This window comes from Lathyrus oleraceus, chromosome 6 (genome assembly GCF_024323335.1).
Source record: "Lathyrus oleraceus cultivar Zhongwan6 chromosome 6, CAAS_Psat_ZW6_1.0, whole genome shotgun sequence".
NCBI classification, from domain to species: domain Eukaryota; kingdom Viridiplantae; phylum Streptophyta; class Magnoliopsida; order Fabales; family Fabaceae; genus Lathyrus; species Lathyrus oleraceus.
In genome coordinates this window covers 111,126,517-111,270,695 of record NC_066584.1, presented here as the reverse complement: position 1 = coordinate 111,270,695, position 144,179 = coordinate 111,126,517, and the positions used below count along the sequence as shown (strand labels likewise).

Here is a 144,179-nt window from a genome sequence, read left to right as displayed (position 1 = left end):
GATCAAGATCGGGGCCGCTTTAGAAGACTCTGTCAAGAGGAGGCTAATCGAGATGCTGAAAGAATATGTGGAAATATTCGCCTGGTCATACCAAGATATGCCTGGGTTAGATACAGACATCGTGGTGCATCGGTTACCTCTTAGGGAAGAGTGCCCGTCGGTTAAGCAGAAGCTTCGCAGAACTAGTCCTGACATGGCTGTCAAGATCAAGGAAGAGGTTCAGAAGCAGTGGGACGCAGGTTTCCTAGCTGTCACCAGTTACCCACCTTGGGTTGCCAACATTGTTCCCGTGCCGAAGAAGGATGGCAAAGTCAGAATGTGTGTCGACTACCGAGATTTGAACAGGGCAAGTCCGAAAGATGATTTCCCATTACCTCACATTGATGTATTGGTGGATAATACGGCTCAATCCTCGGTATTCTCTTTCATGGACGGTTTCTCAGGCTACAATCAGATCAAGATGGCGCCAGAGGACATGGAAAAGACGACATTCATTACACCTTGGGGCACGTTCTGCTATAAGGTTATGCCATTTGGGCTGAAGAATGCCGGTGCTACCTATCAGAGGGCAATGACGACTCTCTTTCATGACATGATGCACAACGAAATCGAAGTGTACGTGGATGATATGATTGCGAAGTCGCAGACAGAAGAGGAGCATCTGGTAAATCTGCAGAAGTTGTTTGACAGACTGGTCAAGTTCAAACTGAGGCTGAATCCGAACAAGTGTACGTTTGGAGTGAGATCCGGGAAGCTCTTAGGCTTCATTGTCAGTGAGAAAGGGATTGAGGTAGATCCAGCAAAAGTCAAAGCTATTCAAGAGATGCCTGAACCGAAGACGGAAAAGCAAGTCCGTGGGTTTTTAGGGAGGTTGAACTACATTGCAAGGTTCATATCTCATCTAACTGCCACATGTGAACCAATTTTCAAGTTGCTCAGAAAAAATCAGGCGATCAAATGGAATGATGACTGTCAGGAAGCTTTTGACAAAATCAAAGAATACTTGCAAAACCCTCCAATCCTGATACCTCCAGTTCCTGGGAGACCACTGATCATGTACCTATCAGTCACCGAGACTTCGATGGGGTGTGTATTGGGTCAGCATGACGAGTCTGGTCGAAAAGAGCATGCCATATACTACCTAAGCAAAAAGTTTACCGACTGTGAAACAAGATATTCACTGCTCGAGAAAACTTGCTGTGCTTTGGCCTGGGCTGCTCGCCGACTAAGGCAGTATATGTTGAACCATACTACTCTGTTGATTTCTAGGATGGATCCAGTCAAATACATCTTTGAGAAGCCGGCTCTCACTGGACGTGTTGCCCGTTGGCAAATGATCTTAACAGAGTATGACATTCAGTACACGTCTCAGAAGGCCATCAAAGGTAGTATTCTGTCAGACTATCTTGCCGAACAACCGATCGACGATTATCAGCCTATGATGTTTGAATTCCCTGATGAAGACATCATGTACCTAAAGACGAAAGACTGTGAAGAGCCGCTTGTCGAGGAAGGACCGGATCCTGATGACAAGTGGACATTGATGTTTGATGGGGCTGTGAATATGAACGGTAATGGTGTTGGGGCAGTGTTGATCAATCCCAAAGGTGCTCATATACCTTTCTCTGCCAGATTGACATTCGACGTCACCAACAATGAAGCTGAGTATGAAGCTTGTATCATGGGGATAGAAGAAGCCATTGATCTGAGGATCAAAACACTTGATATATTTGGAGATTCTGCTCTAGTGATCAATCAGGTCAATGGGGATTGGAATACGAATCAGCCACATTTGATTCCGTACAGAGATTACACCAGAAGAATACTGACGTTCTTCAAGAAGGTGAAGTTGTATCATGTCCCGCGAGACGAGAATCAGATGGCTGATGCCCTGGCTACTTTATCCTCCATGATAAAGGTTCATTGGTGGAATCATGTGCCACATGTTGCTGTGAATCGACTCGAGAGGCCTGCGTATGTGTTTGCAGCCGAGTCTGTTAATGCTATTGATGATAAGCCGTGGTATTATGACATCAAGAACTTCCTCAAGACTCAAGAGTATCCTGAGGGTGCGTCGAAGAACGATAAGAAGACCCTGAGAAGGCTGGCTGGAAGCTTTTATCTGAATCAGGATGGTGTGATGTACAAGAGGAACTTTGACATGGTCTTGCTCAGATGCGTGGATAGACACGAAGCAGACATGTTAATGCAAGAAGTGCACGAGGGTTCGTTTGGTACCCACGCTGGTGGTCATGCAATGTCGAAGAAATTGCTGAGAGCCGGTTATTATTGGATGACTATGGAATCCGATTGTTTCAAATACGCTCGGAAATGCCATAAGTGTCAAATTTATGCCGACAAAGTGCATGTACCACCAAGCCCGTTGAATGTCATGAACTCGCCTTGGCCGTTCGCCATGTGGGGCATTGACATGATTGGGAGGATTGAACCAACTGCTTCGAATGGACATCGCTTCATCTTGGTTGCGATCGATTACTTCACCAAATGGGTAGAAGCAGCTTCCTATGCCAACGTCACCAAACAAGTGGTTGCCCGGTTCATCAAGAAAGAAATCATCTGTCGTTATGGAGTTCCCGAGAGAATCATCACTGACAATGGTTCGAATCTCAATAACAAAATGATGAAAGACTTATGCAGAGATTTCAAGATTGAACATCACAACTCTTCTCCTTACAGACCAAAGATGAATGGTGCTGTAGAGGCAGCTAACAAGAATATCAAGAAGATTGTGCAGAAGATGGTCGTTACGTACAAGGATTGGCACGAGATGTTGCCTTTCGCTTTGCATGGGTACCGTACTTCAGTGCGTACGTCGACTGGGGCAACCCCCTACTCCCTTGTGTATGGTATGGAAGCAGTCCTACCAGTTGAGGTGGAGATCCCTTCTCTGAGGGTATTATTGGATGTCAAGCTGGACGAAGCCGAGTGGATTCGTACAAGGTTTAATGAGTTAAGCCTTATTGAAGAAAGACGTTTAGCAGCTGTTTGCCATGGGCAGTTGTATCAGAGAAGGATGAAGCGAGCCTTTGATCAGAAAGTGCGTCCTCGGACATTTCAAACTGGCGATCTAGTTTTGAAGAGGATCCTTCCTCCCGGTACAGATAACAGGGGCAAGTGGACTCCTAATTACGAAGGTCCATATGTTGTGAAGAAGGTTTTCTCCGGTGGAGCCTTGATGCTTACAACTATGGATGGTGAAGACTTTCCTTCCCCTGTCAACTCAGATGTAGTCAAAAAATACTTCGCGTAAATTGACCCGCTGGACAAAAAGAACAAAATAGTCCAGGCAAAAATGGGCATCCCGACGAACCAAAAAACAGAAAGAAGGGTTCGGGCAAAAGTTAGGGATAAAAATAAAAAAATTGTACACCCGGTAAGTCGAAAACCCGCAAGGGCGGCTTAGGCAAAAATGGGTATCCCGGTGGATTGAAAACCCGAAAGGGCGATCCAGCCAAAAGAGGGATTAAAGCGAAGACTACAGTCTGAGTCATCTGTACTTCGTCATGCTTCGTCAGCTACCATCTCGACAGATGTGATCGGTCCAGTCATTCTTCTCAGAAAGCAAGGAATTGGGAGGAAACTGATGATCTATGAGTTATAACAGAGTTGGGAAACAGTGGATGCCGTGTTCACATTGCCATTAGGATAGTTTTTTTTCCTTTTGTGCGCAATTACCTCTTTCTAGGAATTGCTTCCCAATGTACTTGCCTTTTCAGGCACACTTTCAATCAATAAAAGTCGTTATTCAGATAAATTGCTCTCTTGTTTTTACTTCTACTGTTTTGTTTGCAAAAACGTCCGAATTTTTGATAAACATTGCATATAAAAACATGAAGGCTAAACAATGACGTGCAGAAAGATTAAAACATTTGAAAATCAGTTTGAATGTGGAGGACACTTGAGCGTATCTTGTCCATGTACTTCCTGGGGCATCTTTTGTTCCGATTTGCAGGTTGTCACCTGTGAATATTTTCCCCAGTAAGGTCGTCACCTGTGAGCATTCTCCAGCAGTGCTTTTTCCCAGACAGAATCATTCTCCTAACTTGTTTTGTTTGAGTCTTCCCCAGCGAAGCAATCATTTCTCCAGCAGAGTTTATCCCACCAGTGGATTGGACAGGTTTTTATAGCAGGTCGATATCTGCATCCCCAGCTGGATTACTTCACTTGTGAATTGTGTGGGTCGTCCCCGGCGGAGTAACAGATATTCCCCGAAGCAGAGTTCATCGTATCTGAGGATTGTCTGAGCCTTATCCCCAGAGAGTTTTCTTGGTTTATCTTCCCCAGCGGAATAGCTATTTCCTCAGCAGAGCGGTTATTTCCCCAAGCGGAAGTTTTTGGGGATCCATTGGACTATCTCCAGCAGATTACCTTTATTTTCCCTGGCACAGTTGATTCATTTCTCCCTAGCAGAGTTGATTCATTTCTCCCCAGCGAGCTGCCTTATCTTCCCCTAGTGGAATGGTATTGTTGGCTCCCCAGCATTTGTTTTTCCCCAGTGGATTTATCTTGAAGATTCCCCAGCACAAGTTGTCCTGTGTATCTCTCCCCGCAGAGTTCTCATCATATTGCATTGCATATAGTAATCATTGCATCCTCAAAACTGCGTAGCATTTCCATTCCATATGGAGCATTACGCCTTAGAAAAATTCAAACATATGCATTCATGTAACCACATCAGACTGTATCCCCGGCAGAGGCGGATCACCTTTATTCAACATCAGCACAGCAAGCCTGCTACAGTTGCTTCGACAGCATTTCAGAATTGTTTATCCCCACAGAGGTTTATTTCCTCACCCGATGGTGACAGATAGTTTATTTCTCCCCAGTGAGACCCCCTGCAAGTGATCAGCCTTGCCTCGACATATCCCAGATATTGTTCTTTGTGATACCAGTAAGTGTCATGTCAACACCCGCGTGTGTCTTCTTTCTCTTGGTGTCGGTAAGCACCATTGCTTCGGTGTCGGTAAACATCGAATTCCACCCAGTCATCGGTAAATGTCTGGTCATTCTCTTGGTGTCGGTAAACACCATTGCTTCGGTGTCGGTAAACATCGAATTCCACCCAGTCATCGGTAAATGTCTGGTCATTCTCTTGGTGTCGGTAAACACCATTGCTTCGGTGTCGGTAAACATCGAATTCCACCCAGTCATCGGTAAATGTCTGGTCATTTTTTGGTGTCGGTAAAAGCCATTGCTTCGGTGTCGGTAAACATCGAGTCTTTCTTTCAGTCATCGGTAAATGTCTGATAGATCCCCAGCTAGAAATCCCCAGTAGAGTCATCTGTAAATGTCCTACCCGATTTTCAGTTGCAAATATTTGTTTGTCTCTCACCAATAAATTTCTCATCCCCAGTCATCGGTAAATGTCTGGTCATTCTTTTTGATGTCGGTAAACATCATCTTTCGATGTCGGTAAACATCGAGTCTCATCCCAGTCATCGGTAAATGTCTGGTCATTCTTTGTTCTCTTGCCAATGAAATCAAAATCCCCAGAAGTCGTCGGTAAACATCTTGTCTGGCGTCACCACAAAGATTTTGTTCCTCCCCAAGCGGAGATGCCATCGGTAAATGGCCCAGTTTTCTTCGATATTGGTAAATATCGAATTTTCAGTTGCAGCAGCTATCGGTAAATGGTCTTGCTAAGTTGACATCGGTAAATGTCAAGTTTCTTTGAAGCCACCATCGGTAAATGGTCTTGCTTCCTTTCTACATCAAATTAGTTCCCAGCAGCCATCGGTAAATGGTCTGGCTGAAGTTGATATCGGTAAATATCAAGGTCCCAGTTTTTAACCATCGGTAAATGGTTTGTTTTTCAGAAGTTTGTTCTCCCCAGCCGCCATCGGTAAATGGTCGGGCTGAAGTTGATATCGGTAAATATCGAGATTCCAGTTCTTCCACCATCGGTAAATGGTTTTGCTTTTCTGAAGCTGTCATGCAGTTTGTCATCGGTAAATGACGTGGTTTTTCTGTATTACATCCGGTCGGTGCAAATTTCTACGGTTCTTTTGTATTCAATCCCTGTTTACCCTGAAAGTCTGACAGCCATTGCTATCATCCGTTCGGGTTCCCAGCTGATTGAATAGGGGCAGCTGTAGCACCTCAAATTTGCACCTATCATTGTACATATCATTTCATATTAGGTCATAGCATATCATGATACATTGCATAACATTTGCATTGTACCTCAGTTGCCTCAAGAGCAAGCAAGCAAGAATTAGGTCAAACTGATCAGGAGATCAGTCAACCAGTCAAGCAAGGATGTTTCTCAAGGAATCAAAGCCCTAGGGTTTGTCCAACAAGTTCACATGCCTTGAGGGTCTTTTTGAAGTGTTCAGGTCAAGGGTTGGAGGCTCAGAGGTCAGCAGTCAATGCACTAGCCAAGCAGAAAACCCTAAAAGGTCAACAGTCAATCAAAGCAGTGGATGGTGGCCATTCTTGTGGAATTTGGGCACCATGGTCAATAATCAAGAGTTCATATGTCTTGAGACATCATTTGAAGTCAAGGTCTCAAGGAATTAGGGTTTGGAATTCATCAGAAGTGCACAGTCAAGTCCAAAACCCTAGAAAGTCAAAGTTGGTCAACTGTGGTTGATTCTATGGTTTTGATGGATAGAATTGATTTGAAGGAGTTCATTCATGCTTGTATAAGCCTCATCTATCATGTCAAACCTCATCATGGAAGAAAATCAAGCCAATCAGAAAATTTTCCAGAAATAGCAAGTGGACCTGTAATTTCAACTGCCAAAAATGGAAACTTCTTGATCCTCAACTTACATCATGATACAAGCTCCAAATGAATTTTTGCCCAACATGAAAGTTGAAGATCTTGTTCTCCCATTTTCAAAAAGTCCAAGAACATCAAAATCCCATGTGTGGTTGTCAAGATATGATCAAATCATTTTCACCATTTTTTGAACTTCAAAGGGCCATATCTCCCAAACCATAAGGCCAAATTTGGTGGGGTTTTTTCCTACACACCACATTTTTCATCCTCTTTCCAAAAATATAAATTTCATGACCTAAAACCTTGCCAATCAAAATAGCATTTTTGGACCTTTCTCATTTAAATTCAAAGTTTGACCAAACTTTGACTTTTTGAGTTTTTGACTTTGTCTTGATTTGGCCAATTGGGAAATGTTCCATATCACATTTGTGACTTGTCTCAAGCCTTAAACCATCATCATACCACCATTTTCCCATCATTTTGGCTCAAAAGGCAAAGTTGGCAAAATTGTGCATTTGGCTTTATAAGAGTACAAGCAAGGACAGCATTCAAAAGCAGACCAAAAGCATCAATTATGTTGGTCCTTCTGCAACATTTCACAGCCCACTCAAGCAGCAAACATACCTCCATTTCCACTTATGCACCAACTTGGCATTTTTGCAAATTGGTTTCAAAGAGCAAAATCAAGTACAGCAGTACATGTACAACAACAAAACAGCAAACATACAGTCTGTATGCAGCCTATTTGAGGCCCATAATCGAGCAGCATTGCACCTCCCTTGTTCACCTGTTTCCAACTTAGCAATTTGCAAATGGGGCCATTTGAGCTAATTGAGTTTAACACATAATTAAGGAATACTAAACAGAGATATAAGAGGATTTTTCTGCTCATTTCTAAACCTAGCAGACAGAGCAGACACTGCAGCCACAGACCAAAACCTCATTCTCTCTTTTTTCCATTTTTGCTCGAATTGCATCTTGCTGAGCAAAACACCAAAAACCCTTTGCAGCCTTCATTACCTCTTCATCCAGACCACATTTGTAGGCTTATTCAAGTGGAAAATCCCAACTGGAACCCCCTCACAAGTTCTGTTTTCCTCAAGCTTTAGCAATGGTAAAAAGAGCTTTGAAGCATTCCAAGCAAGATTGAGCCAAATAACATCAAGCATCCATCATTATTGGTCATTAGCATCATCTGTTTCAAGCTACAACACACAAACAGCCACTGATTCACTTTTTCTTCACCACCAAGTAAGTTTTTCAACCTTCCTTTTTCTCCAATCCATGGTGTGTTTCTGGTAGTATATGCATCACTGAGTTCACTGCTGCTTATATCATGGTAATTAGTTGGTTATGCTGTGAGAAATAGGGATTTCATCTTTATGCTTGAATGTGTTTTTCCATCGATTTGCTGTTATGCTGTTGGTTTTCATGAAACTATGGTGGGAATATGTATGTATGCTGTTAGATAAGCATGATGGTGTGAGCAATTTCTGTTTATGAATATTTTGAAAATTCGATCTGCTGTAGATTGATGATGTTTTTATGAACATGCTGAAACCTTGCTGCTGTTTTGAACTACATGAACATGCCTAGAAAATCCATGCTGTGTATGTGCTGTTGTGTGGATTGGTCGAACCATGATGTTTGATGTTGTTGATACCATGAACTTGATGCATAAACAAGCTGCTGTGTGAAACCTCCTGACCATTGCCCTGAAATTCATATGTTGATGTTTGTTATGTTTGGTCATAGGTGCTGGTTTATTGTTTGATTGTGTGTTTATGAACCTTACACAATGCCATGTTGATGATGCTGTTTGAAAATGAATGCTGTTATGCTACCAACCATGCTGCAAATTGATGATGAAATGCCCTGCTATTAAACCATGAACATTGCCATGAAATCCATTTGAAACATTAATGTCCTGCTGCTGTTACATGAACCTACCATGACCAGAATTTCCTATAGCTAATGTTTATTTTGTTGTGGTTATTGTTGCATGAGGATAGTTTGGCATGACTATTGTGTGGTTGTTAATTGCTGGATGCGTTTTGTTCATGATAGAGATGCATTTTGATTGCTACCAAATCCTAAAAATGCATGAGAACCCATGAATCGTGTTTGCCATTGGCTATTGTTGTTACTCATGTTGCATGAAGCATTTCATATACCCTGCTGTTTTACTGCCTTAAGCTGCCAAGAAAATATCATGAATATGCTTATGCTGTGTTGGTTGATAATGCATGAGGTTGGTATGTCATGACCCTGTTCGATTATTGTTGTTGTTGTTTTGATAGTTTGATGATGATGAACATTGAATGATGAATGAAAGTGCTGCTGTTATGATGATGTTGTTTTGCTATTAATGCTCATTGCCATATGCTGGATATGTTTTTGTTCATGACCATGAATGCTGACTGTTTACAAATGAATGCTGATTATTTACAAATGCCATGCTATTGTTTTGTGTTGTTTGATCTGTTGATGAAGAATGATGAATGCTGCTTTTATTTAAACCAAACACTTTGTCCATAATTATGCTATGCTTGGTCGAGTTTTGTTCATGATGATTGCTTAAAGGACCATGCTGCGCTGTTATGTAATGTTGTCCAAATTTGTTTTGATGTTGAGGAGCTTGCTTGAAATGCCATGAATGCTGCTATTGCTAAACCCTGCTGTTATGCTTGAACCATAGAACTCTGCCCAGTAATTTTGCTTGATTGTGTATGTTTTGTTGCTGTTTAGGTGTGCATGAGTATGGTTGCATCAATGCCTTTTTGTTTGTGTGCCTTTGTTGGGTTTCACTTTTGATCTATTTCATGAAGCTGAACATGAATGCCCTGCTGTTTTGCTATGTTTGAGCTGCCCAGAAATCCATACGGTTTATGGTTGTTGTTATTACATGTTTGTTATGCTGCATGTTGTTGATTATTTGATGATGTTTTGATCGATTGCCTGAAAACAATGCCTTGGCCATACTGCTGTAAACCTAGGGTTTCTAAAACAGAAAATATGAAGCTCCTTTGGCCAATACACTGTTCCATTGGCTGAGAGCCAATAGGAACATTTCGTTTTGCAAGGCCAAAACGCAGCACTTCAATAAGTGACTGCAGAATTACCAAAATTGCCATCCGTTGACCTTGGTTTGACCACTTTGCCTTGTTTTTTGTTCATGTTTCACCAATTATTTCACTCAACTTCAATAATTAATTTCCAATTCATTTTTCATCCAAAAATTATGATTCTTTTTCCATGATGTTCACAATTGAGTCTAGTATTTAAATGTGAATTTTAATTATTTTTCCATTGGTTGGTTTTTTAATTGGTAATTATTTTCTCAACATATGTGCATAAATGATACATCTCACTATTTCAATTGTGAAATATTCATGTTATATCCAATGCCTTTGAGATTTTTTGTGGTGAAAATAGACTCCTTGACCTTCATTTCCATATAGACTTTGTGCATTTATCATTGGTGGATTGAGAGTTATGAATTTTTGAAATTGTGTATTGCATTGGGTGTCATACCATGATCATGTATTTTCACAAATTTTGTTCACATGCTTCCTTGCATCCAAATGGCCCCAATTTTGCATGAACCACTCTTTGTATGTCTAGTTGATGTATGAATTTTCCTGGAATTAATCTTGCTGTTTTCCATTTGATTGTGAATTTTCTTCCCTACTTAGTCATTTGTTGACTTTTTGTGCTATACCTTGCCAAATCTTTTGTGAAATCCTCATACCATATTGTATGTCCATGAAATTTCATATATGATAACTAGACTCTTTGAGCTTTGCATTGGTGTTAATCTCATTCATTTCTCTTCTGTTTTCAATTTGATATGATTTTTTGAAGTTGACCCATGCTTGTTGACTTTCCTTGTGCTTACTTGAATTTGGTTTGACTTCATGATTTTATTTGACTGCCTTCCTCTCATCCAAATGCCATGAAATTTTACATGTCTACCATGTTAGATGTTAGGATTGAGTGTGATTTATTTCATGATTTTTGAGATTGCTTAGGTTGACTTTTGATGCAAGTCATTCTGTTGACTTTTGTATGCTTTCCTTTGCCTTGTTTTGATTTCAAATATTCATGAAATGACAATGATGCATGATTTGAATGTGGGCCCAAGTGTGTTAGCTTCCCAAATGTTTGACTTTGACTTTGAGTTGACTTTTCCTTGCTGCCTTGACTTTTTCTTTCATGTTTGACCCTAGGCTAGTCCTAGTGGTCCTTTGGACTTATGTTGAGTTCATCTGTTTCAGGTTGAGCACAATGCTTCAAAGATCACTCAAACTTGTTTGAATTTGATTTGTTTATCCCATGCTAACCTTTGTTTTGCAGATGGTTTGACTCATAACTTGAGTCTTATGCTTTGCTCAGTTGATCCCCTGTGTTGACTGTTTGCCATTTCTTTTGATTTAAACTTTTGACTTGTTTACTAATAAGTTTGACTTTTTCAGGTACTTTAGTTGCTTAAGTTCTCTGAACTTGCTTGCTTTGCTATTTTAGCATTTGCTTTTGAGGTATAAACCTTTCTTTCTTCATGTAGTCTGGAGACCCGGTCTGTTATTTGACCGGGCAAACTGTCTGAAGTCCTCCTTAAGAGGCAATGCCTGTGTTTGTTTAAAATTGTCCCAAGCAGGAAAAGTCCTCATTTGAGGTAATTGGTGGAAGGTAGGGATAAGCAATCTATCCCCCACTATTCAGTGTGTCCTCTCTCTGCTCCCATTACATGGTTGATGCATCGAGATAAAAACCCAAGATCTATCGAGTCAATAATGGGGAAAGAGTTCCATCTTTCTGAACTCCCCCACTTTCTATTATTTGATGCTCTCCCTGATTAGGGATAGAAGCAATGAGGCACACCCCTCATCTCCTTTCATCTGCTTCACCTTAGCCTCTCAATGGCAAGGTTAAGAGCAACACTTACCCCATTCCAGTTGGCCCTAGTGCCTAACCTTTGATGTTTGAGCCCCCTTATTGGTGTGTTTATTCTTATGCTGTATGTGTTTGTGATTGCCTTGTTTGCTTCCTTAGGCTTTAGTTTGTGCTTGCCCTTGTGCAATAGCTTTGTGCTTGACTTGCTTCCTGTGCAAGTCAAGTCTGCGTGGCTTAACCCTTGTGTGAGCCATGTTTAGGGTTGTTTGGCCGAACTACGGCAACTCTGATTCTCACGTTCAGGTGAGATACGTAGGCACGAGACGCGATGTCTTGCCGAGTTTGACTAACCACTAACATCTACTTCTTTTCTCTCACCCCTGTTGTGACTGAGATACTCTCTTCTCTCACCCCTGTTGTGATTGAGATATCCCTTTTCTCTCGCCCTAGTTGCAATCGAGACTTTGCTTTTTCCTGTGTCTGTTCAGGATAGGTTGGCCCTTGTGCCATTTAGCTAGAAACCTTAACTTAGGGTTGATTTTGCATGACAACATCTAGGCTCGAGTCGTAGTCTCCCTAGAGTTGTGTCTCCCTCTGTTATCTGGTTAAGCTAGATCCCTTGTCCCTGCGTAGGGGAACTACATCGCCCTGATCTTCATACCAGATGAAGTATGTAGGCAGGAGATTGAGCTGATCTCTCTGGGCGCCTTTTCTTTTCTTTTGTGTGTGTTGACAGTTATAGGCTGAGTCTCCGACTCCCTATCTATCTGTTGTGTTGTTTAGGTTCGGATGTCAATGTAAGTCCAGTGATTGGCATTTGGGCTCCATGTTTGCCTCTTTGCGTGTGTTTTAGGTTCGGATGTCAATGTAAGTCCAGTGATTGGCATTTGGGCTCCATGTTTGCCTCTTTGCGTGTGTTTTAGGTTCGGATGTCGACATAAGTCCAGCGATTGGCAGTCGGGCTCCACGTTTGCCTTTGTCTTGTTTTGTTTGTGTGCGTGTCAGCCGAGCTACGAATGCTCTGATTCTTCTCTCGTCCGAGAAGATACGTATGCATAGGATGCGACATCCTAGCGAGCATGTTTTGTCTCCCCAGTCCGAACTACTTCGACTCTGATGTCTATGCTTGATAGACTAAGTAGGCCCAAGATGCGATATCCTGCCGAGTCAGTTTCAGTCAGTCTCTTTCGTTTCTTTCAGCCAGTGTGTGTGTGTTTGAGCAGTGTTTAGCAACCAATTTTCCTTTCTAGTGTGCGTGGATCCCGTAGAGTACTACGGATGCGTAGGGTGCCTAACACCTTCCCTTCGCATAACCGACTCCCGAACCCATCCTCTTTGGTCGCGAGACCATGTTCTTTCTTAGGTTTACTTCGAGCGTTTCCTTTCCCTCTTTTGGGATAAATAACGCACGGTGGCGGCTCTGTTGTTTCTTTCTTTTCCCGCCGGTTTTTCGCGCGATGCGACACTTATGATATACCAAAATCACTTAAGCATGTGGTACCTTACCATATTTCGTATTCTACTTAAGTGCATCGTACCTTACGATGTTCTACAATTCACTTAAGTGCATCGTACCTTACGGTGTTCCTTATTTACTCTATCTCTCATCAATCTGTCCTTTTGTGTGTGACCCTGTAGGTTTTCGCGACATTGGTAATTATATTAAATCACGTATTTAATATAATAAACAGTGAGCGGTATCTAGCAACACATCACTGCTACCCAAGACACGAAAATGTCATGTGATCTAACAAATCCTTTTGTGATAATACTTATGTGTACAATTACCCTTTTGCCCTAATGTTTATATTAAACACAAGGCATAGGCCGTGTCATCCTTGTCCAGTTCAATATTGGGCCCTTAGACATTTATCCTGTTACGCAGGATGGGAAAATTCTATCTAGGTCACTCATGTCCCTCAGCATGCTTCGTGGAGTACCCATCAATTGTCTTTATGGTCATCCAGTTACGGACAATGTTTGATCAGCAATAAGGCACTCGACTCTACATCTAGGGTCCATAGTGGTTTCAGGTAGAAGGGTGGTATACACCATTATCACCATGAGAATAACTTATGACACTTTGCATAACATTCTATATAGTATTCTCATAGCGGGTCAATCCAGTATAAATATTACTCTTAATATTCATACCTATGTTTAAGACTTGATAACTCCTTATCCATGATCCATGAGATGTGATCATCAATCTATATACATAATAGTCTTAATGCTTTAATGTTATCCCATTTTACAACAAAGCTCGACTACAGATACTTTAAGAATAGTGTCCTTATGTTTAATGGGATCTCATGATTAAGTCACACTTAATACATTAAACGGACTAGCCATTCTAGGGACTTTATTAAACAAACATAATAAAGAAAAAGCCTTTTATTATTAATAAATAATTCGATACAAGTACCAAAAATATTGGCCTCTAGGGCTTACACCAACAATTTAATCATAAAACTCAAAAGTCAAAGGTTTGACTTTGTAGTGCATTGGTTGTGTATCAGATGAATTTGAATTTATTGATCTTCAATGAATTCAAACTCTTGAGCCAATTGAACATCATGGATGGGCTATAAGGATGTACTTGAGTGTGTTGAGTCATGTCTCAAGGCTTGAGATCATGTCTTGATCAAAATTCTCAGATAAAATTGAATGTTGTTAAGAAACCCTAATTGGTGAGTCAGATGAAAGTGAAGCTTGATGCATTTGTGATTAGGCCACAATACACTTATTCGTTGATTGAGAGAGATCTCTTGAGTGTATGAGAATTTAATTTATTAATGATCAATACAAAACTTTGAATAATAAATCCTTTGAGCTCTTTGAGGAAAATCCTAATTCACAGATGAAACAAAATCAGGCATATCTTGATCTTGAGGTTAGCTATGCATGAATGATGTCTAATGATAACGTGAAAATGTATCGTACTTTTGGCCCTATATGCACCACTTTTTACTCAATTAACACTATTTATTACACAGTATTTTATGTTTATTTTCAGGTATTCATCGAATAAAAGGTTTACCGCAAGAAAAATGGGAAATAGCAAAAAGGAAAGAAAAAGGCAAGAAAATATAAGAAAATGAACCATCCAATGGGATAATGGGCCACCAAAGCACATGGGTTTGTGGCGCCCATTGTAACACCCCGATAAAACAAGATAATTATTTAATTTAAGTTAATAATATATTTATTAATTTAATTAAATAATTGGAATTATTATTATTGGATTATTATTTTATTGGAATAAAAGTTGGAATTTAGAAAAGGTCCCATTTAGTAAAAAGGTTTATTTTTCACGTGAAAAGGAAAAAGGGACAGAAAAGTGGAAAAAGGGCAAAGAGAACCAGAGAACAAGGGTTGGAGAGAGGAAGAGCTTGAAGCTTAAAGATTCGCCGGATTAACTCAGGTAAGGGGGGTTTATCGACGATTAATGGGTATTATGGGATAACATGTAGTGGGTAGTGATAGACCATTGATTTGACTCTAATTGGAATGATGCATGATGAAATTGTGAACTTTTGGATGAACGAAATTGGATTATGATTGAAAGGAATTCGTAGGAATTAGATGTAAAAATGTTAGAATTGGTGAAATTGAATAGGGTATGATGCGTGTTAGACGATATGAACGATTACTGTGTAAAATTGGATTGTAGGAGGTTGGAATTGGGAGATCTCGTAGCAGAGAAAACCATAGCAGATCTGGAAATCTGGTTTCTGGTCATACGCGTATGGCACTAGGCATACGCGTATGAGATGGCCTGGTACGCGTATGGCACTAGGCATTACGCGTATGGATGAGGAATATGATGTTTTGAACGTGGTTTGGTCTCTGTTGGTACGCGTATGGGGAAGTGGTACGCGTAGCATACGCGTATGAGATAGGTGGTACGCGTATGGGATTGGCTGAGAATTGGGCCATACGCGTATAGGACTAGGCAATACGCGTATGGGCAGGATTGTGATTTTTCTGTGTTGTTGTTGTGCAGTTTTTGGTTGTTCAGCTGAATAATGTAATTTAACTGAGGTATGATAGAGTAGGGATCATTTCCCGTTGTTTTGAGTAGTATAGGTATTAGTAGAGTGTGCTAATACTGTGATTGATTATGATGGTATGCATAATGTTGTGAATGTATCTATTGTGTATGAAATTATGAATGGACTGTTTATGGCTTAGAGTGTGAGCATATGTCCATTGTGGATGATTATTGATGTTTGCATGACTAAGTGATTTAGCTTGCATATTGTGGCCTTTATGGTGGTAGCTAATTCCCATGGTGAGGAATTAGTGAGTTAGTATTGTGGATTGTTGTTGATGTTTGCATGCTAGGTGATTAGCGTGCATATCATAGCCCTTGGGGTGGTAGCTAATTCCCATGGTGAGGAATTAGTGAGTGAGTCACTAGGTCTCAAATGAGTGGGACTAGTGAGCTTGGTAGCCGTACCTGGATTTGGTCGGTGAGGTTGAACTATATGTTCACGAATAGTCGGTACCGCATGCATGGAGTCTCATTGCATAATGTATGTATGTATGGCATATAATATGAATGGATGTATTCCAATATTATACGTGTGTTTTATGGTTGTGTTGAGTTTGAGTATGATGATGATGATGATTATGAGTTGATATTGCCGTTGCTGAATATGTGTGATCTGATTAGGGTGATGATATGTGTTAAATTACTTAGCATTACATGATATTTTATAATGCTTATTATATCGATTGAGGAACTCACCCTTACAACTATGTTTCAGGTAACGAGCAATGATTGAGTAGGAGCTAGTGCTTGGAGTCTAGTGTAGTTCCTTAGTGGGTCATGCTCTGATAGATGTAACATCGGGATGGGATGTTTTAATTGTTTTATTGTTGGTTGTTGAACCATTTTACATGTAATGTGTTACATGTTTTACAATGATTGATGAGATTTCTATCCGCTGCGTATTATGCAAATGCTTATGTTTTGAATTAATAAAAGAGCATGACAGTTATTTTGGCGAATGGTGTGAAGTGATTGTGTGACACCCTTAATTGCATATCTACTCTGATATATATTTGTTGTTTTAATTAAATATTTGGGGTATTTTAGAAGGGTGTTACATTAGTGGTATCAGAGCATAGTCGGTCGAGTCGAGTCGTAATTATTCTGTTTCCCCTGTACGGGATAGGTGTTGTGTAACCCTATCGGTACTTATTGTTTAGCTTGTTGGGTTTTCAGAATAGAGATGGCTGGAAGAGGTAGAGACGATGCTGCGATTGCTGAGGCTCTGGGTATGCTAGCTGGAGTACTTGGAGGAAACCCGAATGTTGTGGGAATGGGAGCTGCTCGTCAACTGAGTGAGTTCCAGAAGAACAATCCTCCAATGTTTAAGGGAGCATACGATCCAGATGGTGCTCAGAAGTGGTTGAAGGAGATTGAGAGGATCTTCTGAGTGACTGAGTGTGCCGATAACCAGAAGGTCAGGTTCGGTACGCATATGCTGTCAGAGGAAGCGGATGATTGGTGGGTTGCTACCCGCACTGAGTTGGAAGCTGCTGGGAATACTGAGATCACTTGGGCGGTGTTCAGAGAGAGATTCCTGAGGAAGTACTTTCCAGAGGATGTCAGAGGAAAGAAAGAGATAGAGTTCCTAGAATTGAAGCAGGGTAACCGGTCTGTTACTGAGTATGCTGCTAAGTTCACAGAGCTGTCGAAGTATTACACTCCCTATAACGAGGATACTGGGGAATTTTCAAAATGTGTGAGGTTTGAGAACGGGTTACGTCCCGAGATCAAGCAGGCTATTGGGTATCAGCGGATCAGAGTGTTTTCTGACTTGGTGGACTGTTGCAGGATTTTTGAACAGGATACCAAGGCCAGAGCGGAGAGCTATCAGCAGAGGGTTGATAGGAAAGGCAAGAATCAGAATGATCGTGGGAAACCGTATGCAGTTGGCAAAGGTTTCCAGAGACAGAGTGGGATGAAGAGGCCTAGTGGGGGAGACTCCAGTGCCCCTGCTAAGTGTTACAGATGTGGTCAGGCTGGACATCGTATCCATGAGTGTACCAGTAATGAGAAGAAGTGTTTCAAGTGTGGAAAAGGTGGTCACTTGGCTGCCGAGTGCCGGTTGAAGACTGTGACTTGTTTCAACTGTGGAGAGGTGGGTCATATCAGTCCACAGTGTCCTAAGCCGAAGAGAGAGAACCAGTCGGGAGGCAAGGTCTTTGCTTTATCGGGTTCTGAGACTTCTGCAGATGATCGTTTGATCCGAGGTACGTGTTATATTAATGGCTTTCCTCTTGTAGCTATTATTGACACCGGTGCGACTCATTCCTTTATATCTTTGGATTGTGCTGTGAAACTTAAATTAGAGATATCTGAGATGCATAGTAGTATGGTGATTGATACTCCTGCGAAGGGTTCAGTTACTACTACTTCAGTTTGTTTAAATTGTCCTTTGAGTATTTTTGGTAGAGACTTTGGAATGGACCTTGTGTGTCTTCCACTAGTGCAGATTGATGTTATCCTGGGTATGAACTGGTTGGTGTTTAACCGAGTTTATATCAACTGTTTTGATAAGACTGTGATTTTTCCTGAGATTGAGGAAGGAAAGAGTTTGTTTCTATTAGCAAGGCGGGTGAATGAGGCAGTAGCAGATGGGGCAGAGTTGTTCATGCTGTTAGCTACTATGGAGGCTAAAGATAAACTGGTGATTGGCGATCTAGCCATGGTGTGTGATTTTCCTGATGTGTTTCCTGAAGAAGTGAATGAATTACCGCCAGAGCGTGAAGTTGAGTTCTCGATTGATTTGGTACCTGGTACTAGGCCGATATCGATGGCTCCGTACCGTATGTCTGCTGTTGAGTTAACTGAATTGAAGAATCAGTTGGAAGATCTGTTGGATAAGAAATTTATTCGTCCGAGTGTGTCGCCATGGGGTGCACCAGTGTTATTGGTTAAAAAGAAAGAAGGTACTATGAGGTTGTGTGTGGACTATAGGCAACTGAATAAAGTGACGATCAAGAATCGGTATCCTTTGCCGAGGATTGATGATTTGATGGATCAGTTGGTTGGTGCGAGTGTGTTCAGCAAAATAGATTTGAGATCGGGGTATCATCAGATACGTGTGAAAACTGAGGATATTCAGAAGACTGCTTTCAGAACAGGGTATGGACATTATGAATATTCTGTAATGCCTTTTGGTGTGACTAATGCGCCTGGAGTATTTATGGAGTATATGAATAGGATTTTCCATCCGTATCTAGACCAGTTTGTTGTGGTGTTTATTGACGATATTTTGGTGTATTCGAAATCTGAAGAAGAGCATGCTGAGCATTTGAGAATGGTTTTAAGAGTTCTACGAGAAAAGAAGTTATTTGCTAAACTGTCTAAGTGTGAATTTTGGTTAGAAGAGGTTAGTTTTCTTGGTCCTGTGATTTCAAGAGGTGGTGTTACTCTTGATCCTTCTAAGATAGAAGCGGTATCTAAGTGGGAAGCTCCGAAGTCAGTTTCTGAGATAAGGAGTTTTCTTGGACTTGCAGGTTATTATAGGAAGTTCATTGAGGGATTTTCTAAGTTGGCGTTACCGTTGACGATGTTGACTAGAAAGGGGCAAGCGTTTGTTTGGGACTCAAAATGTGAAGAAGGTTTCCAAGAGTTAAAGAGAAGGTTAACTACTGCTCCTATTCTGATATTACCAAGTCCGTCGGAACTATTTGAGGTTTACTGTGATGCTTCATTGTTGGGTTTGGGTGGTGTTTTGATGCAGAATAAGAAGGTTGTAGCTTATGCTTCAAGACAACTGAAGGTTCATGAGAGGAACTATCCGACACACGATTTAGAGTTGGCAGCTGTGGTATTTGTTCTGAAGTTATGGAGGCATTACTTGTACGGGTCAAGATTTGAGGTTTTCAGTGACCATAAAAGTTTAAAGTATTTGTTTGATCAGAAAGAGTTGAATATGAGACAGAGGAGATGGTTAGAGTTTCTGAAGGATTATGACTTTGGTTTGAATTACCATCCGGGTAAAGCAAACGTAGTGGCTGATGCATTGAGTCGGAAATCATTGCATATGTCTATGTTAATGGTTAAAGAATTGGATTTAATTGAGCAGTTCAGAGACTTGAGTTTGGTGTGTGAGAGTACTCACAATAGTGTTAAATTGGGAATGTTAAAGTTAACGAGTGGTATTCTGGATGAGATTAGAGAGGGTCAGAAATCCGATGTGCTTTTGGTTGATAAGTGGACTCTAGTGAATCAAGGTCAAGGTGGTGAATTCATAGTTGATGAGAATGGTGTTTTGAAATTTGGTAATCGGGTGTGTATTCCGGATGTTACCGAACTTAAGAAGAGTATTCTTGAGGAAGGACATCGTAGTGGCCTGAGTATTCATCCTGGAGCTACGAAGATGTATCATGATTTGAAAAAGTTATTTTGGTGGCCGGGAATGAAAAGAGAAATTGCGAGTTTTGTTTATTCTTGTTTGACTTGTCAGAAGTCAAAGATTGAGCATCAGAAGCCGTCTGGGCTAATGCAACCGTTGGCTATTCCAGAGTGGAAGTGGGACAGTATCAGTATGGATTTTGTTTCTGGTTTACCGAGGACAATTAAGAATTTTGAAGCTATTTGGGTGATTGTTGACAGATTGACAAAATCGGCTCATTTCATTCCGATCAGAATGGATTATCCGTTGGAGAGATTAGCTGAGTTGTATATTGAGAAAATTGTAAGTTTGCATGGTATTCCGTCGAGTATTGTTTCGGACAGAGATCCTAGATTTACATCGAAGTTCTGGGAAGGTTTGCAGAGGGCTTTGGGAACTAAGCTGAGATTGAGTTCTGCATATCATCCGCAGACTGATGGTCAGACTGAGAGGACGATTCAGTCACTAGAGGATCTTTTGAGGGCTTGTGTTTTGGAAAAAGGAGGTGTTTGGGATTGCTATTTACCTTTGATTGAGTTTACCTACAACAATAGTTTTCACTCGAGCATTGGTATGGCACCGTTTGAAGCTTTGTATGGTAGGAGATGTCGGACACCTTTATGTTGGTATGAGTCCGGTGAGAGTGCTGTGATTGGACCAGAGATTGTTCAACAAACTACGGAAAAGATTAAGATGATTCAGGAGAAGATGAGGATTGCTCAGAGTCGTCAGAAGAGTTATCACGACAAGAGAAGGAAGTCACTTGAGTTTCAAGAGGGAGATCATGTGTTTCTTCGTGTCACTCCGATAACTGGGGTTGGTCGAGCTTTGAAGTCGAAGAAGTTGACACCTCGATTTATTGGTCCTTATCAGATTTTGGAGAGGATAGGAGAGGTAGCCTATCGTATCACTTTACCGCCGTCACTTGCGAATTTGCATGAGGTTTTTCATGTGTCTCAGTTGAGGAGGTACATTCATGATCCGTCGCATGTGGTCCAAGTAGATGATGTCCGGGTGAGAGATAACCTGACTGTTGAAACATCACCTATGAGGATTAAGGGTCGAGAGTTGAAGCAGTTGCAGGGTAAAGAGATTGCTTTGGTAAAGGTAGCTTGGGGAGGACCAGCAAGTGGCAATGTGACGTGGGAACTTGAGAGTCAGATGAAGGAGTCTTATCCAGAGTTATTCGCTTGAGGTATGTTTTCGAGGACGAAAACTCTTTTAGTGGGGGAGAGTTGTAACACCCCGATAAAACAAGATAATTATTTAATTTAAGTTAATAATATATTTATTAATTTAATTAAATAATTGGAATTATTATTATTGGATTATTATTTTATTGGAATAAAAGTTGGAATTTAGAAAAGGTCCCATTTAGTAAAAAGGTTTATTTTTCACGTGAAAAGGAAAAAGGGACAGAAAAGTGGAAAAAGGGCAAAGAGAACCAGAGAACAAGGGTTGGAGAGAGGAAGAGCTTGAAGCTTAAAGATTCGCCGGATTAACTCAGGTAAGGGGGGTTTATCGACGATTAATGGGTATTATGGGATAACATGTAGTGGGTAGTGATAGACCATTGATTTGACTCTAATTGGAATGATGCATGATGAAATTGTGAACTTTTGGATGAACGAAATTGGATTATGATTGAAAGGAATTCGTAGGAATTAGATGTAAAAATGTTAGAATTGGTGAAATTGAATAGGGTATGATGCGTGTTAGACGATATGAACGATTACTGTGTAAAATTGGATTGTAGGAGGTTGGAATTGGGAGATCTCGTAGCAGAGAAAACCATAGCAGATCTGGAAATCTGGTTTCTGGTCATACGCGTATGGCACTAGGCATACGCGTATGAGATGGCCTGGTACGCGTATGGCACTAGGCATTACGCGTATGGATGAGAAAGATGATGTTTTGAACGTGGTTTGGTCTCTGTTGGTACGCGTATGGGGAAGTGGTACGCGTAGCATACGCGTATGAGATAGGTGGTACGCGTATGGGATTGGCTGAGAATTGGGCCATACGCGTATGGGACTAGGAAATACGCGTATGGGCAGGATTGTGATTTTTCTGTGCTGTTGTTGTGCAGTTTTTGGTTGTTCAGCTGAATAATGTAATTTAACTGAGGTATGATAGAGTAGGGATCATTTCCCGTTGTTTTGAGTAGTATAGGTATTAGTAGAGTGTGCTAATACTGTGATTGATTATGATGGTATGCATAATGTTGTGAATGTATCTATTGTGTATGAAATTATGAATGGACTGTTTATGGCTTAGAGTGTGAGCATATGTCCATTGTGGATGATTATTGATGTTTGCATGACTAAGTGATTTAGCTTGCATATTGTGGCCTTTATGGTGGTAGCTAATTCCCATGGTGAGGAATTAGTGAGTTAGTATTGTGGATTGTTGTTGATGTTTGCATGCTAGGTGATTAGCGTGCATATCATAGCCCTTGGGGTGGTAGCTAATTCCCATGGTGAGGAATTAGTGAGTGAGTCACTAGGTCTCAAATGAGTGGGACTAGTGAGCTTGGTAGCCGTACCTGGATTTGGTCGGTGAGGTTGAACTATATGTTCACGAATAGTCGGTACCGCATGCATGGAGTCTCATTGCATAATGTATGTATGTATGGCGTATAATATGAATGGATGTATTCCAATATTATACGTGTGTTTTATGGTTGTGTTGAGTTTGAGTATGATGATGATGATGATTATGAGTTGATATTGCCGTTGCTGAATATGTGTGATCTGATTAGGGTGATGATATGTGTTAAATTACTTAGCATTACATGATATTTTATAATGCTTATTATATCGATTGAGGAACTCACCCTTACAACTATGTTTCAGGTAACGAGCAATGATTGAGTAGGAGCTAGTGCTTGGAGTCTAGTGTAGTTCCTTAGTGGGTCATGCTCTGATAGATGTAACATCGGGATGGGATGTTTTAATTGTTTTATTGTTGGTTGTTGAACCATTTTACATGTAATGTGTTACATGTTTTACAATGATTGATGAGATTTCTATCCGCTGCGTATTATGCAAATGCTTATGTTTTGAATTAATAAAAGAGCATGACAGTTATTTTGGCGAATGGTGTGAAGTGATTGTGTGACACCCTTAATTGCATATCTACTCTGATATATATTTGTTGTTTTAATTAAATATTTGGGGTATTTTAGAAGGGTGTTACACCCATTACCCAAAGGATGTGGCACCCGCCATATTGGGCCACAAGGGAGGTGGCGCCTGCCACCAACCCTTGAAAAGTGGGGAGACAGTTGCTACAAGAGTGGCGCTCGCCACTCATCATGGATTTAGGGTTGTGGCAACCGCCACAACCAAGTCTCCCAACTAACCCTACTTTTTCTCCCCCTTTTTAGCCACGGTTTCCATCACTCTTGCTACATTTGAGGAACATGAAAAGGATATAAAAAGAGACCGTTCAGACTACCAACGGCCACTTCGCTTCTTTCAGTTTTTAGTTTACGCTTGATTTTTGTTCTGCTTTATTTTTCATTTATTTTTCTTGGCCGTTTCTTACCATTGTAAAAGTGATAGTTTCTCCACATCGGGGACTATTACAATTTATTTTTTTCACGCATTTGGGATTCAATTGTAAGAGGTATTCATTGCCAAAGCCTGCCGGAATTATTTAATCGAAGATTCAAGATTCAATTCCAATTCTTAAATTACAATCCAGGTTTATTATTATTTACTGTTTTATTTGTTTATGCCTTCTAACATGTTTAATTCCCCAATTGCCATGTCTGTCACCGGATCTATGTTCGGCTAAACCCTTAGGGATCGGTATGTAAAGACCGTCAAAACGACGGGATTCAATAAATAATTGGTGTTAGTTTTTATTAAAACTTATTTTTCCGGTTTTAGTTTCTTAATTTAATCAAACTGTTTTTCGTACGAGAGTACAAAACAAACTAAGGTTACGATCAATAAAAACGAGAGTTTGAAATTTTAACTAGATAGCTGAAACTAGGCATTGATCCTAAATACAGCGAGAGTGCTTTAGGATTAATTAGACTTTATCTATATTCAAAAAGTACTTTTAAATTCAAAATGAGACCGCGAGAGCCAAGCATTCTGGTTTAGGAGTGTGGTCGAAGTCAATTAAACGAGAGTGTAAGGCTAAGTCCTTTCTATAAATAATTTCTACTGAAGAATATTTTAACCCATAAGATTACACCAACTATCTATCGAATCCCCGAGGTTTGATGTATTACATACCGATATTCCCTATATCTTATATCTTTATCTATATTCTATTCTATAGTTATTTCTCTTCATCCCTCCAATCTTAGAACAATCACTCGCCTTATATTTACATAGTAACCTCAGACCATGATATGTTCGATTATTAGTCCTTGTGGGTTCGATAATCTTTAAAATTACGCGATAGGACTGTGCACTTGTAGTCACGACTCACATAGACTTACCAAAGTCGCGATCAAGTTTTTGGTGCTGTTGCTGGGGACTAATTTAGTCGATATCGTAACTATAGCTTACCCAGTATAAACTAAGGCAAACAATTCTTTTTCCCTTTCTACATCTGTCGAGTGTATGCCAAGTACTCGCTCTCAAGGCGAGAAATTAAAGCTACAATTTGATGAACCCGAGCGTTATCTTAGGTTAGAACTCCGGATACGAGACTTGATACGGGAACATCGTATCAAGCTAAATCTTCCTGACCTTAACATTCCTACTTCTGCATCAGCTGTTCAACCAGAGATGGCCAAACAAGTGCAAAACCGTCCTCTTAAGTATTATGCAATCCTTTCACAGGATGAACCTCATAACAACATTGTTGCCCCTACGATCGAAGCCAATAATTTCAACCAGAGATGGCCCTTAACATTCCTACTTCTGCATCAGCTGTTCAACCAGAGATGGCCAAACAAGTGCAAAACCGTCCTCTTAAGTATTATGCAATCCCTTCACAGGATGAACCTCATAACAACATTGTTGCCCCTACGATCGAAGCCAATAATTTCAAACTAAAACCCTCACTGTTGTCAGCCGTACAGCAAAACCAGTTTTCAGGTAGTCCCACGGAGGACCTGAACCTACACTTGTCAGTATTTTTGCAATACGCAGACACAGTGAAAGCGAATGGTGTCAGCTCAGAAGCTATAAGACTCCGTCTTTTACCATTTTCATTAAGAGATAGAGCTAGAGCTTGGCTCCAGTCTCTACCATCCAACTCTGTCACTATGTGGAACGAGTTGAAGAAAGTCTTCTTAGCTCGATATTTCCCACCTAACAAGATGGCTATGCTAAGAGCCCAAATAAAGGGGTTTAAACAAAAGGATAATGAATCACTTTTTGAAGCTTGGGAGAGATACAAAGACATGATGAGGTTATGTCCACATCACGATCTAGAAGAATGGCTGATGATCCACACCTTTTATAACGGTCTCTTGTACCATACAAGATTGACAATAGACGCCGCCGCAGGTGGCGCATTGATGGATAAACCATACGACGAGGCCTATCAACTCATTGAAAGTATGGCCTAAAATCATTACCAATGGGGAAGCGAGAGAACCTCTGTAGAGAAATCTCAACCGAAGGGCGGCATGTACGAATTGAGCAGTCTTGACCATGTCAACGCCAAGGTAGATGCCCTAACTCAGAAGATAGACAACTTGACCATAACACCAGCAGCCACCATGGTTGTCGTAGCACCAAACTGCGAGATATGCGGAGTTCAAGGGCATACTGCCCCAGAATGTCAACTCTTGACAGGAACTTCCACAGACCAGGTGAACTATGCTCAAGGAAACCCCTACTCAAATACCTATAACCCAGGTTGGAAGAACCATCCTAACTTCTCATACAAAAACAATAATGCATTGTATGCACCTAATCAAACACCTGTTGTACCACCAGGATATCAAAAAGCTGCCACAAATACTCAAAATGCTCATAGGAAATCAAACTTAGAAATAAGGATGGAAAACTTTATAGCTACCCAAGTTCAAACAAATAAAGATTTCTTAAATCAAAACATACACACTAGCGAGCAAATCAAGCAGTTAGCAAATAAGGTACACGTTTTAGCCACCCACAACAAAATATTGGAAACTCAAATCTCATAAGTGGCTCAACAACAAGCACCTACCGCTGCTCCTGCAGGCATATTTCTTGGACAGCTGCAACCAAACCCGAAAGGTCATGCAAATGCTATTATACTATGAAGTGGAACAGAACTAGACGGACCGACCGATCCTAGAACTCAAAACCCATCCATGCATCAAGACCCAGGTAAGGTAACTAAGAAGGAAGACGAATAAGAGGAAGATAAAAACTAAGAGGACGTAGAGAAAGAAGAACCTTATGTGCCTTCACCACCATATAAACCCCCTATCCCTTATCCTCAAAGACTTGTTAAATCTAAAAGTGTAGGGCAATTTAAAAAATTCGTAGAGCTTTTAAAACAATTAAATATCACAATACCCTTTATAGAAGCCATAACTCAGATGCCATCATATGCTAAGTTTCTCAAAGAAATCTTATCTAACAAGAAGAAGATAGAGGATAACGAAACCGTTACACTTACTGCTGAGTGTAGCGCCATAATACAAAACAATATGCCTCCTAAACTAAAAGACCCAGGTAGTTTCTCCATACCCTGCGTAATCGGAAATTTTGTCATCGACAAACCACTATACGACTTAGGAGCTAGTATTAGTTTAATGCCCTTATCCATACGCGAAAGGCTAAAAATGGGAGAACAAAGACCTACGAGGATGTCTGTATAACTTGCAGATCGTTCTGTTAAATTTCCCGTAGGTATGCTAGAAAACATTCCGGTGCGCATAGGACAATTCTATATTCCTACAGATTTTATAATCATGGATATAAAAGAGGATTCCAACATCCCTATCATATTAGGAAGACCATTCCTAGCCACAGCCGGAGCGATCGTAGACGTTAAGAAAGGCAAGCTAACATTCTAAGTTGGTGAGGAAAAAGTCGAATTCATTTTGACGCAATTCCTAAAGGCACCATCCATAGACGACTCCTGTTGTCTACTAGATGTCATCGACAAATGCATAAGAGAAGTGGAGAATGAGCAAGCATCATACTCCGAAATACTGAAAATTCTAAGGCCTCCTACTTTTGAAGATGAAAATTTAAGTAAGGAATACCAAGATGACAGCCTAAGCGAATGCCTAGCACTAATGCCCGATCATATGCCTTGCCTAAAGAAACTAGCCCTAGAACTTAAGACGTTACCCAAAAATCTAATGTATGAATTCCTAGACATTGAACTTGAGCGGCTTGTAATCGTAAATGCAGACTTAGGGAAGATAGAGACCGAAAAGCTTCTACACGTTTTAAGAAAATACCCAACCGCTTTAGGCTATAATATCTCAAATCTAAAAGGAATAAGCCCTTCCATATGCATGCATCGCATAATGCTAGAGGAAGACAGTAAGACCTCTAGAGAACATCAAAGAAGGATAAACCCCATTCTGAGTGATGTAGTAAAGAAAGAAGTGCAAAAGCTGTTAGAACCAGGTATTATCTACCCAATATCCGACAGTCAATGGGTCAGCCCAGTACATATCGTACCAAAGAAGGGAGGCGTCACAGTTGTTAACAATGAAAAAGGAGAATATATAGCACAAAGAGTGGTTACTGGAAGTAGAATGTGTATTGATTATAGAAAATTAAACAAAGCCACTCGAAAGGATCATTTTCCTTTGCCGTATATCGATCAAATGCTTAAAAGATTGGCCAAGCATTCTCACTTCTGCTACCTAGACGGTTATTCGGGATTTTTTCAAATTCCTATTCATCCCGACGACCAAGAGAAAACGACCTTCACATGCCCCTATGGTACATTCGCCTACCGACGAGTGCCATTCGGACTGTGTAACGCTCCTGCAACATTCCAAAGATGCATGATGGAAATTTTCGCAGATTTCATAGATGACATCATGGAAGTCTTCATGGATGATTTCTCTGTATGCGGCCAGAGCTTTGAAGGTTGCTTATCGAATCTTGAAATGGTACTAAAGAGATGCGTAAAAGTGAACCTAGTGCTAAATTGGGAAAAATGTCATTTCATGGTCCGACAAGGAATCGTGCTCGGACACATAGTATCCGACAAGGGGATTGAAGTCGAAAAGGATAAAATAGAAGTTATAGAAAACCTCCAGTCTCCGAAAACCGTAAGAGAAATACGAAGCTTTTTAGGACACGCCGGTTTCTACCGGTGATTCATTAAGGATTTCTCAAAAATCACAAAACCACTTACTGGTCTATTGATGAAAGACGTTGAATTCATCTTCGATGAACAATTCCTAGCGGCATTTGAACAATTGAAAACAGCTCTTATTACTGCACCTATCAGGCAACCACCCGATTGGAGATTACTGTTTGAAATCATGTGTGACGCTAGTGACTATGTTGTAGGCGCAGTCTTATGACAAAGAAGGGACAAGAAACTTCATGCAATATACTATGCAAGTAGAACCCTAGACCCTGCACAGACGAACTATGCCACCACAGAAAAGAAACTTTTAGCCGTAGTGTTCGCTCTGGATAAATTCCGTTCCTACCTAGTAGGAGCAAAGATAATTATCTATACCGATCATGTTGCAATTAGATACCTGTTAAACAAAAAAGACACCAAACCAAGACTTCTAAGGTGGATTTTACTATTACAAGAGTTTGACCTGGAAATCAAGGATAAAAGAAGCACGGAAAACGTCGTGGTCGATCACTTGTCAAGAATGGAAGGTATTGAACCTGAACGAGTGCCTATAAACGATGATTTTCCGTATGAAAGACTCATAGCCCAATTGGAAAGCAATACATCTAAAGATGTGTTAACCCATAAGGATACCAAAACAAACAAAGTAGTGGAAGCAACTTACACCCAAACCACATTACCATGGTACGCTGACTTCATCAACTACTTAGGAGCTAGGGTGCTTCCGTCAGACTTGACCTACCAACAAAAGAAAAAATTCTTCCACAATCTTAAACACTACTATTGGGATGAGCCTTTACTTTTCAAGAGAGGCGCCGACGGCATTTTCCGTCGATGTGTCCCAAAAGATGAGGTAGAAAACGTAATTTCCCACTATCATTCTTCTCCTTACGGAGGACACGCAAGCACCTCGATGACTTGCGCTAAGATCTTGCAAGCCGGCCTCTTTTGGCCCACTCTGTGGAAAGATGTCCACATCGCGATCACAAATTGCGATCGGTGTCAACGCACTGGCAACATATCTAGACGCGACGAAATGCCTCTTAAAGACATTTTAGAAGTAGAAGTCTTTGATGTTTGGGGAATCGATTTTATGGGACCTTTCCCATCTTCTTTTGGTAACAAATACATCCTTGTTGCGGTTGATTACGTATCAAAATGGATTGAGGTCATTGCCTCTCCAAAAAACGACACACGAGTAGTAATTAGACTCTTTAAGCGAATAATCTTCCCTAGATTTGGAGTGCCGAGACTTATCATCAGTGATGGTGGCTCCCATTTTATTTCAAAGATTTTTGAAAAGCTATTACTGAAATATGGAGTCCGGCACCGCGTAGAAACACCCTACCACCCACAAACGAGTGGGCAAGTAGAAGTCTCAAATCTAGAAATCAAACAAATCTTAGAAAAGACAGTTGCCACCTCTAGGAAAGATTGGTCCTCAAAATTACCAGAAGCCCTGTGGGCATATAGGACAGCTTATAAGACCCCAATAGGAACCACACCTTTTAAGCTAGTTTATGGAAAATCATGTCATATGCCGGTAGAATTAGAACATAAAGCATATTGGGCCATTAAGACCCTTAATCTCAATTATACTGCCGCAGGCGAGAAAAGAATATTAGATATCCACGAACTAGAAGAACTTAGGTTAGATGCGTATGAGAATGCCCGAATCTATAAAGAAAGAATAAAAAAATGACACGACAATCACATATTAAGGAAAGAGTTTAAGAAAGGCGACAAAGTACTCCTATTTAACTCCCACCTCAGACTCTTTTCCGGAAAACTTCATTCTAGATGGTCCTGTCCCTTCGAAATTACCAATATCTTTCTGAATGGAGCAATAGAGATAAAAGGAAAACGAGCGAACCATTCATAGTAAATGGCCAACGTTTGAAACATTACCACAACGGTGATAACAACGATTTCATTGCGAATATTAAGTTTGCAAAGCCTCGCGCTCATTCGAAAGAATAGCACCTATCCTATTTCTGTCAAGCTTACAACAATAAACAAAGCGCTTGGTGGGAGACAACCCACACTCTGTTTTTAACTATTTAATTTCATCATAAATTTAGAATTATTACTATTGCTTAATTTTCATTTCTTTGTTTTCTTCTTTATTTATTTTTCATAAAGTTAATCGGTACATTTCTGTATTATTGACCATTACTAAGTTAATGTTATCATCTACTTGATTTTATCTAGCTATTGACTATCACAATGCAACAAGTAGATTACATGGATATAGTCTTCAGAGGCAGAGCTCAAAGGAAATGTTTTGAGGCTCTAGCTCAGAGAGAAATGACATAACCTTATACCCAGATGAACCGACCATGACCAAGTTAGGTATAATAGACAGTGTCATGTTCCTAATTAACCAACTAGGTTGGGACACCTTTGCTATCAAGAGGAAATTTAGTTTCATCACTAGGTTGACTCTAGAATTCCTAATCTCCCTAGTGTACTTACCAAACCATGGTATGGGATTTAACAGAGGCCTAATCACCTTTAGGTTGTTTGACAAAGACTATCGCTACACCCACAGAGAAATGGCTGAACTCCTAGGATGTCCTAATGGCCCTGATACCTTTACCACTACCCAGGAAGACATTCTTATGGACAATCAATTAGACCTCTTTTGGGGTAGCATCACCGGAAACAACCATCCTGAGCCAGACCTTATGCAATCAGAGAACATCCATAACCCTGCCATTCGTTACTTTCATAAGATCCTAGCTCATACCCTATTTGGAAAGGAAAAGAACAGAACCTTAGTGTCCAGAGACGAACTATTTATAATGTATTGTGAATCACAGGCTCGACCTGTTAACGCTGCTACATTCATGATAGCTAATCTATATCGTATAGCACAGGAAGACTATGGACCAATCTCAGTGGGAGGCTTAGTGACCATGATAGTGCACGCAATGGGACTACACTACCCAGTAGTCAGGGTTATACGACCTATGAACATATGATTTTGTGTCAACACCGGTATCATTAGAAACCTAGGTCCGGATGTGTTTGAATTCTTCATTAACAGCCAACCAGTACACATGTTTACCCTGCCAGACCCTAGGACGAGTGTACATGATAGGAACAATTGGCTCTATGATTTGAATGGACCACCATCCCAAATCCATGCTCACCCTGACAATTATCTCTCTGATGTTGAATCACATGCCCCAGTTATACCTGTTGCACCTCTCACGGATCATGATGCTGCCATCGAAGTTGTTCAGACAGATGTCGCCAATCTGAGAGGCGAGCTGAGCACCCTCCGCATGGAATTCCACGGCTTTATGGATGTAGTGATACAGAACCTGGATCATATTTACCAGCACTTCTACTCGTTTTCTCTTCCTACCAGCAGTCGTCGTAATGGCTGATTTACTATAGAGTTACCGATTTACTGACTTTCATTTTATTTTATTTTCATTTTATTTTCATGTTGGAATTTTATTGTTGTTTACTTTTATACATTGGAGTTTATTTAATTACTTCATTTCCTTTTATTTCAGTAGACAAATTATTTCATCTTTTCCCGTCTACCCGATTCTTTTACTCGTCAATGTTACGATTAAATTCCATTCCAATGTGTCATGCTTTTCTATTCCCATACACTATATTTATTGGTAAATTAAAAATTGCATGGTCAAACAAAAAAAAACACACGCATGGGAAACCACACTGCATGTGGCGCCTCCCACACACAGTTGTGGCGCCCATGTGAGGGCAGTGGCGCCTGCCACAGGGCCCTAGTGGCGCCTGCCACACACACCAAAAGTGACGCAGGCCACTACACAAGCCTGCACGTGCAGGTTATGTGCTTTGGTCCATTAAATTCACCTTTAATGAAATGTTCCTTGCATGCAGACAATGTTTAATGCCATTCAACCAATTTTCAAATCTCGTGGACCAAGGCATTGAATATGATTAATGTTATATATCTATCAATTAATTTTCCAACCACCTTCACCTCTATATAAACCTCCCACATTACCTAAAAAATTCACAACTCTCATTCACATATTTCTCTTCTCTCTTGCTCTATTCTCACTATATTACACAAGGGGTGTAAAATCCATTATGGCACAGATGAGGGAATACGAAATAGTGTTCAGAAATGGCGAGTCGGGCAAATTACAAGAGGAGATGTACACGTCTCTAAGCGCCAGAAAGATCGAATCGATAAGGTATTCCGATGAACACTGTTTATATGCTTTAGGAATTCAAGATAGTGTTAACTATATGCTAGATATTTTAAACTTGAATTATTTTCTATCTCTCAAGGACCTTGTTTATGCTCAACTAACATTAGAATTTCTAAGCTCATTAATCTTTAGTCCCACACCCAACACAAATTGCTCTAGTGGGACTGTCCAGTTTCATTTATTTAACGTCGAATACGCCCTTACATTTTCCCAATTAGCGGACCTGCTACATTTTCCCATGGGGATGGTGTAGTAAGTGAGGTCCCAGATACTGAGGGTTGGCAACGCGCCTTCCAACCATTTTGGAGGGTAATAACCGGTACAGTAACCCATAGTTTTGAGGAAAACAGAGCCACTTTAATTCAAAATTCTACTATTCGATATTTCTGCCAAATATTGGCGTGCACCATTTTTGGCCGAGCAAATTCGAACAAGGTGAACGAAAAAGAACTCTTCTATTTGTTCGCCACATGTTTGCCACAAAAGGTGAATATCGTCCCGTTTATGCTATCTCACATGCAGGCCATTGTCAATGCTAAGTGAGACCCAATTATTTTTGGAGGTTTAATAACCTCCATAGCCAGAGTCTTAAGACTCGAAGAAAAATTCTCTAGACTAACCCCGCTCCCGCATCATGCCATTGACATTGACATGGCAAGAAGCATGAAACTAGTAAAGTGAAGGAGTGACGGTAAATTTAATTTAATAATTACTAATAATGTGTTACAAGAATTTATCCTCCCAAATCCAAATTGCACAGATGTGCGCAACCCCGATAATTATTGTTATACAAATGATCCAGTGCCTAACCAAGTCCCCGTGCACATTCCTGAGAATGTAGTTGCTGGCGGGGACACTGATGAGGATCACATTCCGGAGAAAACTGCTCCCGCTACTGACCCGCACACCACACACACTTCATTTGAAAATGTTACAGGTACATCTTCCAGTCAAAGACCAAGAAGAAATGTGGCACCAGTCACTCTTGAAGAGATCTATGTTGAACTGCTGCGGCGTAGAGAATTAGACGCCCAGCGAGACCTACAGCTCCAAACCATGGGATCTCAGCAAACTGAAATGATGCAACTCCTACGCCAAATGCAGCATGATCAGAACGACTATGCCTTCAGGACCGAACAAAACATGTATGGCTTGATCGATGAAATGGCAACACTGATAATGCGTGTGGAAGATCTCTAGAACTATACGCCACCTCACCAGCCAGGGAACGGTGGACGTCCACATACACGTGGCAGAAGGCGTCAGTAGCAGAATAAACCAGGTTCTACCTTTCTTTCCTATCTTACATCATTGCATTAGGGACAATGCAAGATTTAAGTCTGGGGGAGGAAGCTTTACCGCTTTTTATTTACCGCTTTCTAGTTAGACTTACATTATTGCCATTTCTTTTTGTTACTTTATAATTTTTATGGTTATTTTAATTTTTGTTAAAATGCCAGTCGAGTTAAATATCAATGTGATGTCGAGTCTTTATGCGTGGTTTCCGCTGTTTACTAATTCTCCTGTTTACTTGAGCCATACAATTTTTTTTGCAAAAATCTAGACTTAGAAATACAGTGCATCTTTTGAAAATTCTGAACTATAAACCAAACTGAGGTTGAATTGTAGAGATTTGGAAAAGCTTTATAAGATCAGTATCGCTTTAACACCTTAAATCTCCCAAGTATTAGATCGATTTGAGTACTTGTCATGCCATAGCCTTAAATTATACCCTTTAATATTTCCTTAAGTAGTTTATCTAGCAGTCAGCACCATCCTAAGCACACACTACGCAAGAAGTCGATGCAAATAAGTGTATGATTTTCAGGCTTAAAAGAAGAAAAGATTACAAAATGTATGAAAAACGTTGTTCCCTCTAAGTTAGGTGACCCTCACCCGGTCATTTAGCCCAACGGTATAACCAGCTTCAAATGTTATTTGAGCCAAAGTGCAAAAAAAGAAAGAAAGAAATAATGATGAGATCATAGTCACTAATAGACTATCTTTCTATGAAAGTGAAAGGATAACAGGCTTAATGTGATTGCGCCAGAATGAAAAAGGATAAAAAGAAGGTTTAGTAAGGTAGGCTTAGGCATGACAATATGATTCGGATTGGTTTGTATAGGAGGGAGACTTATAGTTGCAACATTGCGACTTTGTGTTCTAACGATACCCTTAGTATGGAAGTGAGTACCTGTTAATACAAATTTGAACCAAAGTAAAGTTTATAGACTAGAATGAGTATCCGAATGTAACTGTGTTTTCTACGAGTCTTGATAATGTATGCGACAAATACTTTACGACTTTTTCATGTATGCGGCATTTGCTTGAGGACAAGCAAAGGTTTAAGTATGGGGGAGTTTGAAAACGCGAAAATGTATCGTACTTTTGGCCCTATATGCACTGCTTTTTACTCGATTAACACTAGTTATTACACAGTATTTTATGTTTATTTGCAGGTATTCATCGAATAAAAGGTTTGCCGCAAGAAAAATGGGAAATAGCAAAAAGAAAAGAAAAAGGCAAGAAAAGAGAAGAAAATGAACCATCCAATAGGATAATGGGCCACCAAAGCATATGGGCTTGTGGCGCCCATTACCCAAAGGATGTGGTGCCCGCCACATTGGGCCACAAGGGAGGTGGCGCCCGCCACCAGCCCTTGAAAAGTGGGGAGACAGTTGCTACAAGAGTGGCGTTCGCCACTCATCATGGATTTAGGGTTGTGGCAACCGCCACAACCAAGTCTCCCAACTACCCCTACTTTTTCGCCCCCTTTTTAGCCACGGTTTCCACCACTTTTGCTACATTTGAGGAACATGAAAAGGATATAAGAAGAGACCGTTCAGACTACCAACGACCACTTCTCTTCTTCCAGTTTTTAGTTTACGCTTAATTTTTGTTCTGCTTTATTTTTCATTTAGTTTTCTAGACAGTTTCTTACCATTGTAAAAGTGATAGTTTCTCTATATCGGGGACTATTACAGTTTATTTTTTCACGCATATGGGATTCAATTGTAAGAGGTATTCATTGCCAAAGCCTGCCGGAATTATTTAATCGAAGATTCAAGATTCAATTCCAGTTTTTAAATTACAATCCAGGTTTATTATTGTTTACTATTTTATTTGTTTATGCCTTACTGTATGTTTAATTCCCCAATTGCCATGTCTGTCACCGGATCTATGTCCGGTTAAACCCTTAGGGATCGGTATGTAAAGACCGTCGAAACGACGGGATTCAATAAATAATTGGTATTAGTTTTTATTAAAACTTATTTTTCCGGTTTTAGTTTCTTGAATTAATCAAATTGTTTTTCGTACGAGAGTACAAAACAAACTAAGGTTACGGTCAATAAAAATGAGAGTTTGAGATTTTAACTAGATAGTTGAAACTAGGCATTGATCCTAAATACAGCGAGAGCGCTTTAGGATTAATTAGACTTTATCTATATTCAAAAATTACTTTTAAATTCAAAATGAGACCGCGAGAGCCAAGCATTCTGGTTTAGGAGTATGGTCAAGGTCAATAAAACGAGAGTGTGGGGCTAAGTCCTTTCTATAAATAATTTCTACTGAAGAATATTTTAATCCATAAGATTACACCAACTATCTATCAAATCCCCGAGGTTTGATGTATTACATACCGATATCCCATATATCTTATATCTTTATCTCTATTCTATTCTATAGTTATTTCTCTTTATCCCTCCAATCTTAGAATAATCACTCGCCTTAGATTTACATAGTAACCTCAGACCACGATACGTTCGACTATTAGTCCTTGTGGGTTCGATAATCTTTAAAACTACGCGATAGGACTGCGCACTTGCAGTCACAATTCACATAGACTTACCAAAGTCGCGATCATCTAAGATGAAAATGATTATGAAATCTAGGGTTAAAATTTGGGGTGTGACACAAGTACACGTGAAAGACATGCAAGCGTTGCTTGCTAAAGAAAAAAAAAAGCTAGCTAGTCAAAGTGGTAGAGCAAGGTAGGCGTAGGGACGGTGCGCCCAATGAGAGCCACACAAATTTTCCTATAAATAGAAATTTTTCAGTTCAGTGCAAAAGGAGTTTTTGTATATAGGAGGAGTAAATAATTGGAGTAGGTTCACCCATATCTATAATAGGATAATAAGAAAGGAAGTCTGAAGGCGGAATGGCTGCTCAGGTGACAGGGAAGATACCACTACTAAAGTATACTTCTCTAGAAATATCATTTGTTATGCTAATCATGAGTAAGTGTAGCTAAAATTTCTATTGGTGGGGTTAGATATAGTCATTATATTCACTTATTAATTAGGTCATAACATTCTATGTAAATCTACTCATGTTGTAATGTTGGTGACTCATTAATCTTAATACTTGTTTTAGCTTTGCAACCTAAAACTTGTTTTCATGGTGTGACCTGATATCGAAAGGTGCTTGTCATTACTAGATCCAAGATAATCACCTATTGAGTATTAAGCATGGACATAAGTATAAGCTCAATATGCACAAAATTGTAGTAGGATCGGTGTGGAGTCTTGCTACTTTACGACTATTGGGACTTAATGATATGTGTTTATTAATAATCTGATATATCGATTATTGGGTAATACACTGATCTCACTATGTGGAGACCGAAAGGAGATACAAATGAGAGTAATAGGTAGTATTATACACTAAGTAGCGGAGCATATTACTGACATATGAATGTGCATGATAGATATGTAATGATGAAATCTACCCCAACAAACATTCTTACTGTTAACACTGAAATCTCCAACTTTACTTTCTGTCATTTATTTTCTATCATTTACTTTTCAACATCACAATAATCACAAAATCCTTTTCCTACTTAGAATAATAAAACATTGTTAAACCGTCTTTAAAATCATTGGTCTCCCCCTTACAATTCATCCCATGGTCAACAACCTCTTACTTCCCTCAACTCAGTCGTATCATGTCAGTTGTCCTCCATTCTACCCCCTCAAACTTCATGAACCGAACAAGACAACCTGAACTTGGGCTTTTGGGCTTTTCGGCCTTACCCATCCTTTTGTCCTAATGTCTTCTCACATAAATCAAAACCTTGTGGACAAGATTTTTTTTTAACTCGATAATAATGATAGCAAGCATGCTAAGACCCAACATAATTTTTAAATAAAAAAGTTTGTTTGGTTGGAGAACTTTGTCCCTTAAATAATTATATTTTTCTTTTAACTTGGACAAACATTTATTCCTCCCAGATACATTTGCTTCATTAGTCATTTAAACTCTTAAGGGTCCGTAGCCCATTGATATTTAAATCCATTGAAAAAAAATATTTAAATGTTTTATTGTTAATTGTCAATTTATTTATTTTTATTTTATATTTTCATAATTTTATAGTTAGCTCTAATGAGTGGTAGCTGTAGAAACATTCCCCCACTTAAAGAGTTTGTCACACTATGGGAGTTGAATCCACTTGCTTTTTAGTGAGCTAATTCATAGTTTACATTTGTTCAAATTATAATATGATCTCTTTCTTTAAAATGTAGTATCTTTTATAGGTATGGAATGTGGTTATGATATACTTATTGTGGGTCAGAAGAAAAAGAAGTAACTAAACTTAATAGTTTCAACGTCAACGTCTTATTGATTATCATTGTTTCGAGCAAATTCGATTACTTTCTGAATCTTGTACACACATTGTACAAATATTGTACAAGCGTAGGGTAGGAAGAAATATAGGAAACGTGGACACACGAATCCCACAAGAGATGCCAGTGATAGTTATAAATGATAGGTCGAACCCAGTTTTCAAGTATTTGGAGATGGCCCTATGGTTCTGAGCTGTGACAATGACTAAAAGACTAGATGAATTTGATCTGAAAATAAAAATGGAAACAAGATGAAAGAATGATGGAGTACAGTGATTGTATTGTACTTTGTGATACAGAATGAGATATTAATTCAGAAGAAATGTAGGGTTGGAATGAAAGTGATATAATGATAGTCATGTGTAAAACTGAACGCGGTATTTCACCCTTTCAATTCTAAACAACTCAGCATATCCCATATTTGTCTTTAAAGGGGATGAACCAATGTGCTGTCTCTCAATCATTTTTTCTACTAGCTTCAATGGCTACAACTCAACCTCACAGCTTCTTTTCACTTATCTATTGCTACTTTCCAGATCCTAGAACTAAAACTTATTAATTCTATCTCTTCGTATAGAAATTGTTATTGATTATATTTTTGGTATTCATTAATTATATAATATATTTCTAATATAATTAATCCTTATCTGATATTTTTTCTCATACGTTTCAATTAGTTATAGTTTATACACATACGCTTCAATGCTTCAATTCAATATGATGTTTTTTCTAAAGAATAAAATTGTGAGAATTCTTACTACTAAAACGGTCATACTAGGTCGGACTTGAGATTGAGGAGATCATTATTATTGAGGAGATCATTATTGTTACTATTGCATTGACAAATATTTATGTGGCCATATTGAATGTAAAGCCAGTTAAATACAATGTATTCTGGTTATTATATCTATAAAACCGTTAAGAGAAAACATAGGTAGGGAATCAAATCAAAGATAGGGTCAGAGTTTTTTTGAACAGTAAAGAACTGTGTGAGTTCCATTCTCCCTTTTGCAATGCATAGCCCATAATTTCCTGCAACTTAAAGCATGGAACTTTAAAAACCGATATCCCAAATATCCATTTGCAGGACATAGCTACAAAGAGTTCTTTAAATCTATCTACATGCAACATTTTTGTACGAACAGTACCCTATTTAGTCCTTACTATGTTTTGGCCACCATATACGAATTCAAGATATACATAATTTTAACAACTAGTACTGTTCTATTAGCTAACATCAACCCAAAAGGGACTATTAAATTCAAATCTCAATCAGTGCATAGAAAATGCTACTGGAATTGATAGGGACAACACCATTAATGCATTATACATACAAAAGTTCAGATAAAATTATTTATTTCATCCCCACAACTATACAAAAATAATATCAAAATTATTAATAACCATGTAACTCCATCTCCATTTTCTTTCTGACCTCAAATCAAATAAATCCATTAACAAAAAAAATTTACATGCATAATTTTAAATTGAAGTCTGCAAACGTAAATTCGTATAACGCATTTGCGGTCGCAACCACAAAATAAACTATTGCGCTCTTGCAATTAAAGTGGACATCATCATACATCGTTATCATCTTATCCACTTTCTTGCACTAAACATATTGTCTTATCTAGTGCTAAAACACTTGACAATACAAATTTGTCAAAATTGGTCATTTCCTAGTGTCTCTTTCGCTCTAAAATGTGTCAAAAGTGGTTAATTATATGATAGGTCTTTGATCCATTACCCATGTTATATTTGAAATAAGTGGGTTTGCACTTTGCCCAAGAAACTTATCCCATCCCTCTTTCACATCTTATCTTTTTCTCCCTAAAGTTTGTGGGGTCTTCAAAGTTGTGAACTTCGAAATACCACTTCTTAACATTTGCAGAGAAGGACAGAACCCTTACAATACTTCCTAGGAGTCATATATATATATATATATATATATATATATATATATATATATATATATATATATATATATATATATATATATATATAGATATATATATATATAGATATATATATTGTTCATGATGTATCTAGAATCATTGCATTGCATGTTCGTACAGTTTCGTATCTTTGAACAGTGCAATACTATAAACTACTTAGCTAACAAACAAGGTCAGAAATTATCAATAATGGGCACACTTGAATAATGTATTTTTCTAAACAATTAAGAAAAATATTATAGTAATTATCGTATTGGTGCAAAGTCTCTATAGCTTGACAAATGATGAAAAATCTCCATTGATTTTTATATTAACTTGTTTCGACCCGACCTAGTTTCTACTATCATTTTAATATTTAAGTCAATGAAAATATTTTAGAAGTTTAAGGTATATTTTAAAAAAATTAGGTGCACACTTACAATGCATATCTTTTATATAGAAATAACCGAATGAATTTCTATTCATATATATGTCATTTTTATTTTGAATAGACTTTGTCAGACGAAATTTGATTTGAGGTTTGACCTATTTTATTAAAAACTCGATCACTATTAGTCGAAGTCGAATGTACGACATTTATAATAAATTCAAATTTAGTTTTGATAAATATTAAAAGTTGATAATTGAATAGTACATATTTATTTATTTATTTTGAAACTCATGATAATTAAAAAATGAGTAAAAGCATAGGCTACCAATCATGTCAGCCATTTAATGTTTGATCCACACAACTGGATCTTCCCCATGCCACCATTATATAAACCTTATCACTTTCCATCCAAATACTCACTCACTACACTTCTCTTTTCTATCACACTCTCTTTCTACACACACATCATCATTCAACTAAAACAACACTATGAAGTCAAGATTTTTGAGGGGGTGTATCAACAAATGCAAGAAAATGGGAAGCATAGTAAAAACTTGTGCCACTTGTGAAGATTTTTGTGAAAGAGGTTTATGGTTATCTCTGCATGAGAGTTGCTCTATACCAAGTGATGTTCCAAAAGGCCACATGGTTGTATATGTTGGTGAGAATCATAAGAGATATGTTATCAAAATTGCATTGCTTCATCATCCACTTTTCAGAGCCTTGTTGGATCAAGCTCAAGAAGAGTATGATTTCATTGCTGATTCAAAACTTTGTATTCCTTGTGATGAACATCTTTTCCTCAGTGTTCTTCGTTGTGCTGGTTCTCCACAGAATCAAGGGGTGTGTTTGTGTCTCTGATTAATATCATGATATTGACATCAACTACTTTTTTTTTATGATGTTGAGATTCTTCAATTGTTAGCTAACTATCATGATATTTAATGTAGCCATAATATTGATTAATAATGTTGTAAGTAGATCAGGATGAAAGTGATGTAATTCATCAATTCAAGAAGAGAGAAAGTTTCATTACTATTGTTTATATTTCATCTATAATTAAGCAACTTGAAATTCACAACTTAATAAGAAAAATGTTTAAATATGTAAACGGTATGGGTAAGTAGTAAAAAATTAGTTTGTCACTGTAAAAAATAATTGTTTTTAATTCTTGCAAAAGAATTACTTTTTTGTTTTTGTATTTTTTTTTAGTCTTTGTAAAATTAATTTATATTAAAATTTATTTATATAATATGTAAAATATATAATTTTTAAAAAAAATTAAAATAACCATTTTTTAAATAAAAAATTCTAAAATAACCAATATTTAAAAAAATACCGAAATAACCACTTTTCAAAACAGATGTGCCAAATGAGTTGGCGCATCCATTTTAAACCAAGAGGAGACGCCATTGGTGTTGGCGCATGCTATAAAAGCAATGCATGGAGGCGTCAGCAACCATAGCGTCTATGCATGGGCATTGGTGTATGCGCCAATTCATCTGGCGCATATACCTTAGTATTATTTTTTTTAATTTTTATTGTTTATTTAATAAATAATTAAATATAATATTATAAAAAAATTATTCATCATATAAAAAAAGTCACATGGGATTAACAAAAATTTAATGACCGACCCGATCGAAACGTCACCATGTTCCACATCCAGATGCGTTAGTTTGTCTTCGAGGTCTCCCAAGATTTTTCTGAGGTGTTTGGGGTCTTTGTGTGCTGACCTGATCCAATGATGGCTGGTGTGAAGGTTCGGCAGAAGTTTCAGCGGTGTTTGATAGATGTGTCATCATTTGTTCCCAATAGTCAGAGGGCTCTGGCCAACGGCGCTTCCGTAATGTAGTTCGGTGTCCATGTTATCGTAGTTGGGTCGATGTGGTTGGGTGAATTGTGGACGGTATAGTTGCCCGAATTGGGACATTGAATCATTTTGGAAACAAAACAATGGTTCCTAGGGTGTACTATAGTTAAACAATGGTTAGGTGTTTTGGTGATGGGATGTTTGGATGGTCATTGGTGGGGGGCTACGATGAAGTGACCTATATGAATCATTTGGGCTATAGACGGTTGTGGTTGATGCGTATGGTTGTTGGTGGGTAGGGTTTGATTCTTGGTTTTGTGGTTGGCTGGATGGCATGAATGGATTGCGAAGTTGGATTTTTGGTTGTTGGGTGGGTGGCATGAATGGATTGCGAGGTTGAGTGTTTGATTGTTGGATGTATGTGGTAGATTGATGGTGTGAGGTTGGGGTCGTTGGGTTTTGGTGGTTTGACATTGGTGTTGGACGGGGACTTGTTGTTAGGCGTATGATGATGAAGCTAGTTGGCGTGGATCAATAAAATATCGTGGCTCAGACACAAATTATTGCATTGTTACCGACCTAAACCATGACATATATTGTTGAGTTGGTCTAGCACCATGTATGACTGGTTCGTTTAAGATGTGTTATCGTTGATTCCTCCAATGACGACACATCTCTTTTGTGAAGTCTCTCCAGTCGGAATAATCCCATTGGGCATCGACTCTTTTTTATGTCAATCTTCTAAACACGTCGGAGGTTCTGGGATCTGTTGTTGCATGCCGAACTGCAGTTTACCTGGTCACTCTGGTGCATCTCCACAGTAGTGAACCGGATAATTGGTGTCTTTACTGTCCAAACTGCAACATCATCATGGTTAACCTGATGATCAAGACCCAGATATGGCCTCCAGATAAACTGTACAACAATACGACATGATTAGATGATAAATAATTTGATAAGTATGTTTAAATTAAAATAGAGTTGTGTAGGAGTATTACATCGCCTGGTCCAATGTGATCCAATAGATTGTGTTAGACTACTATAGCGTGTTTCGGACACCTATTGTAGTTCATCCCTCTAACTGACCACCTAGATCATAAATAATTGATAAATATTATGTACAGTTAATAGTAATATAAAGTCTAATTAATTATAAGGTAAAGTTTTAAACTTACTTTGTTGCAAACGGGAATATGAATGGTTTCTCGTTTACCGGGGCGAGTGGCGGCATTCTTGACCAGCCCCATGCTTGTAGCAAATACGCACATGAATAAAAAGTACAAGTAATTTTTTTGACATTTTTACGCATTGCACTATATAGATGGGTCAATACAGCTGAACCCTAACTATATGTGTTTACCTTATTAATGTTGTGTAACAACGGTAAATACATAATATTTACCGTATTACCAGTACTTTCTGGAAATAAAAAATTACAAAATAAAATCATAATATAACACGGAGCTTTAATTATTTTTTCGTACTCGGTTGATTCTTCGGACAATATTATACACGCATAATATTGTTTAAGATATTTTAAATTTATACCTTGCCCCATAGCTTGACCGGATGACTCTCCCTCACCTTGGTCATCACACAAAAGGGCACCCAATATTTCATTGCAGATAGAGTTGTCCTGGTTAACTCTACCATTCACGGTCTTACCATTTATACGTAGACCCAACAACATGTAGACGTCCTCAAGTGTGATGTTACACTCACCGAAAGGAAGGTGAATTGTGTTGGTCTCGGGTCTCCACCTCTCCAACAAAGAAAGAATAAATTTGTAGTCAACCGAGTACGAGACTATATTGATGAGATTTCTAAAACCATATCCTCTAATATATGGTTATATCAAAGGATCATGAGGTACATATTCATGTACACGGCATCGAAATCGCTTTGGTTCCTAATAAAACATAAGTAACAAATAAAATAAGAAGAAGTAATATATAATAAAAACATAGATAAGAAAGATATACGAAATAAATATGAAATAAGTAAAAAGAGAGTAATAACATACAAATTTCGAGATATTGTCGAATGTTCCTCTGTGTTCATCACCCATAGTCAACAGAGACATAATGTTGTAGAGGTTGAGTGTTGAAGAGGTTGAGTGTGGTAAAGATGGAGTATTGCAGAGATTGAATGTTAGTGTTGCAGATGATGAGATGTTGTGAGTTGATGCCCTATTTATAGATGAGGAATTCTTACTAGGTTGAATAGCTACGCAGCATGTGATTGAATGCATGCATGGCATAATAGAGTAGGCGTCATAGCCTTAGGAACATGCTTGTCTTAGGCGTCATAACTGTAGGTGCATGCTTTCTTTTATCACATGCAAGGTCACGTGCGCCAAGACTAGTGGCGCATGCATGTGTTTTTTTCTATGCAATGAAGAGACGCCAATAGCATTGGCGCCTAGGTTGCTTTATGCACCATTGGAATGGGTGCCTGCTTTGGACTATTAGGGCAAAGATTCTTGTGAGATTCCTTGTGTACGAACGCATGCTTTGTGCGTGCAAGCGCATGCTTTGTGTGTACGGAGATTCTACTAGGCGCATGCATTGTATTATCTTGTCTCTGCATGGATTCTTTTTATTGCATTGTCTTGTATTTGCAGATGAATAGTGTGATCAATATATTTAACGTTTACCCTATTTAATTGCATGTGAATAACATATCAATGCATTCATCATCAGTACCCATACATATCAATAGAAATACTAAAGTTATATTTAAAAAAACGTCTTCCTCACCACATTACATGATCAGTGCTCATACCGAAGGTGAAATATTTGAACATCAATTATGCGATGAAATTTTATATGTCATTGGCGATAATCCATCATTATATGTGAGTACAATAATCTCACATATTGTAGCACAATACCACTACACTCCATCATATAGGAAGGCTTGGATAGCTATGACAAATGTTGTTGAAAAGTGTATGGCAATTGGGAGGAGTCTTACAAACAACTTCCAAAATACTTGTTGGCTCTTAAACAGTATGCTTCAAGGACTATTGTCAAGTTAGAAACATTGTCCGCGTATACACCGGACGGGACGTGTGCTATTGGAAATGGAATATTTCACTGTCTCTTTTTGGCGTATCAACCATGCATCAAAGGTTTTTCTTTCTGTAAACCTATTATACAAATTGATGGTACATGGTTGTATGGGAAATACAAAGGAACGTTACTGATGGCAGTGACACAAGATGGAAACAGCAACATTTTTCCAATCGCCTTTACCCTTGTTGAAGAGGAGACTGCTGAGGGATGGAGTTTTTTTCTAAGAAATCTCCGATTGCACGTTGCACCTCAACCTAACTTATGTTTGATCTCCGACAGACACCCTTCTATTATCAGTGCATATAATAATATTGATAATGGTTGGCAGGATCCTCCTTCGACGCATGTCTTCTGTATTAGACATATTGCTCAGAATTTTATGCGGGAGATCAAAGATAAAACGTTACGGAAGAAGGTTGTCAACACATGTTACGCATTATCAGAACCTTCTTTCAAACACTACAGCGAAGAAATAAGATTGCCAAACGCAGATGCAGTACGGTGGATCAACGGTATTCCATTGGAGAAGTGGACTAGGGCATACGACAAGGGTCAACGTTGGGGCCACATGACAACAAATCTTGTGGAATCAATGAACTTTGTCTTCAAATGCATCTGAAACCTACTTATAACCGCTTTGGTACAGGCAACATATTTTAGGCTATGGGTGTTGTTTGAGACGAGACGTTCCAAATGGAGTTCAGTGTTGCAATCTGGGCAGTTGTTCAGTGATGCTTCAATGAAATTCATTAGACACGAAGCTTCCAAAGTAAACACACATGTGGTCATGGTGTTTGACTGTACTAAAGGTTGGTATAGTGTTGTCGAGTCCATGGATCATAATGAGGGTATGCCGATGGGACAATACAGAGTGGAACTAGATAGAGGTTCGTGCGACTGCGGAAAGTTCCAAGCCTTCTGTACGCCCTGCTCCCATGTCATTGCGGCATGTTTAAAGGTTCGAAGGGATTCATCTTACTTATTATCTGACATTTACAAAGTCATAAGTCTATCAAATGTTTACAAAATTAGTTTTTCAGTAGTGGAAAAAGAGGATTATTGGCCAGAATATCAAGGGGACATTGCCTAGCACAACGAAGTTATGTGAAGAAAGAAAAATGTTCGTCCAAACAGCACCCGTATTCGAACCGAAATCGATACGACAAAGAAAATTGTCAGACTATCTAGTTCATGCCGTCAGCCAGGTCACAATCGTACTAACTATCCTAGTGTTGGAACGAGCACAACAAGATAAATTCACATGTACCTCTTTTGCAATATATAAAAAACAAAATTTATTTCATATTATAAGTTTGTGAGGAAATACCATTACATAAACAACAACACAAACAACTACAACAATTAAAATACCATTACTATAACTAAGCGACTACAACCATCAAAACAATTTTGAACATATTATACACCATCATGCGAATGTCTCTGTCAGTCTTAATATCCACTCATTCACGCACTTCTCCATTTTGGTTGAACGTGGACTCAAGCCATTGAATCCTTCTAATCATTTCACCATCAACAATTTCCCCTTCTAACCAACGGTCCAACGTCTGATTAAGACTTTCGAACGAATCTATATTCCAAATTCGAATCTTTATCGGAGACGCAACGGTGGAAAAGATTAAATCAGCATTTCTCTTGTGAATGTGAAAAGACATGGTTAGAACTCAAAAACTTGAAGGAGATTGAAGTTGAATGAAAGAAAATGTGCTTGTAGGGTAAAAGTTGTGTGAAAAATATGGCTAAAGGGCGACGTATTTATAGAAGAAGTATGAAAATGCATGTGCCAAAGGGCTAGGCGCCACACATGTCAACACATGTAGGCGCCAAAAGCGTGGGGGCAAGCACATGCATGCGCCAGCACCCTTTGCGCCTTCATGCATTGCTTTTAAAGCATGTGTCAATGGTGATGGCGCCTCCTCTTAGTTTAAAATGGATGCGCCAATTCATCTGGCGCATCTGTTTTGAAACGTGGTTATTTCGGTAATTTTTTTGAAATATTGATTATTTTAGATTTTTTTTGAAAAAAATGGTTATTTTAAAAAAAAATCTAATTTTAACATCTCAAAAGTAAAGGATAATATTATTGGTTTTAATAGTAGCGGGTTATAATATGTTATTTTAGCATTTCGGCTTTAAAAAAACTAAAACAAAGTACTCTACCAAAGACTCAAAATAAAATATATTCTCTTCGTTTTAAAATAAGTGTCATTAATGACACTTTCACATACATTAAGAAAATGAGATAAATGAAAGAGAGATTAATAATTTTATCAAACTATCCTTATTGATTATTAGTGTATTCAAATTATCATTACTACCATGTGAGAGAAATAATAAATTATGAGTATTAATTAGAGGATTGAAAGATCAAAATTAAAATTGCATTTGAAACTAAAAGCAACATTTATTTTGAGATACTTTTTTTTTACAAATACGACATTGGAGAGAGTAATATATTTGCAATCACCTAAATAAAAAATGCAATAATCAAATAAATAAAAGTAATATATTTATAACTAAGATTAAATATCTTGTTCATAATAATCTTCATGTTAATCTTCATATTACAACGTCCAATAGATGATATGCTTACGATAATAAATATATTGAGTTACATTTTTTTTAATAAGCAATGATCGACTTGAATCAATTAAGAGCGGGTATAAGGGATACTCGAAACCCTTACAAACAAAATAACTCCCAACAGATTAATCAAAACAACAAAGAGGGAAATTAAATCAATCGAAGAAAGTACAAGAAGAATTAAAATTAGAAGCTACCCTTAACCACTCCTAAGTTTTGATTTTAATTTTAATCTTACATTCCTCAAGATTCAGTATTTCTCCCTTGAAAATTACTCTGTTGCGCGTTAACCAAGTGATCCAAAGAGTCGCCAACCAAATTACACTCGAAATTCTCCGAACCTTTTCATTCTTCATATTCAAGTTGTTTAAAGTAAGCATAGAGAACTCCTCCACCGATAAATCTGACTCTGCGCCTAACCACTTAACCAACTCAGCCCATAATCTTCTACTAAACTCACATCTACTAAACAGATGATCCCTCGATTCGTCTTCCTTAAAGCAAAGAATGCAACATTTATGTCTATCATTGACAATTATTCTTCTTTTCAACAATTGATCTCTAGTGGGAAGTATATCAAGATTCCAACATCATCCAAACAACAAGACAATTGACGGTGCTAGAATTCTCCACACAAAGTTAACTATTATCCTCCTCTTTTATGAAAGAGAAGCAACTATAGATTTGAGATTTAAGACATCATGACCCAATTTGACAGAAAAAATCTCGTGTTTCTCCAGTAGCCACTCAACTGCATCAGTTTCTCCTTCACAATTGCAATCTCTGTTATTAGATCCTACAAATCATCCCATAGCCACCTCCCATTATCGATCATCAATTCCCCCATATCACGACTGCTCCATATCCAAATCTTATCGACCCACTGCCATGCTTCCGCTACATTATAAAACGGATCATCAGCCAGAATAAACAGCTCCGAAAACACATCCTTTAGCGGTTTGCCACCAACCCAATTGCTAAACCAAAATGAAGTGTCGTTGCCATCTTTGACCTTGCACAAAGTATTATCAAAAAAGCGGTTACCTTTCCATCCTCTACCGAGTCAATTAAAATCAAGTATCTCCGCCAAATTGAGTCGACACGATTTATCGCACAAACATCACTAATAAACATCTTCACTTTCGGCTTGTTATATTTATGCTTCATAAAACCTCTCCAAATAGCACCCATGTCATTGACTATCCTCCACTTCAATTTCATGAGTAGGGCTTTATTGAAAACCTCTAAGTTAATTATTCCAATACCACCACATTCCTTTGATTTGCACACTTGCTCCTATTTAACCCAATGAATAGGTTTCTTATCCTCTAAACCACACCACAGAAACTTGCTCAAAATACTACAAATCTCTTTCAAGACTTTAGATGGAGCCTTGTAAAAAGATAAAGTGTAAGTGGGTAGTGAATTCATAACAGAATGGATAAGCATAACTCTTCCTCCCAACGTAAGACACCTCCACTTCCAAGATGTTAATCTAATTCTTATAATGTTAATCAAATCTTTCCATAACTTTAATCTCCTGGGGTTGCTCCCCACCCAAATTCCCAGAACCCAACTTTAAATATGTTTTTCTTCCTTATAAATAATTATAATTTAATTTTGATCTCTCTAAAAAATTTCTTCGAATAATGGTCTTTCTAATTTCATGCACAATTTTGGTCTTAATCGTCTACTTTCTCTAACGAAAATTGACGTGGAGGTACAATTGGCATATTTTTTAATAAAAATATTTGAATAATCAGTGGCTACATTTTTATTTAATAAGATGATTTTATAAATATGTTAGTTGTATTTATTTATCTTTTTTTAATTCAGAAATGGAAAAATTGTTTAGCCCATGATAACATATAACTCTAACTTATTCCCTCTTTATTCACTTTAAAACTTCTCTCTCTCAGTTCCATTGTCATCAAACCTCATCTCCAGTCTCGCCACTTTGTCTACGTTACATTCAACTTCTTTATAGCCGTGTCTATAGGTTTGTATCACGAAATCGAAGATTCTCGCATTTGAGGAAAAAGAAAAAAATGTTTCTTTTTGGTGTGGTCCTAAACTAAGTGTATTGAAAGCTGCTTGTGGTCCAAACCGTCATTTGTGGTCCCTTAACTTTGCAGCTCAGGTTGGTCCACATGTTTCCCTTCAAATTCTTAACATTTCATTTGAATATTAATTTATGGTTTATCTTGTTGTCACGTCCTGTCGTAATTCGTTGACTTGTCCTGTAAAGAGTTTTTAGTTTGTTGATTATGGGTTATATGTTGGACTGTATTTAGATTTAGATGTTATACAATTTGTAGTACGTGTTTAGTATTTTGGATGTATTTGACTCAATTTTACCCAATTTTACCATATGAGTTATGTATAGGACATGAGTTTATTTAAGATAGTATTATACACTAAGGGTTGTTTTATAAAAGACCATAAGGTATGAGGATGGGGAAATGTATGGATTTTATGGACAAGATCCTGATTTTTATCCTTTTTTAAGTCTGTTATTTAATCAAGGGCATAAACTCAAAGTTTGAACTTAAGGTTGTGAAAATGTGGTAGAAACATGATGGTGGTTGTTTATAAGAAGATCTAAACCCCTTTAGGGATGATGGAGATGCAATTGAGTTATTTGTGTTTGTTGATAGCTATAATTATGAGGTTGAAATATTCACAGAGCCCATACCAAATGGAGGAGAGACAACATTTATGGATAGTGTAAGAGAGAGAGAGAGGGAGAGAGAAGAGAGAGAGAGAGAGAGAGAGAGAGAGAGAGAGAGAGTGCGTATGTGTGTGTGTATGTATGTGTGTGTGTGTGTGTGTGTGTGTGTATGTGTGTGTGTGTGTGTGTGTGTGTGTGTGTGTGTGTGTGAGAGAGAGAGAGAGAGAGAGAGAGAGAATGAAGATGATGTTGAAAAAGTCTAGTTAATCCAGTGATGAATTTGTCAAGGGTATATATTTTGAAGATAGTGAAGAAGAGAGGATGAATGGATTTGATGAAGGGTTTATATGATGGTCAACCAAAAAATACATGTGTTGTAGATGGTTCTTCCACAAGTGAACTAGTCAACCATTATTTTATCACACAAGAGATGGGTATGGAACATATCATAGAAAAAGAATATATGACTGATGAACTTGACAGTGGGGCGGAAGATGACAGTTGTGATGATAGGCCAAATGTGGTTAGGTTTAATGAAGAAGATGAAATTACAAAGGATTTTATTTTCAAGGTTGTAATGGAACTTTCCTTATTAAAGCAGTTCAAAAGTGATATATTGGAGCATTATGTCTTAAATGGTAGGGATGTGATATTTGGAGGGAAAAAACTTATGCAAAGAGGTGTATGGTTGTTTGTAAGGACAAAAGAACTTTGTAACTACACTGTGTTGTGTAATAGAGTTTTAACATTTACAATATTTAGAATGAAGACATAGTTTCAGAAGCACAAATGTGAAAGACAGATTTTTAATAAAATTGTCAAGGCAGATTGGGTTACAAAAGTCATTGTTTATGGGATAAAGAATAATAACAAGATGAATTTGAATGATGTAGTGGCAGATGTTAGGCTGAGGTATACAACTAAGATCCCTAGTTGTAGGGATTTTAAAGTTATGTAGCTTGTTAGACAAATTATTAAGGGCGGTTCTAGCAAGTAATACAGTTTTCTATGGTCATATGGTACTGAATTAAGCGGGACTTCACCATTAAACACTTTCAAGCTAAACATTCGATCTCCAAGTCCAGGATTGCAACCAAGGTTTGAAATGTGTTACATGTATTTTGATGGGCCAAAGAAAGTTGTGAGATTGGCATGTAGACCATTTATTGGGTTAGATGCATGTCATCTAAAGCAAAAATATGATGGGATATTGTTGATTGTTGTCGGGATAGATCCTAATGAATATTTACCTATTGCATTTGGAGTAGTAGAGACTGAAATTAAGGACTCTTGGAGATAGTTTATTAAGCTTATTCTTGAAGACATTGGTTAAAGTAGGTGATGATTCATTTCTGACCAGCAAAAGGTATGTCATATTCCTACTACTTGTTGTTAATTACTTGATGATTTGAAATGGAAATGTTTTCTTTTTGTTTTAGAGTCTAGTACATGTATTTGAGGAGCAGTACCTTTAATGCCCTGGATTTTAATCCAAGACCTGACTTAGAAATTATCGAATACTTGTTTAAATAAAAATAAAAGGTTTTAAAAATCTAATCAATTGAATGTCAATTTAAGTTCCTAAGCAAAAACATCACCGCGTTTCTAACTCAATTGAAAATAAATGAATAATTAACTCAAATGTAATGCCATCGATTTATTACTACATGATATTATTTTGAAAGTTCCTCCTTCCCCATGATCAAGCATCAAGAAACACATCAATCACTTTGAAACTCCACATTTGTACCTAAAACGTTGTTGTAAGGGGTGAGTTTTCATTAACCACAATCCATGTAAGAATAAACTAAACGAGAGTTAAAAATCTGAAAAATATAAATATGTCATGTCATGTCCAAGAGAATTAAATAAAGAAAATATACACCAAAATTAGTATTATCGAAACTGTAACCTTAAAATAAAATACAAATAAAAGAGTAACATAAAGATCATCCACAATAGTGACTTTAAAGTGCTATATGCAAAAATATGCATGCTCTTAAAATTACATGATTCAGATATAATCAGTATGTCACTAACGCACCACACATGATTCATCTCATATCAATTGAGAAAATAACCTTTCACTAAGGCACCATATAGAAATGTACATGTCATGTCATGAATGATGGTAAATAAAAATATAATTGACCGACACTAAGGCAGCCACACCAAAATTTTACCCATCACTAAGGCAACCATAAAATAAGAATAATATTTATTCTCTTTCATCTAAATATAATACTCTTCAACAATATCATCAATAAATTATAATTATTTTCTAAAACTCCTTATAATAACACATTGTATTCCTTTTCGATTAACACATAAGTAGGTGTTTTAACTTTTAATAATTTGTCTATAAATGATCACATCACACTATATTAATTTCCATAAAATTTCATCTCACCCGGCACGTGTACACGTGGCATAAGAGTATCACAATATTGTATGGAATTAGCATTAGAATACAACAACTCATATAAGTACTCGTAGAGTCTCTTTAATGTATATGCCTAACCATTTAATAAACCAACAATACAAAGGTACATGAACTAATAAATATCAGGTATTACTCTTTCCACCCTTATATATGAAAACCACGCCCTTGAAAAACTAAAATCGTCCATCATGCATCCGGAGATGCATCTCTGGATGCACCGAAATCACGTCAATCTTCGTTTTTCTGAGTTTCACCCCAAGTTTAAAAAAATTGTTTGTAGATGCATATTTGTATGCTGTTTGGGTGGATCTGAAGATACATCTCTAAAATAGCCCTTGCATTCATTTATTTGGTTTTGTTATTCATGCAAATTATTTAAATAACAACTCAATGATATTCCGGAGATGCATCTCCGAAAACACCCAGTGGGAAAATTGATAAAAACACCACCTTGCATGAGCTTCTTGTTTATTCTAAAACAAGAAACCATGTCAAAACCCTTGAAAATAATTCTCTCGTTCTCAATCAACTTTTCAACACCAAAACATCGTTCATGTATTTCATCACTTCAAAGGGAGAAAAATAAGTTGGAATTATAGGTAAAGACCATTCATTTCATCCCTTATTCCTTGCATTAATCTTAATTTTAGCTAAATATGAATGCTGAGTCCGGAGATGCATTTCTAGACAAAGTTAGGTGTGGTCTGGATGTGCATCTCTGGATTGTCCTGATAGATTAAAATGTAACAATACTTTTTTGTTATTGGTGCTAATAAATATGGTGCACCTGAATATGTTTCCCAAAGCTTTGTGAGTGTGGATGTTAAACTGGTCAAAGTGAAGCATGATGTTAAATCGGATGAAGTGAATGACGATGTTAAACTAGATGAAGTAAATGATGATGTTAAACTAGGTGCTCGGTTGGTTATTGTTGAGGTAGATGTTCATGCATAATTAACAAATAAATAAGTGTATATTGTTCACAAACATATGCTACAATGTGTCCGTAGAGAGGCCGAAAAATTGGGGTTTGGCATTGTAATCGGAAGGTCCGACAATGCTTCGGATAGAAGACAAGCATTTGAGGCAATGATATGCAAAATAAGTGGCATGTACCAACCAAGGCTTAGGAACTTAAAACGAGATGACACGAGATCGAGGAAATGTGAATGTCAATTTAAATTGCGCGGGTACCATATGGCGGGTGAGACATCGAAATTTAATGTGATTTCTGGTATACCTAGTCATGCCTTGCATGACAATCTATTTGGTTATACCATTGTACGTCGCCTTGTTCTAGAGGAGAGGGAACTCTTTTTAGACATGACATTAAAGATGGTGGCACTGAAAAACATACTCGCAACTTTGAAACGCAAAAAATCTCTAAATGTTTCAAATATTAAGAAAATATACAACGCGCATGCTTGAGACAATAAGGCGGTGAGAGGACCAAGATCTGAGAAGCAACAATTGTTAAAGCTTTTGGTAGATAAGGACTATATTTCGAGATACAAAGTATGTAAGTATAAAGTCACTGCTCAAGATATATTTTGGAGTCATCCCAATTTCGTGAAGTTGTTTAACACTTTTCCCTCAATGCTCATAATTGACTCAACATACAAAACTAACAAGTATAGACTTCCACTGTTGGAAATTTTTTGTATTACTTCTACGAAGATGACTTATTCAGTCGGCTTTTCATTTTTGGAATCCAAAAAAAGAGGAAAATGTTACATGGGCTTTGGAAATGTGCAAGAGTATGTTGAAGGACCAAGAAAACATGCCACTGGTCATAATCATTGATCGCGACACCACATTGATGAGTTCGGTTGCAAAGGTGTTTCCTACATTGTTTGCATTATTTTGTAAGTATCACATAACCAAAAATGTCAGAAGTTGAGTAAAACCCACAGTTGGAAGCAAACAAATCATGCGTGGAGACAGAAAATTGGGGTTCGGCATTGTAATCGGAAGGTCCGACAATGGTTTGGATAGAAGACAAGCATTTGTAGCAATGATATGCGAAAGAAGTGGCATGTGACAACCAAGGCTTAGGAACTTGAAACGAGATGACACGAGATCGAGGAAATGTGAATGTCCATTTAAATTGCGCGGATACCATATGGCGGATGAGACATGGAAATTTAATATGATTTCTGGTATACCTAGTCATGCCTTGCATGACAATCTATTTGGTTATACCATTGTATGCCGCCTTGTTCTAGAGGAGAGGGAACTCGTTTTAGACATGACATTAAAGATGGTGGCACTGAAAAACATACTCGCAACTTTGAAACGCAAAAAATCTCTAAATGTTTCAAATATTAAGAAAATATACAACGCGCATGCTTGAGACAATAAGGCGGTGAGAGGACCAAGATCTGAGAAGCAACAATTGTTAAAGCTTTTGGTAGATGAGGACTATGTTTCGAGATACAGAGTATGTAAGTATAAAGTCACTGCTCAAGATATATTTTGGAGTCATCCCAATTTCATGAAGTTGTTTAACACTTTTCCCTCAATGCACATAATTGACTCAACATACAAAACTAACAAGTATAGACTTCCACTGTTGGAAATTTCTTGTATTACTTCTACGAAGATGACTTATTCAGTCGGCTTTTCATTTTTGGAATCTAAAAAAAGAGGACAATGTTACATGGGCTTTGGAAATGTGCAAGAGTATGTTGAAGGACCAAGAAAACATGCCACTGGTCATAATCATTGATCGCGACACCACATTGATGAGCTCGGTTGCAAAGGTGTTTCCTACATTGTTTGCATTACTTTGTAAGTATCACATAACCAAAAATGTCAGAAGTTGAGTAAAACCCACAGTTGGAAGCAAACAAATCATGGGTGGAGATGGAAAATTGGGGTTTGGCATTGTAATCGGAAGGTCCGACAATGGTTTGGATAGAAGACAAGCATTTGTAGCAATGATTTGCGAAAGAAGTGGCATGTACCAACCAAGGCTTAGGAACTTGAAACGAGATGACACGAGATCGAGGAAATGTGAATGTCCATTTAAATTGCGCGGGTACCATATGGCGGATGAGACATGGAAATTTAATATGATTTCTGGTATACCTAGTCATGCCTTGCATGACAATCTATTTGGTTATACCATTGTATGCCGCCTTGTTCTAGAGGAGAGGGAACTCGTTTTAGACATGACATTAAAGATGGTGGCGCTGAAAAACATACTCGCAACTTTGAAACGCAAAAAATCTCTAAATGTTTCAAATATTAAGAAAACATACAACGCGCATGCTTGAGACAATAAGGCGGTGAGAGGACCAAGATCTGAGAAGCAACAATTGTTAAAGCTTTTGGTAGATGAGGACTATATTTCGAGATACAAAGTATGTAAGTATAAAGTCACTGCTCAAGATATATTTTGGAGTCATCCCAATTTCGTGAAGTTGTTTAACACTTTTCCCTCAATGCTCATAATTGACTCAACATACAAAACTAACAAGTATAGACTTCCACTGTTGGAAATTTTTTGTATAACTTCTACGAAGATGACTTATTCAGTCGGCTTTTCATTTTTGGAATCCAAAAAAAGAGGAAAATGTTACATGGGCTTTGGAAATGTGCAAGAGTATGTTGAAGGACCAAGAAAACATGCCACTGGTCATAATCATTGATCGCGACACCACATTGATGAGTTCGGTTGCAAAGGTGTTTCCTACATTGTTTGCATTATTTTGTAAGTATCACATAACCAAAAATGTCAGAAGTTGAGTAAAACCCACAGTTGGAAGCAAACAAATCATGGGTGGAGACAGAAAATTGGGGTTCGGCATTGTAATCGGAAGGTCCGACAATGGTTTGGATAGAAGACAAGCATTTGTAGCAATGATATGCGAAAGAAGTGGCATGTGACAACCAAGGCTTAGGAACTTGAAACGAGATGACACGAGATCGAGGAAATGTGAATGTCCATTTAAATTGCGCGGATACCATATGGCGGATGAGACATGGAAATTTAATATGATTTCTGGTATACCTAGTCATGCCTTGCATGACAATCTATTTGGTTATACCATTGTATGCCGCCTTGTTCTAGAGGAGAGGGAACTCGTTTTAGACATGACATTAAAGATGGTGGCACTGAAAAACATACTCGCAACTTTGAAACGCAAAAAATCTCTAAATGTTTCAAATATTAAGAAAATATACAACGCGCATGCTTGAGACAATAAGGCGGTGAGAGGACCAAGATCTGAGAAGCAACAATTGTTAAAGCTTTTGGTAGATGAGGACTATGTTTCGAGATACAGAGTATGTAAGTATAAAGTCACTGCTCAAGATATATTTTGGAGTCATCCCAATTTCATGAAGTTGTTTAACACTTTTCCCTCAATGCACATAATTGACTCAACATACAAAACTAACAAGTATAGACTTCCACTGTTGGAAATTTCTTGTATTACTTCTACGAAGATGACTTATTCAGTCGGCTTTTCATTTTTGAATCTAAAAAAAGAGGACAATGTTACATGGGCTTTGGAAATGTGCAAGAGTATGTTGAAGGACCAAGAAAACATGCCACTGGTCATAATCATTGATCGCGACACCACATTGATGAGCTCGGTTGCAAAGGTGTTTCCTACATTGTTTGCATTACTTTGTAAGTATCACATAACCAAAAATGTCAGAAGTTGAGTAAAACCCACAGTTGGAAGCAAACAAATCATGGGTGGAGATGGAAAATTGGGGTTTGGCATTGTAATCGGAAGGTCCGACAATGGTTTGGATAGAAGACAAGCATTTGTAGCAATGATTTGCGAAAGAAGTGGCATGTACCAACCAAGGCTTAGGAACTTGAAACGAGATGACACGAGATCGAGGAAATGTGAATGTCCATTTAAATTGCGCGGGTACCATATGGCGGATGAGACATGGAAATTTAATATGATTTCTGGTATACCTAGTCATGCCTTGCATGACAATCTATTTGGTTATACCATTGTATGCCGCCTTGTTCTAGAGGAGAGGGAACTCGTTTTAGACATGACATTAAAGATGGTGGCGCTGAAAAACATACTCGCAACTTTGAAACGCAAAAAATCTCTAAATGTTTCAAATATTAAGAAAACATACAACGCGCATGCTTGAGACAATAAGGCGGTGAGAGGACCAAGATCTGAGAAGCAACAATTGTTAAAGCTTTTGGTAGATGAGGACTATATTTCGAGATACAAAGTATGTAAGTATAAAGTCACTGCTCAAGATATATTTTGGAGTCATCCCAATTTCGTGAAGTTGTTTAACACTTTTCCCTCAATGCTCATAATTGACTCAACATACAAAACTAACAAGTATAGACTTCCACTGTTGGAAATTTTTTGTATAACTTCTACGAAGATGACTTATTCAGTCGGCTTTTCATTTTTTGAATCCAAAAAAAGAGGACAATGTTACATGGGCTTTGGAAATGTGCAAGAGTATGTTGAAGGACCAAGAAAACATGCCACTGGTCATAATCATTGATCGCGACACCACATTGATGAGTTCGGTTGCAAAGGTGTTTCCTACATTGTTTGCATTATTTTGTAAGTATCACATAACCAAAAATGTCAGAAGTTGAGTAAAACCCACAGTTGGAAGCAAACAAATCATGGGTGGAGACGGAAAATTGGGGTTCGGCATTGTAATCGGAAGGTCCGACAATGGTTTGGATAGAAGACAAGCATTTGTAGCAATGATATGCGAAAGAAGTGGCATGTACCAACCAAGGCTTAGGAACTTTAAACGAGATGACACGAGATCGAGGAAATGTGAATGTCCATTTAAATTGCGCGGATACCATATGGGGGATGAGACATGGAAATTTAATATGATTTCTGGTATACCTAGTCATGCCTTGCATGACAATCTATAAGGTTATACCATTGTATGCCGCCTTGTTCTAGAGGAGAGGGAACTCGTTTTAGACATGACATTAAAGATGGTGGCGCTGAAAAACATACTCGCAACTTTGAAACGCAAAAAATCTCTAAATGTTTCAAATATTAAGAAAATATACAACGCGCATGCTTGAGACAACAAGGCGGTGAGAGGACCAAGATCTGAGAAGCAACAATTGTTAAAGCTTTTGGTAGATGAGGACTATGTTTCGAGATACAGAGTATGTAAGTATAAAGTCACTGCTCAAGATATATTTTGGAGTCATCCCAATTTCATGAAGTTGTTTAACACTTTTCCCTCAATGCTCATAATTGACTCAACATACAAAACTAACAAGTATAGACTTCCACTGTTGGAAATTTCTTGTATTACTTCTACGAAGATGACTTATTCAGTCGGCTTTTCATTTTTGGAATCCAAAAAAAGAGGACAATGTTACATGGGCTTTGGAAATGTGCAAGAGTATGTTGAAGGACCAAGAAAACATGCCACTGGTCATAATCATTGATCGCGACACCACATTGATGAGTTCGGTTGCAAAGGTGTTTCCTACATTGTTTGCATTATTTTGTAAGTATCACATAACCAAAAATGTCAGAAGTTGAGTAAAACCCACAGTTGGAAGCAAACAAATCATGCGGGGAGACAGAAAATTGGGGTTCGGCATTGTAATCGGAAGGTCCGACAATGGTTTGGATAGAAGACAAGCATTTGTAGCAATGATATGCGAAAGAAGTGGCATGTAACAACCAAGGCTTAGGAACTTGAAACGAGATGACACGAGATCGAGGAAATGTGAATGTCCATTTAAATTGCGCGGATACCATATGGCGGATGAGACATGGAAATTTAATATGATTTCTGGTATACCTAGTCATGCCTTGCATGACAATCTATTTGGTTATACCATTGTATGCCGCCTTGTTCTAGAGGAGAGGGAACTCGTTTTAGACATGACATTAAAGATGGTGGCACTGAAAAACATACTCGCAACTTTAAAACGCAAAAAATCTCTAAATGTTTCAAATATTAAGAAAATATACAACGCGCATGCTTGAGACAATAAGGCGGTGAGAGGACCAAGATCTGAGAAGCAACAATTGTTAAAGCTTTTGGTAGATGAGGACTATGTTTCGAGATACAGAGTATGTAAGTATAAAGTCACTGCTCAAGATATATTTTGGAGTCATCCCAATTTCATGAAGTTGTTTAACACTTTTCCCTCAATGCTCATAATTGACTCAACATACAAAACTAACAAGTATAGACTTCCACTGTTGGAAATTTCTTGTATTACTTCTACGAAGATGACTTATTCAGTCGGCTTTTCATTTTTGGAATCTAAAAAAAGAGGACAATGTTACATGGGCTTTGGAAATGTGCAAGAGTATGTTGAAGGACCAAGAAAACATGCCACTGGTCATAATCATTGATCGCGACACCACATTGATGAGCTCGGTTGCAAAGGTGTTTCCTACATTGTTTGCATTACTTTGTAAGTATCACATAACCAAAAATGTCAGAAGTTGAGTAAAACCCACAGTTGGAAGCAAACAAATCATGGGTGGAGATGGAAAATTGGGGTTTGGCATTGTAATCGGAAGGTCCGACAATGGTTTGGATAGAAGACAAGCATTTGTAGCAATGATTTGCGAAAGAAGTGGCATGTACCAACCAAGGCTTAGGAACTTGAAACGAGATGACACGAGATCGAGGAAATGTGAATGTCCATTTAAATTGCGCGGGTACCATATGGCGGATGAGACATGGAAATTTAATATGATTTCTGGTATACCTAGTCATGCCTTGCATGACAATCTATTTGGTTATACCATTGTATGCCGCCTTGTTCTAGAGGAGAGGGAACTCGTTTTAGACATGACATTAAAGATGGTGGCGCTGAAAAACATACTCGCAACTTTGAAACGCAAAAAATCTCTAAATGTTTCAAATATTAAGAAAACATACAACGCGCATGCTTGAGACAATAAGGCGGTGAGAGGACCAAGATCTGAGAAGCAACAATTGTTAAAGCTTTTGGTAGATGAGGACTATATTTCGAGATACAAAGTATGTAAGTATAAAGTCACTGCTCAAGATATATTTTGGAGTCATCCCAATTTCGTGAAGTTGTTTAACACTTTTCCCTCAATGCTCATAATTGACTCAACATACAAAACTAACAAGTATAGACTTCCACTGTTGGAAATTTTTTGTATTACTTCTACGAAGATGACTTATTCAGTCGGCTTTTCATTTTTTGAATCCAAAAAAAGAGGACAATGTTACATGGGCTTTGGAAATGTGCAAGAGTATGTTGAAGGACCAAGAAAACATGCCACTGGTCATAATCATTGATCGCGACACCACATTGATGAGTTCGGTTGCAAAGGTGTTTCCTACATTGTTTGCATTATTTTGTAAGTATCACATAACCAAAAATGTCAGAAGTTGAGTAAAACCCACAGTTGGAAGCAAACAAATCATGGGTGGAGACGGAAAATTGGGGTTCGGCATTGTAATCGGAAGGTCCGACAATGGTTTGGATAGAAGACAAGCATTTGTAGCAATGATATGCGAAAGAAGTGGCATGTACCAACCAAGGCTTAGGAACTTTAAACGAGATGACACGAGATCGAGGAAATGTGAATGTCCATTTAAATTGCGCGGATACCATATGGGGGATGAGACATGGAAATTTAATATGATTTCTGGTATACCTAGTCATGCCTTGCATGACAATCTATAAGGTTATACCATTGTATGTCGCCTTGTTCTAGAGGAGAGGGAACTCGTTTTAGACATGACATTAAAGATGGTGTCGCTGAAAAACATACTCGCAACTTTGAAACGCAAAAAATCTCTAAATGTTTCAAATATTAAGAAAATATACAACGCGCATGCTTGAGACAACAAGGCGGTGAGAGGACCAAGATCTGAGAAGCAACAATTGTTAAAGCTTTTGGTAGATGAGGACTATGTTTCGAGGTACAGAGTATGTAAGTATAAAGTCACTGCTCAAGATATATTTTGGAGTCATCCCAATTTCATGAAGTTGTTTAACACTTTTCCCTCAATGCTCATAATTGACTCAACATACAAAACTAACAAGTATAGACTTCCACTGTTGGAAATTTCTTGTATTACTTCTACGAAGATGACTTATTCAGTCGGCTTTTCATTTTTGGAATCCAAAAAAAGAGGACAATGTTACATGGGCTTTGGAAATGTGCAAGAGTATGTTGAAGGACCAAGAAAACATGCCACTGGTCATAATCATTGATCGCGACACCACATTGATGAGCTCGGTTGCAAAGGTGTTTCCTACATTGTTTGCATTACTTTGTAAGTATCACATAACCAAAAATGTCAGAAGTTGAGTAAAACCCACAGTTGGAAGCAAACAAATCATGGGTGGAGATGGAAAATTGGGGTTTGGCATTGTAATCGGAAGGTCCGACAATGGTTTGGATAGAAGACAAGCATTTGTAGCAATGATTTGCGAAAGAAGTGGCATGTACCAACCAAGGCTTAGGAACTTGAAACGAGATGACACGAGATCGAGGAAATGTGAATGTCCATTTAAATTGCGCGGGTACCATATGGCGGATGAGACATGGAAATTTAATATGATTTCTGGTATACCTAGTCATGCCTTGCATGACAATCTATTTGGTTATACCATTGTATGCCGCCTTGTTCTAGAGGAGAGGGAACTCGTTTTAGACATGACATTAAAGATGGTGGCGCTGAAAAACATACTCGCAACTTTGAAACGCAAAAAATCTCTAAATGTTTCAAATATTAAGAAAATATACAACGCGCATGCTTGAGACAATAAGGCGGTGAGAGGACCAAGATCTGAGAAGCAACAATTGTTAAAGCTTTTGGTAGATGAGGACTATATTTCGAGATACAAAGTATGTAAGTATAAAGTCACTGCTCAAGATATATTTTGGAGTCATCCCAATTTCGTGAAGTTGTTTAACACTTTTCCCTCAATGCTCATAATTGACTCAACATACAAAACTAACAAGTATAGACTTCCACTGTTGGAAATTTTTTGTATTACTTCTACGAAGATGACTTATTCAGTCGGCTTTTCATTTTTGGAATCCAAAAAAAGAGGAAAATGTTACATGGGCTTTGGAAATGTGCAAGAGTATGTTGAAGGACCAAGAAAACATGCCACTGGTCATAATCATTGATCGCGACACCACATTGATGAGTTCGGTTGCAAAGGTGTTTCCTACATTGTTTGCATTATTTTGTAAGTATCACATAACCAAAAATGTCAGAAGTTGAGTAAAATCCACAGTTGGAAGCAAACAAATCATGGGTGGAGACGGAAAATTGGGGTTCGGCATTGTAATCGGAAGGTCCGACAATGGTTTGGATAGAAGACAAGCATTTGTAGCAATGATATGCGAAAGAAGTGGCATGTACCAACCAAGGCTTAGGAACTTGAAACGAGATGACACGAGATCGAGGAAATGTGAATGTCCATTTAAATTGCGCGGATACCATATGGGGATGAGACATGGAAACGTAATATGATTTCTGGTATACCTAGTCATGCCTTGCATGACAATCTATTTGGTTATACCATTGTATGCCGCCTTGTTCTAGAGGAGAGGGAACTCGTTTTAGACATGACATTAAAGATGGTGGCGCTGAAAAACATACTCGCAACTTTGAAACGCAAAAAATCTCTAAATGTTTCAAATATTAAGAAAATATACAACGCGCATGCTTGAGACAACAAGGCGGTGAGAGGACCAAGATCTGAGAAGCAACAATTGTTAAAGCTTTTGGTAGATGAGGACTATGTTTCGAGATACAGAGTATGTAAGTATAAAGTCACTGCTCAAGATATATTTTGGAGTCATCCCAATTTCGTGAAGTTGTTTAACACTTTTCCCTCAATGCTCATAATTGACTCAACATACAAAACTAACAAGTATAGACTTCCACTGTTGGAAATTTCTTGTATTACTTCTACGAAGATGACTTATTCAGTCGGCTTTTCATTTTTGGAATCCAAAAAAAGAGGACAATGTTACATGGGCTTTGGAAATGTGCAAGAGTATGTTGAAGGACCAAGAAAACATGCCACTGGTCATAATCATTGATCGCGACACCACATTGATGAGCTCGGTTGCAAAGGTGTTTCCTACATTGTTTGCATTACTTTGTAAGTATCACATAACCAAAATGTCAGAAGTTGAGTAAAACCCACAGTTGGAAGCAAACAAATCATGGGTGGAGATGGAAAATTGGGGTTTGGCATTGTAATCGGAAGGTCCGACAATGGTTTGGATAGAAGACAAGCATTTGTAGCAATGATTTGCGAAAGAAGTGGCATGTACCAACCAAGGCTTAGGAACTTGAAACGAGATGACACGAGATCGAGGAAATGTGAATGTCCATTTAAATTGCGCGGGTACCATATGGCGGATGAGACATGGAAATTTAATATGATTTCTGGTATACCTAGTCATGCCTTGCATGACAATCTATTTGGTTATACCATTGTATGCCGCCTTGTTCTAGAGGAGAGGGAACTCGTTTTAGACATGACATTAAAGATGGTGGCGCTGAAAAACATACTCGCAACTTTGAAACGCAAAAAATCTCTAAATGTTTCAAATATTAAGAAAATATACAACGCGCATGCTTGAGACAACAAGGCGGTGAGAGGACCAAGATCTGAGAAGCAACAATTGTTAAAGCTTTTGGTAGATGAGGACTATGTTTCGAGATACAGAGTATGTAAGTATAAAGTCACTGCTCAAGATATATTTTGGAGTCATCCCAATTTCATGAAGTTGTTTAACACTTTTCCCTCAATGCTCATAATTGACTCAACATACAAAACTAACAAGTATAGACTTCCACTGTTGGAAATTTCTTGTATTACTTCTACGAAGATGACTTATTCAGTCGGCTTTTCATTTTTGGAATCCAAAAAAAGAGGACAATGTTACATGGGCTTTGGAAATGTGCAAGAGTATGTTGAAGGACCAAGAAAACATGCCACTGGTCATAATCATTGATCGCGACACCACATTGATGAGCTCGGTTGCAAAGGTGTTTCCTACATTGTTTGCATTACTTTGTAAGTATCACATAACCACAAATGTCAGAAGTTGAGTAAAACCCACAGTTGGAAGCAAACAAATCATGGGTGGAGATGGAAAATTGGGGTTTGGCATTGTAATCGGAAGGTCCGACAATGGTTTGGATAGAAGACAAGCATTTGTAGCAATGATTTGCGAAAGAAGTGGCATGTACCAACCAAGGCTTAGGAACTTGAAACGAGATGACACGAGATCGAGGAAATGTGAATGTCCATTTAAATTGCGCGGGTACCATATGGCGGATGAGACATGGAAATTTAATATGATTTCTGGTATACCTAGTCATGCCTTGCATGACAATCTATTTGGTTATACCATTGTATGCCGCCTTGTTCTAGAGGAGAGGGAACTCGTTTTAGACATGACATTAAAGATGGTGGCGCTGAAAAACATACTCGCAACTTTGAAACGCAAAAAATCTCTAAATGTTTCAAATATTAAGAAAATATACAACGCGCATGCTTGAGACAACAAGGCGGTGAGAGGACCAAGATCTGAGAAGCAACAATTGTTAAAGCTTTTGGTAGATGAGGACTATGTTTCGAGATACAGAGTATGTAAGTATAAAGTCACTGCTCAAGATATATTTTGGAGTCATCCCAATTTCATGAAGTTGTTTAACACTTTTCCCTCAATGCTCATAATTGACTCAACATACAAAACTAACAAGTATAGACTTCCACTGTTGGAAATTTCTTGTATTACTTCTACGAAGATGACTTATTCAGTCGGCTTTTCATTTTTGGAATCCAAAAAAAGAGGACAATGTTACATGGGCTTTGGAAATGTGCAAGAGTATGTTGAAGGACCAAGAAAACATGCCACTGGTCATAATCATTGATCGCGACACCACATTGATGAGCTCGGTTGCAAAGGTGTTTCCTACATTGTTTGCATTACTTTGTAAGTATCACATAACCAAAAATGTCAGAAGTTGAGTAAAACCCACAGTTGGAAGCAAACAAATCATGGGTGGAGATGGAAAATTGGGGTTTGGCATTGTAATCGGAAGGTCCGACAATGGTTTGGATAGAAGACAAGCATTTGTAGCAATGATTTGCGAAAGAAGTGGCATGTACCAACCAAGGCTTAGGAACTTGAAACGAGATGACACGAGATCGAGGAAATGTGAATGTCCATTTAAATTGCGCGGGTACCATATGGCGGATGAGACATGGAAATTTAATATGATTTCTGGTATACCTAGTCATGCCTTGCATGACAATCTATTTGGTTATACCATTGTATGCCGCCTTGTTCTAGAGGAGAGGGAACTCGTTTTAGACATGACATTAAAGATGGTGGCGCTGAAAAACATACTCGCAACTTTGAAACGCAAAAAATCTCTAAATGTTTCAAATATTAAGAAAATATACAACGCGCATGCTTGAGACAACAAGGCGGTGAGAGGACCAAGATCTGAGAAGCAACAATTGTTAAAGCTTTTGGTAGATGAGGACTATGTTTCGAGATACAGAGTATGTAAGTATAAAGTCACTGCTCAAGATATATTTTGGAGTCATCCCAATTTCATGAAGTTGTTTAACACTTTTCCCTCAATGCTCATAATTGACTCAACATACAAAACTAACAAGTATAGACTTCCACTGTTGGAAATTTCTTGTATTACTTCTACGAAGATGACTTATTCAGTCGGCTTTTCATTTTTGGAATCCAAAAAAAGAGGACAATGTTACATGGGCTTTGGAAATGTGCAAGAGTATGTTGAAGGACCAAGAAAACATGCCACTGGTCATAATCATTGATCGCGACACCACATTGATGAGCTCGGTTGCAAAGGTGTTTCCTACATTGTTTGCATTACTTTGTAAGTATCACATAACCAAAAATGTCAGAAGTTGAGTAAAACCCACAGTTGGAAGCAAACAAATCATGGGTGGAGATGGAAAATTGGGGTTTGGCATTGTAATCGGAAGGTCCGACAATGGTTTGGATAGAAGACAAGCATTTGTAGCAATGATTTGCGAAAGAAGTGGCATGTACCAACCAAGGCTTAGGAACTTGAAACGAGATGACACGAGATCGAGGAAATGTGAATGTCCATTTAAATTGCGCGGGTACCATATGGCGGATGAGACATGGAAATTTAATATGATTTCTGGTATACCTAGTCATGCCTTGCATGACAATCTATTTGGTTATACCATTGTATGCCGCCTTGTTCTAGAGGAGAGGGAACTCGTTTTAGACATGACATTAAAGATGGTGGCGCTGAAAAACATACTCGCAACTTTGCAACGCAAAAAATCTCTAAATGTTTCAAATATTAAGAAAATATACAACGCGCATGCTTGAGACAACAAGGCGGTGAGAGGACCAAGATCTGAGAAGCAACAATTGTTAAAGCTTTTGGTAGATGAGGACTATGTTTCGAGATACAGAGTATGTAAGTATAAAGTCACTGCTCAAGATATATTTTGGAGTCATCCCAATTTCATGAAGTTGTTTAACACTTTTCCCTCAATGCTCATAATTGACTCAACATACAAAACTAACAAGTATAGACTTCCACTGTTGGAAATTTCTTGTATTACTTCTACGAAGATGACTTATTCAGTCGGCTTTTCATTTTTGGAATCCAAAAAAAGAGGACAATGTTACATGGGCTTTGGAAATGTGCAAGAGTATGTTGAAGGACCAAGAAAACATGCCACTGGTCATAATCATTGATCGCGACACCACATTGATGAGCTCGGTTGCAAAGGTGTTTCCTACATTGTTTGCATTACTTTGTAAGTATCACATAACCAAAAATGTCAGAAGTTGAGTAAAACCCACAGTTGGAAGCAAACAAATCATGGGTGGAGATGGAAAATTGGGGTTTGGCATTGTAATCGGAAGGTCCGACAATGGTTTGGATAGAAGACAAGCATTTGTAGCAATGATTTGCGAAAGAAGTGGCATGTACCAACCAAGGCTTAGGAACTCGAAACGAGATGACACGAGATCGAGGAAATGTGAATGTCCATTTAAATTGCGCGGGTACCATATGGCGGATGAGACATGGAAATTTAATATGATTTCTGGTATACCTAGTCATGCCTTGCATGACAATCTATTTGGTTATACCATTGTATGCCGCCTTGTTCTAGAGGAGAGGGAACTCGTTTTAGACATGACATTAAAGATGGTGGCGCTGAAAAACATACTCGCAATTTGAAACGCAAAAAATCTCTAAATGTTTCAAATATTAAGAAAATATACAACGCGCATGCTTGAGACAATAAGGCGGTGAGAGGACCAAGATCTGAGAAGCAACAATTGTTAAAGCTTTTGGTAGATGAGGACTATATTTCGAGATAGAAAGTATGTAAGTATAAAGTCACTGCTCAAGATATATTTTGGAGTCATCCCAATTTCGTGAAGTTGTTTAACACTTTTCCCTCAATGCTCATAATTGACTCAACATACAAAACTAACAAGTATAGACTTCCACTGTTGGAAATTTTTTGTATTACTTCTACGAAGATGACTTATTCAGTCGGCTTTTCATTTTTGGAATCCAAAAAAAGAGGAAAATGTTACATGGGCTTTGGAAATGTGCAAGAGTATGTTGAAGGACCAAGAAAACATGCCACTGGTCATAATCATTGATCGCGACACCACATTGATGAGTTCGGTTGCAAAGGTGTTTCCTACATTGTTTGCATTATTTTGTAAGTATCACATAACCAAAAATGTCAGAAGTTGAGTAAAATCCCACAGTTGGAAGCAAACAAATCATGGGTGGAGACGGAAAATTGGGGTTCGGCATTGTAATCGGAAGGTCCGACAATGGTTTGGATAGAAGACAAGCATTTGTAGCAATGATATGCGAAAGAAGTGGCATGTACCAACCAAGGCTTAGGAACTTGAAACGAGATGACACGAGATCGAGGAAATGTGAATGTCCATTTAAATTGCGCGGATACCATATGGGGGATGAGACATGGAAACGTAATATGATTTCTGGTATACCTAGTCATGCCTTGCATGACAATCTATTTGGTTATACCATTGTATGCCGCCTTGTTCTAGAGGAGAGGGAACTCGTTTTAGACATGACATTAAAGATGGTGGCGCTGAAAAACATACTCGCAACTTTGAAACGCAAAAAATCTCTAAATGTTTCAAATATTAAGAAAATATACAACGCGCATGCTTGAGACAACAAGGCGGTGAGAGGACCAAGATCTGAGAAGCAACAATTGTTAAAGCTTTTGGTAGATGAGGACTATGTTTCGAGATACAGAGTATGTAAGTATAAAGTCACTGCTCAAGATATATTTTGGAGTCATCCCAATTTCATGAAGTTGTTTAACACTTTTCCCTCAATGCTCATAATTGACTCAACATACAAAACTAACAAGTATAGACTTCCACTGTTGGAAATTTCTTGTATTACTTCTACGAAGATGACTTATTCAGTCGGCTTTTCATTTTTGGAATCCAAAAAAAGAGGACAATGTTACATGGGCTTTGGAAATGTGCAAGAGTATGTTGAAGGACCAAGAAAACATGCCACTGGTCATAATCATTGATCGCGACACCACATTGATGAGCTCGGTTGCAAAGGTGTTTCCTACATTATTTGCATTACTTTGTAAGTATCACATAACCAAAAATGTCAGAAGTTGAGTAAAACCCACAGTTGGAAGCAAACAAATCATGGGTGGAGATGGAAAATTGGGGTTTGGCATTGTAATCGGAAGGTCCGACAATGGTTTGGATAGAAGACAAGCATTTGTAGCAATGATTTGCGAAAGAAGTGGCATGTACCAACCAAGGCTTAGGAACTCGAAACGAGATGACACGAGATCGAGGAAATGTGAATGTCCATTTAAATTGCGCGGGTACCATATGGCGGATGAGACATGGAAATTTAATATGATTTCTGGTATACCTAGTCATGCCTTGCATGACAATCTATTTGGTTATACCATTGTATGCCGCCTTGTTCTAGAGGAGAGGGAACTCGTTTTAGACATGACATTAAAGATGGTGGCGCTGAAAAACATACTCGCAACTTTGAAACGCAAAAAATCTCTAAATGTTTCAAATATTAAGAAAATATACAACGCGCATGCTTGAGACAATAAGGCGGTGAGAGGACCAAGATCTGAGAAGCAACAATTGTTAAAGCTTTTGGTAGATGAGGACTATATTTCGAGATACAAAGTATGTAAGTATAAAGTCACTGCTCAAGATATATTTTGGAGTCATCCCAATTTCGTGAAGTTGTTTAACACTTTTCCCTCAATGCTCATAATTGACTCAACATACAAAACTAACAAGTATAGACTTCCACTGTTGGAAATTTTTTGTATTACTTCTACGAAGATGACTTATTCAGTCGGCTTTTCATTTTTGGAATCCAAAAAAAGAGGAAAATGTTACATGGGCTTTGGAAATGTGCAAGAGTATGTTGAAGGACCAAGAAAACATGCCACTGGTCATAATCATTGATCGCGACACCACATTGATGAGTTCGGTTGCAAAGGTGTTTCCTACATTGTTTGCATTATTTTGTAAGTATCACATAACCAAAAATGTCAGAAGTTGAGTAAAATCCACAGTTGGAAGCAAACAAATCATGGGTGGAGACGGAAAATTGGGGTTCGGCATTGTAATCGGAAGGTCCGACAATGGTTTGGATAGAAGACAAGCATTTGTAGCAATGATATGCGAAAGAAGTGGCATGTACCAACCAAGGCTTAGGAACTTGAAACGAGATGACACGAGATCGAGGAAATGTGAATGTCCATTTAAATTGCGCGGATACCATATGGGGGATGAGACATGGAAACGTAATATGATTTCTGGTATACCTAGTCATGCCTTGCATGACAATCTATTTGGTTATACCATTGTATGCCGCCTTGTTCTAGAGGAGAGGGAACTCGTTTTAGACATGACATTAAAGATGGTGGCGCTGAAAAACATACTCGCAACTTTGAAACGCAAAAAATCTCTAAATGTTTCAAATATTAAGAAAATATACAACGCGCATGCTTGAGACAACAAGGCGGTGAGAGGACCAAGATCTGAGAAGCAACAATTGTTAAAGCTTTTGGTAGATGAGGACTATGTTTCGAGATACAGAGTATGTAAGTATAAAGTCACTGCTCAAGATATATTTTGGAGTCATCCCAATTTCATGAAGTTGTTTAACACTTTTCCCTCAATGCTCATAATTGACTCAACATACAAAACTAACAAGTATAGACTTCCACTGTTGGAAATTTCTTGTATTACTTCTACGAAGATGACTTATTCAGTCGGCTTTTCATTTTTGGAATCCAAAAAAAGAGGACAATGTTACATGGGCTTTGGAAATGTGCAAGAGTATGTTGAAGGACCAAGAAAACATGCCACTGGTCATAATCATTGATCGCGACACCACATTGATGAGCTCGGTTGCAAAGGTGTTTCCTACATTGTTTGCATTACTTTGTAAGTATCACATAACCACAAATGTCAGAAGTTGAGTAAAACCCACAGTTGGAAGCAAACAAATCATGGGTGGAGATGGAAAATTGGGGTTTGGCATTGTAATCGGAAGGTCCGACAATGGTTTGGATAGAAGACAAGCATTTGTAGCAATGATTTGCGAAAGAAGTGGCATGTACCAACCAAGGCTTAGGAACTTGAAACGAGATGACACGAGATCGAGGAAATGTGAATGTCCATTTAAATTGCGCGGGTACCATATGGCGGATGAGACATGGAAATTTAATATGATTTCTGGTATACCTAGTCATGCCTTGCATGACAATCTATTTGGTTATACCATTGTATGCCGCCTTGTTCTAGAGGAGAGGGAACTCGTTTTAGACATGACATTAAAGATGGTGGCGCTGAAAAACATACTCGCAACTTTGAAACGCAAAAAATCTCTAAATGTTTCAAATATTAAGAAAATATACAACGCGCATGCTTGAGACAACAAGGCGGTGAGAGGACCAAGATCTGAGAAGCAACAATTGTTAAAGCTTTTGGTAGATGAGGACTATGTTTCGAGATACAGAGTATGTAAGTATAAAGTCACTGCTCAAGATATATTTTGGAGTCATCCCAATTTCATGAAGTTGTTTAACACTTTTCCCTCAATGCTCATAATTGACTCAACATACAAAACTAACAAGTATAGACTTCCACTGTTGGAAATTTCTTGTATTACTTCTACGAAGATGACTTATTCAGTCGGCTTTTCATTTTTGGAATCCAAAAAAAGAGGACAATGTTACATGGGCTTTGGAAATGTGCAAGAGTATGTTGAAGGACCAAGAAAACATGCCACTGGTCATAATCATTGATCGCGACACCACATTGATGAGCTCGGTTGCAAAGGTGTTTCCTACATTGTTTGCATTACTTTGTAAGTATCACATAACCAAAAATGTCAGAAGTTGAGTAAAACCCACAGTTGGAAGCAAACAAATCATGGGTGGAGATGGAAAATTGGGGTTTGGCATTGTAATCGGAAGGTCCGACAATGGTTTGGATAGAAGACAAGCATTTGTAGCAATGATTTGCGAAAGAAGTGGCATGTACCAACCAAGGCTTAGGAACTCGAAACGAGATGACACGAGATCGAGGAAATGTGAATGTCCATTTAAATTGCGCGGGTACCATATGGCGGATGAGACATGGAAATTTAATATGATTTCTGGTATACCTAGTCATGCCTTGCATGACAATCTATTTGGTTATACCATTGTATGCCGCCTTGTTCTAGAGGAGAGGGAACTCGTTTTAGACATGACATTAAAGATGGTGGCGCTGAAAAACATACTCGCAATTTGAAACGCAAAAAATCTCTAAATGTTTCAAATATTAAGAAAATATACAACGCGCATGCTTGAGACAATAAGGCGGTGAGAGGACCAAGATCTGAGAAGCAACAATTGTTAAAGCTTTTGGTAGATGAGGACTATATTTCGAGATAGAAAGTATGTAAGTATAAAGTCACTGCTCAAGATATATTTTGGAGTCATCCCAATTTCGTGAAGTTGTTTAACACTTTTCCCTCAATGCTCATAATTGACTCAACATACAAAACTAACAAGTATAGACTTCCACTGTTGGAAATTTTTTGTATTACTTCTACGAAGATGACTTATTCAGTCGGCTTTTCATTTTTGGAATCCAAAAAAAGAGGAAAATGTTACATGGGCTTTGGAAATGTGCAAGAGTATGTTGAAGGACCAAGAAAACATGCCACTGGTCATAATCATTGATCGCGACACCACATTGATGAGTTCGGTTGCAAAGGTGTTTCCTACATTGTTTGCATTATTTTCTAAGTATCACATAACCAAAAATGTCAGAAGTTGAGTAAAACCCACAGTTGGAAGCAAACAAATCATGGGTGGAGACGGAAAATTGGGGTTCGGCATTGTAATCGGAAGGTCCGACAATGGTTTGGATAGAAGACAAGCATTTGTAGCAATGATATGCGAAAGAAGTGGCATGTACCAACCAAGGCTTAGGAACTTGAAACGAGATGACACGAGATCGAGGAAATGTGAATGTCCATTTAAATTGCGCGGATACCATATGGGGGATGAGACATGGAAATGTAATATGATTTCTGGTATACCTAGTCATGCCTTGCATGACAATCTATTTGGTTATACCATTGTATGCCGCCTTGTTCTAGAGGAGAGGGAACTCGTTTTAGACATGACATTAAAGATGGTGGCATGAAAAACATACTCGCAACTTTGAAACGCAAAAAATCTCTAAATGTTTCAAATATTAAGAAAATATACAACGCGCATGCTTGAGACAACAAGGCGGTGAGAGGACCAAGATCTGAGAAGCAACAATTGTTAAAGCTTTTGGTAGATGAGGACTATGTTTCGAGATACAGAGTATGTAAGTATAAAGTCACTGCTCAAGATATATTTTGGAGTCATCCCAATTTCATGAAGTTGTTTAACACTTTTCCCTCAATGCTCATAATTGACTCAACATACAAAACTAACAAGTATAGACTTCCACTGTTGGAAATTTCTTGTATTACTTCTACGAAGATGACTTATTCAGTCGGCTTTTCATATTTGGAATCCAAAAAAAGAGGACAATGTTACATGGGCTTTGGAAATGTGCAAGAGTATGTCGAAGGACCAAGAAAACATGCCACTGGTCATAATCATTGATCGCGACACCACATTGATGAGCTCGGTTGCAAAGGTGTTTCCTACATTGTTTGCATTACTTTGTAAGTATCACATAACCACAAATGTCAGAAGTTGAGTAAAACCCACAGTTGGAAGCAAACAAATCATGGGTGGAGATGGAAAATTGGGGTTTGGCATTGTAATCGGAAGGTCCGACAATGGTTTGGATAGAAGACAAGCATTTGTAGCAATGATTTGCGAAAGAAGTGGCATGTACCAACCAAGGCTTAGGAACTTGAAACGAGATGACACGAGATCGAGGAAATGTGAATGTCCATTTAAATTGCGCGGGTACCATATGGCGGATGAGACATGGAAATTTAATATGATTTCTGGTATACCTAGTCATGCCTTGCATGACAATCTATTTGGTTATACCATTGTATGCCGCCTTGTTCTAGAGGAGAGGGAACTCGTTTTCGACATGACATTAAAGATGGTGGCGCTGAAAAACATACTCGCAACTTTGAAACGCAAAAAATCTCTAAATGTTTCAAATATTAAGAAAATATACAACGCGCATGCTTGAGACAACAAGGCGGTGAGAGGACCAAGATCTGAGAAGCAACAATTGTTAAAGCTTTTGGTAGATGAGGACTATGTTTCGAGATACAGAGTATGTAAGTATAAAGTCACTGCTCAAGATATATTTTGGAGTCATCCCAATTTCATTAAGTTGTTTAACACTTTTCCCTCAATGCTCATAATTGACTCAACATACAAAACTAACAAGTATAGACTTCCACTGTTGGAAATTTCTTGTATTACTTCTACGAAGATGACTTATTCAGTCGGCTTTTCATTTTTGGAATCCAAAAAAGAGGACAATGTTACATGGGCTTTGGAAATGTGCAAGAGTATGTTGAAGGACCAAGAAAACATGCCACTGGTCATAATCATTGATCGCGACACCACATTGATGAGCTCGGTTGCAAAGGTGTTTCCTACATTGTTTGCATTATTTTGTAAGTATCACATAACCACAAATGTCAGAAGTTGAGTAAAACCCACAGTTGGAAGCAAACAAATCATGGGTGGAGATGGAAAATTGGGGTTTGGCATTGTAATCGGAAGGTCCGACAATGGTTTGGATAGAAGACAAGCATTTGTAGCAATGATTTGCGAAAGAAGTGGCATGTACCAACCAAGGCTTAGGAACTTGAAACGAGATGACACGAGATCGAGGAAATGTGAATGTCCATTTAAATTGCGCGGGTACCATATGGCGGATGAGACATGGAAATTTAATATGATTTCTGGTATACCTAGTCATGCCTTGCATGACAATCTATTTGGTTATACCATTGTATGCCGCCTTGTTCTAGAGGAGAGGGAACTCGTTTTAGACATGACATTAAAGATGGTGGCGCTGAAAAACATACTCGCAACTTTGAAACGCAAAAAATCTCTAAATGTTTCAAATATTAAGAAAATATACAACGCGCATGCTTGAGACAACAAGGCGGTGAGAGGACCAAGATCTGAGAAGCAACAATTGTTAAAGCTTTTGGTAGATGAGGACTATGTTTCGAGATACAGAGTATGTAAGTATAAAGTCACTGCTCAAGATATATTTTTGAGTCATCCCAATTTCGTGAAGTTGTTTAACACTTTTCCCTCAATGCTCATAATTGACTCAACATACAAAACTAACAAGTATAGACTTCCACTGTTGGAAATTTCTTGTATTACTTCTACGAAGATGACTTATTCAGTCGGCTTTTCATTTTTGGAATCCAAAAAAAGAGGACAATGTTACATGGGCTTTGGAAATGTGCAAGAGTATGTTGAAGGACCAAGAAAACATGCCACTGGTCATAATCATTGATCGCGACACCACATTGATGAGCTCGGTTGCAAAGGTGTTTCCTACATTGTTTGCATTACTCTGTAAGTATCACATAACCAAAAATGTCAGAAGTTGAGTAAAACCCACAGTTGGAAGCAAACAAATCATGGGTGGAGATGGAAAATTGGGGTTCGGCATTGTAATCGGAAGGTCCGACAATGGTTTGGATAGAAGACAAGCATTTGTAGCAATGATTTGCGAAAGAAGTGGCATGTACCAACCAAGGCTTAGGAACTTGAAATGAGATGACACGAGATCGAGGAAATGTGAATGTCCATTTAAATTGCGCGGGTACCATATGGCGGATGAGACATGGAAATTTAATATGATTTCTGGTATACCTAGTCATGCCTTGCATGACAATCTATTTGGTTATACCATTGTATGCCGCCTTGTTCTAGAGGAGAGGGAACTCGTTTTAGACATGACATTAAAGATGGTGGCGCTGAAAAACATACTCGCAACTTTGAAACGCAAAAAATCTCTAAATGTTTCAAATATTAAGAAAATATACAACGCGCATGCTTGAGACAACAAGGCGGTGAGAGGACCAAGATCTGAGAAGCAACAATTGTTAAAGCTTTTGGTAGATGAGGACTATGTTTCGAGATACAGAGTATGTAAGTATAAAGTCACTGCTCAAGATATATTTTGGAGTCATCCCAATTTCATGAAGTTGTTTAACACTTTTCCCTCAATGCTCATAATTGACTCAACATACAAAACTAACAAGTATAGACTTCCACTGTTGGAAATTTCTTGTATTACTTCTACGAAGATGACTTATTCAGTCGGCTTTTCATTTTTGGAATCCAAAAAAAGAGGACAATGTTACATGGGCTTTGGAAATGTGCAAGAGTATGTCGAAGGACCAAGAAAACATGCCACTGGTCATAATCATTGATCGCGACACCACATTGATGAGTTCGGTTGCAAAGGTGTTTCCTACATTGTTTGCATTATTTTGTAAGTATCACATAACCAAAAATGTCAGAAGTTGAGTAAAACCCACAGTTGGAAGCAAACAAATCATGGGTGGAGACGGAAAATTGGGGTTCGGCATTGTAATCGGAAGGTCCGACAATGGTTTGGATAGAAGACAAGCATTTGTAGCAATGATATGCGAAAGAAGTGGCATGTACCAACCAAGGCTTAGGAGCTCGAAACGAGATGACACGAGATCGAGGAAATGTGAATGTCCATTTAAATTGCGCGGATACCATATGGCGTATGAGACATGGAAATTTAATATGATTTCTGGTATACCTAGTCATGCGTTGCATGACAATCTATTTGGTTATACCATTGTATGCCGCCTTGTTCTAGAGGAGAGGGAACTCGTTTTAGACATGACATTAAAGATGGTGGCGCTGAAAAACTTACTCGCAACTTTGAAACGCAAAAAATCTCTAAATGTTTCAAATATTAAGAAAATATACAACGCACATGCTTGAGACAACAAGGCGGTGGGAGGACCAAGATCTGAGAAGCAACAATTGTTAAAGCTTTTGGTAGATGAGGACTATGTTTCGAGATACAAAGTATGTAAGTATAAAGTCACTGCTCAAGACATATTTTGGAGTCATCCCAATTTCATGAAGTTGTTTAACACTTTTCCCTCAATGCTCATAAATTACTCAACATACAAAACTAACAAGTATAGACTTCCACTGTTGGAAATTTTTTGTATTACTTCTACGAAGATGACTTATTCAGTCGGCTTTTCATTTTTGGAATCCAAAAAAAGAGGACAATGTTACATGGGCTTTGGAAATGTGCAAGAGTATGTCGAAGGACCAAGAAAACATGCCACTGGTCATAATCATTGATCGCGACACCACATTGATGAGTTCGGTTGCAAAGGTGTTTCCTACATTGTTTGCATTATTTTGTAAGTATCACATAACCAAAAATGTCAGAAGTTGAGTAAAACCCACAGTTGGAAGCAAACAAATCATGGGTGGAGACGGAAAATTGGGGTTCGGCATTGTAATCGGAAGGTCCGACAATGGTTTGGATAGAAGACAAGCATTTGTAGCAATGATATGCGAAAGAAGTGGCATGTACCAACCAAGGCTTAGGAACTTGAAACGAGATGACACGAGATCGAGGAAATGTGAATGTCCATTTAAATTGCGCGGATACCATATGGCGTATGAGACATGGAAATTTAATATGATTTCTGGTATACCTAGTCATGCGTTGCATGACAATCTATTTGGTTATACCATTGTATGCCGCCTTGTTCTAGAGGAGAGGGAACTCGTTTTAGACATGACATTAAAGATGGTGGCGCTGAAAAACATACTCGCAACTTTGAAACGCAAAAAATCTCTAAATGTTTCAAATATTAAGAAAATATACAACGCACATGCTTGAGACAACAAGGCGGCGGGAGGACCAAGATCTGAGAAGCAACAATTGTTAAAGCTTTTGGTAGATGAGGACTATGTTTCGAGATACAGAGTATGTAAGTATAAAGTCACTGCTCAAGACATATTTTGGAGTCATCCCAATTTCATGAAGTTGTTTAACACTTTTCCCTCAATGCTCATAAATTACTCAACATACAAAACTAACAAGTATAGACTTCCACTGTTGGAAATTTCTTGTATTACTTCTACGAAGATGACTTATTCAGTCGGCTTTTCATTTTTGGAATCCAAAAAAAGAGGACAATGTTACATGGGCTTTGGAAATGTGCAAGAGTATGTTGAAGGACCAAGAAAACATTCCACTGGTCATAATCATTGATCGCGACACCACATTGATGAGTTCGGTTGCAAAGGTGTTTCCTACATTGTTTGCAGTACTTTGTAAGTATCACATAACCAAAAATGTCAGAAGTTGAGTAAAACCCACAGTTGGAAGCAAACAAATCATAGGTGGAGATGGAAAAATGTTCAAACCTGGTGTTGGTGGAAGTGATAATGGATGCATGGAATGGTATAATAAATTCTTCCACGAAAGAATTATATGCTTATTATGTTCTACATTTCAGGAGTGTTTGAGCGATATATCCAGATTTGCTGAAATATTTTGAGGGCACGATTATGGATCAGGTTAAAGAGAAGATTGTTTGTGCATGGACCGATCAGATTCGACACTTTGGAAATATAAGAACTAATAGAGTTGAATCTGCACGTGCTAGACTGAAGAATTGGTTAAGAAACAGTCAAGGTGATTTTTGTTGAGATTGGGATGTCTTGAACCAAATGCTCTAAAACCAATATAATGAGATACAAACATATTTTGGTCTGAGCAATATTACGTTAGAACACCGATTCAAATACAACATCCTTTATTCACAGTTGGTTGGTAATGTATCTCGAGCGAAATTGAATTTCATTTTTCACGAAGCCAAGCAAGCGGATAAAACTGATTCAGATAGCTCAAAATATGGATGTATGAAGATTTTGGACTTCCATGTGATTGTTTAATTTTAAATAAGATGAAGCTTGATAAACTAATATGTATGGAATATATTTGTATTAATTGGAACAGGCTTAATTTTGGTGATGATGGTGTGATGAAGGATAATATATCAAACATATCTATCATGATGGAGTGGGAAGTCATCCAAGAGAGATTCATAAAATCTGGCGACATAATGAAATCGCACATCAAAGAGAAACTAAGGAAGATTACATATCCAGAAATAATGGATTTGAAACCACCGTCGGATCCAATTAAAACAAAGGGTGCCCCTAAAAAGGTTGAATCGACCCAAAGTAACAACTCCAGAAGATGGTCTCCTTTATACTTTGAACATGTTAACTCATACTTTCCGAATTCTCCGACTCCAAAATCCCAAAAGAGTGTTTTCTAAGGTGCTCTCAGTAGTAAACCATCTCCCACACCACCATTACCAAAAATCAAACACATTGAAGAGATGTCAATTTTTATGCACAAACACATTGAAGGCAATTATGGTTTTCGAGTTGTTTCGGATTTGCTCGGCAAAGGAGAGGACAACTACCAATTTATTTTCCTTTATCTTATACACGAGATGAAGATGCATAGGGAATCATACACAAAGATATACGGTAACAAAGCAAAGTATGATGTAATTCCCAATGATCTAGTTCCTTGTCTTAATGGTTTGGCTCCGTTTGACAAATGGATGCGCTTTCCCAAAATGGGACACCTTATAGCAAGTGGTTATGATAGGGTGTGTATTGATTTAACACGATATGATTTCTCGAGAACATTCTTTCCACTTAGAAGTAAGTCACCTCAAAATCCATTTGAGCACGTGGCTATCAAAAACACAACATTTTGTTCAGGTTTTTTTTAAATCGGGTTGTCATATACCAAAGACAGCACTGGAGTGGACGGCGTATTTTACACAAGATGCTAAAACTTGGTCAGATCACTTTTTAGAAAGGATGGAAGAGTTCACCAAGTTGAGTGGCATTGAAAGAGAAGCAAATAAGGAAAGATCGAGGAATGAACCACTAATAAGTTTAGGTTGTGACATATGTTTTGATGCATTTTAGTTGTAATCTAATAATGTAACATGTTTTTTGTATGTAACGCATTGCATATGTTATGAAATTGGATGGTATTTTTTGGATAATTTTTATGTTTTGTAATACTGCTCTGCATAATACAATGGTTTTATTATGTATAATTTTTGGGAAGTTCTGGAGATACATCTTCGGACACACCTATTAATTAATTTAAAAAAATAAAACAGGAGATCATCCGGAGATGCATCTTCGTAAAGACCCTTACTTTTTGAAAAAAAATGTAGATCTGAAGATGTATCTTCGAAGTCTTTTTTGAAGATAGCATAAGGCTTGTAAGGTCTTTATTATTCTACACATTCTATAAATAGAGTATCTAATTCCTTTTGTTTTACAAGGATCATAATGAATCCTCATCCCCATCTTTAATTTGTGTATTTTAATGGCACAAAACCCCTACTTTAGTTTAGGGTCTCTAAGGACATATTTGTCGTTTATCTGAAATCTAAATTAAATACTCTGCTGCAATATTCAGAAAATATGAGAGTTGTCAAGCTTGAGTATCGTTCTCCCTCCATTGACAGCGGAGGGAAGATACGATTCAATATGCTTGAACTGAAAATGAATGATGATTTAAAGGTTATGTGTAGTACCTTTTACAATTACTCAATAAAGGGTCTGATTGAAGTGGATGTGATGATTTAAATATCAACGGAAGATATTATAAGATGTTGCAACGTCCTAAACCACGTGTTTGTAATGACATGTAATGCTAAATTTATGTAATGTTTACTTTGATGTTAATTTATGTTGGTTTTCCATTCTACCATTATTTTTTGTATGTGTATGGTATGAGCTAACATAGCATATTTCGGAGATGCATCTTCGGAAATCTTAAAGAATAATGAAAGGGGGATTTCAGATATGCATATTTAAATAAACCTTTTGTACATAGAGAGATGAATCTTTGGACCAAATTTAAACATAACAAAGGTTTCCAAATGATTTCATTGAGATGTGTGTGAAAAAAGGTGCGTCTAGAGATGCATCCTCGGGTGTTAGGGATATTTAAGTCTTTTCACGATGGTGTGGGGATCACCAATAAGGGTGGAAAGAGAAACTCCGTAAATATCAAGTCACTTTATGTATTAGTACATATCCAAATGTCACCTTATGTATTCAAAGCCCATAATATTCATAAGTGGAAACATATGAAAACAACCAGATAGGAAACAAACACACCATAGCCATGTTGGAAAAAATCGGTTGATACCATATCCCTTGGGTTTTGATGTTAATAAAGTATTTAAAGAACAATTGGGTATTCTAAAATTTGTTCAATTTTGTAGGACTATAAATCTAAGAACGGATGAAGAGAAAATTGATTGTTCTGCATCTGAAGTTCAGACTCTAGTTCTGAAGATCACTTCTAAAGACTTTGGCTATAGTGGAAGAACGAGACTCTGAAGATAGTCAGCCTCTAGTGATACAAACTCTGAAGCTTTAGAAGCCAAGAAGCAGACTTTTAAGAGATCAAACTTTGAAGAATCAAGTCTAAAGAAAGTTAACCTCTGAAGGTGTATTTCTTTAATCGAGGTAACTCTGACAGACTCAGAGACCTTTTGATCACCTAAAGACTTAAGGAAAAGTCTCTTCTTGGTTATCTGAGCTTCAACGGATAATTCTTCTTGCAGAAAGTTGTTTTCTTGATGTGTTTAATCAGGTACAAAGGTTATCCAACCCTTTTATTAAAGTCTTCAATGTATCTTTTCTTCCTCTCTATTTAAGGAGAAGAAGACCTAAAGAAGAATTACACAACTACACATTGCACAACAAGACTCTGAATATTGACATTTCAAGGAGAAGTCGCTCTGTCAAAAACGATATAGACTTACAACATCTTAACACTTTGTATATTTTAGAAGTTCTTAAGTCTTAGAGTCTTTCTAAGTTGTATTATGTCTACACCTCTGATTGTATGTCAAGTGTAGTTTTTACCCAATCTATTAATAGTTTGTTATAGAGCCAAAAGTCTTTTGCTTTAGTGATTGAGCACTTGAAGTCTTTTGCTTTTGTGCTTGAGCATAAAGTCTCTTACTTTAAGGTTTGAGCATTGGAAGTATCTTGCTTGTGTACTTGAGAATAGAATTATCTTACTTGTGGATTTGAGCATTGGAAGTATCTTGCTTGGTGCTTGAGAATTTGTAATCAGTTTGGTTATAGTGAAAATCCCTTGGAAGTACAAGGGGGCTGGAATACTCTCAAAGTTGTGAGAGGAACCAGGATAGTTGTTGTGTGTTCTTTGCCTTTACTTTCGTATTTTTCATCATAACATTTTGTTGTTATCAACTTTAATACTTTAAGTCATATTCTGTTTCAAAATCTGATAAGGACTTTCATAATCTAACCAAACTTTTTTGAGTTAGACTCTGAACTAAGTGTTTATAATCTGGTTGTGAACCATCAGAAGCAGAAGAAGAAAAAGCTAACACAATTTAACCCCCACCCCACCCCCCTTTTCTTGTGTTTTTTGCACCTTTTGTTGGCATCAGAGTAAGGTCTATGCTAAACACTTAATAGTGATGTGTGGAAAACACTTTTCTTATCATGAGTGATTCTAAAGCTCAATCATATCACTTTGGTGATGGTACTCCTATTCCACAAACTAGAGAGGTGAATATATTTCCAACAAAATTTTCTTAGATTAAAAATATGTTTTAAAAATTATTTACTATGGCAAGTAAAAGACATTATGTATCGACACTCGTCTACCCCGAACTGTTATAGGAATAATCGGATATGCGTATAAATCATAACAAAACGTAAAACAATGATGAGAAATAAATCAATATATTTTCTAAAATAACGTTTGAATAATTAACACTTTGTAATCAATTTTCAATGAATTAGAAAAAAAAACTGTAAAACAATTTATCAAACATTTGGTGTGCAATAAAGACCAAGTTGATTTTCCTTTGTGTTGAAGATATGAAAAACCAATTGCAATTGTTTAGATTGCAATTATCTTACAAAACAGTTTGAATTACTTCAACACAAACAGAATTATCATTTTATCAAATTGCACACTAAGTGAATTATCAAAATGTAAAGAGAGAGAGAGAGAGAGAGAGATAGAGAGAGAGAGAGTGAGAGAGAGAGAGAACACAAATATTTGTTTAGGCAATTCCATAATTATCCTCACTATGGATATGTCTTCCTCTAATTCCAAATAGAATTGAGATATGTAATTAACATTTGCAAGAGTTGTTTACAAGAGAAAAAGTAGCAACCTAAACCCCCTAAGCCCTATGTTTGATGTTGATCCTAACTTCTTGTCTCCCCTTGATCTTAAGCAAGATCGAGTGACACAAGACTTTTAAATCGATCCTCTGGTTACCGCTACTCCTTTTACAAAACTCCGCTCTTTAAAGCTTTCATTCGGCTGAATTTTTATTGTGAAATCTTATACAAAAAACCCATAATCAACCTTGATCTTGGAGGAAAACCCTAACTGGTTTTAACAATGAAACCCCCAAAGAATACTCAACCCAATTTGATTATAAACAATCTTAAATTGTACCTTATCAATCTAATCTAGATAGCACCCAACAAGAATGATTATGTGTAATTGTTGTGTGTATGCATAAAAGAAGATTGAAGATGAAGAGAAAAATTCTTTTAAAACATTTGCAACCGAAGACATGAAGATGTGATAAATTTGGTTTTCTACCTTTTAAAAGTTCATAAGGTGTTTTGTTTAACATAGGACGAATAAGTATCCTATTTAAAACATAGCACGTCGTACTGATAGCATTGGCCCAAAAATATTTGGTAGACTAGTTTCATTGGTCATAGTTCTTGCCAATTCCTCTAAAATTATGCTTTTGCACACCATAACACCATTTTTTTGTGTAGTTCTTGGAGCGAAAAAAGTATGTTCAATGTCATATTTATCACAATAATCCTCAAAGAGGTGGTTTTGAAATTCACCTTCATGATCGCTTCGAATTGCAACTATGTATAAACTCATTTTATTTTGGGACAACTTTGCAAACTTTGTGAAAGCTGAAAAAGTCACATCTTTACTATGCAAAAAGATGGTCTACCAAAATCTAGAATAATCATCTACAAAAATAAAAACATAGTAATAACCACCTAAGCTTTTTGTCCTAGAAGGACCAAAGAGACCCATATGGAGAAGCTCGAGAGGTCTAGAAGTTTAAACAATATTCTTATATTTAAAAGAGACTCTTGTTTGCTTTCCCATTTGGCATGTGTCGCATAGGTGGTCTTTTGAAATTTTTAATTTTAGGTATACCTATAATTAGATCCTTTGAAACCACTTTGTTTAGTAAATCAAAGTTAACATGTGCTAAGCGTCTATGCCATAAACCAAGAGTGTTCACTCATGGTTACTAAACACTTAGTACTTGTTAATGATACATCATTTAAGTTAGGCATATTTATTAACCCTTAAGCCCTTAAATGGATAATATTTCTTTTCGTTATGTTCAATCATGCAACAATTATTTGTAAAAGTTATTGTATATCCTTTATCGCATAGTTGACTAATGCTAAGTAGATTATATTTAATATCTTCGACAAGTATAACATTGGAGATTGTAGTAGAAAAGGGATTACATACACTACCTTTACCAATTATTGCACCCTTGTTGTTGTCTCCGTAGGTCACAAAGCCCTTCTTCTTTGACGTGAATTCAATGAATAGGGAAATGTCACATGTCATATGCCTTGAGCATCCACTATCAAGAAACTACAATCTTTCCATAAAGCCAAGACATTCAACCTACAAGATCAAACAAGAGTGATAGGTACCCAATTTTCATTGGGTCCTTTAGAGTGAGCGGAAACATTGTTGCACTTGGGCAACCATTGAAATACGCCTTTAAGAACCAAGTATCTCCTAAGTTATAGCAATGGTATTTCCTTTCTTGCAACAATAGTGATAAGTCAAGTGATGATGAGAATGACTTTCGCTATTTGATTTCTTTAAAACAAAATTATACTTTTTGTATGGTACATTTAAAGATCTTTTAAGTTTTGTTGGCTTAATAGCGAAGGTAACTTTTGGTTCTAAGGCCTTGTGCATTTTGACTTTTAGAATAATAACCTCTTTTTTCCAAATATGATAAGTTTCACAACCAAACCAAGAAGATCTTTCATCCTCAACATCCACTTTTGAAGCCTCTAACATGGTTTGCTTAATAACTTCCATTTGTTTTTCAGTTTCTAAAATTTTGGCTTCTAAGTATGAAAAATATTCTTTTATTTGAATCCAGCCTTCTAAAAGCTTTTATGGATTCACCATGTAGATTTTCAAATGTAATTTGTAATTCAGAATAAGATATTTTATCAATAGATTCATATTTAGAATGAATTGCATTTTTCTTCTTATGATGATGGTCCATGAGGAAAAATTTGCCTCTTCATCACTTTCACTTGAGGATTCACTATCACTTTCCCAAGAAATATATGCTCTTATAAGCTTACTAGACTTCTTGTGTTGACCTTTTGCCTTATCCTTCTTAAGAAATGGACAATCCGACTTATAATGATCGAATTTTCCATAATTGTAACAAGAACTTCTATATTTTTCTTTCTTATTCTCATCTTGCTTTGAGGAATTTGATTGTCTTCTTTAGTTTATGAGATTCTTGTTAGAGTGCTTCACTCCATTTCCCTTAATGTACTTATGGTACCGTTTAATAAACATCCCCATTTCTTTATCATCCATTCACTCATTATCACTTGTTCCACTATAATCTTCCTCTTTAGTAGAGGACTCAGAACTAGAAGCCATTAGAGAAATTTACTTCTTGTCAACCTCTTTTTCCTTGTTCTTTTCTTTCTTAATCTTCTTCTCATGCTTCTCCAAGCAAATGAGATTTTGCTCATGTTCTTCAAGCTTACCAAATAAAGTAGTAGTCTCTAATGTCAAGAGATTGTTGACTTCCTTGATTGCGGTGACCTTAGGTTGTCATTCCCTATTAAGACATCTTTTAAAAAAATAGTATAAATTTCATTGGAAACCGGCTTACCAAGTGCATTCAAACGGTTTATAAGATAAGTGAACCTATTTTCCATATTAGCAATGGTTTCACCATGCTTCATACGAAAGAGTTCAAACTCTTGGTTCAAAGTATTTATTCTAGCTTGTTTGACTTCATTTGTTCCCTTATGGGAAACATCTAATGAGTCCCACATAGCATTAGCAGGTTTGCAATGAGAAACACAGTAATATTCATCAACTCCTAAAGCGGAGATTAGAATATTCCTTGCTTTCCAATCACACGACCAATTTTTCTCATTACTCGTGTTACATTGTGCTTCCAGTTTAGGTACAACAACACATCTGCATTGGTCATAGTAATTTCAAATGGACCATTTTGGATGGAGTTCCATGCATTTCTATCAATAGAATTGATATGGATATGCATACAATTCTTCCAATAACCATAGTTTTCGCCATTGAAAGTATGTGTTTTATTATACGCCTCTTTAGGTTCGGAAGCCATAATTTAATAAGCAATTATGAAGCATAAGATAAATCGGTGCTCTGATACCACTTGTTAGACGATGACAACGTTCTAGAGGTGGTGAATAGGTCGCCAATAAAATTTTCTTAGATTAAAAATTTGTTTAAAAATTATTTACTATGGCAAGCGAAAGCAATTCCAAATCGACACTCTTTTATCTCAACTCGTTATCGGAAGAATCGAATATGCGTATAAACCGTAACAAAACGTCAAACAATGATGAGAAACAAATCAATGTGTTTTCTAAAATTACGTTTGAACAATTAACACTTTGTAATCAATTTCAAATGATATAGAAGAAAAAAAATTAACTAAAACAATTTATCAGCCACTTGGTGTGCAATAAACATCATGTTGATTTTCCTTTATGTTGAAGATAAATAATGTTTAATGTTTAATATAAGAGAAAAAATCTTTGTGTGTGTATCTGTAGCTAAGTACCCATACACACACACCTTTACCTGCATTTCTAATAAAAAACTATCGATCATATATAATTTGTCATGTTATTTTATGTTTTTAACAACATTATAAAAAATTCAAGGATGTTATTGTCGAGTTAAGAAATAAATAATCACTTATATTAAAATGCAAACAAGTTTAATAGTGGTGTATTTAAGAAAGTTAACAAACATACATGTGTATATTATAATAAAAATGAAAATACATAAATATATCTAGTGTGGGTATGGGGCGGGGTGGGTATTAAGGTACCTGTTCCCGCACATATACCTGCGTATTTTAGTGGATAGTTGTTTGTGCTCGTACCCATTTTGTGGGTTTTACCCTATCCGTTGTGGGTAACTTTTGCGGATACCCACTAAGGATGGGTCAAATTTTCATCCCTAGACCCAAGCAGTATAGGGGTTTATCCAAATAAGGCAGGGTCATTTTGGTTTGTCAAAGCATCAATTGGGGTCGACCCAAAGCTCGTATGTGTCAACCCAAAATAATGTTTTTCCCATAAAACATAATTTTTTACTTGTAAAGATGTTTCTTACCTATTTTTAAATGTCCTAAGATGAAAATGCATATCTAAACATAGAGAGAAAATTTCAATGTACACATATACTAAGTATCCTAGTTTTGACATCATTCAAAATATTTCTAAGAGGATAGTGCACTCACACTTTTCACCTTTTAACCCAAATTAACCATTAACTTCTACCATTTCCATTATTGCATTTCACGTTCTCTATGTAGAATTTATTTGCACAACTTAACATTTTTCAAATACATCTTAAAAGTAACTCAAAAGTCACTTGGAGTAGCTACAATTTTCCATTAGGAATCCAAACAATGTTGCAACTATACATCTTCTTATTTCGGATGCACACATTCATACGCAAGTTTTCTACAATCCATTCATATCATACAACAACTCATTCATTCATTCACACCATAGAACTCGACTGCTACTATTCAACTTCCTCCTTGTACATTTCTTCTGCCATTAACACTCCTTGACGATTTCCAATCACAAATGCATCCCTTTCTGTCGCTGGTAAGATATAAAACATTTTCTTTGATTATTTGTTTCTCCTTTAGCTGTTATTGGTGCGTTTTTTAAGTTCAAATGGGTAGTTTGATAATTGTTTATGTGTTGTGTTTATTGTTGTTTAAAAATGTTGTTGAATATTTCGTTTTCCTTCTCATCATATTTACTATTTAACTGGGTTTGTTATGATATTTTTGATTGTCTATGTTTTCTGCGTTTTATTGGTTCGTTTCATGTTCTGTAATATTGTGTTTGTTCGTTATCAAAATACCATACAAATTCATACAAATTTGTTTGTTTCATCTTCTGTAATAATGAGTTTGTTTATTATCATTAGCAGGTTGATTTTGTTATCAATGCCACATCTAGTTGAGAATGTGAAGGATATCAATGATTTCAAGTATTTACGCAAGCTTTTTGTTAGGATTAGATATTTATGGTGTGTCACAAGCATTTCCAATAAAGATCACTTGAAAATGGTTTTAATGGATGCAAAGGTAACCTATTTTTGGTTATCCGGTATAACTATACTTTTCTGTTTCAAACATAAATAGTCTTTTGTATCTCATGGTGTTTATTTCTTTGTGTGATTTTGTAGTGTGATATGGTTCAAATCATTGTACCACCGTATTTGGTACAGAAACATAAAGTCTACTCTTATCGTAAGAAATACATACATTATACAGAACTTTAAGGTTGCTAAGAATGATTTCTCCTTCATGAAAACTGTTCATAAGTTCAAGTTGATTTTTTATGGTGCATCTTCTGTAAAATCTGTAGATTTTTCAGATATTCCTCAGAATCAGATGAACTTGATTAGTTTTGATGATATACTTGCTGAAAAGTTTCAAGCTGGATTCTTAGTTGATAATTTAATTTTGAAATTGTGTTTGTTTTTATTTGAAATAAATTGGACTTTGTTATTTGCTTTCTATAACAATGTGGTTTATCCGTAGATGTTAATGGAGTAGTTCATGAAATCATTCAGACACAGGTGACTCCGTCTAACAACAAGACTAAGGTTGTCTATACCTAACAAATATGAGGTATTCAATTAGATTCAAATTTGAAGTTCAGGCAGTGGATAATAAATATAGGATAAAGTTTGTCTTTTGGGATAGCGATTGTGTCAAGATGATTGAAAAAACTATCCTTAAATTCAAGAATGAGTTGATTGAGGTAATTGCTTATAATTACCCAAACATTCTACTTATAACATGTAATTCAATTTACATTCTAATATTTTGTATAATTTTAGGCCGGTGAAGATAATCTACTTGCATATCAATATGCATTTGATAAAATGTTGAAGAAAGAGTTGGTTATCTGAGTTGTGTTTCAGCCAAAATATAATAGGTTGTTTGTTGTTGGATTTAGAGATAATGAAGAAGCACTTCAGAAGATAAAGGGTCAATTCAATTCAAGAGTGAAAAGGTAGTTTAATAATAATTTTGCAATTATTTAGATAGTTTATGAGTATATTGACCCTGTTTTTATGTTTTTCAACATATATCTAAGCATTTTAATATGTGCACAAAATTGGTTAACATCCACATGTTTGACTGTGATATTAAAGAACACTTGAAAGAATGAGAGAATCTCGAAATATATATATATATATATATATATATATATATATATATATATATATATATATATATATATATATATATATATATATATATATATATATATATATATATATATATATATAATTATTTTCATCGTCTATCTTATTCATAATTCTATCTTATTCAATTATTTTCATTGTCTAACATTTATTAGTATATTTAATATATTTTTAGAAATGACTCTAATCTTACAATTAAATGAGAGATTTTTTAATATTAAATTTGATTAGTAAATATGCTTGAAAATAAAACGGTATATTTTTAATCATCGCTCATTCCTTTTTAATGTTGAATATATAAGCTTTTTATAAAAAATGTGAAGTCTTTTTTTGATTTGAACACTTTTTTACTTGTCCTAAGGACTTTTTGTTGGTTTTGATGTAGTGGGTTTATTTACTTTTCAATGCTTATTGTGTTCATGTGTTGTGGATTTTGTAGGTATGTCAATGAATATTACTGTACCATAATAGAGTTAATATCTGTTATAGGGGTAATCTTGACAAATACTACTTGAACTTTGCAAGTAAGATTTAAAAAGAAACAAAAATTTATCTAGAAAGTGACATTTAAAAAAGAACGGATGGAGTAATTGGTATTTACTGTGTTTAAGCGTAACTCTTTACGGGTAAAAAAGCATATAGATAATTTGCAGTTTTCTGAACTTTCATTATTAACCATGTGATTTTTGTGAACAATTGGGAAGCTAGAATAGCAGTTAAAAAAAGCCTATGATGAGAGAGTGAATAGAGTCGTATCAGCAGGTGTGATGTCCGTTCCATTTTGTCAAATTGATGAAAATTGTTTTGCAATGAATTGTGTAGCTTGTAATCCAACTTATGGTAATCAAATTATGTAAAACTTATCAGATAAAAGTTGAGGAAACTTGATAATGAAACTCTAATCAGTGCTTCACATGGTGCCCATCACCTCTATACTGAACAATTACCCAACAGAAAAACGATAAATAATCATGAACATCATTGAAAATCAACACCATTTAAATTAAGCTCCAGGCAAGCGTTTGGAATAAAAATGAAGTATCAATATTACTTCTCATATTTACTATATTTTTCTGCAAATCCTTTTAATTTATATTTCTCATGCTGCTAATGAAAATGATTAGTTTTGAATAATTATATTTTTTCTATATGTATCTTACTCGTAAGTAAATTATTGTTTAGATAGAGGCCAATTTCTGTTACTTTTTTGGTTGGAAAAATTTAATTACATACGATGTATTAACAAATTGAATAACGGTTATCTCAAACCAAAAAGTATTTCGCAGTCCAGAACATAAATCTCTCGTTGAAACACGGATTTAAAAATAACGATAAACAAATGTGAGATAACAAATAGCAACATTATAACCTGATAGGATTTCAAATAAGATAGAACATGTAAAAGCAACATTAGCTATTTTCTCAGTATCATCATATAGCAACATTAGCTATAGTAACCATAAAAGACAAACACTTGAAATGACAAACAGCAAAAGATTATAAATGATGCCAGATAGGACTTCAAATAACATGAACTTATTTCAGTAATGTTTCCCTCTGCAACTTTTTCACCTCTTCTCCCTATCCGGGATTTAATAAAAATCCCAAACCAGTTAAGAGTGTAACTACTAAAATGCAACTAAAATTGCTCCCAATAATCAAAACTTCATAGTAATAATAATAATGATGATGATAAAATCGGGAGAATCGCTCAATGAAAATCAGGCTTCTCTGGGTAAGTGCAGCCGGACCTTTGAATGACAACATTTGCTGCATAACACCCAGCTCTCACACTTTCTTCAATAGACTTCTCCTGAACCAATTGAGCAAGGAATCCTCCAACAAATGCATCTCCTACAAAAACAAAAACAAAAGAATATTATGAATAGCATGTAACATTGATGAGAAATTGACCTTGAATGAACTTTTTATTTACTTAAAAGCACGAACTGCGAAAAGAATAGGGCAATACCTGCTCCATTTGTATCAACTAATTTCTCTTTAGGCAATAGAATTACAGGGTACAATGTCACTTTCCCATCTTTAGCAACACACACGGGATCGGCACCCTGTGTGATAACAGTGATCCTTTTACGAGCTTCATTTGCTTTTGGCAACTCAGATATCTTTATAGCTATCTCCTCGACATTGTCGGTCTGAACAATACAAAAAGAACCAAGATGAGTGGCAAACCAAAACTGCCAGGGTACAGATCTGTGAAGTCTAGCTATTTACCTCCCAGCCGTGCACTTTAGAATATGTTCTTGCTTCAGTCTCATTTCCAAAAACATAGTCAACATACCTGAATCCCATAATGGAAATCCTTAAAGATCAATAAGTAAAAATGTATTCGTTTAATTTGACAGCGAAGGATTCTTACGCAAGAGCTTTATCCTGTACATCCTTGAAGAACTCACAGATAAAGGGTGCAGAAAGGTTCATCGTGAAGACCTGCACAAGTGAGTAAATTAGTTGACTACTTAAGTTTCAAATACTATTATTAGTAGAAAGGGAAGGCCAAATTCTAATCATATCTAACCTTGTTCTTTGCAGCTGCATGTTCGCCAACTAATTGTATGGATTCGGGGGATACGGTGAGGAAAAAGCCAGCAATATAGAAATACTTGGCCTTTTCAACTATTTATTAAAAAAAATGCATAATAGCAAATGTTAGTTATCTTGATCATTCAGATTTAATGGAGATAGAAAGAGACACTGGACAGATCAAACAAGGTACCTAATGCCCAATTTTCGGGTTTCTTCAAATGATCAACCTTGTAGCAATTTGCAGCTGCTAAGTTGGCAATAAGTGACCTATATTTAGATCCAATAAATTAAAGAAGGCTTCAAACAGCTGGCTTTACAATCAACAAAATTGAATACTATATATATACTAAGCTGAAGCCGCATACTATCAAAAAACACAAAGAAAGTGTGATCCTTTTACCTTTCACCACCAACCACACAAACAGCGCAAGTTCCTGTAGGTGTATTTTCATCTTCATAATATTGAACCTAGTTGTTAAATGAACAAGTTAATTTAAGAAACTACATTCTACTGTCAAATAAATTGCAGCAAACAGAAAAAGAAACAAAACAAGGAGAAAATTACAATATTAAACTTACATTTACACCAGCAAGTCTAGAGTTCTTGGTCATCTCCTCGCCATACTTGTCCTTTCCTATGCAACCAATGTAACTAGTGGCTCCGGGTACTTGAAGCAACCACTATTATAGACAAGGTGAAAATGATAAGCTAATTTAACCACAAATACTCAAGATTCAGCTCAACTCCTATAAGAAAAAGTGCACATACCTGAGCAACCTTAATTGAATTCTGAGTGGCACCTGCCAATAAAAAAAATCATAACCATCATTATAAAACATTCCTTTCCCCTTCTCTTTTGTTAGAAAGTTCATGATATAACACGACAATGCAATAATAATCTATAAATTGTAACACGATAATTCAGATCTAGGGTATTACCTCCAGCAATATACTCCACGTTAAATTTGGCAGACATTTCATCGTACCTGAGATGGATTGTAGACTCATGAGATATTCAGACATTACTAAATATTATCACATGAAATATTCAGGTCCAACCAAGTATTACTTCAAACCCTTAATTAGCATGTTCACCAAACTCTCAAACAATCAAAACAAATAAGTTAAACTCAAGATTATCCTAAACAACATTCTAACAAGCCCAGAATAAAATCAAGTAAACATGTTTAAGAAACTCCCAAATAACCAAATAAATAGTTAAACTCAAGATTATTCGAAAATAATCAAATTAACATGTTAAAGAAACTCTCAAATAATAAATAAATAAATAATATAAAAAAAATATTTTAAAAAAAAAACTAAGCTCAATTATCCTAAAATACACACTAGCACAAAACAAAATCAAATTAGCATGTTAACGAAACTCTGAAATAACCAAAATAAACAAGCTAAACTCAAGATTATGCTAAATAACATTCTAACAATCACAAAATAAAAACGCTGAAAATAGTTGACATGATACCGATCCGAATCGGAATTTGAATCTGAATCTGAAATGAGAAAAAAAAGCGTAAAACAGAAAATCTTACATAGATTTGTGTTTATCTTCAGCGAGAATGGCATTGTTCAACTGAATATCAAACCTGTAAATCAAGTTCAAAATCAAAATCAAAAACATGAGATCTGATCCATTTCATCTTTCTGTAACTGAAATCAACACTTCGTTCAAATTTCTAAGCATAAAACAAATCAATACGAATAAAAAAAATTAAAAACAAATGAACAAAGAGATAGATAGAAAAAAAGGTGTGAGTAGCGTACTTTTTCAAGAAATCTTCGTCGACGACAGCAGAAATGTCGAGAAGGGGATTACCCATACCGAGGAGAACACCTTCCAACGCCATTACTGATGGATGGATGCGAAAAAACTGAGCAGAGAAAAAGGAGAGGCGAGAGAGGTGGTGTTGTTGAATGAATGAGAATAGTTTTGGAGTGAAGTAGGTTTAAATAAAAGTCACTCGTGAATGCGATGTAGATCTACCCAACTTCTTACAAATGTTTTTTTGATTCTTGAGTTTCAATTTTTAATGAATATTTTATTTACTAGTATCATCTATTGGCCTGACAGGCATCTTAGTTTTTTTTTATTCGAATAATCTAGTTTTTCAAAAATATTTTTAAAATAACTCATCTTTTAAATAAATTTTCAATTTATCCCATTTTAATAAATAAAAAATTGAAACTCATCGGTGGCATAAGACTAATTGAGGATTGCACTTAGTTTTATAAGGATAGTGTGCAAGCTTTAGATGGTAGCATCAATTCAATTGGTGCTTAACGTGTATTGTGTTTTTTCTTATAAAAGAATTATATAAAAAATTAAATAATAAATATTAGTATTTAATTTAAATTATTTTTATATTCAAAAACAAAATTAACACTAACAAGAACGGTTGGATTGGTCATACCGGCTGCCGATTCCAAAATTAACACATTCAAAAACAAAATTAACACTAACTTGTTGTACTCGTAGTTGATGCATCCCAGGAAACATCACCATCACCAGATTTCTTAAGAAGTTCTTGCATTTCTATGAAGTCTTTTGTATGGAATGATGTGTTGTCGTAACTGAGTTTGTGACGCATGCGTCAACAAGTCTCAGATCCTCTTGAGACCTCAAATCCTCAAACATCTGGGATGCATCAACAAGGAGCGCAATGAGTTAGGATAGTTAGGAGGTATGGAACCGGTGGCCGATATGACCAATTCGGTCGTCCTCGTTAGTGTTAATTTTGTTTTTGTATTTAAAAGTAATTTAAATTAAATATTAATATTTATTGTTTAATTTTTTATATAATTTATTTTTTTATAAAAGAAAAACACAATACACACTAGTGTCAATTGAATTGGCGTCACCATTTAAAGTTTGCACACTAGCGTCAATTGGGCTGACAACATCGTAAGTCAGTCCAATTGACGCCACAATTGTAAAATTAAGTGCAGTCGCCAACTCGTCTGGCGTCACCACTGCGTTTGAATTTTTATTTTATTTTTTTAAGTGGGCTAGATTGAGAATTTATTTGAAAAGTGGGTTATTTTGAAAATATTTTTGAAAAAAACTAGATTATTTGAATAAAAAAAGTGGCAAAGTGGTGTTGCACTTTTTTAATAAAAAAAATGAACCCATGATATAAATAAAAAAAGCAGGTATAAAAGTGGGGGACTAAAGTCAAAACTTCAAACGGGGCAAATTTTAAAACTATAAATATCTAGTTTGTTTCTGTTGAAATCCATAGCTACATTAGTATGTATATCATTTCACCATGTATACTTAGTAACTAGTAAATATAAATTAGTCAGTTTATCTGCACAATGATTGCCTTCTCTGAAAATATGTGTTGTCAAAGTATGAACATCTTGTAACGCTTGAATACAGTAGTCTCAACTATACTCTTTAACATTCAAGGTACCACAAATGGTTTACTGAACGCAAGCACAACTAATTGAGAATTTATCTCTAACTAAAATCTAGTCCAATGATGATTAATAACATGCTTCATGGCCAAAATTGTCCCCATAAGCTCAACAAAAAAAATCATTTTTTTGACCATGATTACAAGTAAAACTACCCAAGTGCTCACTCTTATGATTTCTAAGAATTCCCTCACAAGATGCCCGAAGAGCTGTTCCACCTGATGCACTATCTATATTAGCCTTGATCGAGTCCCGAGGGGGATGACACCATAGCACTTCCTTCAAAATATCCATTTTAGGGGGCATGAATTTTGACCATGAAGTTTTTTAGAACAACAAAATCTTGTATTGATGAATTTGCCTTCTTGGAAGTAGGATTGCCGGACAATTAGGTTAAAGAAATAATGAAGGACTAAGTAGACTTCCAATGCTTGAAATTGTATTGGAAACGAGCTAGGTTTCTAGCTTTCAAGATACAGTACACAATGTTGATCATCGCTGCAATGACCACAATTCTACCATGCATATAGCCATTATTATCCATGATTTCCTAGTAGTTCTCCTGATGTCTAATGGGAGGACCTATGGTCAGATGGAGAATGATATTCAAATGGGGAAATTCCAAGGGTTCCATTTTAATGATGATGTGCATTTTTATTTACTCCAATTTGTTAACGATGCAATCTGCATATGTAATAGGTCTTGGAACAACCTTTAGACCATCAAAGCAATGTTGAGAGGCTTTAAGTTGGCATCAAGTCTATGTGTGAACCTTTTCAAGAGCAAAATATTTGGCTTCAAATTGAAGGATAAATTTCTACAAGCAACATAAAGTTCTTTTTATCTTGTAGCATTGGTTCAACTCCATTCAAGTTTCTTGGAGTCCCTGTGGGAGCCAACCTTATGAGAAGAGACACTTGGGTTCATATTTTGGCAACAAAACTTATGAGAAGGTTGTCATATGGGAAATGGAAGTATATGTCCATAGGTTCAAGAGTTGTTATATTGAATGCAATCCTTACCAATATTTTAATCTTTTGCTTCTCCTTCTATAAAGCTCCCGAAGTAATCATTCAGAAAATAGTGAAGTTGCAATGTTCCTTTTTGTGGGTTGGAGTGGTAGAGAAGAGGAAAGTCAGTTGGGTAAATTTGTGCAAGTCTGAGAAACAAGAAGGGTTAGATGTGAAAGATTGTGAGAATTTAAATTCGATGTTGCTCAACAAATGTAGCTGGAGGATCCTGACCAGAAAAAAATACAATTTGGGTTGGATTACTTGCTTGAATGAATATAGATGTTCAAGGTAAAATATTAGATTCTTCATTTATAGTGAATGACAAGAAAGACTCTTTATGGTGGAAAGATGTGAAAAGGTTCGGGTTAAAGATAGGGGGAGATCATAGCTGGTTTGCAAAGTCAATCATGTGTAGTTTAAGGAAGGGAGGCTCCGTCAATGTCTAAAAGCACAAGCGGTTAGGTATAGGCCTTTGTAGTTGGAGTTCCCGAACCTCTTTCTCCATGCCCAATTGCCCAACTCCAAAGTGCATGACATGGGCTTTTGGTTGGAGGATTAGCGGATTTAGGACTTAGAGGTGAAGTGGTTTGATTTATCTGATGATAATGCTAATGAAATGAAGTTGTTAATGGATATTTTGCAGGATATCCAACCTATTCTAGAGGTAGAAGATGAATTTACATGGAGGAAGGCCAACAATGGTTTTTGGTAAAAATAACTATGTTAAGTTTGAGGAGTTAAGTCAGGAAGTATTTGACGTGGAGCATGAAGCGTTGTGATATTTGGGCATTCTTTTGTCGTCTAAACTCCCAAGAAAAGTTCACTTGTTTGGTTGAAGGCTTTTTCTTAATATATTACCAACAAAAATCTGAAATGTACAAGAGAGGGACCATACTTGGTATGTCTACTTTGCTTTAATGGTGAAGAAGATGTAGTGCATTTATTCTTTAAGTGCCATGTGAGCTCCCAAGTTTTAAGGAAGGTTAGATTTAGGCTAGGAATTTCGGTTTTGGATCAATCATGGCATGTTGTTGAGCATTTGTTCTAGTTCAGCGGAAAGTCTAAGAAAAAATGTAATGGGGAACTTAATTGCTTTCTTTGGGTGGTGATTTGTTTGTCTCTTTGGTTAAGTAGAAATTGTATTTTCTTCAAAGGGGGTGGGAGGGGGGGGTTCCTAGTTGTAGAGGATATTCACTATAAAAAATACTCATTAGCCACGTAATTTTCATGCCACAAATCATCAATTAGAAATGTGAGTAAACATGCGACATTAGCGCATGTGGAAACTCAGTTGCCACGTGAAAATCACGCCACAAATTTGTCACGTGATATTCACTTCGCAACATTTTTCCACATGAAAATTACGCCACAAATTTCTACGTAGACTGCATGTTTACTCAGTTACGTGTCAATTCCAAAGGTAGGCATGGGAGTAGGGTGCATTATTGACAGATTTCCGACATGGTAAACACGCCACAAAAATGAATACGTGTCAGATTCGCGATGTGGTAAACACGACATAAAAATGAAAACGTGTTAAAAGTTTGCCACATGATTTCCATTTTGCAGAGTAATTTTTTAATAAAGTAAATGAAATAATTAATAAAATACGAAAATTAATAAATAATAAAAATATTTTTAAATATATGATTATAAATATGAATGTTTTTTATAAAATTTTAATTAAAAATGATTAATAATATACAAAAATTAATATTTAAAAGGAAAATAACAATAAAAAAATCAATCATCGACATCAAACTCGTCATCTTCATCTTCATCCTCCTCATTTACCTCTCATTGGCCACCAACTCTTCCATTTCCACCAAATTCTTACTTTCCACCCATTTAACCATATGTTCGGTTCATTTGTGAAGACATAAATTGTCACATTTGCTCCACCATCTTAAATTGTCTCTTTTTCATTGTCTCCAATTGGACATTTAGCACTGCCTCACATTCTATCGTCTTCCATCTCGCCTCAGTTAGCGCTAGTTGTCTCACTATTTCCATCATTTTGGATGTCAATTCTGGTGGATGTGACATTTCTTCCCCATCTGCAACTCTTTCAAATAAATTTTTATTCATTTTTCTATAGTTATCGGCCAAAGGTCCAACGCTATAAAAATACATATTATCCCCCCTCTCGCTAGTTACTAAACTTCAAATATAAAGATCCACATGAGGATCAATCGGATTTGAAATTATCGGAGTATATTGAGGATTTTCAACTAGAAATTGTGTGAGAAATCCCTGATACTCCTCCTACGCATGCATAAAAAAATCAAATTAAATTAGTTTAAACAATTTAATTATATAAAAGAATTAAATTAAATAATTAAATATAGCCACGTAATTTTTCACGCCACAAACTATAATATCTCGTCACAAACCATAGATTAGCAACGTGAGCAAACACGCGGCAAGAGTGTGTAAGACCCCAATTTTGACCCTAAGATCCCTCATGCAATTTCATCATATGCATTAGCATTGAGATCATACTTTGGCATCTTCCTTACCCTTCTCTCATTGGGTTTATTTTGGGAGAGATCATCAAGCACCATGTGATTGTATCGTACTTGTATTTTAGCATTTCACTAACCAAAATACCAAAAATATGTCTTTGTATTTGCCTAACTCTTTTGTAGGTATGGCATGATCATCAAAATTCATCAGGTTCACACCTAGGGTTTAAGACCCTCATGGCTAAAAGCACAACCAAAGACTGATCCATAATGTCTCTAAGCATCACATTTGAGTACCAATGATCTCTACATGTTATATTGATCAAACATTCTTCAAGAGTTTGGAAGTGATTTGCCTTGGAAGCCCTAGTTTGACTGGGTATCTTGAGTAACTTCTCCAATAAGCTATCTCACAAATTGATCAAATTTCTCAAGGTAAACTTTAAAATTCATCATCTTATGCATATATGATCTACTGTGAGCCTAGAAAGTCAGGAGAATTGAAGGTTAGCAAGTTGGTTGATGGTGGTTGGCCAGATGAATTCATCTGATCAAAACTGGGTCTCGCTAGACCCTATCTCCTACAATTTTCATCATATGAAAATGATTCCAAAAGAAAAGTTACTCTAAGTGACATTCCAAACAACTTTCATGTTGAGACCTAGAGCTATTATTTCTTGGAAAATCATTTTCTATGTTGAAACATTATAGGTCATTTTGTCTAAACCCTAATTTGAAAGTCAACTTCCCAAGACCATAACTTGCTCAATTTTTATAAGATGAAAGATTTAAAAGTTGCACAATCAAATTCAAGGTGTCTACTTCAACTTTTATGTTTTGAGTGAGAGCTAATTCAACTTTTATGAGCATGTGATATGAGGATACATAATGGTCATTTTTGACCTATACCATTGAACAAGTGATTTTTCCAAACTTCAAAAGTGCATAACTCTATCATTCTAAAACCAAATGACATGAATATGGTGACAATTTTTAAGGTCTTTAAAATAGATACAACTTTGATGAAGACATCTTTCTCATTTGAAGCTCACATAAAAAGTTAAGCAAGGTGGAATATTGAGACATATGGCTTGACACTTAGAAAAAATTTCAACATGTTGAAATTTCCAAACTTCCACCTCCAAATTCACACAAGTTCCAAATGAAAAAGTGTTCAACATCAAACTTGTTCCCCTTGATCTAAGATTTCCAAAGAACCATATTTCATACATTTTGGACAAAGTTTGTTAGGTCTGCATATGGCTTTAACAGAGCCGCATGATTGGAAGAAATCAAATGCCAAAAATCACATTTCACTTTGCCTTGACATCCAAGCATGATTTGAACTTCAGAACAGATGCAAGTGGACCAAATTGAATTGCTTCATGGGCCTGTACACGCCCATGCAAGCTTGTGCAATATCATGTCCAAATTTAGCAAATTTTCAAGTGTGCAAATATCAGTCCCAATTGCTATAAATACAAGCCCTTGGAGCTCAATTCAAGGACACCTTGCGCACCAGCTTTGCCCCCCAATTCAAACCCTCACATTTCAAAGGAAAACCTGATAATTTTCAACTTGAAAATTGAGTTTGAATCTCACTGTTTGGACATTCAAGAACTCCAGGATCCAAAGCTTTGTATCATTGCCAAACCTCTCCTGCAAGCTTCTCAAGTGTGATCAGATCAAGTTTGAAGCAAGCAACATCCATTTCTGCACAACATTGAAGGTAAACTTCAGAAAACTTCTTCTCTTTGGTTCTCACTCAATTCTCATTAATTCTCTTGGATCTTTGGTTGTTTGAAGTCCTACCAATATAGGCAAGAAGATTGAGTTGCTTTGAGGTCAAATCGAAGCAACTCAGTTGACACACCTCAAAATCCAACTCCTCATATCTTTCTATATGTATGAAGTCAGTTAAAATTGAGGTCAGATTCGTGCTCTACGCCATTTTTTCTTTCAGATCATGTCCTCCTTTTTTATTTTGGTGATGGTTGAGGGTGGACCAGTCCGGTGAGGTCCACCGGAGAAGAAGACCGGAGCTCTGGCTCCGGTAGTGTGTTGGCACGTCTCCCAGCCACATGATCCATTCAATTTGTTTTAATCTTAGGTGTTGGTTTTGGTTACCACGTGTGTGGCGCCCTGACTAGGTTCCATCATGGAACGTGCGTTTGTGTCCACTTGATCTGCCACCTCAATTAATGAGGGAGATCAAGTGACTCACGTTTTTTTGATTTTTTGATTTTTGTTTTAATTCATTTGATTTTCATTAATTCATATTAAATTTATATTGATCGAAAAAATATGAAAGTTTCACCAAAAAGATTTAAATAAATTCATCTTTCATATTATGAATTAAAATTATTTTTTGGATCATTATTAATATTTTTCATGATTTAATTGATTTTTTGATTATTTTTAATTGTTTAAAAATACTTTTAAGTCTTTCAAAATTCTGAAAAAAATTTCCAAGGTCCTTTGACCTTGTTTGACCTATGATAAATCTCATGGTCATTTCTTTGGTGTTTTGATGAGGTTTTAGGAATTTGACAAACCATATTTAATTTAAATGTATTATTTTAGTTTTTTTAATTGAATAAATGCCAAATAATTGTGTTGACCTCTTGTGATGGTTTGTGTAAGTTTGACTTGTGTTGTTGGACCTTGGTCAAAGTTGATTTGACTTTGCTAGGTTAATATCATTGGATTTAGGGGATTGATGGAATGTACATTCCATCTCCCAAAATGAATGAATGCTATTAACTTGGTAAAAGTCCTCCTTTGACCAATTTGAGTTTTGATTCATTCTCCTCCCTCTTCATCTAATTCCCCTTCTTTATGCATCCATTTCATTTGGTCTATGATGTCTCTAAATCCTAAGGCTAGTTGATTGCAAAATTGACATAAGTATGGATGAGATTAGGCCACCATTTTGCATATTCTTTTTGTGTGTGGTATGTTTCATGAGCATAGTCCATTACACTATGTCTCTAACATGCATTAACACCAAAATTCTATTGCCTGACCTCAAATAGTTGTGACTTCTACATAAGTCCAATTACGATTGCTTAACATAGCGCTAAATTTTTGACACAAAAGGCATAGCATTCTAGTTAATGAGATTGTAAGTATCCCCTCTTTCATGGTATTGTGTGGAAACTTGGCCTTTTTTCCTTCCTTTGGAAGATGTCTTGGCTCAAGGATCAATGCTTGTGATAAGTGGGTCGAGTGTTCTCCAAAGAATAACTTAAAACAAAAGCAAAAGCAAAACAATACTAACTTCTAACTTATTAACAACTAACATTTAATTTCAAGTCTTTTATTTTAATGCACTTTAATTTTCAAGTTTTATTCATTTTCCATTCTTCATATCATTCTAATTGTTTATGTTAATGCCATTTTCACTTTGTCCATTTGGACCATATTGTGTGATATTTCTTGTTTGTGCATATTTTGTTTGTTTGTGTGGTCTTTGACCATTAATGTAGATAATAAGAACAAAAACCCTAAAAAAATTATGTGGACGGTTGACTTGATCTTGAGCAATTGGACTTAGAATTTAGGCAACATTCCTATGCTAAAGGACTTGGCCAATGCCAACTTTTGAGAAACCAAGTGCTTGCAATTTGAAACTTCATCTGATACATCTTTGAATATCCCTTTGAGTTCATCTACAACATGGTCATCATGAAGCTATTATTTTGAACTTGTGACTTGTGGAATTCATCTGCTACATGGGCAAATTTGAAGGAGATCATGGAGTGGCTAAGGCTTGGATGAGGCTATCTTTATTTGATGCTTTGGTCTTCAAGATAATATTGTATGCATTGTTTGTTGCTTGATTCTAATATCCAAGGGAATTTGGGGTTTCTATAAGACACTCTTATCTATTGGATTGCTACCCATTGGTCAGATCTTTTCAACTCTTAACTTTTAATTGTGTACATAGGATTAGTCTCTTCATCTCCTCCCCATTTCTTTAATTTCAAATCTATCCCTCCATTTAAAAAAAAAATCTTTTTTGTTTGAACTAGTTTTATTCTAAACTTTGACCACTCTACAAACTAGAAACTTTGGCCTTATGCCATTGCTTTTTCAAACTTCTTTTCTTAATCAAACTTGTAAATAAACTTAATTATATTTGACCTAAACTTTCAAAAATCCAAAAGAGAAATAACTCATTTAAACCATTTTTAGGCCTTTGTGCCTTTCAAACTTAACTTTTGTTAAAAACAATGCATCCACTTTGAAATTTGTATCACGAACTACGAGGTTTTGATCCCTCATTTTTATGTTGGTACGTAGGCATAAGTCCGAAGGTCTTCTCAAACACAAAAATATAATTAATGAATTCTTTTCTCATCCCCACACTCTTTTTATTTGTAAACATCATTTGTAAAAAAACACATATGCACACAAAAAAGTGCTCCCTAGGAGTACCTAGGACACTTTGGGTGATAACACCTTCCCTTTGTGTAACCAACCCCCTTACCTGTAATCTCTGATATTTTATTAGTTTTGATTTGAAAACTTCTTACTCTTGGGTTTTGTTCGTATTTTTCCTTTTTCCCTTGGAAACAATAAAAGTGCGGTGGCGACTCTTGTTATTTGATGTCTTGATTATCCATAGCTTGACGATCATGAATTTACCGCTATAGAGTGCATGTGGCAACTCAGTTACCATGTGAAAATCATGTCACAAATTTGTCATTAAATTAAATATAGTTTAAACAATTTAATTATATACAAGAATTAAATAAAATTAAATAAAATAATAAAATATAAACAACTTACTAAAGTTCTTTTGGAACGGTCGTCAACAAACTCCCCCGATTTTTTGGTACGAGTTTTCAGAAACAGCTCATTAATTTGTGGGGGTATCCCATTATCTTTAGCCTAATTAATATAATTAACTTTTATTAAAAATACATAATAAATCAAAATGTAACTTTAAAAAATAGTTATTTATAATTATCATCCAGTGGAGCATGTTCGTCGATACTAATACTTCCTGCTGAATTAAGGCAGCCTTTCGTTTCAGATGCTCTCAATTTCTTTGCATTTTCAAATTTCACCTTAAAACCATCTGAATCTAATAGACAATAAGTTCTTCAAATACTTCCTCGCATGTCCAATTAGGACGAATATTTTGTTGTTCCCAACCAAGTCTAACACGCCTAATCATGTTAGAAAGTCAGACTGATGTTCTGCCCTGGTTTTTTTAATCCTATATTCGTCCATTACGTTCCACGTACACTTTTCCTACAATATTGTATGACATTCAAATAAATTGTTAGATAATTATAACAAAAAAGTAATTAAAATAACAATAACTTAAAATAAATTCATTATACCTTAAATTTATCAAACCAAGCATCTTTGTCATCCGATGAAAGTTCTTCAAATGTCTTCCAATATTTTTTTATGCATTAGTTGAATAACATATTTTATACATTTGACAGTAGGCCGACTCGGCGTGAAACTAAACAACAACAATTCGAATAAGTATTAAATTTAAAAATGGCAACATGTATACTAAAAAATTATAAATTAGAAACTTACAATTTTCCCAATGGCTCATTAAATTATCTTTCATTAATCATCTCATACTCAACGAGATTTGCATAGGAATTATCCTACTATTCGTGATCGCATAAAATAGGATAATTATGCTCCTCGTGATCGACAAAAATAAGATCATCATGCTCCTCACGTGCATGTATATGTGTGGTATATGGAGTTTGGGATCCCTTATGATGCATGAATGATTAGGGTATATGTGTGGTAGGTGGGGTGTGGGATCCCTCATAATGCATGGATGATGAGGGTATGTGTGTAGGGTGATGGTGATGTGGGCGCGAGATCCCCCATGATGCATGGATGATGAGGGTATGCGTTGTTGGTGTAAGCCCTAGAGGCCAATACTTTTGGTACTTGTATCAAATTATTTATTAATAATAAAAGGCTTTTTCTTTATTATTTTTGTCTAATAAAGTCCCTAGAATAGATAGTCCGTTTAATGTATCAAGTGTGACTTAATCATGAAATCACATTAAACATAAGGACACTATTCTTAAAGTATCCATAGTCAAGCTTTATTGTGAAATGAGATAACATTAAAGCATTAAGACTATTATGTATATAGACTGATGATCACATCTCATGGATCATGGATAAGGAGTTATCAAGTCTTAAACATAGGTATGAATATTAAGAGTAATATTTATACTGGATTGACCCGCTATGAGAATACTATATAGAATGCTATGCAAAGTGTCATAAGTTATTCTCATGGTGATAATGGTGTATACCACCCTTCGACCTGAAACCACTATGGACCCTAGATGTAGAGTCGAGTGCCTTATTGCTGATTAAACATTGTCCGTAACTGGATGACCATAAAGACAGTTGATGGGTACTCCACGAAGCGTGCTAAGGGACATGAGTGACCTAGATGGAATTTGCTCATCCTGCGTAACAAGATAAATGTCTATGGGCCCAATATTGAACTGGACAAGGATGACACGGTCTATGCCTTGTGTTCAATATAGACATAAGGGCAAAAGGGTAATTGTATGTATAAGTATTATCACAAAAGAATTTGTCAGATCACATGACATTTTCGTGTCTTGGGTAGCAGTGATGTGTTGCTAGATACCGCTCACTATTTATTATGTTAAATACGTGATTTAATATAATTGCTAATGCCGCGAAAACCTACAGGGTCACACACAAAAGGACGGATTGATGAGAGATAAAGTAACTAAGGAATACCGAAATGTACGGTGCCCTTAAGTGAATTGTAGAACATCGTAAGGTACGATGTACTTAAGTAGAATATGAAATATGGTAAGGTACCACGCGCTTAAGTGATTTTGGCATATTATAAGATATGGGCCACATACACTTGAGTGGGCTTTTTAGCTTGCAGCCCACACAAGTGGTTCTATAAATAGAACCCTTGTGTAGAAGCATTTGTGCAGCTGCAATTTCGTTTCTCTTTCTCTCTCACTCAAAGCCTTTATTCGTAGCAGCTAGCACTGAGATTGAAGGAATCCGTTCGTGTGGACTGAGTAGAGGCGTTGTCATCGTTCAACGTTCGTGATCGCTCCGTAGATCTGCATCAAAGGTTACAATCGCCACAAGAGGTAACAATTCTATCACTGATCATGCCCATTCGTAAGGATCACTAAAGGAGAAATTTTAAATTTCACTGTGTTTTGGATCGCCCTTCTCCTTCATGTGTGTGGGATAATTATGTGGAAAGCTAGATCCCCTAGACTGCATGAGGGATGAGGGTACCTGTATAGGATGTGGAAAACTAGATCCCCCAGGATGCATGAAGGATGAGGGTACATGTGTGGGATCTAAAAAGTTAGATCCCTCAGTCTTCTGGTATGATGAATGCATATCCCTATACGGACTAATAAAATCTGGATTCCTAGATGGGACCATAGGATAGTCCTGCTGAATTAAGGCAACCTTTCGTTTCAGATGCTCTCAATTTCTTTGCATTTTCAAATTTCACCTTAAAACCATCTGAATCTAATAGACAAGAAGTTCTTTAAATACTTCCTCGCATATCCAGTTAGGACGAATATTTTGTTATTCCCAACCAAGTCTAACACGCCTAATCATGTTAGAAAGTCGGACTGATGTTTTGCCCTAGTTTTTTTTAATCCTATATTCGTCCATTACGTTCCACGTACACTTTTCCTACAATATTGTATGACATTCAAATAAATTGTTAGATAATTATAACTAAAAAGTAATTAAAATAACAATAACTTAAAATAAATTCATTGTACCTTAAATTTATCAAACCAAGCATCTTTGTCATCCGATGAAATTTCTTCAAATGTCTTCCAATATTTTTTATGCATTAGTTGAATAACATAATTTATACATTTGACAGTAGGCCGACTCGGCGTGAAACTAAATAACAACAATTCAAATAAGTATTAAATTTAAAAATGGCAACATGTATACTAAAAAATTATAAATTAGAAACTTACAGTTTTCCCAATGGCTCATTAAATTATCTTTCATTAATCATCTCATACTCAACGAGATTTGCATAGGAATTATCCTACTATTCGTGATCGCATAAAATATGGTAATTATGCTCCTCGTGATCAACAAAAATAAGATCATCATGCTCCTCACGTGCATGTATATGTGTGGTATATATGGTTTGGGATCCCTTATGATGCATGAATGATTAGGGTATATGTGTGATAGGTGGGGTGTGCGATCCCTCATAATGCATGGATGATGAGGGTATGTGTGTGGGGTGATGGTGATGTGGGTGCGAGATCCCCCATGATGCATGGATGATGAGGGTATGTGTGTCAGATGATTATGTGGAAAGCTAGATCCCCTAGACTGCATGAGGGATGAGGGTAATTGTATAGGATGTGGAAAACTGGATCCCCCAGGATGCATGAAGGATGAGGGTACATGTGTGGGATCTAGAAAGTTAGATCCCTCAGTCTTCTGGTATGATGAATTGTTGATTCCTTAGGATTGGCATTAATTTTAGAAAACAAATAATGCAATCATCTCTGTTGTTTTAATATGTTGGGTTGAAGAAATTCAACACCTGGACCAACATGTCATGTACGATGTCACGACATCAGGTCTGTGACATCGCGCATGTGTAGAAAACTGAATTAATTAATTCAGTATATATTCTGGGATCAGCAAGGATATCTGGTGAATATCCTAACTCCCATGTGGAGGTCTTGAAGACTCAATCAGAAGATATATAGGCTCAAAATATGGAGATATATATGGAGAGATTCTAGGATTGAAGACCTTGTTTGTAGCAGAATTTTTCTGCTGAAGTTGTAACAGCAAAGAACAAGTCTGTTGCGATTTCTGAAGGCCCAAATCTAGTTGGGTGATTAGGTTATAAATAGTTGATTGTAACCTAGTATTTGTAAGCCTCTTAGAATGAATTTTTAGGGGTGTGTGTAAGGTAAACCTCCTAATCTGTGGGAAGGTTACCATGTGTTTCTCAGTGTTCAAAGCTGAGAGTATTTGTAACTCAAAGCCTGTAGGCAAGAGTGATTTTGTTCTTGAATGAAGCTGTGAAGCAAGTTCAAGGTGTGGTAACATTACATTGTATTTGTAGTGATAGGAATGGAAACTGGAGGTTTCTATCTAGGAGTTCCTAGGTATAGATTGCATTGGGTAGGGATTAAGTGAAGAGTTGTAAACGGGTGAGTTTAACTTTGAATTAATACTGCTAATAGTGGATCTTCTTCCTGGCTTGGTAGCCCCCAGATGTAGGTCATGTTGGACTGAACTGGGTTAACAATTTCCTGTGTTTGTTTTCCTTCTGCATGTGTATTTATTACTGTCATTACTCAGTTGGTTTCCCAGTCAGGTTATCAAGATGATAACCGACCTGGTATATAAACTTCTGATTGAATGTTAATCAGAATGTTGTAACATTCATCAGTGACAGCGTATACTGAATAATAAGCATGTTAGTTTCAGTTCAGTATTTAAGTCTGTTCTTTTCAAGGATAACAGACCTGGCTGGAGGATCATTGTGAAACTGTCAAACTGGACGTTTTGACAGTTGATACTGAAGGTTGATACTGAAGTAGAGACTAGTTGGTCTTTGACAGTACTGCGCACTTAGCACAGCACGTTTCCAGGAACATAACAGAATCAGCATATGTTCTGGATGTCGAACTGAATGTTGTGACATTCATTCCCAACAGCAGGTGCTAAAGTGTAGGATGATTGGTTTTTCTGGTTCAGTATTTTTCTCAGGCTATTCTTCAGGGATTCAATAGCTTAGAGAAAAACCAGGAAACCAACTACTAACCTACTATTAATGAACCGAACAAATAGCCTAGTTGTTAGCAATCTAATAAGTGGAAATTAGATTAACGTGTTCAACCTTTAATTCAGGAAATACAAGTAAAGGATATACACACTGGAACAATGTAACAGATGATGTCCACAAACAACAGTAAGACATCATGCTGATAACTGTGGAAGAAAACAACAGAAGTGAGTGCTAGGTTTGATTTCTGTTGAGTCTTTCTTCCTGATGCACAGAACCAGGTGTTCATACATTCTAGGGTGACATAGAATGAGATGTCGTGACATCTGTGAACTTGTGCATATTAGTACAGTGGTTAGTAACTATCTTGCTGTATTAGTTACAATGTTAGATCAGATGTCATGACGTGGAGTAGAACATCTGAATTCTGACTACACCAGAATTTCATGAATGCATATCCCTATACGGACTAATAAAATATGGATTCCTAGATGGGACCATAGGATAATCATGGGAGGAGAGTAGTGTCATAAAAGGTTGAGAAGTGGCCATAGACACGAGGTCTACCTAACTCTGTGGGGGAGGATGTAACACCCTTCTAAAATACCCCGAGTATATAATTAAAATAACACATATCAATCAGAGTAAATATGCAATCAAGGGTGTCACACAACATTTCACACCATAATAACTGTCATGCTCTTTCATTAACTCAAAACATAAAACATTTGCACAATACGCAGCGGATAGAGATCAAATCGATCATTTAAAACATGCAACATACTACATGTAAACTGGTTCAACAATCATCAACAACAATAAAAAAATGTTCCCTCCCGATGTTACATCTATCAGAGCATGACCCACTTAGGAGACTACACTAGACTCCAAGCATTAGCTTCCACTCAACTCATTTGTTCGTTACCTGAAAAATAGTTGTAAGGGTGAGTTCCTCAATCGATATAATAAGCATTATAAATCATCATGTAATGCTAAGTAAATTTACACGTTAATCACCCTAATCATATCATGCATTCAGTAACGGCACATCAACTCAAATATCATACTCAATAACAACGTAAAATGCAACTCAATAACAACATAAAATGCAACTCAAATGAGACTCGACTCGTCATGCATGTGGTACCAATCGGAGTAAAACTCCCAACTTAAAATCATTGCCATTTTATTGGGCATCAAGGCATAAGCCTTCAACTTTCAACTTAAGATTTGCCAATCCAGGCCAACGTGGTGTGAGCAAAGCTCCGACTTAATGCATATGAATGTACATGGCATACACGACTTTACAATTCCGACAACATAATAATAATAGCAACACAACAAGGTTTTCAACATAATCAACTTATAATCAACTTTGGCTCATCAAGCCTACAACTCAGTATTTTTAACAACTTTAACACAACTTATCAACATATTTGTATCAACACTTCATAACATAACCCAACAAAATTACTCATCAAAATTAACGATAATAGGCCAATCACCAATTATGTTCACAACATTAAAATACCAATTTTTCTAATTTCCAACAGTGTTAACCGGTTAACGCCCTGGGTTAACCGGTTAACGCAGGACAAAACACACTTTCTGGCAAAACGCAACAGTGTTAACCGGTTAACGCCCTGGGTTAACCGGTTAACGCAGGCAAAACAGCACATTTCCACAAAATATAACAGTGTTAACCGGTTAACGCCCTGGGTTAACCGGTTAACGCAGACAAAACAGCAGTTCCTGCGCTAACACAAGGCAGAATGCAGAGTTCTCCGCATTTTCCGCCGTTGGAGGACTTCCGGACCTCCGATTCAATTTCCGTGAAAAGCTATACGTTCGGGTAAACACGACTCACACAATTACGGACTCAATTACAGCTTTAATACAACTTATTCATCACAATATTTCAGCATTCAACATCCCAATTAGGGTCACTTCAACGGTTTATCACTACCCATGACATGTTAATCTATAATATCCATTAAACGACGATAAACCCCCCTTACCTGAGATAATCCGGCAATCTCTAAACTCCAAGCTTTTCCGTTCTTCAACCTTTGCTCTCTAGCTCTTCCTCTTTGCCCTTTCTCCACTTTCCACTTTTCAGCCGCTTCTCTGTTTCACGTGAAAACTCTTTACCAAAATGAAAACCCTTTTCTTCTCATTCCAACTTATATATTTTCCAATAATTATTATTCCAAATAATAATAATAATAATAATCCAATAATTCAATTTATTTAATTAAATTAATAAATATATTATTAACTTAATTTAAATAATTCTCTTATTTTATTCGGGGTGTTACAACTCTCCCCCACTAAAAGAGTTTTCGTCCTCGAAAACATACCTCAAGCAAATAACTCTGGATAAGACTCTTTCATCTGACTCTCCAGTTCCCAAGTCACATTGCCACCTGCTGGTCCTCCCCAAGCTACTTTCACTAAGGCAATCTCTTTACCCCGCAACTGCTTCAACTCTCGATCCTCAATCCTCATAGGCGATATTTCAACAGTCAGGTTATCTCTCACCTGTACATCATCTACTTGGATCACATGCGACGGATCATGAATGTACCTCCTCAACTGAGACACATGAAAAACCTCATGCAAATTCGCAAGTGACGGCGGTAAAGCGATACGATAGGCTACCTCTCCTATCCTCTCCAAAATCTGATAAGGACCAATAAATCGAGGTGTCAACTTCTTTGACTTCAAAGCTCGACCAACCCCAGTTATCGGAGTAACACGAAGAAACACGTGATCTCCCTCTCGGAACTCAAGTGACTTCCTCCTCTTATCATGATAACTCTTCTGACGACTCTGAGCAATTCTCATCTTCTCCTGAATCATCTTAATCTTTTCTGTAGTCTGTTGAACAATCTCCGGTCCAACCACAGCACTCTCACCGGACTCATACCAACATAACGGTGTCCGACATCTCCTACCATACAAAGCTTCAAACGGTGCCATACCAATACTCGAATGAAAACTATTGTTGTAGGTAAACTCAATCAAAGGTAAATAACAATCCCAAGCACCTCCCTTTTCCAAAACACAAGCCCTCAACAGATCCTCTAGTGACTGAATCGTCCTCTCAGTCTGACCATCAGTCTGCGGGTGATATGCAGAGCTCAATCTCAGTTTAGTTCCCAAAGCCTTCTGCAAACCTTCCCAGAATTTCGATGTAAATCTAGGATCTCTGTCCGAAACAATACTCGACGGAATACCATGCAAACTTACAATCTTCTCAATATACAACTCGGCTAATCTCTCTAACGGATAATCCATTCTAATCGGAATGAAATGAGCCGACTTTGTCAATCTGTCAACAATCACCCAAATAGCTTCAAAATTCTTAATTGTCCTTGGTAAACCAGAAACAAAATCCATACTGATACTATCCCACTTCCACTCTGGAATAGCCAACGGTTGCATTAGCCCAGACGGCTTCTGATGCTCAACCTTTGACTTCTGACAAGTCAAACAAGAATAAACAAAACTCGCAATTTCTCTTTTCATTCCCGGCCACCAAAATAACTTTTTCAAATCATGATACATCTTCGTAGCTCCCGGATGAATACTCAAGCCACTACGATGTCCTTCCTCAAGAATACTCTTCTTAAGTTCGGTAACGTCCGGAATACACACCCGATTACCAAATTTCAAAACACCATTCTCATCAACTCTGAATTCGCCACCTTGACCTTGATTCACTAGAGTCAACTTATCAACCAAAAGCACATCGGATTTCTGACCCTCTCTGATCTCCTCCAGGATACCACTCGTTAACTTCAACATTCCCAATTTAACACTATTGTGAGTACTCTCACACACCAAACTCAAGTCTCTAAACTGCTCAATTAAATCTAGTTCCTTAACCATTAGCATAGACATATGTAATGATTTCCGACTCAATGCATCAGCCACTACGTTTGCTTTACCCGGATGGTAATTCAAACCAAAGTCATAATCCTTCAGAAACTCTAACCATCTTCTCTGTCTCATATTCAGCTCTTTCTGATCAAACAAATACTTTAAACTTTTATGGTCACTGAAAACTTCAAATCTTGACCCGTACAAGTAATGCCTCCATAACTTCAGAACAAACACCACAGCCGCCAACTCTAAATCGTGTGTCGGGTAGTTCCTCTCATGAACCCTCAGCTGTCTTGAAGCATAAGCTATAACCTGCTTATTCTGCATCAACACGCCACCCAAACCCAACAATGAAGCATCACAGTAAACTTCAAATGATTCCGACGAACTCGGTAATATCAGAATAGGAGCAGTAGTTAACCTTCTCTTTAACTCTTGGAAACCTCCTTCACATTTTGAGTCCCAAACAAACGCTTGCCCCTTCCTAGTCAACATCTTCAATGGTAACGCCAACTTAGAAAATCCCTCAATGAACTTCCTATAATAACCAGCCAAACCAAGGAAACTTCGAATCTCAGCAACAGACTTCGGAGCTTCCCACTTAGATACCGCTTCTATCTTAGAAGGATCAACAGCAACTCCACCTCTTGAAATCACATGACCAAGAAAACTAACCTCCTCTAACCAAAATTCACACTTAGACAGTTTAGCAAATAACTTCTTTTCTCGGAGAACTTCTAAAACCACTCTCAAATGCTCAGCATGCTCTTCTTCAGATTTCGAATACACCAAAATGTCATCAATAAACACCACAACAAACTTGTCTAGGTACGGATGGAAAATCCTATTCATATACTCCATAAATACTCCAGGCGCATTAGTCACACCAAAAGGCATTACAGAATACTCATAATGTCCATACCTTGTTCTGAAAGCAGTCTTCTGAATATCCTCAGTTTTCACACGGATCTGATGATACCCAGATCTCAAATCTATTTTGCTGAACACACTTGCACCAACCAACTGATCCATCAAATCATCAATCCTCGGCAAAGGATACCGATTCTTGATCGTCACTTTATTCAGTTGCCTGTAGTCCACACACAACCTCATAGTACCTTTTTTCTTCTTAACCAATAGCACTGGTGCACCCCACGGTGACACACTCGGACGAATAAATTTCTTATCCAACAGATCTTCCAACTGACTCTTCAATTCAGTTAACTCAACAGCAGACATACGGTACGGAGCCATCGATATCGGTCTAGTACCAGGTACCAAATCAATCGAGAACTCCACTTCGCGCTCTGGCGGTAATTCATTCACCTCTTCCGGAAACACATCAGGAAAATCACACACTACGGCTAGATCACCAATCACCAGTTTATCTTTAGCCTCCAAAGTCGCTAACAGTATAAACAACTCTGCCCCATCTGCTACTGCCCCATCCACTTGTCTCGCTGATAGAAACAAACTCTTTCCCTCCTCAATCTCAGGAAAGATCACCGTCTTATCAAAACAATTGATAGAAACTCGGTTAAACACCAACCAGTTCATACCCAGAATAACATCAATCTGCACTAGTGGAAGACACACTAGGTCCATCCCAAAGTCTCTACCAAAAATACTCAAAGGACAATTTAAACAAACCGAAGTAGTAGTCACTGAACCCTTCGCAGGAGTATCAATTACCATACTACCAAACATCTCAGATATCTCTAACTTAAGTTTCACAGCACAATCCAAAGATATAAAGGAATGAGTCGCACCTGTGTCAATAATAGCTACAAGAGGAAAGCCATTAATATAACACGTACCTCGGATCAGTCTGTCCTCACTGGAGGTTTGAGTTCCGGTCAATGCGAACACCTTCCCAGTCTGAGATTTCTTTGGCTTCTGACACTGACTTCCAATATGCCTTTCTTCGCCACAATTAAAACAAATCATTTCCTTGTGCTTGCAATCAGCTATTGCATGACCAGTCTTACCACAACGAAAACATCTCTTTACTTCAGCAGTGCATACATTACTCTTATGACCAGCCTGACCACATTTGAAGCAAACTATACCAGCAGGAGCACCTCCCCTACTAGTCCTCTGAGCCGGAGCAGCTCCTTGTTTCCCTTTTCCCACTGGGGCATCATACGGCTTGCCACGGTTTTGATGTTGCTTGCCCCTGCGGTCACTGATAATCTTGTAATGAGCATTATTGTCTTCTTCAAATATCCTGCAGCTATCAACCAATTCAGTAAAAATGCGTATCTTCTGATACCCAACAGCCTTCTTAATTTCAGAGCGCAGTCCATTTTCAAACTTGATGCACTTTGAAAATTCAGCGTCAGCACCAGTGTAATGAGGATAAAATTTGGACACCTCTACAAATTTTGCAGCATAATCAGTGACAGACATGTTTCCTTGCTTCAGCTCAAGGAACTCAATTTCCTTCTTACCACGGACATCTTCCGGATAATACTTTCTCATGAATTCCCTGCGGAATACATCCCAAGTAACGACTTCACCTGCCACGGTCAACCTCTCGTGAGTCTCTAGCCACCAGTCATCAGCTTCGACTGCTAGCATGTGAGTACCATACCGAACCTTCTGAGCTGGAGTGCAATCCATGACACAGAAGATTCTCTCAATCTCTTTCAACCATCCCAAGGCTGCATCTGGATCATGCTTCCCTTTAAACACCGGCGGATTCTCTCTCTGAAAAGTCGCCAAGCTACGTGATCCAGCATCACCACCAGCATTTGGCAAGTTCTGCACAGCTTGTGCCATCGCTTGCATTGCGGCAGCCATTGCAGCGTCATTCCTTCCAGCCATTTCAACTTATCAATACAACACAACTTAAAAGTTAGATTAGTAACAATACACAATTGTTAGACAGTAACGACACGACAACTGGCCGGACAGACCGACCTGCTCTGGTACCACTAATGTAACACCCTTCTAAAATACCCCGAGTATATAATTAAAATAACACATATCAATCAGAGTAAATATGCAATCAAGGGTGTCACACAACATTTCACACCATAATAACTGTCATGCTCTTTCATTAACTCAAAACATAAAACATTTGCACAATACGCAGCGGATAGAGATCAAATCGATCATTTAAAACATGCAACATACTACATGTAAACTGGTTCAACAATCATCAACAACAATAAAAAAATGTTCCCTCCCGATGTTACATCTATCAGAGCATGACCCACTTAGGAGACTACACTAGACTCCAAGCATTAGCTTCCACTCAACTCATTTGTTCGTTACCTGAAAAATAGTTGTAAGGGTGAGTTCCTCAATCGATATAATAAGCATTATAAATCATCATGTAATGCTAAGTAAATTTACACGTTAATCACCCTAATCATATCATGCATTCAGTAACGGCACATCAACTCAAATATCATACTCAATAACAACGTAAAATGCAACTCAATAACAATATAAAATGCAACTCAAATGAGACTCGACTCGTCATGCATGTGGTACCAATCGGAGTAAAACTCCCAACTTAAAATCATTGCCATTTTATTGGGCATCAAGGCATAAGCCTTCAACTTTCAACTTAAGATTTGCCAATCCAGGCCAACGTGGTGTGAGCAAAGCTCCGACTTAATGCATATGAATGTACATGGCATACACGACTTTACAATTCCGACAACATAATAATAATAGCAACACAACAAGGTTTTCAACATAATCAACTTATAATCAACTTTGGCTCATCAAGCCTACAACTCAGTATTTTTAACAACTTTAACACAACTTATCAACATATTTGTATCAACACTTCATAACATAACCCAACAAAATTACTCATCAAAATTAACGATAATAGGCCAATCACCAATTATGTTCACAACATTAAAATACCAATTTTTCTAATTTCCAACAGTGTTAACCGGTTAACGCCCTGGGTTAACCGGTTAACGCAGGACAAAACACACTTTCTGGCAAAACGCAACAGTGTTAACCGGTTAACGCCCTGGGTTAACCGGTTAACGCAGGCAAAACAGCACATTTCCACAAAATATAACAGTGTTAACCGGTTAACGCCCTGGGTTAACCGGTTAACGCAGACAAAACAGCAGTTCCTGCGCTAACACAAGGCAGAATGCAGAGTTCTCCGCATTTTCCGCCGTTGGAGGACTTCCGGACCTCCGATTCAATTTCCGTGAAAAGCTATACGTTCGGGTAAACACGACTCACACAATTACGGACTCAATTACAGCTTTAATACAACTTATTCATCACAATATTTCAGCATTCAACATCCCAATTAGGGTCACTTCAACGGTTTATCACTACCCATGACATGTTAATCTATAATATCCATTAAACGACGATAAACCCCCCTTACCTGAGATAATCCGGCAATCTCTAAACTCCAAGCTTTTCCGTTCTTCAACCTTTGCTCTCTAGCTCTTCCTCTTTGCCCTTTCTCCACTTTCCACTTTTCAGCCGCTTCTCTGTTTCACGTGAAAACTCTTTACCAAAATGAAAACCCTTTTCTTCTCATTCCAACTTATATATTTTCCACTAATTATTATTCCAAATAATAATAATAATAATAATCCAATAATTCAATTTATTTAATTAAATTAATAAATATATTATTAACTTAATTTAAATAATTCTCTTATTTTATTCGGGGTGTTACAGAGGACATATGGACGACTAAGGTGCCTCACATACCCTTATCCTCAGGCGCTATCAGGTCTCACCCTTACCTTTATCATGTCGGGGTGTTATTTTATCTATTTTGAGATAATATATAATTAATAAATCAACATAATATATACAATTAATCAATCAACACAATTAATAAATCAACACAATACATTTAATAAATCGACACATTATTTTCTACCAATAACATATATGCATCAACACATTATATACACAATAGATTAAGTAAAATTACAAAAATGATATATTCAAACTTTTCATGCTCTTCATCCATATTATTGTCATCATTTGCCTATATATTATCCTCGGATCCAATCTCTTCATGTTCTTCATCCATATTATTTTCTACCAAAAATATAGACGCATCAACTTGATGACCCTCAACCATTGTATCACACGGACTTGTAATTTTTTCAACTTCAATTACATCATTAATTTGAGAAATTTTATCATCTTGGTAAGCAACATCTTCCACTAGATCGTCAGATTCAATATAACCCAATGGTTTCATTTTGATTACAACACACCATCCTCGTTTATGTGATTGAATTGAATGATAAGGAATATAATAAACTTGCCTAAAAATATGTGACATTATAACAGGGTTATACTTTTTGTACCTTCGGTCCATTCAAATCTCAACAGTGATATATTTCTTATCTATTTGTGTGCCTTTGGCAGATGGATCATGCCAATCACAATAAAAACATGACAAATTTATTTTCCGAGTCTAAGTAATTATGTACCAACTCGTAAATATGCATAACAATGCCATAGAAGTTGTCTTCACCATCATCTGCAACTCCTTTTATGAATACACCATTGTTTATGTTTTTTTTTCCTTCTATCCATGTATGAGTGTGAAATTTATATTCGTTCCCAAAGTATGTGTGTCATTCATTTGCGCTGTGAACAAATCCTTTAGACAAGTTTCTCAAATGGAGTATTTATTGAGTTGGTACAACAATGCATGACAATTTATCCTTGAACCATGCTAGAAAATAAGCATGTATATGACTGATAGTTGCTTGTTCACCGTTCTATGAAAACAAGAGGTGTTAAATGCCCTATAAATAAATAGAATATAAGTTTGTAGGTAATAAGTTTTATATTCAAACTGTAAAGATAAATAGGTAGTTGAGGTATACTTACGTAATATATGGTTTAACTTAAATGCAATTAATCAAGCTATGAACATATGTATATTGCAATTCTTTTTGGGTTAGCCAATGGACATTCTTCTTTCCAGAGGGACGAACGGGAAGACCGAAGATTGATAAGGTAAATTGACTTCTTTCGTTAATATTAACTTCATTCCTTATGATCTTTTGAGTTAACATCAAGTGATTGAAATAATGACTGCAAAAATGTGACGTTTCCCGATGCAAATAATGTGCACATATTGATCCTTCAACTTTAGCTTTATTTTTCACCAATCTCTTTGAGTCACCCATGAATATTTCAAACGGATACATCCACCTATATTGAACATGGTTGCCAAGATAAGTTTCATATGTAAGATACACAGGTAGATGTTCCATAGAGTAAAAAAACAGGAGGAAAAACTTGTTCCAACTTATAAAGAATGACTAGAATATTTTGGTCCAACTTAATAATGACATCCACTCTTAAAGTTGACACAAAAATATCTCTAAAAATTGACTAATTTCAGCTAGTGGATTAATCACATGTATGGGTAGTGAACCAAACACAATTAAAAGCAATCGTTTCATGAAAACATGGCAATTATGACTTTTCATTCCATGCAACTTCCTAGTGTTAGCGTTCGTACTAGAGCTGTCAAAATGGGCTACCGAGCCCTAAACGGGTCGGCCCTGGTGGGCCTCGGGATTTTTCGGGGCGGGCTCAAAAAACCCATTATTTAATATGGGCTCTAATTTTTCTACCCAGGCCCAGCTATGTCTGGGTTGCGGGCTATCCGTTCCTAAACAGACCTATTTCAAAAAAAAATCTCCTTATTTTATAAGTAACAACCTGTAGCATATTATCCTTATTTTGTAAGTAACTTGTAACAATTTATATTAAATATAAAACTTATCCAACATAACACAAATTTAAATAACTTTTTTCAGGATGTTCAAATGTTCATGTTCAACATGTAACCTAACACATAATTATTCAACCTATAACTTCCAACAAATTACATAGTTTTAAGTTACATGATAACACAAAATAAGGTACATGATAACACAATATCCAACCTATAACTTCCACAAAATAAAAAAAAATTAAGTTATCAAACTTAACACAGTCAAATAGTCCTAACTCGACTCGCAACGTCACTTGAGTTTTCTTCAACGACATTCACATGTTCAAATGTGTTGGATGCTTGTCCATTTAAACCATCTTGATTAGTATTATTGTCATTATCAAATTCTACAAAACAAGAAAAGTAGTTGTTAAAACAATATATTATTTATAACATGAGCGAATAACATGCAACATTATGAATCTATGATACACTTGAGAAAAGTTAACAAGTTTACCTTCAAAACCATATAACCAACTTCGTGTGCACATGAGAGCTTGAACTTATTCCTCTTTCATTAAACTTCTATATTTGTTTAAAACTCGAGAGCCAATGCTAAAAGCAGATTCAGATGCCACAGTGGTTATTGGAATGCTCAATATATCACAAGCCATTCTTACAAGTTTGGGACATCTACGACTTTTTTCCTTCCAATAAGCCAAGATATCAAAACCAACTGGTGGAGGCAACCTTTGCTTATCTAAATAAGAATCAAGTTCAGACTTTTCAGTATTTTTACTTGCTTGACTTTCATGCTCTTCAAATTCCTACAAAGTATACATACAAACAATGATAAAAATTTAATGAGGATGTCAAAGTATACATTCAAATTCCTATAAAGTATATATATATATATATATATATATATATATATATATATATATATATATATATATATATATATATATATATATATATATATATATATATATATATATATATATATATATATATATAAAGAATAGTTTGCACTTACTTCACAAATATATAATGAGGATGCTAAATATTTCTTTCCACCTCCAAAAATAAGTAGCACTTGTGAAAAGTTAGGATTAGAAGAAATCCCATGTTTGACATATTCTGTATAAAGCTCATGGAACTCACCCTTAATCTTTTTGCACTTGTCTTCACTAGTGGTATCGTCAATTTTTTTATATGAAAAATTCAAAAAGTTTAATTTTTTTGTTGGATCAAGAATAACACCAAAGGCCAAGATAATATTATACTCACTCCAATACTTGTCAAATTTTCCCTTATTTTTTAGCCATGTCTTGAATCAAAGAATCTTCACTTGTCAAATAAGAATTCAAAAGACACTCTATCTTCCATATTTCCCTAAAGTACAAATTAGAAGTAGGATAAGAAGATCCAGAAATCAAGTCTGTAATGTTGTAGAATGATTTCAAGAGTTCACACATTATTTCGAATCCTGGCCACTCTTCACTTGAAGGACAACACTTAAAATTTGAATATCGCAACTCAAGCTATAAAAGACACGACGATAATTAATCGCACTCTTGAGCATTATAAAAGTGGAGTTCCATCTAGTAACACAATCAAATCTTAATCCAATTGTTGTATCAATCTCACCAACATTACTAACATGTTCATGGAATTATAGTGTTTGTAGCGGTAAATTCATGACCGCTGAGATATTGGTTAGCTCAACGTCAATAAAACCAGAGTCATCACCGCGCTATTATTGTTTCCAAAGGAAAAGGGAAAGTACAAACGAAATTCAAATATAAGAAATTTTCAAATTAAAACTAATAAAATGTCAAAGATTACAAGTAAGGGGTTGGTTACACAGAGGGAAGGTATTAACACCCAAAGTGTCCTAGGTACTCATAGGGAGCCCTTTTTGTGTGTAAGTGTTTTAGTAGAAAAAGATGTTTGCTAAAAAAACAAAATGAGGGGATGAGAAAAGAATTTATTAATTATAATTTTGTGTTTGACAAGACCTTTGGTCTTATGCCTACGTACCAACATAAAAATGAGGGATCAAAACCTCGTAGTTCGTGGTAAAAATTTCAAAGAAATAGGTGGATTGATTTTTAACAAAAGCTTAAAGATCTTTTGTTATCAAAGGGAGAATACACAACCAAACATGCACCGATAATGAGGGCTTTACAACATTTAATAAGGAGGACCCCAACTTGGATTCAATCAACAAGTATGCCACTAACCCATAATAAATGGAAAGACTTATAATCAAAATATCATGGAATGGGAGAATTATATATCAACCAAAGATAACTCAAATCTAAATGCGCTCTTTTGAAAAGTTTAAAAGAAAAGGCACAAAGTGGCCAAAAGGTTTAGATGAGGTTGTTAGTTCTTTTTGTCTTTTTTAAATTAGAGTCAATATGATTTAAGTTTATTTATAAGTTTGATTTAAGATTTTTTTTTTGAAAATCAATGGCATAAGGCCAAGGTTTCTACTTATTAAAACAAGTCTAATTTGAAAGCACAAACAAATAAGTTTTTGAAAATGAGGGAGAGATTTTGAAATTAAAGAAGTAGGATAAAATGAAGGGACTATTCTAGAAAAAACTTAAAAGTTTAGAGTTGAAAGATCTAACTAATGGGAAGCATCCACAAGACAAGAATGTCAGATAGAAACCCATTCCCTTTGGACTTTTAAGCAAGCAACAAGCATAATCATCCAAGCAATTTATAATAAGACAAAATGGCATCAAATAAAGATAGCCAAACATTCAAGCAAGCACTCCAAAAGCAAGCAGTCTTCAATGTCTTCAAATGTATCAGATGAATATCCTTTGTAGCAAACTGACAGAGACAATCATCAGATAGAAACAATAAGATCAAAATAACAACTTAAGTGAAATTCTAGTAACAGACTATCGATGTCACACTGGATGTTATGACATTCAATACTGTGCAGACAGGAAGGTATACAGCAGGTAAATGTAAAGGACAGTAAATAACACAGAGAATTGTTTACCCAGTTCGGTGACAAACACACCTACGTCTGGGGGCTACCAAGCCAGGGAGGAAATCCACTATAAGCAGTATTAATTCAGGACTTAAACCAACTGTTTAATCCTATCACTTAAGACCTACCCAATGCAATTTCAATCTAAACTAAGACCAGAGTTCCTACTCACTCCCCCTCAATCACCACAGTGATTACAACCTTTAATAATTTAAAAGTCAATGGCGAAGTTATACTTCAAACAACTCTTGATTGTGCTTAAAAGCTTTAATCAAGAAACACAGCACTCACGCTTAAAAGCTTAGAGTGACACAACAATTACAACTCAATGAACACCCTAGTCCAATGCAATCATCTAGGTGATAATTGATTGGCTCACAAGTAAAGTCTAATCCAAGACACAATCAAAATACAGCAGTGAAATATGATGATATAATAAATGCTTCACGCTTCAAACCCCTGAGTTGCTGAAAGTAGGATTGCCATCCTTTTATAATGCAACACTTGGGCCTTGTACTTGAATTTCCTAAAATTAAGGTCAAGCAAGTTAACCTAATTTCCACACATTAGGGTGCTAACAAATAAGCTATATGCTAGGCCTCTTAATTGTAGCACAGTTGTTAGTTTCCTGGATTTTAGCTCAGCTGTTAGATTCTTGAAAAATAGCCTGAGATAAATACTTAATCATAACAGAAAAACTAACTAGCCTACACTTCAGCATATGCTGTCAGGAATGTATGTCATAACATTCAGTTTGACATTCAAAACATAGGCCATATGCTAGGTCTGTTATTCTCCTGCAAAACTGCCTGAAATCAATACTGAACTATAACAGAAAAGCTAACTGGTCTATGATTCAGTATCTGCTGTCAGGGATGAATGTCATAACATTTAGTTTGACATTCAGTAAATCCTGTATTAGCTAATCCTGTAGCATACTACTCAAGCATGTCATGACATCAGTCAAGACATCAGAGTACAGTTAGTGTTTTAACACAAAATGCAGCCAATCAGAACATCTACATTAAGCACATATACAAAGTAACAGATAAACCAATGGAGTTCTCAAGGCTTGTATCAAATAAATGGCATTGGCCAAGAAAGGTCTTGAATAATGGCATTGGTTAGGTTTCCTTCAAAGCATAGGGATGTTGCTTACTCTAAGTCCATAAGTTCATATCAAGTCTCAGACAAAGGTCCAACAGTCCACCAATGTATTTTTTAGGGTTTTTATTTGTTATTAAGTATTTTAAGGTCCCAAGACCACAAATAAGGCAAAATCACAAGCACACAATATAATACAAACACAAAATATGGCTCAAGTGAGCAAAGTGAAGATGACTGAAACATAAACAAATTGCATGAAATGTAAATGACAGTGAATGATGAAGTGCATAATTTTAAATTGCATTAATGTAAATTGCATTAAAATAAAGTCAATATTAAAGATGTTAGTCAATGTTAGTGGAAGAAGAAAATTGTTTAAGTCATTTTTTGGAGAACACTCAATCATCCACTCACAAGCATGAAGATATGAACCTAGACATCAATCATGAAAAGGGCTCCAACTTGGATAAATAAACAAATATGCCACTAGCTCTCACAAATGGAAAAGAGGTACAAACTTCACACAATACCATGAGGGATGAGAGACTTACAATCTCACTTACAAAAATGTTATGCCTTTGGGACAAATTTAGCTCTATGTTAAGCAATCTAATTTGACTTATGTAAAAGTCACGACTATCTGAGATCGGGCAATAATAATATTGGTGTTAATGCATGCTAGAGACATGGTACAAAGAACAAAGCTCCTAAAGCATACGACACACAAAAATAAAATTGGATGGACATATCTCAATCAAGCTCATGTTGATTCATCTGACACAAAGTCATTGATGAATCAACTAGCATTTGGATCTTGTGAGAAGTCATTGGCCATGGATGGGTTGGGAAAGAATTGAGATGAATAAGAAGAGATGAAGTGAAAGAGAATCCTCAAATTGATCAAGGGATGAACCTCATTTGATCAATATTGTCCACTCATCTTGAGGGATGAAGTTCAAACTTCATCAACCCCCTAAATCCAATAATATTAATCAAATTGAAGTCCAATTCAACCAAGATCAAGGCCAAACAAAATATGAGTCAACACAAAGTCAATCAAATAACTCAACACAATTTTAAAATAATTAAACAATTAAAATTCAATTTTTTAAATGAGTAAAAATGCATTTTAAAAGATGAAAAACCTCAAATCCCTTCAAATCACCAAATAAATGGCCAAGGGATTTATCACAGCTCAAACAAGGGCAAATGACCTTAGACTATTTTTTTTGGCATTTTTGAAAAGTCAGAACTATTTAAAATCAATTAAAAACAAGTCAAAAATCATTAAATTCACTAAAAAAATATCAAACCAAATCCAAAAAATAATTTTAATTCAGAAAATGGAAGAGGAAATTATTTGAAACTTTTTGGTGAAAGTCCCATATTTTTTGGATTAATATTGAATTTATAATGAAATAAATGAGAAATGGCTAATTAAAATATTAAATCAAAAAATCAAAAAAAAAAAACAAGGGCCATCAGATCTCCCTTATTAATTGAGGTGGCATATCTGATGGCCAAGCGCGTGCCATCTATGGTGCACCCTAGCCAACGCGTGTGTATGGATGGTAATCAGATTGGATGGAGGAGATTAGAACATGGACCAAGGATCAGATGGCGTGGATTGATCCATCGCACCACCGGAGCCCTAGCTCCGGTCACCCTCACCGGACTGGTCAGGACCAAAACATCACCAAAATTAATGGATCATATGTCATTTTGAAGAGAAAATCATGAGGATCTTGAATCTGACCTCCAATTTCTCCAACTCTCACTATATAAAAAGATACGTGGAGTTGAAAAATGAGGTATGCAAACTGAGTTGCTTCGATTCAACCTCAAAGTAACTCAATCTTGTTGCCTATGTTGGTAGGACTTCAGCAAACCACAAATCAAGCAAAATTATAGAGAAATGAGAGAGAATTGAAGACTTAAAAATTTGGAAAAGTCACCTTCGGGTTGTAGTGATTTGGCTTGATCTCGATGCAATTCTTCTTGGTTTTGCTTCCTATTGCTTGCAGGAGATGTTTGAGATGAAAAATGGTCGTGAACCCTTGGAGTTTTAGCTCACAAACAAAATTTGAACTAAAACTCGATTTCCAAGAAATCTTCAAGGTTGTTCTTTCACTAGAGGTTAGGGGAATTGCAGGGAAGAGATTGAGCAAGGGGCCTCCAATGTTGAGGCAATGACAATGTATTTATATGCTCTTGAATTCATTTCCGCACCATTTGAAAAATTGAGCAAAAATAGCAAGTTGTGTGCATGGGTGCATGGGCATGCATTTAGGCACAAATAATGATATGATCCACTTCCAATTTGTGCATAATTGGTGTTGAAGTCATAACATGGAAGCATGCAAAGGTATTTGAAAATTGAGTTCAAAAGTTGCCAAAACAAACCATCCAAAGGAACCATGCGCAAGTCCTTCAAATTTGATCCAAATGGAATGATCTTGGATATTTGGAAATCTAGCATGAAGTGGAACAACCTTTATGTTGTAACTTTTTCCATTTTAAGCTTGGAACTTGATGAATTTTTGTGTTGAAGTCGGAGGAATCAAACATACTTGAAGATTTTCTAAGTTAAAAGTCAAATGACCATTTTTTCCACCTTGAATAACTTTTGCTATGAGCTTAAGATGACTTTGATTCCTTCTACAAAGTTCTATATCTTTAGATTATCTTCAATTTGGTAACAAATTTGACACCATTTGGAGCTTTCATGATGGAGTTATAGATTTTAGAAGTTGAGGAAAAATGCATGTTCAATGATAATGGCCAAAAGGGACTTATAATGTTTCCTCATGGCACATGCCCTTGCAAGTAGAATTTGGCTTTTCTTAAAGAATAAAAGTTAAATAAGACGTTTTGAAATTGATCATGAAACTTGTATCATATTCATATCATAAAAATTGAGCAAGTTATGGTTCTTGGGAGTTGACATTCTATTTAGGGCACAAACAAAATGGCATATAATCGTTCACCTTAAAAAAAGACTTTACAAGAAAAATTAGATCTTGATGCCGACATAAAATTTGTTTGGAGTGTCATAAAGAGTAACTTTTATATTGGAATGATTTTCATATGACAAAAATTGTAGGAGATAGGGTCTGGGGAACCCTATATTTGACAAGTTGACTTTTCTGGTTAACCTCCTTGAACCAACTTGCAAATTTGAAGTTCTCTTGCTCTTTGGGTCTCATGGAGGATCATATATGCTTATGGTGAAGTTAAATGAAGTATCCCATGATATATTTGAGCAAATTTTAAAGAAACTTGTTGAGGAAGACACATAAGATACCCAGATGAATTAGGGATTCCTTGTCAAACAAGCTTCAAACTCTTGATGAATTCTTGATCAAAATAACAAATAAAGAACACGGGGATCCATATATGATGCTTTGAACCAATGTGGACCATTTTTTTGCTTGATTCTTTGCACTGAGGGTCTCAAACACACTACCTACGAATGAAACAAAGCTACACTAGACATATTTTTGGTATTTTAGTTAGTAAACAAAGAAAAATAAAGTACGATACAATCAAATGTACTTGGTAATCTCTCCTAATATAACCCAATGAATTATAGGTTAGGAGGATACCAAGATGTCATCCCAATGCTAATGCCAAGTTAATGAGATGACATGAGGGATCTTAGGGTCAAAATTGGGGTCTTATAGTGTTCTACTTTCGGTTGCCTTTACATAAGCCACACTTTGTCTAATTTTATGCAATGCATCACCAACTACCTTCAATTCATCTTGAACAATGAGATTCAAAATGTACGTGCAACAACGAATATGAAATAACTTTCCCTTAAATAACAAGTTATTTGATAATCCTAAGTGTTCTTTCAAGAATCTTTGCATGCTATCATTTGCAAAGGCATTGTACAAAGTGATGGAAAAAAATTCTTCTCTATACCCCAATCACTTAATATTTCCAACACCTTAAATGCTAATTCTCGCCCAGTATGTGGGGGTGTCATGTGAGCAAAAGCTAAAATATAATGAGCAGTTAAAGAAATATAACCTTCGTTAGTACATGCAGTCCAACAATCAGAAGTCAAACAAACTCTCCCCCTAATTTGAGTCAGCTATGACTTAAGCTTTCGTTTCTCATCCTCATAAGATTTCATAACATCGCTAAAAGAAGTATTTCTAGTAACAAAGGTACACCCATCATTAAAAAAAATGATATTTCCTAAAAACCCTATATTCAACAAAATTAAATGGTACACTATATGTAATCATCATTTCAGATAAGATCTCACAGTTAACCTTATGATCAAATATTTTCTTTCTCAATCTTCCTTCGGCATCAAGTATCATATCACTCACATAATGAAATTTTGGGATAAGCTTACAACTGTTACATGACGAGTTAAATGAGAAATTCCATTAGTTGCAGCACAACTCATTAATTTTACACAACCCTTACATTTACATTTCTCTTTACCATTTACAACCCCAACCTTTAAAAAATAGTTTCACACTTCAGATGTAAGGGCCATTTGTTTTTTGGTAGTTGGTTCAGAAGACTCTTCTTGGTTAATTTCAGTGTCATCAAGATCAATTACATTAGACGGAGAAAATAATGGCACAGGTGGAGTTGCCCTAACTTGCCTAGCGTTAATCTCACTATCACTATTAATTTCCATAATCATAGTAGACACAGATTATAATTCCTACATATAAATCAACACAATAACAACAACAAGCATCAAATTCAACAGAGTAAAATAAAAACATAATTTTCAAGTTTTAAAAGAAAAACATAATTCTATATTGAAGGAACTTGAAACTTTTCTTATAAGATTATATACTGAACATAATCCTATATTGAAGCCTGAAGGAACGTGAAACATAATTCTATACTGAGAAACATAATTCTATACTGAACGTAAGATCAATACGAAAGATAATTGAAAAATGACTTTTAGAAAAACCTTGATAATATAAAATTCTATCCAGTTAAAACCTTTATAACCAAGACTGTTGGTGTAAGCCCTAGAGGCCAATACCTTTTGGTACTTGTATCGAATTATTTATTAATTAATAAAAGGCATTTTCTTTATTATGGTTGTTTAATAAAGTCCCTAGAATAGCTAGTCCGTTTAATGTATTAAGTGTGACTTAATCATGAGAACACATTAAACATAAGGACACTATTCTTAAAGTATTCGTAGTCGAGCTTTAGTGTGAAGTGGGATAACATTAAAGCATTAAGACTATTATGTTTGTAGACTGATGATCACATCTCATGGATCATGGATAAAGAGTTATCAAGTCTTAAACATAGGTATGAATATTAGGAGTAATATTTATACCGGATTGACCCGCTATGAGAATACTATATAGAAAGTTATGCAAAGTGTCATAAGTTATTCTCATGGTGATAATAGTGTATTCCACTCTTCGACCTGAAACCACTATGGACCCTAGATGTAGAGTCGAGTGCTTTATTGCTGATCCAACGTTGTCCGTAACTGGATAACCATAAAGACAGTTGATGGGTACTCCACTAAGCATGCTGAGGGACATGAGTGACCTAGATGGAATTTGCCCATCCTGCATAACAGGATAAATGTCTATGGGCCCAATATTGAACTAGACAAGGATGACACGGTCTATGCCTTGTGTTCAATATAGACATAAGGGCAAAAGGGTAATTGTATGTATAAGTATTATCACAGAAGGTTTTGTCAGATCACATGACATTTTCGTGTCTTGGGTAGCAGTGATGTGTTGCTAGATACCGCTCACTGTTTATTATGTTGAATGCGTGATTTAATATAATTGCCAACGTCACGAAAAACCTACAGGGTCACACACAAAGGACGGATTGATGAGAAATAGAGTAACTAAGGAATACCGTAAGGTACGGTGCCCTTAAGTGAATTATAGAACATCGTAAGGTACGGTGTACTTGAGTAGAATACGAAATATGGTAAGGTACCATGGGCTTAAGTGATTTTGGGCATATTATAAGATATGGGCCAAAATACACTTAAGTGGGCTTTTAGCTTGAAGCCCACACAAGTGGTTCTATAAATAGAATCCTTGTGCAGAAGCATTAATAGCGGTTGCATTATTTTCGTTTTCTCTCTCTCTCACTCAAAGCCTTCATTCGTACCAGCTAGCACTGAGATTGAAGGAACCCATTCGTGTGGACTGAGTAGAGACATTGTCATCGTTCAACGTTCGTGATCGCTCCGTGGATCTGCATTAAAGGTTTTGATTGTCACAAGAGATCTGCACCAAAGGTTTCAGTCGTCACAAGAGGTAAATATTCTATCACTGATCATGACCATTCGTAAGGATCTCTAAAGGAGAAAATTTTAATTTCCGCTGCGTTTTGGACCGCAATTCTCCTTTAGTGGTATCAGAGCCACTTACGAAACCATGAATCGGATAGCTGTTTAATTTCTGTATTAATATGATTAAAAGACAGAATGAATCAATTAATTAAACGGGTAATTAAATTTGGCATCATGAGTGTACGAGTTGGATGATTAATGTTGACTATGCTTCGGTACCGACATTAGTATGGTGAAGCAGCGATACATCGATCGTCCATAGGTTACGCAATTGAGACCGATCAACTTATATATGATATAAGTAATCCTAATGCAAAGTACGGTATATGTGATATATTGTTTCTGTTTCGTTCATTCAAACACTAAATGGTTGTTTTCCTTTGAGTGATCAATGGTCATTTGCTTCGGAATCCGACATTAGTATGGTGAAGCAATGACCTGTTGATCAATCATACTGAATCAACAATCGAGGTGTGTTTGACGGTCTGAAATTGGCGCATTAGGGTTGGTGACGGCGCAAGGGTTGTGCCGTCAAGGAGTTGTGAATTTAGGGCTTTTGGGAAGAGGTCTGTAGTCTGTTTCAAAGTTCTGTTATTTTGGCCGCGTGAAGCTCGTGTGACGAGCGTAACAAGCGTAACAAACTGGATGCGTGACGGTCGTAACACGCCCATGACAGTCGTAACAAGGACGTGACGGTCGTCACATGCCTTGTGACGGTCGTCACACTCACATTGCCTGTGACGGTCGTCACACTCCCAGAGTCAAAATTTTGGGGTTTCTGTTTTGTGACTACGCAAGGGTTGTGTTGATGCAAAACAATGTCCATTTCAAATGAATTGTTCATTAAAATTTTGGACAGCGGAACCCCCGGCTAACTCTGCATAGTGTGATCGGTCGCCGAAATTTAATTTGGTTTTAATTAATTAAAGGAATTAAAAATTAATAATAATAATAATGTGTTTGTTATTATTGACTTATGGTGATCAGTTATGGCCTTAGTTATCCTTTATTTTGTTTTGGGTTTTTAAATACGACTTGCGTGTCGTGCCTCTCCTTTTGATCTCTTAATGTAACTTTTTTTCTCATCTCAAACCCTCGTATGTAAAACGAGTTTCTTCTGGAATGTAATGCTATGAAGAAAGAGAAGAAGACAATGTTATGAAGAAAGAGAAGATTTCAATATCAAAGGAGGACAATCTTGAAGATCTTGCTTGGAGAAGCTTAGAGAAGAATTCAATATTAAAGGAGGACAACCTTGAAGATCTTGCTTGGAGAAGCTTAGATCAATATTAGGTTAACTTAGGTTCTCTCATTGGCTTGGGAGAACAATTGCGCTAGGGGCCATAACTGTTTCATTATGTATGTTGATGCATGTGTATGTATGTTGATGCATGTGAGAGACGATTTGTATGATAAATAAGCCGGTGAGATCATAAAATTGCAATTCCCTCAAATTAAATATTAAGTTTATGCTTTCCAAGTTTTAACACTCATCAAGACTAGTAATGGATAATGTAGGTTTCGCCTACGCGAGGTGCATGATCTATATATTAGTAAGGTGCGATGGGATAATTGTAATATCCAACTGTTAAAACAATGGGTCAAACTTAACTAAACAAATTATAATAAGATTATATATATGTTTAGAAGCAAGAGTTGGGAATGATCCATATGATGGATTGGAATAAGGAGTTATTCACCCAACTGAAATATTCAAGAGTTGTATGAGATACAATTGGAAGGAGTTCCTACCTAAATAACCTAGTTTTGTGTAATCCTCCTACGCGGACTTAGAACGAAGTGAAATATGGATCTCGACCCACTAGAAAATCTTCCAACGGGATTTTCCGAATCAAATGACGAGGGTCATTTGTTTTGAATAAAATAGTGGGAGCATGTTTAATTAAGGCCTAATTAAATATGTCAATGATACTTATATTTTCTTAATCCTTATGTAGATAACCATGACAGCAAACACCTCTAACAACATCTTGCGATCAATCCTTGACAAGGAAAAATTGTCTGGGACAAATTTTCTGGATTGGCACCGAAACCTGAGGATTGTCCTCAAACATGATAAAAAGCTGTATGTCTTGGAGACACCTGTTCCTGAAGAGGAACCTCCTAGTTCTGCACCTAAGGCAGAAAGAGATGCTTATAAGCAGCATGTCGATGATGCCAATGAAACTGCTTGTCTCATGCTGGCTACCATGAACTCAGAATTGCAAAAGCAACATGAGAACATGTCAGCGTTCGATATGATCGAACACCTGAAGATGCTCTATTAAGAGCAAGCAAGGCATGAAAGACTTGAAGTTTCAAAAGCCATTTTTCAAGGCAAGTTAGCTGAGGGAGCCCTTGTAGGTCCCCATGTACTCAAGATGATTGGGTATGTGGAAAACCTTGAAAGATTGGGTTTTCCCCTCGAAAAGGAACTTGCGACTGATTTGATCTTGCAATCGTTGCCAGATAGTTTCAGTCAATTTGTCCTAAATTTCAATATGATTGATATGGACAAATCTCTTCCTGAACTGCTCGCCATGTTAAGAACTGTCGAGCAGAATCTGAAGTCAAAAGGGAAGTCCATTCTAATGATCGGAAATGGAAAGAGACAGAACAAGAGGCCCACCAAGCAGGGTGATAAAGGGAAAGGCAAGGAAGTTGCCAAACCCAGACCCACTGTTGCTGCTTTGAAGCCTAGTGGAGGCATAGCAAAGGCAGGCACCTGCTTCCATTGCGGTACTTGGAAGATGACAAAATCTCCATTCACAGGAAAATGTGAAAGAGTTGATGATCTTTTGGCCCTCATACATACTGATGTATGTGGACCACTAAACGTACCATCCAAAGGAGGTTTTCAGTACTTCATTTACCGATGATTTCAGTAAATACGGTTATGTGTATCTAATGAAACTCAAATCGGAGTCCTTTGAAAAGTTCAAGGATGAAGTACAAAACCAACTAGGTAAGAATATTAAAACTCTTCGATCAGATCGAGGTGGTGAATATTTAAGCCTAGAGTTTGATGACCATCTGAAAGAGTGTGGAATTCTATCCCAACTCACTCCTCCTGGAACACCCCAATGGAATGGTGTGTCTGAGAGAAGAAATCGAACCCTGTTGGACATGGTCCGATCCATGATGAGTCACGCCGATCTTCCAAACTCCTTTTGGGGACATGCGTTGTTGACCGCAGCTTACACACTTAACCGTGTTCCATCCAAAAGGGTTGATAAGACACCATATGAGATATGGAGTGGTAAGAGACCACATATGTCTTACATGAAGATTTGGGGTTGCGAAGTTTATGTGAAACAACAAATTTCAACTAAGCTTGAGCCCAAATCTGACAAATGCTTATTTGTGGGGTATCCTAAAGAAACAAGAGGATATTATTTCTACAATCCTTCTGAGGGCAAAGTGTTTGTCGCTCGAACTTGAGTTTTCCTAGAAAGGGATTTTATTTCCAAAGGAACCAGTGGGAGGAAAGTAGAGCTTGAAGAAATTCAAGAATCACAAAGCATCGACACACCTATGGAGGAATTGGAGCGGGAAACACAAGTAGTTGTGTAAGAGCAACCTGCTCAAGTAGAACAAGACCAGTGTAGGTCAGGCATGATACGTCACCTACCTGAGATATATGGCTCAAGGTGATGTATTACTCATGGATCAAGATGAGCCTGAGACCTACTCATGGAATCTTCGTTTTGATGAAACAGTAAAACAATATGGATTCATCAAGAACGAAGATGAGCCTTGTGTCTACAAGAAGGTTAGTGGGAGCATGATCGTATTCCTGGTATTATATGTAGATGACATATTACTTATTGGAAACGATATCCCTACCCTGCAACAAGTAAAGTCTTGGGTGGGAAAATGCTGTTCTACGAAGGACCTAGGTGAAGTAACCTATATATTAGGAATCAGAATCTATAGAGATAGATCATAAAATGCTTGGCCTAAGTCATAGTACATAGACAAGGTTTTGAGACGCTTTAATATGGATGATTCCAATGGTTATGTGTTTTGCTGAAATGGTGGCGCTGTGAGCTTGAAAAGTTCAAAGCAAGATACAGTTGCTGATTCTACAACCGAGGCCGAGTATATTGCTGCCTCAAATGTAGAAAAGGGAGTTGTTTGGATCAAAAAGTTCATTAGTGAACTTGGCATAATCCCTAGCATTGTGGATCCCATTGGTCTCTATTATGATAACAATGGTGCTATCGCACAAGCTAAGGAGCCTATATTGAAGCCTGAAGGAACGTGAAACATAATTCTATACTGAGAAACATAATTCTATACTGAACGTAAGATCAATACGAAAGATAATTGAAAAATGACTTTTAGAAAAACCTTGATAATATAAAATTCTATCCAGTTAAAACCTTTATAACCAAGACCCACGACAAGAATCAAACATGACAGATAAGATTGTATCCATTTTAGAAAAACCTTCATATGTCTTATACTTTGTTTGCTAATTGAAATATTACTTTTATGTCAACAGTAAGTAATAGAAGAGTAATAATAAGATACCAACCAATAATAAGATATCAGCCAATGATTAGAGTAACAACAAAAAGAGTACATCTTACTTTTAGCAAACAAACAAATATTACTTCAGAACTAGCACACCAACATAATATAATTATCCAATGATTCACACTATTACAATATAAGATACATCTTAGTTTCTTCACCCAAAAAGATAAAGTATTTCTAAACAGGTAGAAAAAGAGTATCCAAGTTGACACAAGCAAATAAGAAACCATCAAAAACATCTAACCTAACATTCAATAGCAACAACATATCTAGTCGTAAACAAATAAACTGCTAAAGTCCAAGAGATCATGTGTAAACTAACTACAATAACATAAGAACATCATAAGAAACAAGAATAACCAATGCAACTTTCGAACGCAATATGTTGAAATCAGCAATGTCGAACTTGAAACATAAGAACAATAAACACTTATCAAAATGCATCAATGTCGAGAACACAATAGATGAGAGAAAATAATGTGTGAGCTATGATGAATGCAATATGTCCTTTTCAAACACAACTAGTTCATTTTTTCGAACGCAGTAGATGAGAGAAGGAAACACAACAACTTGCAGCTAGGTCAAATTTATGTTAGGTAGTGAAAGTGAACGCAATAGTGAAACGTTGGGCGAACGACTTGTGTGATTGTGCTGGTGAAACGTTAGGCTGGATGGTGATTGTGGTAGTGAAACACAGTAGTGAAGCAGTACAAATGTTGGGCAATGGTAGTAGTGAATTAAGGTCCAATTACTAATGTTGTGCAAACAATAGAATTTAGGTCCAATAAATTATTTTTAAAATTTATAATATGGGTTAAGTAATCAAATTAAAATTAAAAAAAAAAATTGTCGGGCTGACCCATTTTTTAGGGCTTTTTCGGACCGGGCACAAAAAGGCCTGGAAAGAAATGGGCTTTAAAATTAAGGCCTAAGCCCTAACTTTTTTCGGGCTCGTAGGCTTCAGACCATTTTGACGGCTCTAGTTGGTACACCATGCTAAGTTTCAAGCATAACCATCAAGCATTCTCAATTCATTTAACCATCGACAAACTACTTTAGCTTCTTGGGAAGTTAGACTATAAGTAGCTTTGGGTTTTAATAATTTTCCATTCGGTTGGGGCTTAAACTCAAGTATTTTCGATTACACAAAATTTACATAGCCTTTATAGACTTATCATTACCTTTTGTTTTTCCTTGAACATCCATCATTGTGTTAAATACATTATAAAAAAATCTTATCAATATGCATAACATCAAGATTATGTCTAAACAAATTATCTTTCAAATATGGGAGGTCCCAAAATATATTTTGTTTTGTCCAATTGTGTGTGTCCCCATATCCTTGAATTATGTATGCTTTAATATAATATGTGAATTTTGGTAGTTCACAAACTCGGTTCCATACTTCACCTGGTGACAATCGAGGGTGTCATACGGTGAACTGACTTTGGTGTGTTTTTGCTTTGGAAAGCAAATGTCGCGGATAGCAAGAGTCGCCACCGACTTTTCTTTTATCCAGTAAGGAAAGGTGGAAAAGAACAGGAAAGAACTTAATCAGATTTTGGGTTCGGGAGGTACATTATACAAAGGGAAGGTGTTAGCACCCTTTGTATCAATGGTTATCCATGGGCTCTTAATTGCTTGATCACTTATGTTATTTTTTTTCTTGTCTGAAAAAGTGTTTGTGAATTGTTTAGAAAATATTTTGAAAGGAGAATTTAACTTTGTAATGATTCTTGTACGAATGTATACAAAGTGGTTATCTCGTTTAGTTTTGAAAGTTGTTTAGAAAAATATAACTCGGTAATGATTCTAGTACGAATGTATACCAAGTGGTGATTTTCTAAAAGATGTTTTGGAAAGGTGTGAGGTGTGAAAAGTATTTCAAGTTGTGAGTAAGCAACTAAGGGTTATACCTACCCGAGGTCTTTATAAGTATTTCCTATCCTTATGGGGGTAAAACTGTCCTTACTATTGAGAAGTAAGTAGTTTTATCCTTTGGATGTAAAAGGGTCATCGTAGGGTCATCGATTGGTCATCAAAGGCAACATTTGTAAGGATACCTTAGCATTCGAAGGGACAATCATCATTTAACTGTAGGCTACAACGAAGGGTCATCGAGGGGCAAAATCATATATTCGCAGGCAACATCCGAGGGACTATGATTTATTTTATAGGGACATGATGATTTAACCGAAGGGTCTTTGCTAAGTGTATCCCCACATTCGCGGGACATGACCATAATGCCGTAATATCGTAAGGCAACAAAGAGAGGTCCAAGATCACATATTCAAAGGCAATATTTTACAATCAATTAGGTAGTTGTAATCAATTAGGTAATTAAGTCCATATTATAATCAATTAAGTAATTAGGATGGATCTCCACATTAAAATCAATTAAGTAATTAGGATGAATCTTCACATGGGTATCCCACAAATAAAGTGGAATACCTAGCAAGCTACTTTTCCGGGAATATGTAAACCCTTACAAAATTCAGCAAACGGGTTAGAATATCGAGACAAAGGGCAATTGAGAATTGCACTACAAAAGAAACACAACAGTAGTAATGTCGGGCAAAATAATGCATGATTATGATGGATCAGATCAAGTAGGCACAAAACGGAACAGAAAAATTCAGCGACTGTCATGTTCGCTGCTGCCTCGCCTAGCGAAGGCTTAGCGAGTGCTCGCTACATGCTCGCTTAGCGATGTGCTAGCGAGCGGCTACGGGTTTTGAGTTTGACAGCAGTACGATTTCCGGAACTCCGAACCCTATGGCATTCAATTACAGAAATAACATGGTCAAACATTCAGGATATTCAGGCATACTTAAACTCACATGCAAAATCTAATTACATATCCAAAAATTCAATCATGATGCATTATGTATTTAGAGAATACAGATTGGAAGCATAAAACAGTAGTGATGCGCAAACCTGTTTGCAATTGAATTGCAACGTTGAATTGGCAGATCACTTTTGATATCGGATTAAGTTGGGCGGAGGTAACCTTTGTGCAGATGAGTTGCCTTCAGGGTTTCCTTTAGGGTCGCTCGGAATTCTCTCGGTTAGCCTCCAAGGTTTGATTGCTAGGGTTCCCGTTCGTCTCCTTCTGTTTTTTTCTCTTTCTGACTGAAATGTTGGTATTTATAATGGTTTGTTGTGACCTAATGGGCTCAGAATGAAGCCCAGAATTTTCTGGTATTCGCAAGCTTCGCTAGGCGAGTGGCATAGTGAAGGGTTCGCTAGGCGAAGGAATTGCTCGCCTAGCGAGCAAGCCAGTTTAGGCCATTTTCTGGATTTGGCCATCTATGTGCTGGGTCTTTGTTCTTTTAAGATTAATGCCTTGAAAAATAAGTTGGAGTGCCTTAAAAAATGCCTTGTAATATTAACGGGCAAATTTTGGGGTATGACAGCTGCCCCTGTTCAATATTCTTGAACCGAGAGAGTTAGAATGGTATGTACGCCATTCGTGGTCTGGAGGTGGAAGATTATTGAACACTTAGAATGCCCCAAAATTTTCACTTGTTATTTAACAGTTAGTCTTGATGAAGATGGGCCTAAAGATGCCATCCAGGAAGTTTGATGATGAGAGCTTCAGAGTGCGTCGTACATTAGATGATATCTGAAGATATGGGTGTCATACCGGGTCATACGCTAGACCATATAGTGAGTCATCCATTGAACTGTCGACTTCGCTGGGGAGTCAGAGTGTGTTATACGCTGCTGGGGATAAGGGATCAGAATGGACCATACGCCAGACCGTATCTGAATCGCAGAATGAGTTATTCATTAGGCGGGTGATTTCGCTGGGGAGGAAAGATCAGAATGGATCGTACGCTAGATCGTATCTGAGTTGCAGAACGAGCCGTATGTTAGGTTGTATCTGACGGAGGTAGAATCAGAATGGATCGTATGCTAGATCGTATCTGAGTTGAAGATCCAAATGGGTCGTACGTTAGACCGTATTGGAGTTGTAGAATGAGCCGTATGTTAGGCTGTATCTGAGGAAGAAAGTAGTCGTACGCTAGACTACACCCCGGAATGTACCGTACGCTGGGCAGCATCTGAGGATTTGAAGGTCCGACTGGGTCGTACATTAGACCGTATTGGAGTAGTTGAAGGTCAGAATGGATCGTACGTTAGATCGTATCTGAGTTGAAGGAGTCATATGTTGAGCTGAATCAGAATGAACCGTACGCTAGGCTATATCTGATAGTATTTGTATATGTTGTATTTGCAATGAACATCTGGGGTGGGCTTAAAGATGCCACTATTGGGCGGATATCAGAGTGCTTGCCCGAACGGATGTTCATGTGGACTATATCTGAGAGATGTAGTTGAATCTTGAATGTAATTGATAAAGATGTCCATCTGAATGGACCTTTCTTTTGACTGTATCAGGAGGATAATTAACCTGAAAAATAAAGTTAGCTTCATGCCATGTCATGATGCATGAGATGTTTTATGCTTATGAAAATAAATGCGAACAATGTATGCATGCGTATGCTGTGAAATGATGTAATGAATGAATTATGCATCTGAAAAGTTTTTCCTGGCGACTCCCTGGGGAAAATAAATCCCCATCTTCTGGTTGGAGATACTTGTATTGATGTCTGATGGTGGAAACACTAAACAGAGCCTGGCTGGGGGACGGAAGAGGTGACCAGTCTGTCTGGTGATGCCAACCTCTTATGGGAAATAGCTGGTTTTTGTTAGGGAATAGAATTAGCAATCGGATTCATTGGAACGCATGGTTAGACCTTCTCCTCGATCCTGAAGTCTTTTGTAATTGCTATTTCCATTTTATGCATGTATTTTCAGTAAACATCAATTATGTTCAAGCGCATATACTCATTCGAATCAAATCAATGGACGTTTATGCAAACAAAACAGAGAAAGTAAAACAAAAGCATCTTTTTGGAAATAAAATTGTATTGATTTTGAAAGAGGGCCTATGAACAGGCAATTTGTGTACAAGGAGACAGAAATCCTAGTAAGAGGAAATTGTCGAGAAAGCAAAGAAAAAGCTATGAAGAAAAAAAGTCCTATTGATTTTAATTCTGCTACTGTCATTATGTCTTCAAGCATCTCATCTCCTGCTGTCGGATAGAAGTGATTGGCTTGTTCAGTCCCTTGAACTTGGATGAAGCTGTCTAAGAACGGGACATAGTCATACGCTTTTAATCCCTAATTTTTGCCTGGACCGCCTTTTCAGGTTTTCAGTCCACCAGGATACCTTTTTTGCCCAAGCCGCCTTTTCAGGTTTTCGACTTGCCGGGTGTCCATTTTTTATATGTTTATCCCTAATTTTTACTCGAACCCTTTTGGTTCGCCGGGATGCCCTTACTTTTGCCTAGGTACGTCGACCTAGCGGGTCTCTTTTATGCGTAGTATTTTTTGACTATGTCTGCGTTCACGGGATGTGGGAAGTCTTCGCCATCCATCGTAGCAAGTATCATGGCTCCACCAGAGAATACCTTCTTAACTACAAATGGCCCTTCGTATGTGGGAGTCCATTTACCCCGGGGATCACTTTGTGGCAGAATGATACGCTTGATCACCAAGTCGCCGATTTGATACACCTGTCTTTTGACCTTTTTGTTGAATGCCTGGGTCATGCGCTTCTGATATATCTGCCCATGACAAACAGCCGCAAGTCTCTTTTCATCAATCAAATTCATCTGATCGAGTCGAGTCTGAATCCATTCATCCTCGTCTAAACCTGCCTCTTTCATGATTCTTAGAGAGGGAATCTGAACTTCCACAGGTAAGACGACTTCCATTCCATAGACTAAAGAGAAAGGAGTTACCCCTGTCGAAGTGCGTACTGAAGTGCGATAACCATGAAGAGCAAATGGTAACATCTCATGCCAGTCTTTGTACGTTACTGTCATCTTTTGTATGATCTTCTTGATATTCTTATTAGCAGCCTCCACGGCGCTGTTCATCTTTGGCAGGTACGGAGAAGAGTTATGGTGTTTTATTTTGAACTGCATGCAGAGTTCAGTAATCATTTTGTTGTTCAAATTGGAGAGAGCAGGTTTTCCAAATGTATACTTGATAAGATCCATCTTAGAAATCAATAAAGTGGTATGATTCAACATATACTGTCTTAGTCGGCGAGCAGTCCAAGCCAAAGCACAACAAGCTTTCTCGAGCTGTGAGTATCTTGTTTCACAGTCGGTACCTTTTGCTAAGGTAGTATATTGCATGCCCTTTTCGACCAGACTCGTCATGTTGCCCCAACACACACCCTATTGAATTTTCTAACACGGTCAAATACATGATTAGAGGTCTTCCTTCAACTGGTGGCATCAGAATTGGAGGTTCTTGGAGATACTTCTTGATTTTGTCAAAAGCTTCTTGACATTTATCATTCCATATTATCTCTTGATTTTTCCAGCGAAAACCTCTACATAGTCACGTAACATCCGACTCAATCTTTCTTTGACACTGTTTTCCAAGCCTGCTCCTATTTTGACTTCTTTCTTGTCTACTTCAGTACCCAGATTCACAGTTTCAATTGATTATTCCTGCGGCTGTATGGTCTTTTCTTCTTGCAGTGACAGTCTGGCAATATCTCCAGGGACTTCACAATCTTCCTCACCTCCATCCTCGGCTTGGTAGATCGGATTTTCAAAGTCATAATGAACAGTAGCAGAGTTATTACCAACAAGATCCAGAGTGGATATGGATCGGTAAATTGTTACGTGAGTGTGTGCAAGAAAACATAGCTTATTTGAAAGATGACAGGAAAGATAAAGAGCGCAATATTTGAATGCAAAAAGGTCCATTGATTTATTGAATGTGAATATGCTTATAAAAATGACAAAACCTTTAACAAAATTTAATACATTAAAATAAGCAATAACAATTACTCCTGACTAAAGGAAATCAGAATAGTGTCTTCAGCCTTCCAATTATTGAGTTCGTCACCAATTGTTAGGAAAATCCAACTATCCAAGTCACAATCTGTAACACCTCAAAATTTGTCCTCCTCTCTTGGGGCTAGCTTAACATATTACATATCATTTTTAGGTCATTAGGCATTGCATATTGCATATCATATGGTTACATCAAGCAAGTCATCCTCTTAAGTCTTGATCAGAAGACAAAGAGGTTAAGGGATGCAAGCTGAGGGTTTCATTGGATTGATCACTAGCCATCTGAGGATGTGATTCAAATTAGGGTTTCATGGTTCCTCAAGGAGGTTGAGATTCATCTTGGTTGAAATGATACATCATCATCATCATGGTTTTGTCATCACCAAATGCTTGATCAGATACCTTGAGATTAGGGTTTTGACCTCTGGTCAACCCTAATCAGTTGTATTGGGCCAATCAGGGCTTGGCAAGGAGATGGGGTTTTCAGTGGATATGGGGATCATCATATGATTATATTGAGCTTATGGAAGCTAGGGTTTCATCATTGAGCCATTTCATCAGGAGTTTGAGGCTCAATTTGATCAGTCAAGCTGAAATTCATCTATCAGTCAGAAAAGTCAACTGCGGTCAACTGTGCCTGAATTGATGGATTTGGAGGTGGGAGAGGGCTAAAGACACTTCATTCATGTCTAAACAAGTTTCATTTGGCATTTCAAACATGAAGAATGAAGAAAATAAAGTCAGATGGAAACTTTCCAAAAATAGAAAGTGACTTGTAATTGAAAATTGCCAAAAATGGAAAGTTTTTCTCCTCAAAATTACGTGTCCAAAAATGTTTCAAATGAAATTTTGTCCAACATGAAAGTTGAATATCTTGCTCTCACCTTTCCAAAAAGTCCAAGAACATGAATTTCTCATGTGTGGTTGGCAAGTTATGATCAAATCATTTTCAGAAAAAGTTGAATTTCAAAGTGCCATAACTCTTGAACCATTTGGCCAAATTGGGTGATTCTTTTTTGAGCAAGTCACATTTGACATGTACTATCACATTGCATCATTACATTTCATCAAAAATCAACACATCAAAATGGCATTTTTCAAGTGAACTAATTTGCATTTTGGTGGGAAAAAAGGTGTTTTTGAAAAATACATGTGATTTTCATACCAAACCATTTCCAACACATTCTAAATGGAAAATTGGACTTGTCTCAGTTGCATTTGCACTGTTCCATTGGCTCTAATTGAAAAAGGTCATTTTGGCCAAATTACATGAAATTGCATTTTGCTAATCCACTTGAATTTTGCTAATCTTGTTTAACAAAGTGATTAACACATCATATAAAGCATTAATCATAACTGAATTCGGATAATCACAATCACTTTTTCAGATCCAAACAGAAAAATCACCAAATTCTCTCAATTTTTTCCAAACTTTTTCACTCTTGTTCATCAAATTTCACATTGCCTTTGCTTCGTGCTAGCTTGAATCTTCATCTACATGTATTTTTGAACATCTGTTGAAGCAAACCTTGGAAGATAATTGCAAGATCGCATTTGTTACGCTTGGAGCATAGCCATGGCAGTTTGAGGATTCTTCGATCTGGAGCATACTTGAACTAAGGAACTTACTTCATTCACCTCCTAAAGCATCAATCAACATCTGTTTTGCACTTTGGAGCCTTGAATTCATCCAATCGAGCAACTGCATCTCCAAGAGGTAAGAATTCAAACCTTCTAATTCTCCAAATTAGGTTATGGCTTTGATAGATCTCTCATTGCTGAGCACAATGCAAGTTGAATCATGCGTTTTCATTAAGAATTGATGAAGAAATCTGGATTTGAAGTTTGATGTTCCAACTTTCTTTTGATCGATCTGAACTGGTTAGTTAGAATTAGGTCAAATCATGTTGATATTGTTGTTGTGCTTGAGAAGACGGTTCGATCCATATATCATTTGTCCATTTTCGTGATGATTTGTTCATGCTGGAATTTGGTGATGAACGCGCGAAGAACATGTTAAAAATTTCCAGAAATGGCATTTTGATCTTTATTTTTGCTACTGTACATGCATTAACGTGTTTGAGCGCGCGCTACCTGTTTGAATGGGGACCGGATTCGATTCCGTGTGGAGTCATTT

At 36.9% G+C, this 144,179-nt stretch overlaps 21 protein-coding genes and 1 non-coding gene across 22 annotated transcripts; 20 read left to right on the top strand and 2 right to left on the bottom strand.

Moving 5' to 3' along the window:
• Positions 1–25,348: 25,348 nt before the first annotated feature.
• On the bottom strand, positions 25,349–25,455 carry LOC127098922 (small nucleolar RNA R71). The gene has a single exon (XR_007793606.1). It is a non-coding gene; the product is annotated as a small nucleolar RNA R71 (small nucleolar RNA).
• Positions 25,456–40,907: 15,452 nt separating this feature from the next.
• LOC127096646 (protein SMALL AUXIN UP-REGULATED RNA 12) lies at positions 40,908–41,488 on the top strand. Its single transcript, XM_051035195.1, has one exon. It carries the CDS (start codon positions 40,961–40,963, stop codon positions 41,330–41,332), a length of 372 nt encoding a protein of 123 aa, XP_050891152.1. The 5' UTR covers positions 40,908–40,960; the 3' UTR covers positions 41,333–41,488.
• A 14,446-nt stretch (positions 41,489–55,934) lies between these two features.
• Positions 55,935–56,357, top strand: LOC127094285 (uncharacterized). The gene has a single exon (XM_051033141.1). It carries the CDS (start codon positions 55,935–55,937, stop codon positions 56,355–56,357), a length of 423 nt encoding a protein of 140 aa, XP_050889098.1.
• Positions 56,358–57,783: 1,426 nt separating this feature from the next.
• Positions 57,784–58,206, top strand: LOC127094284 (uncharacterized). The gene has a single exon (XM_051033139.1). It carries the CDS (start codon positions 57,784–57,786, stop codon positions 58,204–58,206), a length of 423 nt encoding a protein of 140 aa, XP_050889096.1.
• A 2,352-nt stretch (positions 58,207–60,558) lies between these two features.
• On the top strand, positions 60,559–60,981 carry LOC127094283 (uncharacterized). Its single transcript, XM_051033138.1, has one exon. It carries the CDS (start codon positions 60,559–60,561, stop codon positions 60,979–60,981), a length of 423 nt encoding a protein of 140 aa, XP_050889095.1.
• Positions 60,982–61,483: 502 nt separating this feature from the next.
• Positions 61,484–61,906, top strand: LOC127094282 (uncharacterized). Its single transcript, XM_051033137.1, has 2 exons — positions 61,484–61,712; positions 61,779–61,906. Exons 1-2 carry the CDS (start codon positions 61,484–61,486, stop codon positions 61,904–61,906), a joined length of 357 nt encoding a protein of 118 aa, XP_050889094.1.
• Positions 61,907–62,408: 502 nt separating this feature from the next.
• LOC127094280 (uncharacterized) lies at positions 62,409–62,831 on the top strand. Its single transcript, XM_051033136.1, has one exon. It carries the CDS (start codon positions 62,409–62,411, stop codon positions 62,829–62,831), a length of 423 nt encoding a protein of 140 aa, XP_050889093.1.
• A 1,425-nt stretch (positions 62,832–64,256) lies between these two features.
• LOC127094279 (uncharacterized) lies at positions 64,257–64,679 on the top strand. The gene has a single exon (XM_051033135.1). The coding sequence runs from the start codon at positions 64,257–64,259 to the stop codon at positions 64,677–64,679; it is 423 nt and encodes a 140-aa protein (XP_050889092.1).
• Positions 64,680–65,181: 502 nt separating this feature from the next.
• On the top strand, positions 65,182–65,604 carry LOC127094278 (uncharacterized). Its single transcript, XM_051033134.1, has one exon. The coding sequence runs from the start codon at positions 65,182–65,184 to the stop codon at positions 65,602–65,604; it is 423 nt and encodes a 140-aa protein (XP_050889091.1).
• A 502-nt stretch (positions 65,605–66,106) lies between these two features.
• LOC127094277 (uncharacterized) lies at positions 66,107–66,529 on the top strand. The gene has a single exon (XM_051033133.1). The coding sequence runs from the start codon at positions 66,107–66,109 to the stop codon at positions 66,527–66,529; it is 423 nt and encodes a 140-aa protein (XP_050889090.1).
• Positions 66,530–67,031: 502 nt separating this feature from the next.
• Positions 67,032–67,454, top strand: LOC127094276 (uncharacterized). The gene has a single exon (XM_051033132.1). The coding sequence runs from the start codon at positions 67,032–67,034 to the stop codon at positions 67,452–67,454; it is 423 nt and encodes a 140-aa protein (XP_050889089.1).
• A 502-nt stretch (positions 67,455–67,956) lies between these two features.
• Positions 67,957–68,319, top strand: LOC127094275 (uncharacterized). Its single transcript, XM_051033131.1, has one exon. It carries the CDS (start codon positions 67,957–67,959, stop codon positions 68,317–68,319), a length of 363 nt encoding a protein of 120 aa, XP_050889088.1.
• A 562-nt stretch (positions 68,320–68,881) lies between these two features.
• Positions 68,882–69,304, top strand: LOC127094274 (uncharacterized). Its single transcript, XM_051033130.1, has one exon. The coding sequence runs from the start codon at positions 68,882–68,884 to the stop codon at positions 69,302–69,304; it is 423 nt and encodes a 140-aa protein (XP_050889087.1).
• Positions 69,305–69,806: 502 nt separating this feature from the next.
• On the top strand, positions 69,807–70,229 carry LOC127094273 (uncharacterized). Its single transcript, XM_051033129.1, has one exon. The coding sequence runs from the start codon at positions 69,807–69,809 to the stop codon at positions 70,227–70,229; it is 423 nt and encodes a 140-aa protein (XP_050889086.1).
• A 502-nt stretch (positions 70,230–70,731) lies between these two features.
• Positions 70,732–71,154, top strand: LOC127094272 (uncharacterized). The gene has a single exon (XM_051033128.1). It carries the CDS (start codon positions 70,732–70,734, stop codon positions 71,152–71,154), a length of 423 nt encoding a protein of 140 aa, XP_050889085.1.
• A 502-nt stretch (positions 71,155–71,656) lies between these two features.
• LOC127094271 (uncharacterized) lies at positions 71,657–72,079 on the top strand. Its single transcript, XM_051033127.1, has one exon. It carries the CDS (start codon positions 71,657–71,659, stop codon positions 72,077–72,079), a length of 423 nt encoding a protein of 140 aa, XP_050889084.1.
• Positions 72,080–72,581: 502 nt separating this feature from the next.
• Positions 72,582–72,944, top strand: LOC127094269 (uncharacterized). Its single transcript, XM_051033126.1, has one exon. It carries the CDS (start codon positions 72,582–72,584, stop codon positions 72,942–72,944), a length of 363 nt encoding a protein of 120 aa, XP_050889083.1.
• Positions 72,945–74,429: 1,485 nt separating this feature from the next.
• LOC127094268 (uncharacterized) lies at positions 74,430–74,852 on the top strand. Its single transcript, XM_051033125.1, has one exon. It carries the CDS (start codon positions 74,430–74,432, stop codon positions 74,850–74,852), a length of 423 nt encoding a protein of 140 aa, XP_050889082.1.
• A 501-nt stretch (positions 74,853–75,353) lies between these two features.
• On the top strand, positions 75,354–75,776 carry LOC127094267 (uncharacterized). Its single transcript, XM_051033124.1, has one exon. It carries the CDS (start codon positions 75,354–75,356, stop codon positions 75,774–75,776), a length of 423 nt encoding a protein of 140 aa, XP_050889081.1.
• Positions 75,777–77,203: 1,427 nt separating this feature from the next.
• LOC127094266 (uncharacterized) lies at positions 77,204–77,626 on the top strand. Its single transcript, XM_051033123.1, has one exon. It carries the CDS (start codon positions 77,204–77,206, stop codon positions 77,624–77,626), a length of 423 nt encoding a protein of 140 aa, XP_050889080.1.
• Positions 77,627–78,128: 502 nt separating this feature from the next.
• On the top strand, positions 78,129–78,551 carry LOC127094265 (uncharacterized). The gene has a single exon (XM_051033122.1). It carries the CDS (start codon positions 78,129–78,131, stop codon positions 78,549–78,551), a length of 423 nt encoding a protein of 140 aa, XP_050889079.1.
• A 13,122-nt stretch (positions 78,552–91,673) lies between these two features.
• Positions 91,674–94,909, bottom strand: LOC127098208 (adenosine kinase 2). Its single transcript, XM_051036737.1, has 12 exons — positions 94,657–94,909; positions 94,425–94,478; positions 93,814–93,860; positions 93,643–93,674; positions 93,453–93,554; positions 93,274–93,341; positions 93,064–93,140; positions 92,866–92,963; positions 92,707–92,777; positions 92,562–92,628; positions 92,299–92,482; positions 91,674–92,180 (listed from the first exon to the last, which is right to left on the bottom strand). The coding sequence occupies exons 1-12, from the start codon at positions 94,737–94,739 to the stop codon at positions 92,038–92,040; spliced, it is 1,026 nt and encodes a 341-aa protein (XP_050892694.1). The 5' UTR covers positions 94,740–94,909; the 3' UTR covers positions 91,674–92,037.
• Between the last annotated feature and the right edge of the window lie 49,270 nt (positions 94,910–144,179).

Bases quoted from the DNA above. Each gene is read 5' to 3' on its own strand.
- LOC127096646 (XM_051035195.1), top strand. From the start codon at position 40,961: ATGAAGTCAAGATTTTTGAGGGGGTGTATCAACAAATGCAAGAAAATG.
- LOC127094265 (XM_051033122.1), top strand. From the start codon at position 78,129: ATGGGTGGAGACGGAAAATTGGGGTTCGGCATTGTAATCGGAAGGTCC.
- LOC127094272 (XM_051033128.1), top strand. From the start codon at position 70,732: ATGGGTGGAGACGGAAAATTGGGGTTCGGCATTGTAATCGGAAGGTCC.
- LOC127094269 (XM_051033126.1), top strand. From the start codon at position 72,582: ATGGGTGGAGATGGAAAATTGGGGTTTGGCATTGTAATCGGAAGGTCC.
- LOC127098208 (XM_051036737.1), bottom strand. From the start codon at position 94,739: ATGGCGTTGGAAGGTGTTCTCCTCGGTATGGGTAATCCCCTTCTCGAC. The intron at 92,964-93,063 runs GTACCTTGTTTG...TTTAATAAATAG, and splicing joins ACCCGAAAATTGGGCATTAG to TTGAAAAGGCCAAGTATTTC. The intron at 92,629-92,706 runs GTAAGAATCCTT...TATGGGATTCAG, and splicing joins GTACAGGATAAAGCTCTTGC to GTATGTTGACTATGTTTTTG.
- LOC127094275 (XM_051033131.1), top strand. From the start codon at position 67,957: ATGGGTGGAGATGGAAAATTGGGGTTTGGCATTGTAATCGGAAGGTCC.
- LOC127094273 (XM_051033129.1), top strand. From the start codon at position 69,807: ATGGGTGGAGATGGAAAATTGGGGTTTGGCATTGTAATCGGAAGGTCC.
- LOC127094277 (XM_051033133.1), top strand. From the start codon at position 66,107: ATGGGTGGAGATGGAAAATTGGGGTTTGGCATTGTAATCGGAAGGTCC.
- LOC127094285 (XM_051033141.1), top strand. From the start codon at position 55,935: ATGGGTGGAGATGGAAAATTGGGGTTTGGCATTGTAATCGGAAGGTCC.
- LOC127094283 (XM_051033138.1), top strand. From the start codon at position 60,559: ATGGGTGGAGATGGAAAATTGGGGTTTGGCATTGTAATCGGAAGGTCC.
- LOC127094266 (XM_051033123.1), top strand. From the start codon at position 77,204: ATGGGTGGAGACGGAAAATTGGGGTTCGGCATTGTAATCGGAAGGTCC.
- LOC127094284 (XM_051033139.1), top strand. From the start codon at position 57,784: ATGGGTGGAGATGGAAAATTGGGGTTTGGCATTGTAATCGGAAGGTCC.
- LOC127094271 (XM_051033127.1), top strand. From the start codon at position 71,657: ATGGGTGGAGATGGAAAATTGGGGTTTGGCATTGTAATCGGAAGGTCC.
- LOC127094279 (XM_051033135.1), top strand. From the start codon at position 64,257: ATGGGTGGAGATGGAAAATTGGGGTTTGGCATTGTAATCGGAAGGTCC.
- LOC127094274 (XM_051033130.1), top strand. From the start codon at position 68,882: ATGGGTGGAGACGGAAAATTGGGGTTCGGCATTGTAATCGGAAGGTCC.
- LOC127094267 (XM_051033124.1), top strand. From the start codon at position 75,354: ATGGGTGGAGATGGAAAATTGGGGTTTGGCATTGTAATCGGAAGGTCC.
- LOC127094278 (XM_051033134.1), top strand. From the start codon at position 65,182: ATGGGTGGAGATGGAAAATTGGGGTTTGGCATTGTAATCGGAAGGTCC.
- LOC127094280 (XM_051033136.1), top strand. From the start codon at position 62,409: ATGGGTGGAGATGGAAAATTGGGGTTTGGCATTGTAATCGGAAGGTCC.
- LOC127094282 (XM_051033137.1), top strand. From the start codon at position 61,484: ATGGGTGGAGACGGAAAATTGGGGTTCGGCATTGTAATCGGAAGGTCC. The intron at 61,713-61,778 runs GTATACCTAGTC...GCCTTGTTCTAG, and splicing joins GAAATTTAATATGATTTCTG to AGGAGAGGGAACTCGTTTTA.
- LOC127094276 (XM_051033132.1), top strand. From the start codon at position 67,032: ATGGGTGGAGATGGAAAATTGGGGTTTGGCATTGTAATCGGAAGGTCC.
- LOC127094268 (XM_051033125.1), top strand. From the start codon at position 74,430: ATGGGTGGAGATGGAAAATTGGGGTTTGGCATTGTAATCGGAAGGTCC.